The following is a 144179-nucleotide window of genomic DNA, read 5'->3' as shown; positions in this document are numbered from 1 at the left end:
TGAAACAAATCTAAGAATGACGAGACATAAATATTCAATTTCAATGCCATAAATTAGTAACCTCATCCTTGTTACCTTATTAGAAACAACTATCTTTTATCTATCACTTAGCATTTCTCACTTTCTAAAAATCAACTATGCATCGACAAAGGTGATATATCATAACCTATTCTCCACATTGTCATAATCATTCCATCATGATTCCTGGTAGAAGAACCTTAATACTAATAATCCACAATCACGATTCTAATCAAAACAAACTCCAAAGTGGTTTCACATATTATTTTCCAACATTAACCTTTCAAGTTCTTTTCTATAAAGTCATCAAAATTTTTCAATAACTTGAATCATATCTCATAATCTAATAATTAAAGATCATCTCAAACATCTAAATCTATCACCAAATTTTCAATCTTTGGCTGGCATCATAACATCAATATTTAATTATTTTAAAATCTCAAACTTAGCCGATATAAATCAATTTGTAAACCCTCAATATATTTTGCTAACATCCATAATTATTACATTCATAACTCAATAGTCAAAATAACTATAATCCATTATCAAGACTATCCATCAATCACTAACAACAAATGCCGACTTATTCTCAATTTACTAAAACTGGGGAATCGGTAGCTTCCAAAATTAATCCAATTGTAGTCTGTTTATTTTACTTATAAATTTTCGACTAATTCCTCATACTCATTGTCAGGTTTGATCTTACTCATTCGAAAAGAGTGTACAATATTTTATATAGTACCATGATCTATTTTATGGGTTTGTCTCATTGATTAAGACATGTATGGGTACTAACCTTATATGGTACCATGATCTTCTTCTTTCTTTCTTTCTTTCTTTTCTTCTTCTTCTTCTTCTTTTTTATTTTATTTTATTTTATTTTATTTTTTATTTTTAATGTTCCGATACTAAACTATTGTCTTAATGGTTGAGTACTTTTTTTTTTAAAAAAAAAAATTCATGGAATCAATGCAAATGAATAAATGCGAAACTTGTATATCATAAGTAGTATGCCTAATGTTATCGATTTAAAGAAAGGTACCTGCCACTCCATCCATACTTTCATTCTCCATATCAGTACTCTTTGAGATTAGTGTTCTCTCCCTTGCCTAGGCCAGCTATGTTTGCTGAAATTTGCTCCTTGGCGGCTTTAGCCCCTTTAGCAGGATTCATGGGACACTGCCTTTGAAAGTGACCGGGCTTACCGCACTTAAAGCAGATCAGTTTTGCCATCCTACATTTTCTTGTATGCAGTTTTCCACACGTGTCACAGAGAGGTATCTGTTTCCTTGTGGCTTCCTACACTCGTGACAGTGAGGTTTTTGGTTTAATTTGCTAAGGTTGGGGAGAAGTTCCATTTCTCACTTGGTTGAGAACTATCACCTACAACAATTCTTTTAGATGGATATGATACCTAAGGGGATTGATCGTCTCTTTAGTTCATTAGCGGCAAGAGACTCATTAACTCTTTTCTCAGCAAGCGTTGCCATGTCTACTAAATTGAAAAAGTCACTGATCTCGTGGCACACATCCTTTCCCTTGTTTGGAGGATCAAGACTATTCTCAGCATGCTCCGTCTTTGATTCTTCACATTGGGTCCTTAATTTGGTGTATTTGACTTTCTACTTGCCCATGCATCTGGGTGTTTCGTGTGGTGGCTGTAGGTTAATGACTTGGGCTTCGGCTACTAAGGGTTCTTGCATCTCCTCGAACATCCGAAAAATATTGATTAGCAATGTCGCACATTGAATGATCTACCTACTTAAATTGTACGACAAGTTGGGAAATTTGTGCCACTACTTCGGCGAATTGCCTAGTAGTTTCAGCCATGATCTGAGTTAGAGCTGGATTCACTCTATCGTTAAGTGGTGGAGGTAGAGGTGGAATCCTTCCGTTACTATTTTCATAGTGAGGTATATCTTGGTTCTGACGTCGAAGCGGCATATTTCTGTGTTATGCTATTCCATTAACAAATATCTAAATTTGTTAAATGTTATAAAAGAATATGTATTCACTCTTGGCAAAAAATCCAATATCCAATCACTTATCCAATAGCTTAAGAAAAGTAAAACAATCATTTACAAGATTACAATATTAGGCTTGGAGGTCAGTAAGCCAATATGGGGGTTTGTGTGATGCGGGACATGTGAAATGTCCCGCGGCACGCCCCCTAGTCAACTTTTTTGATGTGTCAGTTCGACACGTAATTTTTTTTTTTGACTTGTCAGTTTAAAATGTCAAAAATTTGTTGACGTGTCAAAATGACACGTCAAAAAATATTGACGTGTCAAAATATTGCCACATCACTAATCAATTTTATTTCAATATATATTTTTTAAATTAAAATGACTTTAAATTTAGCAACGTGGCAATCTTTGACACATTGCTATTTATTGACGCGGCACTTTTTGAAAAAGTTGATTACAGTAGACACGTCAATTTTTTTTTTTTTTTTTTTTTTTTTTTTTTTTTTTTTTACAGGAAAATAACTATATTCCTAGTGTAACACTCCGATCCCATATTCGGAAGAGATAAACTAGCTCACATAGAGTGAGTGGTTTATAAGAGATAGATGAATGCTAAGTCTCACATTACCTAGTTATTAGGTAAAACTAGGTTTTATAAGTGATTCTGGGGAAAGCTCTAAATTGACTAGTCCTTTTGGGGTGATAGCATAAATGTAGCTAACACTTTTCCATGAGTTGTTACACCTAGTGTGTTAAAGTGTTGATTAAAAAATTAAATTTACCTCTTCCTATTTGATTAAGCTTTTGAGATAAGTTGCGATTTACCATAATGAAGTAAGATATGCGACTTTTAATATGCCACTATGTATGTGACTTACTAAACAACACATATGGGGGACGCACTTTGTTGTGAGTTTAAAAGAGTACTTGCAAGCGCACGAATCGTTTGCAATATAGTGTGTGCAAGTGCGAGGTCGAATCCACATGAAAATGGTCAAAAGTTATTGTTTTGCTTAATCAACCTCATTCTAACCTAGTTCCAAGAGTTTGAGGGTTAAACATGCACCAAAAATGCTAAGTTAAAGAGGAAGAAATGAAATATGTAAAAAGGGACTAAGGCTAAGGAATTCACCAAACCAAATTCAACAACTCACACTCTTGGTTTCCACTTGAACACCTAAAGAACATTAAGCTTAGGGTGTCATTCAAGTTTCTTAGCCATAAACCTTAGAACCATAAAATGAATCCAACTCAAAGATAAATCACAAAGAGTACCCATTTGAAATCAAATCATCCATTGTATCCATTCAAAGAATAAATCACAATGGATATCATCTTTCAAACCGATAAAACAATGTATCCATCGGTTGAAACACATTAAATGTCCTATTTCTACCACCAACTACATTCATTGCAAAAGATAAAGCATTAAATGAATGGAACTTGAACAACATAATGATATAGCATTAAATGTGCAAGTAGTACTACAAGAGTGTGAGTGTCATCAACGGAGAGATTTCATCCTCAACCTTAGTTGAGAGTTCTAGCCTCCCATGACTAAGAACACCACAAAAACTTGAAGAACAAACATGAAAATAGAAGAAAAGCTTTACAAAGACAAATGTCTAAAGAAAAGAGCTACTGAAATAAACTACAAAATGCACGAAATTAAACCTAGCTACTGCTCTGAGGATTTTTCTCCAACAAGGAGGCATGACTATGGCTTTATAGAAGGAAGTTAGGGTTAGAAATCCATGTAAAATGACACCTATACCCTCTCTAGGGTTCCTCTCTTGCTAGAGACTACCAAGGTCACGAAACCAGCGTGTTCTCCTACGAGAATCAGAGGAGAAATGCTTTTTATCATGGAAAAGCCACTGATTGGGTGTTCTGGTCCGCGTCTGTAAAAGTCAGTTCTGGGAAATTTCGATCGATCGACTTCGGGCAAAATTTCGATCGATCGACTTTTAAGTTCGATCGATCGACTTTTCAGGACTTTCGAATTTCCAAGCATTTCCTCATGAAATTTGCCATTCCTCTCTTATTGACCTACAAAACACAAAAACACAAAAACACAAAAACTAACCAAAACATCAGAAAACAACAAGACCAAAGGTCTAACTAATGCAAATCAAGGGGTCCAAATACACAATATTTGGCACTCATCACGCTTCTTAATATTGAATGGGCTGCTATCATTTTTCTTAAGCCAAATTCTTCATATAATAAACATGATGATGTACGTTATAGACATATGGAATTTAAATACTGACTTTTAATGATAACAATATGTTCATATCAATTGGTTTACAAAATTCAGAGTAATCTTTGAATAAGTCTTTTGGTTCAGATCTTGTAAAAAAAAAAAAAAGCACCATTAAAGGTAATATTGGAGATTAGGTTATATTAATGCTTCGTTTGTTTCGGCGTAAAATATTTTCTGGAAAACATTTTCGGCATTTTTTCGATGTTTGGTGGGGGCAAAAAAAAATAGTAAACGGAAATTATTTTCAGTTTGACCATAAAAGCCTCTTTAATTTTTGGGAAATCGTTTTTCAAAACTGTAAATTGTTTTCTGGATTTAAACTCTTCATTCTTATACACATTTGTGGGAATTCGCCACCGTTAGGTATTAGAGTTTGGTGGTAGCTTGACTTCATCGCTAAAGATCCTCGAATTTTTGTATCCGATTGCCGGAACCTGGTCTGCCGAATTCCGATGAACCAGATTTCGACCAAACTGGCCGAAATCTAGAAATTTCTGTTGGAGTCTGGCCAAACTAGGCTAGATTCCAGCAAACTGGCCGAAATCCGGCCAAAATGGCCGGATTTTGACCGTACTGGTCAAAATATTTTTTACAACAGAAAACATTTTTTTTAGAAACAGACGGAGCATAAGGATAAAGTTTTACTTTTAAACTGGGTTGGAGAAAATTTACATTCTCTATTAAAAATACATGTGACAGTCACATATATTTTGGACACATATCAATTTAATAAATAGATTGAAAAATATTCTTCAAACTAATGGACCTCACATGCAGTATGCCTTTTTCGATTGAAGCATAGGTAAAACCCCTTCAGTAAAAAAAAAAAAAAAAAAACTATCCATAAACAAATAATAACATCTTAGAAAGTGTGAGGTGGGATATTAATATAGAGGTTGAAATAAGGTGGAAAGGGATAAGAGCAAAAGAAGAATTATATGCGTTGATTGAAGATGAAGATTCATCCTAATCAATCAATCAACGAATTCTTTCTTCTGTTCTTTTTCATCCACTCTTGTGTTTTTTTTTTTTTATTATTGAAAAAGGGGAGTGGAAGAATGTGTACGTAATACTGTTTTTTTAGACATGTTTTGCAGCTTTTGACTTATATATATGAAAATGATTTTTGCAAATGATTTTTGCACACTTCTTAGCATATGTGATAAAATTAAACCTGTTCACACAAAAGGTTTAGAATTTACCAAAACAGAAAAACAGCAGCTTGATGTGCTTTTTCTGTCATCCCAAATAGTACATGTAGAAAGTTCTCAAGACAACAAGAGACAATATGAGGATAAAATAAATAATAGTTCCTCAAACAGAATGCAAGGCATGAATAAGATGAGATATGATAAACAATGCAATGCAAACATACTTGACATGAACTAGGATTTATGAACCAAAATCCTAGGCATAGTGAGACTTCACCTTTACTAGGTGAGTCCACTCCCCCTCAAAGGATGAATGGTCTCATCATTCTTGACTCATACCTGCTTGACCTGTGGAGGTGGTTTGTAGGTCTTGTCCATGTTGGCCATTCTCATTAGCATACTTTGCATCAGGCTCAGCAACCCCTCATAGCCATGGTTGTTGCTGGGCTTCAGTTGCTTTCTCTTGTAACGCCTTGATTTCTTCTTCTTTAGTTTGCCACTCTGATTGGCAGGAACAAACTTCTACTGATGCCGTGGAGCTTGATGTGTTGTCGAAGGTAGAGTGCTTGATGTAGCTTTTGTTGGCAGCTTCCTCTGAACCTTCGTCTTGTGAGCCTGGAGCTGTGGACACTTAGGTCGAATGTGACCGGTGATGCCGCAGTGATGACAGGTGGGCAGGTTTCTTTTGTTGGAATGCTTTTTGACAGTCTATGCAGATTTAAGGTTAGCATTCTCATAAATAATATTGCCCTTACCTTTTATATCTCCTATGCAGAGTGACATAATTAGATGATGAATAATTTTCAACTTTACCTTTCCTCGGAGCATCTTTGCTTAATTCAAGGCTTGTGAGATTTCAACAAATAACAATTTGGTCTAATATGACCAATCTTCCCACAATTATGACAAGTAGGAACAAACTTACCTTGTACTCGCTCTGATACCAATTGAAAAATATAAATGACTTCTAAATTACGATGTGTGTGTGCAAGGTGTAACAAAATATCAAAATACGAAATTTAAAAGAGACAGATATTTTGTTAACGAAATGGACACTCAATTAAGAGAAAAAACCACTCCAGGGCAGTCAAACCCAGGATATCCACTAATGTGAACGCCTCCCAACCAAGTCACCTACTTGAAGGGGTCTTCAATGGAATCCTTTACCTTAGGACTCCTCCCTAAGATAGACTTCATAAGAACACAGCAACAACACTTCGACAACATCTTGAGAGCAACCGGATCAGCACAACAACTCCTAAAATATACTCTCTAGCATCCGGACGATTGCACTTCTGCTGCACGCAATTTCCATAATAAGGTTTGAGTTTCCAGACAGTGTAGACAGACGTCCGGATGGTTGCACATCTTCTGTACGTCTTGCCTTATCAAGGAAAGCGTCCGGATGGAATAACCACGTTGTCCGGACGGTTGCAGCTGTCTTCCCATATCTATGTTTGGAAAGGAAATCCTTTAACTTGTCGAACACTGAAAAGCGTCCGAATGTGTTATTGAGACGTCCGAACGGATGCATCCTAGAATAGTTCAAAACTTCTGGATATAGATGGGAGTCCAGATGGAAAGATCTCGTCATCCGTACAGATGTTGCTTGACTGATGAGCGTCCGGACGGAATACCATGTCGTCTGGACAGATGCAAGGGATTCAAACTTCTCTGTCTTGAAATCCTCACATAATCTTCTTGAAGCACATAATTGAAATGTAGACTCTGAATATAAACAGCATCCCTGATTAATAAGCAACATTACATATAAGTGATTTTGTCCAACATAATGTAGCCAACCACTAACACAGATGCAGATCAAAATAGCTAGATAAAACCTGAGGACATAGAAAGGGCCTTCATCAGTTATTTCCAGCAACTCTTCACTTCAGCAAGGCCTGTGGGGGTGGATGCTTGCACCACCAGAGAGGAACAAACACAAGTATTGTGCATTCCATGAAGTGAAAGGGGATATTACCGAAGGCTGCATGTCCTTGAGACTCATGATTGAAAAGTTCATAGGGAATGAGAAACTTTTACTTTTCCTTGTAGAGCACCGAGGCCAATCGGAACAAAGCCGAGACCGACAGCCTCAGGATAATCCTACCCGGGAGGATAGGCGAAGGGCTTTATCCCCTCGGAATGATAGGCATCGGGAACATGATAGACGAAGGGAGGAACCCCACAAGGAGAGAAGCAGAAGTAGGAGTAGGAGCGAGAGACAACACAACCCCCGAGATCAGCAAGTCATAGTTGAGATTTAGACGATATCGAGAGGGTTTTCAAGAGGTGGAAAGTCTAGCTCGGATAGGAAGGCCTATGCCAGACAAAGGAAGAATTGGGAGGTCTTGGCAGTCCATAAGCCTCAAAAGTCTTGAAAGGAGGAGACCCCAATGGTGGGGTTCTCTGAAGAGGATTATATGGAAGTGTCCCCCCCCCGGGCACACTGATAACTAGTCGTTACTCTGACCGTGGCAAATCACGAAATTCACTGGATACTGGTGGACAATGGTAGTTCGGCTGATATCTTGTACTGGTCAGCCTTTACATACATGGATATAAGTGGGGACAAAATCATCCCGACCAGATTTCCTTTTATGGGGTTTTCTCGAGAGCAAGTTCAACCAGTCGGCTCCATAGAGCTCCCAGTCACAGTAGGAGAACATTTGAGACAAAAGACTATATGGTCAAGTTCCTACTAGTGGATCGTCCCTCGGCATACAATGCTATCCTTGAAAGGATGGCTCTTAATGAGCTAAAAGCTATCACCTACAAACCACTCATGAAGATCAAGTTCCCAACTCATAGGGTAGTCGGGGAAGTCAAGGGAGATCAATGGGAAGTGTGACAATACTACAATAACACACTGAAGGATGTTTTCAGGAAAACAGCTCCCGGGGTCAAAATAGAAAGGGGCGAGAAGTAGCAACTACATTCAGGGGAGCCGGTTGAGGAAATGGAGGAATTTGAGATCGGAGGTTTAGAAAGGAAAATACGCATAGGATCTCAGCTGCCTCCATTAATCAAAGAATCTTTGGTTGCCTTCCTCTGAAGTAATGAAGCCTGGAGCCATGAAGATATGCTTGGTATTAACCCCTCGGTATTGGTTCACAGGTTGAGCGTTGATCCGAGTCATTGGTCAGTCAAACAAAAGAGCCTTTGAAGAAGCTTCACTCCCGAGATGAGTCAAGCAATATCGGAAGAAGTAGATAAGCTCCTACACGCTGGGTTCATCTGAGAAGTAGACTATCCTAACTGGTTGGCAAATGTAGTATTGGTGAAGAAAGTAAACGACAAATGGAGGATGTGTGTCTACTTCACTGATCTGAACAAAGCATGTCCCAAGGACAGCTTTTCCCTTCCTCGGATGGATGTGTTGGTCAGCTCCACCTCAGGACATGAGCTCCTTAACTTCATGTGTGACGACCCTTTTTTTATTTTTTTATTTTTTAAATACAAAACATTTGCATATACATTAATCTCTTAAAATATAAACGTGTTAGTATTTTGGCCTCATTCTGTGTTTGGACAAAATCACTTATATGTAAGGATGCTGCAAACAGGGATTCCACTGTTCAGAGTGAAGTCAGAAGAATTTCAAAGTTCCATGTCAGCCGTCCGGACGATGTGTCATCCCGTCCGGACGTCTATCTGTCTACTGTTCCATCTGTTCGGAAGACGTGTCTTTCCGTCCGGACGTCAGACAGACAAGCATCATCTGTCCGGACGACGTGTTTCTTCCGTCCGGACACCTACATCGTATCGAGAAGCTTCTGTGCCAGCTTGCTCTGTCTGGATGTTTCAGCAGCACGTCCGGACGCCTATCAGTTCTCGTACGATTCACTGATTCTTTCCAAGTTCAAGAAAGGGAAGATCAATCAACCATCCAGACGAGGTGGTATCCCGTCCGGATGCATATCTCCGTAAGGCAAGAATCGCAGTTCAAAATGAACCGTCCGGACATATGACAGCTGTGGTCCGGACGCTAGTGCATCGTATATGGTAACTGACGATTCGACTTCAACCGTTCGGACGTCTCCCCCTTATGGTCCGGACGCACGCGTATCATATATGGAAATTGCGTGTTGAAGTTTAGCCGTCCGGATGCTCCTGCCACTTGGTCCGGACGCGCGAAGCCTGTTATGAAAATTACTTGCAGCGGACGTGCCCGGACGATCGAGCCATCCTGTCCGGACGATGTTCTTATACAGGAAAGATTTCTCCGCGAAAATTTTAGAAAATCCTGTCGCACAGTTGTCCGTCCGGACGGTCATGGTCCACCGTCCGGACGGTTCACAGGCTTATTTTGCCTGACGCCCATTCTGACCCCCAGCCTATAAATAGGGGCCTCTGGGCACTTAGAGCTGCAAGAATTCGGTGTGAATTCCATTAGAGCTTAGAGATGTGATATTTCCTCTGAAGCCGTTTTTCAAGTGTGCTGTGCTGTAAACCGAAGTCTATCTTAGAGGTTGGCTCTAAGATAAGGAGTTTCATTGAAGACCCCTTCAGGTAAGTGAACCTGGTTGGGAAGCGTTCGTGTTGTGTTACACGTCAGAGATCAAGGTACGACCATTGCATCGGTACATGTGAGTGTTACTATCTTGTATCTAGCTTTGTCTTGTGAATAGTAGAATTCCTGGGTTTGGCTGCCCCGGAGTGGTTTTTCTCTTAACTGAGTTTCCACTTCGTCAACAAAAATATCTGTGTCATTTACTTTCTGCTGTGCTTTAATTTTTGTTGACACTTATGCACACACTTTATATTTGAAGTCAAATTTCAATTTTCAAAACGGATCTTCACAGTGGCACGACGATATGTCGCAAAGCCAACATATGGTACATACCCCATAATATGTATCTGGTAAATCAGAGTATAACATCTATCTACTATGCAGCAGAAAACATAAGCTTAATAGCGGAAATCACATCTTAAACATCTATCATAAATTAATCATAACCAAGAGCCAATATTACATCTATCTATTTAAGTCTTCCCTCAAATTAAATACATAACATAAATAACTTTATACAATAACAAGTGACATAGGTGTCACAAGCCATAAACAAAACCCATTAAATAGAGGACGCCCATGATCCCACAATTACGATTGTCGCTGCGAGCTTCGGTCATAATATCCCAAGTACATTTCTACTACGTCATCAACTACGACCGGAGTACCTGCAACCAAAGAAACATCATCTATACGGTTGTGGGGGTTTGCCACATTCGTATAGGTGGAATTATGAACCCACAGTCTTAGCATAAATAAATACACTAATACTTCAGAGGTATACTATTCACTGAGTTTTCGCAAAGAACCAACTTTTCCTTTTTAGTCATGCGTACACTATAACAGCCACCAATTTTATAAACTTTTGTTTGAAAACCCCCATAGCTAATATAGCAAACACCGACTAATAGAAAATATTTAAAGCATACTACGCAGCTGAGCTTATACATAAAAGTTCCATTGTTGGAAACAACTACATACATCTTCACCTACTATATTACTTTTGATTCAATGAGACATAGAAAACAATGGCATTTAAATCATGCAATCATCCGATAGAAATATACATAAGTTCTTTTCTATTGAAACTCTTATGCATACTAATAAGTCTAGTAGAACTACTCATTGCATAAAAACATCACTCATAAAACAATGCTATACATGCTCATGCTCATTGTTTTATGCCTTGGGAATTTAACCCAAGTATAGTGCTTCAAGAGAATCTAACCCAAGTAAGCACCTCATTGGAATCTAACCCATGGTCGAGGACCTCAAGGAAATCTAATCCAAGTAAGTACTAGTACCTCAAGAGAATTTAACCCAAGTAGGCACCTCATGGGAATCTAACCCATGGTCGAGGACCTCAAGGGAATCTAACCTAAGTACCTCGTGAGTACCTCAAGGTAATCTAACCCAAGTAGGCACCACTCTAAAATTGTATTCATGTTTCATTGCAATCACAGTTTTCAAAACTCCCAACCATAACATACAACGACTCCATTCATTTAAACTCTACATATCATATTCATACTTCAAAACATCATCATAATTTCAAAATACTCAAAAGTACTCAAATCATCCAAAACAGTTCATAATCAACATACAGTTGGTTCAAGTTTGTAAAACAATATATATTTTGCAATTCATCATATATGAAAATAATACTTCTTAGTGAGTAGAATACTCACCTTGGCTGCATTAGGCTCATGACTCGAACTCTACTTTGGAGAACCAATTGAAGTCTCAAATCCAGACACTATCCTACAAACATTGGTATCGTTAGACTATGCTATTGAACTCTATACTCTATGACATATAGACTACCCGCGCGCTCACACATCACATTACTCGCTTCTAAGTCTAGTTAAGTATCTTAAACTATTATTAGGTTAATGTTTAGGTTTAGGTTCTAATGATATCTTTGTTTATTAATACAATGATCTATTTACTATATTCATTAGTTTATCTATTATTGTTATTAACTATAAGTCTTATAGTTGTTTACTTACTATTATTAAGTCACATTATCATAAGGTTCCAATACTATTTGACTTTAGAGTCTACATAAGTATTCCCATAATACCGCTATTTTATTTTTCTTGTCTTAAGGTTATTTAATTGGACAATTTACCCATCTACGACATTCACATTTTAACCATTATATTTAATACTTAATCTCTATCATTTACTAACCATCCAAATAGTTTAGGTTTAGGACTTACCCCTATTTAACATTTTATAATCTTTATGTATTCCATCCATTTCCCATACGTTTTCATTTTCATCCCTCATTTTTCACCAAGTACCAAGACTATGATCTATTTATCCCACTTATAACTACTATCACTACCCGGGAATCTTATTAGGACTATAACATGAGACTAATCAAAACAATCCAACTCTATAAAGGGCAGCATCTAAAATCTCATTACATATCCAAAACACCTAAATAAACTATAGCAAGGAATTCAATTATTTATCGTTGTTAATCCTTTTATAGTTTGTCATTCATTTACAAAGTTAGCAATATATATTTAAGCCATATACATGTATATGTATATGCATATACGCATACAATACTTAAACCTAATCCATTTGATTACTTTACTATTTGGTTTAAGCATTTACTTTCTATTACAACATATTTGCTATTGATAGGTTCAAAATTTCATTTTAACTATCTTTTACAAACAACCTCAACTTAATTCCATTCACTAGAAATCAAACATCAAAGAAGACCAACACTTCTTACAAAAGTCACTCCATTTGGCACCTTCTTTAAAATTACCATAAACCATAATTCAATCAACTCTTACAAGGTCTCCTAACAACATAATTAGAAATCATCATTCTACAACACTTTAACCAATTATTAGTTATTAATATTACCAACTAATAGAGCCAATAATCACCCATAATCATACCTTCAACATTCATGGTTATTTATCAAACACAAGCGAAATCCCTCCTTTACATAACAAGATCAATCTCTTTTAATTGGAATTACCTTCTACCAATCTTCCACAACAACTATCATCAACCATTAACAATTACATTCTCCAATATCACAATAAAGTCTCAACCAATGGGTATCGATAAATCCAACACAGAGTTAATTTCTTAAACAAACTTAAAATCAATTACAACCTTCATCAATAAACCACAGTTTACCAATCCAAAAACCAGATTTGAATCCCCTCAAGATACCCATCAAAACTAGCCCATACCTTCTCCAAAACTCAAACCATAAATTACGATGCCAAGTCTTAAAACACCACATCAAATATGGCAAGATTTTCCTTCACATCACACCACTAAAATTCCAATAATCATAAGCCACAATCATCTAAGCCAACATCAATTTTATATCCTAAAGAAAATCAACACTTAACATGAATCAACCATAAACACATCCAAAAGCAAAGCTCCTAATTTCAAATTCAATCAAAAATACACCCAACTACTAACAAAATGACCACCTTTTCAATACAAACTTCAAGAACACTAACAACCCAATTCCGATTCCACTAAAATACCCCCAAATCAGTAGCTATAAAGGCCCAAAAGAAAACCTACCACTTCCAACTCAAGAGACCCGAATCAAGCTTCCAAAACAGCCAAAATACAACACAAATCCAAAAATTCCAGCACCCAATCAAACTCCAATAACACTTCCAACTCAGAAATTATGAATCTACAATAACCCAAAGAGAAGACCCATTCGGCTACCACACCCATTAGAACCCTAGATTTCTTCCATCTTAACAAAACTCAAATTAAACTCCATTTTCATTAGCATTACACCTAAAATTATAAATACAACTAATACCCATTCAAACTCTAGATTATCATCCAAATCAAACCCCCAAAAGAACACCTATGGTTTGCAAAAAATCAGAGAATAAAACCGAAATCCAAAACAAAAGGAAGGGGAAATCTCACCATGACATTTTTTTTTTTGCATTTTTCCTCTCAAATTTTCTGCAGAAAATCCTCTCACTCAGCAGCTCCCTCATGGCTCAAGCTCTCTCACGAGTCAACAGATGCGTGACAAGAGAGACTAAGGAAGAAGAGAAGGAAGAAATGATGGTTTGGGTGCTGCAAGTTCTGGCCTGACCGAAGGAAGAAGAAGAGGGCGGAGAGGGAGAAGTGGTTCGACTGAGTGGGAAGAAGAAGGAAAAGAAAGAGGAAGAAAGGAAGCATGTGTGAGTGAGGGGGAGGAAAGAGGATAACGTGCGTGGGGAGAGAGAGAAAAGAGAAAGAAAAGTGATAAGGTGACATGTGGCGCTTTGTGAGTGGTTGGGAGGGGATGATGAAATCCTTTCCATCCAATCGAGTAATGCCACGTGGCAGGGATAAAATTCTCTCTTATTAAGGCCACCAACTTATTTAAATTACAGTAGGACCCTATTTTATAATATTCTTATCATTTGAGAATTAATATTTGACCCCACATTTATTTTAACTACATTTTACCAATGCAATTAATTATTGATTCAATTAGGACCCACTATAATAATTATCACTCTATTTCTATTACCTCATCTTAAACTTATTTTATTTTGATAACATAATTATTATTACCAAAAATATAATTAGTAATCCCATCCATTAATAAATAAGATTTATTAATTGCTTATTTAATTTCTTAGTCTTTACATCATGGATACTTTTTCAGGCTATAATCAAATCCACATGTATAAAGTTGATCAGGAGAAAACTTCATTAATCACTGAACGGGGACTGTATTGCTACAAGATGATGCCTTTCGGTCTGAAAAATGCCGAAGCCACTTATCAAAGGCTAGTCAATAAAATGTTCCGAGACCAAATTAGAAGGAATGTGGATGACATGTTGGTTAAAAGTGTACAAGTAGCGAATCATATAGCAGATCTCGAAGAAACCTTCAACACAGTGAGGAGCTATAAGATGAAGCTGAACCCGACCAAATGCACTTTTGGAGTGTCCTCGGGTAAGTTCTTAGGATTCATGGTTTCAGAAAGAGGAATAGAGGCCAATCCCGAGAAGGTCAGCATTGTCGTAGATATGTAGGCTCCTTAGATGACAAAGCAATTACAACAATTGACCGGGAGAATAGTGGCCTTAAATCTCTTTATCTCCCAGTCAATCGACAAGTGTTTGCCTTTCCTTCAAGATCCTTCGAAAAACATTCATTTTGAGCGACTAGTGTGAAGATGCCTTCAATCGGTTGAAAGAGTATCTAACCAATCCGCCCCTACTAAGTCAAGTAAATGAGGGAGAAATCCTCTACCTTTACTTGGCCGTATTGCCATCGGTTATAAGTTTAGCCCCGATCTGGTAGAAGTCGGGACGCAGAAGCCGGTATACTTTACCAGCAGGGCATTGCTCAAAGCTGAAGAAATATACCCTCGGATAGAAAAGTTGGCATTTGCCTTGATCATTTCGGCTCGGAGGTTGAGACCATACTTTCAAGCACATGCCATCCAAGTACTTACCAAACATCCCCTGAAAAAGCATTACAAAAACCTAACCTCTCGAGAAGGTTAGTCAACTGGGCAATCAAACTCAAGGAATTCGACATCAAATTTCACCCGAGAACAACAATCAAAGAACAAGTTCTGTCAGACTTTATTGTCAAATTCTGCAACATCCCGAAGAATGAGGAGCTGCCTAAGGGCAAGACCTGGATAGCTTATGCGGATGGGTCATCCACCCGAACTAGCAACGTAGTCTGTGTTGTTCTAATCAGCCTGGAAGAAGTTCTAGTGGCAATAAAGCTAACCTTCCTGACCACCAATAATGAAGCAGAATATGAAGTGGTCATGGCAACACTTGGTATAGCAAAAGAACTGGAAGTCATAAATCTTGAAGTCCGCAGCGATTTACAAGTAGTGGTGGGCCACATACAAGGTGGATTTGAGGCCATAGGAGATAAAATGATAAAATATTTTGCCAAGGTGCAAAGGTTCCAAAGTGAGTTTGAACGGATGGTGATCAATCAAATGTCGAGGACTAACAATACCCGAGCCGATTCATTGGCCCGGTTGGGATTAGGAATACACCAAAAAATTGAAGCCTCTACAATCAAGGTAAGAATCTTGCCCCAACCATCTTTCATTAGACCCGAGGAGGCAAGTTGAAGACAAGTATGACGGCCTCAATTGGGCAAAAGACATAATAACATACTTGAAAGGGATACACCATAGTCAGGGACAACCTGTACCACAGGCGATATACTCTACCACTCCTGAAATGTCTCTTGAGACCCGAAGTTGACTGTGTTTGGAAAAGAAATACACGAAGGAGTCTGTGGTAGCCACTAGGGGGGTAGAATGTTGGCACACAAAGCAGTAAGATCCGGGTATTATTGGCCTACTATGAACCGAGACTCATCCAAAATGGTGAAGCACTGTGAAAATGTCAAAGGTTTGCAAGAATTGATAGAAGCCCCCCGAAAGAATTAAGTTCCATCTCTTCACCTTGGCCCTTCGCCAAATGGGGGCTCGATATTTTAGGGCTCATGCCCCTGGGAAAGGGAAATTGCAAATTCCTTGTAGTTGCTGTGGATTATTTCACCAAATGGGCAGAAGTGGAACCCCTGACAATAATTACTACCGGGATCATCAAGAACTTCTTATGGAAGTCAATGTTATGTTAGTATGGAATACCACATGCTCTTGTTATAGACAATGGCAAGCAATTTGATTGCGAATCATTACAGAGATGGTGCACCGAGCTAAAGATCAGACACTACTTCTCGAAGCCGATACATCCCATGGCCAATGAACAAGTGGAAGCAACTAACAAAACTGTTAGTATTTTTATTCACTACATTCTGGATAAAACAAAAACACTTTATTTAATGGTTTCATTTTAATAGGATAGTCGGTTTTCAAATCAGAATATTCATGTATCCATACAATGATCAAATCAAAGACTATAATTGATCACAAGCTTCTACAAAATGCCCATGAAGAGTCCTTACAAAATCCAAGACAAAACAGCCGGTTCCTGTGCAACCGTCCGGACGCCCCGCAGTGTCTTACAGATAAACATTGAAGACGTCCGGACATCAGAGCAACACCGTCCGAATGATAGGTCAATTAGTATTCAACAAGGAGTTTGATTTCAGAAGTCGACACTGTTTGGAAAGTCTCTGCAAGTCGTCCAGACGACGTGGCAACACGTCCGGACGATGTCTAGTAGTTTAGAATATTCCAGAGTTCCGTTCGAACGCGAAAAGGATTTTAGCGAAGGCCATCCGGACGCTCGGTCAAGCCGTCCGGACTTGAACCCGATAAAGATAGAATTACGCTGTTTCTAAAAGGATATCGCAGAAAACCGTCTGAACGTAGCTAACTTCCGTTTGGACGCTCGCTAGCCAGAGTCTGAATCTCAACAGTTTTTGAGGTCTCTTGAAGCCTATAAATAGGGGGCTCTAGGCTAGTGTTTTGTACTGAATTCGACAGTGAATTTCATAGTGCTTTGAGAGGGTGTTTAGGGAGAATCGAAGATCTGCTAGCTCTCAAGCCGTTGCCGGTGTGTGCTCAAGTGTTCATGTGAAGTCTATCTTAGGGGTCAGCCCTAGGGAAAAGGAATCCATTAAAAACCCCTTCAGGTGAAAGATCTGGTTGGGAAGCATTCGTGTTGGGTTACATGTCAGAGTTAAAGGTATGACTACTGCATAGGGTTATGTGAGTACGAGTGTCTTGTGACTAGCTTTGTTTTTGGATAGTGAATTTCTCGGGTTTGGCTGCCTCGGAGTGGTTTTTTGTTTTCATAGAGTTTTCACTTCATAACAAATATCTTGTCTCATTTAAATTCCGCATTTAAGATATTTGTTTGCATACAAACACACACACTTTGTAACGCCCCACCTTTTACAAAAAGGCGTAAGTGAAAATTTCTATTTTCACGTGACATTACGACATCATCAAAGTTATAAATTGGCAGCGGAATATATATATTTTTTTTCAATGATAACACATCAGAGCTTTTAACAAAAATATTTCAAAATATATAGAAAGAGTGTAATTGAATAATTACACATTAAAAATAGTATTTGTGCCACATGGCACGGATAATTTACAACCAAAACACTCATAATAATATTATTACATACTAACAGAAATATAAATATTGTTTTCCGAATATAATAATAATAATAATGGACTAGACATAGTAGTCCACAAAAATGGGAGGCATCCTAGCCTCAGACACTGCTATCAAGATCACCTAAAGGTTTGGACAATCATGATACTCATCTTCTTCATAACCTATATTAATATACAATACAGAGAAAAACAATAATACAAAAATACCTAGTGAGTCCACTGTTTTCAATAATAATATGATTGCTGATTTATTAGAAATAAAGAACACAATGCAATGACATAATAAAATGATAGTTTTATATGCACAGTCTTATTTATTTAAATAATTATTTTTTTCAAGTATTCACCTTATAGAGACGTAACTCTAACAAATAGATTCAAGGAGACGTCACTCCAATATATAAAATCTAAGAGATGTAACTCTTGTCTAACGTGTTATAGGAGACGTTACTCCCGTTTAGCGGATGATAGGAAACGTCACTCTCGTTTAGTGAGTTCTAAGGAAATGTCACTCCTCTAATAATTTATTATCTTTTTGGCACAGACAGATGTCACTCCCTGGTCCATAGGCAGACGTCACTCCCTACTCTGTTTTTTATTAATATTTTTGACACAGACATACGTCACTCCCTGATACTTTGGCAGACGTCACTCCCTGGTCCATTGGTAGACGTTACTCCCAACTCTTTTATAAATAAATTTATTAATTAAAATAACAAAATATGCAAATTTCACATGCGCAAACAATTAAATAAAATAGAAATCATAACATTATGGAAATTCAGCATCACCCTTAGTAAGTAATAAATACTTACAGTTATATTTTGCTTTAGACAATATTCACACAAGTGCTCACTGTAATACAATTTTGTGCATGTAATAGTGCGTTAGTACGAAATTGCTAAGAAACCTATTTTACCACGTCTATTAGTTTCGACTTATAAATCACTTATCTCAATTTCTAATGTCGCTTAGATATTATAACGGCATAAAATAGGTTAATTATATTACTACATATTTTATGCGGGCATTATTACAACATTTATTAATTAATATCCACAATACCCTTTAAGTAAAAGGGCATTATAAAAGTTTATCTATTTTTGTACCAAATCGACATAGTGATTCCATTAATATAATTAATGGGTTTTATATTTTAAAAGTACACAAGCGGTACAGTATAAATAATTCTTATTTTAATCTTATAAAATTTGGGTGGAATAAAGACATTAGTATTAATGATGCCTAAAAATACTTTAAAATATTTGAGCGGCGCAACAACTCTTTTATAAAATAATGATTTTTTACTCGGACATTATAACGGCATAATTTATTAGTTAAATACTCTGCTTTGAAAACCCTGTTTAAAACACAACTTAAAACGTTAGATCCTTAAAATAAAAACCGTAAAATTACCAAATATTAAACAAAATTAATAACTTAAAAATTATATAAATCAAAACCTTAATTAGAAACTTACCAAGTATATATATATATATAACACTCACGCATACATTCAACACACAAACTTCCACTTTTATCTTTTCTTTTCTTTTCTTTTTGTTTTCCCCTTTTGTCCTTTCTTATTTTTTTGTTCTATTTTTTGTACAATACACACACGAAGATTGAGGGAGAGACTTGAGAAAACTTACTGTGGCTTCTACTTTTCTTTTTATTTATCCACTCATTCCTTATCTTTTTCTTTCTTTCTTTATCTCTTTTCTTCTTCTTCTTCTTCTTCTTCTTCTTCTTGTACACCTACTTCTTCCTCATTTCGTTTCTTTTGCCTTTTCTTTTCTTTCTTTACACAGACCAAACACACACACACACACAGAGCTACAAAAGCAGAGAAAGGGAGAGAGACGAAGGAGCTTACCCTTGGTGAGAGTTTTTTGTTCCCTTACTCTATTCTTTACTGATTTTCTTACAGAACTAGGAGAGGGAAAGTTTTCCCTTTTGCTAGACTTGCTGTCCATGGAGGAAGAAAACAGGGAGAGATTTGAGAGAGTAAGAAGGCTTGCTTGCTGGAACGAAAGAGATGTAGAGCAAGAAGAGAATTGTAGAGAATTTCCTCAAGCTTCAGAGAGAGCTTTTGGTTTGTGAGGAATGCCCATAGCCTACGCTTCCTTTTATAGAAGACCCGAAGGGTGAGGATGATCCCAGCACAATTTCAATCTATGGATAGGAGCCTTGCAGGTGTTCAATGGCAGATTCAAAGAATCAAAATCGACCAATATCACTTATCTCTAACTAACTACCCCTTGGTTCTCAACTTAACACTAACTAAAAAATTTCCTTCGTTAGTATCCCTGTTGATTGAGCTGGATTGGGTGTTGAATGAGCTGGGTTGGGCTGAGCAAAAATCACATGAAAATGGGTTGGTCTTGGCGTGGACTGGACTTGCAATCAAAAGGAAATAAATCTGGAAAAATGAAAACCCACGTGAACCACTACCAACTTTTATTAAATAAAAACTAGTCCCTTTTAAAAACATGAGAGCTGGGCTAATGTTAATGATTCCATATAGGCTGGACTAGAGGCTGCGTTCCTAAACATGTGGGCTGCTGGGTCTTAAGAAATAAAAATGGGCCCACAAATTATTATTTTTCAATTTTCGTGGGTATTTTCACGCACTAAATGGAGTCCAAAAATTATGAAATTCGGAAGTTAGCTAGAGGACTTTGAGACGAGCGTTCTGACTTTTGAATTGACCAAAACAGAGTTTGTTTGACCCTATTATTAGGTCTTAAATTCATATTTTAAGATATTTTATTCAATACCTTAAAATACGGGGTATTACACACTTGGTTTAAATTAGAAGTCAATAAATTATTTTCAAAAACTTTGTTGAAGACTCTGAAGAAAAAGCATCTCAGCAAAAAAGGGCAGTGGGTGGAATACATCCTATAAGTCTTATGGTCTTACAAGACTACGTCCTAGACTGCTATAGGTAAGACCCCGTATTCTCTAACATTTGGAATGAAGGTCGTCATCCCGGCAGAAATCGGATCTCCCAGTTTCCGAATCCAACATTACAATCCCGGTCTCAACAACTCAGGAATCAACCTACATTTTGACCTCCTTCATGAAAAAAGTGAAGAAGCAAGGATACGAATGGCTGCATATCAAGAGAAGACCGCCCAGTACTTCCATAAGAAAGTAAAGCCTAGATCTTTTGACTTAGGCTATTGGGTTCTCAGGAAGGTCACTTTGGCTACCAAAGAGCTAATCGAGGGAAAGTTAGGTCTGATATGGGAAGGACCATATCGAGTTGATAAATGCCACCGCAAAGTCACTTATCACCTCGAATCCATGGCTAAAAAGATGCTCCTGAGACCAGAAATGCTAAAAATTTGCGAAAGTATTATATGTAGCCAAATTATGTACTCATTTTCGCTTTCCAAGTTAATAAAGATTCAAATTCAAGGTGCAATTGTTTATAGTTTTCTACTGAGAGTAACAACAAAGGGACTATGTTTCCTGAGGCAAGTTTCCGAAAAGGCAAAATCTTCCCTACTTATCTTCGACCCAAGCTAAGTAACGAAGTAGAGGGGCTATGTTTCCCGGGATAGGTTCCCGAAAAGGCGAAATCCTCCCTACTTAGCTTTGATCCAAGCTAAGAAACGAAGCAGATGAGCTATGTTTCCTGGGACAGGTTCCTGAAAAGGCAAAATCTTCTATATTTAGCTTTAATCCAAGCTAACACTACAAAAAAAACTGGTTTTTAATGACTTACATTTAGTGGCATTTTTTGGTGTCTCACACGTCACTAAATGTTAGTTACCTTTAATTAGTGGCATTTTTGCCACACCACTAATCAGTTAGTCACTAATTCCGATTTAGTGGCGTGGCAAATTTGGCCACACCACTAAATTAGTGGCGTGTGTTAGGAACAGCCATGCCATTAATTGTGGTGTGGCAAAAAAAAAAATCATTAGTAGTACTATCTGCAACAAAACGAAGGCATGCAAGAAGGCAAACCAAAACATCGTTGGCCTCAAAGCCATGTCCAACATAAATATAAAACCAACAAAATCCTAAAACTTTAAGATCTGCTACAATTAAGAAGAGTAACTGGTAACGCCCAATCCCACACACTCTTACAACACCATCGGTATAACCACTAAACAGTGTGCTTCCATCGGTACTCTAGTTCAAGCTTGTGCAGTAGATAACCTACAATTTAATGCAGAAAATAATATTAAATTCAACAGTTGAAAAAACAAAAGATTAATTTTTCTTCCTATCCTGCTTCTTTTTTCTTCCTTCTTCACCAAAACATTTCTTGCATGAAACAAAAATCAAACCCATTCTATTGAAACACATAAAATTACCCATTTGACTAAAGCGCCCAAGAAAAGGAGAACCCAAACTTCTCTGCCCATTCATTTTCGGTCTACACCCATAACCTAATCGGTTCAAAGAACCGAATTTTTCTAAAAGATTCAAAGACAAAAGAGAGGAGGGAATCACCTTGTTGAAAGACCACCAGACATATAATATATATATAATAATAAAAAAACGATGATAAAAGAAGAAACGAAGACAAGAAAGAAGAAAGGAGTACCTGTGTTTTTCTGAAGCAGAGGGCATGGATCTCTGTGGTCTCCCTCTAGTCTCAGTTTGGTCAGACATAAGGAAAAGGAAGACAAGAAAGAAGATAGAAAAAGTATGGGAGAAGAAAGAAGATCTTCTAGAAGGAGAAAATTGGGGGGGGAGTGGGGGGGGGAGGGATGAACAAGAGTAGGAAGAAAAGAATGGGGGAAAATGGGGGGAAACGAAAAAATTAGTGGCGTGCCAAATGTACCATGCCACTAATTTAATGGCATGTCAGGTCGCTGATCTTAGTGTAAAACTTTCTGAATGTCTATTTTTTAAACATTTTAATTTCTTCAAATCTAGAAATAAACATTTGGAGCTTGGCAGATTTAACAAGTTTTGTGCCCTCATATGTTGTTTCTAAGATTTGCCTTGCTTCTAGAGCGGATTTACAGTTTGAAATTCTTGCAAATTCAGAAAGGTGAAAGAGCTTGAAATAGAGCATTGAGGGCTTTGTCGTTAGCAAGTTGTGCGTTTTTTTTGAGGAATTAGTTCGAGACTTATATCCTCTAGTTTAGTCCAACTAGATTCTACAATCTGCCAAACATCAATGGATTTTAAAAAGAAACGCATACGAGCTTTTCAATAGTCATAGTTTGTGCCATCAAAGGCATGAACAAAATTAAGATTTTGAGACATGGCCTTTATAAAAAAAAGAAAAAAAGAAATAAAAACAGAGTGTATCAAGCTCTGATACCAATTGAAAAATAAATTGACTTCTAATTTAACCGTATATGTGTGCAACGTGCAATAAAATATCAAAAGTGTAGAATTTAAATGAGACTGATATTTTGTTAACGAAGTGAAAACTCAATTAAGAGAAAAACCACTCTGAAGCAGCCAAACCAAGAATTTAAATGAGACAGATATTTTGTTAACGAAGTGTAACACTCACATACCCGATGCAGCAATCGAATCTTCCACTCTGACACGTAACCTAATGTGAATGCCTCCCAACCAAGTCTCCTACTTGAAGGGGTCTTCTATGGATTCCTTTACCTTAAGGCTTCTCCCTAAGATAGATTTCACAATATCTCTCTAAACACCCTCTTTAAGCTATAAAGAATTCATTACCGAATTTTGTAAATATGCCTAGATGCCTTTATTTATGGGCTCAGAAAACCTAAATCGCTACTAATTTGGATTTCTCTAGGCGGCGTCCATACAGAAGCATTGAGCGTCCATACGGTCTTTTCTGTAACCGGCTTTTCATAACGCTTTTCATGCGTTTCCATATTAAGGATCGCGTCCGGATGGTGTTGCCCTAGAGTTCGGATGGTTGCACTTTGTCTGCACGTAATTGCCATAATAGGATCGCATCCGGAAGGTGTTGCCCTGTTGTCCGAACGGATGCAGAATGTATGCACGCAATTTCCTTATCAAGGATCTTGGCGTCCGGACAGTGTTGCCCTGACATCCGGACGGGTGCAAGCTGTCTTCCCATACGTGTCTGAAAAGGAAAACCTAATTCTTCTCAAACTCTAAAGAGCGTCTGGACGTGTTGCCATGACGTACGGGTAGATACAACCTTGAACTGTTCGAAGCTTTTCAACACTGATGGGCATCCGGATGCATGACTGGACCTTCCGGACAAAAACATGGGATCTGACTTCTCTGAGTTGGAATCTGTACAGAATCTTCCTTGAACACTTGAAATAGCTTTTCTGAAATACTTTGAAGACTCTGAAATATAAGGCATCCTTGATTATGACAGCAACATTACATTATAATGATTTTGTCAAACAGAATGCAACCAACAAAACTAACAATTAGTACTAACAAATGAATTCAAACCCTTTTGATCATGTTGAACTATTCGTAACAAAACGAAGGCATGCAAGAAGGCAAACCAAAACATCGTTGGCCTCCAAGCCATGTCCAACATAAATATAAAACCAAGAAAATCCTAAAACTTTAAGATTTGCTACAATTAATAAGAGTAATTGGTAACGCCCAATCCCCCACTCTTACGACACCATCGGTATAACCACTAAACAGTGTGCTTCCATCGGCACTCCAGTTCAAGGTTGTGCAGTAGATAACCTGCAATTTAATGCAGAAAATAATATTAAATTCTATAGTTGAAAAAAAAAAATTAATTTTTCTTCCTATCCTGCTTCCCTTTTCTTCCTTCTTCACCAAAACATTTCTTCCATGAAACAAAAATCAAACCCATTTTATTGAAACATAGAAAATTACCCATTTGACTAAAGCACCCAAGAAAAGGAGAACCCAAACTTCTCTACTCATTTATTTTTGGTCAACACCCATAGCCCAATCAGTTCAAAGAACCGAAATTTTCTAAAAGATTCAAAGACAAAAGAGAGAAGGGAATCGCCTTACTGAAAGACCACCAGACATATAATATATATAATAATAAAAAACGAAGACAAAAAAGAAGAAAGGAAGACAAGAGAGAAGAAAGGAAGAAAAGAGTACCTGTGTTTTTCTGAAGCAGAGGGCATGGATCTTTGTGGTCTCCCTCTGGTCTCAGTTTGGTCAAACATAAGTGAAAATTAAAGATGACTTCAAATTTACCAAGTGTGTGCAATAGTGTGAAACAAAATACCAAATGCGAAAATTAAAGAAACAAATATTTTGTTGACGAAGTGGAAACTCAATTAAGAGAAAAACCACTCTGGGGCAGCCAAACTCAGGATATCCACTATTTAAAAGACAAAGCAAGTTACAAAGTAGTAGCACTCACATACTCTTATGCAGTGGTCGTACCTTGAACTCTGACATGTAACCCAACACGAACGCTTCCCAACCAAGTCACCTACTTGAAGAGGTCTTCAATGGAATCTTTTACCTTAGGGTCAACCCTTAAGATATACTTCAGTTTCACCACAGCAACAACACTTAGCAATGGCTTGAGAGTGTGCGGATCAGTGCAATAACTCCTAAAATAAAACTCTCTAAGCACTACAGAATTCAATACCAAATTCTTACAAAAACCTAAATCGCGTCTGATGCGATTTTTCTAGGCGGCGTCCTGACGGACAACTATGCGATCGGCTTTCAAATTCGCTAGAAATTCTTTCCTGAATAGAGCCGCATCCAGACGGTGTTGCCTTAGTGTCCAGAAAGTTGCACTTCAGCTGCACGCAATTTCCATATTAAGGCTTGAGCGTTCGGACCAGGAACTTAAGCGTTGTACCAAGAGGATATGCGAGCACGTGAAAATCCCACGGAAACCGGGAATCGAGTAGTCAAACAGGGTGAACAAAGGGTACGCACAAAGCTTGAGGCAATCAATGGACAAGCACGCGCATGAAATACGAAGAGTAGAGTACGAAGCGAATGACTAATTGATTGACAAGTCTGTGCACGAAGCCCGAGACAGTTAAAACCAAATTATTCCCCCAACCGAAGAGTGTCTCAAATAGAAGGAATTGGGGGATAACTGTTGGAAAACATCCTTAACAACTAATAGATGGGCTTATCTATTAATTAAACCCATCTATTTGCCGAAAAGGCCTAGCCCTGTAATCCAGCTGGCAAAGTCCAAAGCCCAAGCCCATTCGGGAATAAGGTTGGCAAAACCCAAGCCCATCCAGGAGCAACCCACGGAAAGCCATAGAAAGATTGAGGTTCCGAATGTTGAGGCCCACGTTTCGGATACGGTGGAACCCATGTTCCGCAACGTGGAGGCACACAATCCAGGGGAGCAAAAACCCACGTTCAGTGGTGCATGAAGACCCATGTTCTAGACACATGGGAACCCACGATCAGAGAGTTGGTCTCCGCCATATCCAGGGAAAACCAACTCAACTCATCACTATAAATACGTACAAACATTCAGGTATGAGCTAGCTGAAATTATCGTTATTAATACACTGAGATATATTCTCTCCAAAAGACTGACTTAAGCATCGGAGTAGGACTAACTGGCACCCCCAGTAAGCTCATTTATCGATCTTCATTGTTTTGCAAAGAGAAGGAAGAACTTTCTAGAAGCTTTTGCCATCATACCAGAAACAGTCTTAACAATCATGTTTATTATATATGGAGAATCTGGCTTAAGAAAAATAATAGCAGCCCCTTAAATATTAATAAAAGCCTCCCACATGTGTATTGTTTAGTTAGTCACATACGTAAGCATATTAAAAGTCATATCTTATTTCACTATGATAAATCACAACTCAGTACTTTTAGCTCTGATATCATGTTATATCCCAAAAGCTTAAGCCGATAAGAAGAAGTAAATTTAATTATTTAATCAATACTTTAATACACTAGGGATATAGTTATTTTCCGGTACAAAAGAGGGGGGGGGGGGGGGGGCAAAGATGGTCTCTAAAAAATTTGAGTTTTTTTTTTTTTTTTAATAAACTTATAATTTGTCTTTACATTATTTAGTAGGGGAGGTAATTTAATTTCATTCAGTTTTTGTAGAATATAAAATAAATGATAAAATTCATCTATTCCTATAATCTTAAACTTTTCAAATAAAAACTTTTTAACTGTTACAACATAGCATGGAGCCCTCCGTCTGAGCAGGGCCTCCCCACTTGGGTAAAGAACCTCTACTTGGACAAGGACTCTCTCCCAGAGATCCATCGCATCCTCTCTCCATAACAAAAGAAAAGGGTTTGAACAATTTTCCTACTTATAGAGGATCCCAATCCTCATATTTGGTGGAGTAGGACCTAGGGAGGTCCAAAGGGCCACCTAGACTAACACCACCTAACTATATATATACCGTTTTTGTTTGCTTGGTGGGTGTAATGGAGGTTGGTAAGAAAAGCTAGGTCGTTCCAAACAGCAACGATTAAAGAATGCATCAAAGTCATATATAATCATGATTGTGTGCCTACAAATTACAATCTAAGAGCTCTAATTTGATTAAAATAAGAATGAGTAGGCGTAGGCCGGACTTGATAATGAAGCAATGTTTTCAATTTCCGTGCCACATTTTGGCTTTGTCAACATACGTGGTGACACATCAAAATATACTGAAAAGCTCACGAACTCAATGATCTGTCAATTGGACTGAATACCTCTCTTTGTGAGGGTTCTCATATTTATAGAAGAGAAAAACCGTAATTACAATGCTGAATATCAACAATTACAGAAAGAAATAAACCTAATAAGGCAACTATATCAGCCTAACAAGGCAACTATAATCAACCTAATAAAGCAACCTAATCAACCTAATAAGGCAACTATAATTACAAAATAATTACAGAATAAACGGCAAAATATTATTGACTAACATCCTCCTCTCAAATTGATGTTGGTCGACCAAGAAGCATCAATTTGCCCACAAGAAACTGATGGCACTGTCTTGTCATAGCCTTGGTGAAGACGTCAGCAATTTGAAGATCAGTAGAAACATGAGGAAGCGAAATAACACGATTGTCCACGGCTTCCCGAATAGAATGACAGTCCACTTCAATATGCTTAGTTCGCTCATGGTAAACAGGATTAGTAGCAATCTGAATGGCACTAGTATTATCAGCATGAAGAGGAGTAGGATCAAATTGAGAAAAACCAAGCTCAGTGAGAAGCCCACGAAGCCAGAGAATCTCAGAACAAGCAGCAGACATGGCCCGATCTTCGAATTCAGTAGAAGATTTAGAAACACGAGCTTGTTTCTTACTTTTCCAAGAGATCAAAGAATTACCAAGAAACATGCACCAACCTGTGATAGACCTCCAAGTATCAGGACATCCGGCCCAATCTGCATCACTATAAGCAACAAAGCTAAGTGGAGAGCCAGTCGGAAAGAACAACCCAGGACCAGGTGACCCTCTAAGATATCGAATAATACGATGAACAACAACTAAATGAAGATGGCGTGGAGTTTGCATAAACTAGCTAACCTGTTGGACAGCGAAGGAAATATCAGGCCGAGTAATAGTCAAATAGTTCAAGCTCCCTACTAACTGTCGGTACATAGTGGGATCAGCAAGAAGATCACCCTCCTCTCGTCGATGTTTCACATTGACCTCTATAGGAGAATCCACTGGTGGTGAATCCTGAAGACTTGCTAGCTCAATCAAATCTTGGGTATATTTCCATTGATTCAAGAATATACCTGAAGAATCTGTGTGCACTTCCAAACCCAAAAAATACGTAAGAGGACCAAGATCTTTCATATGAAAAGAAGCTTGAAGATTCTGCTTGAGGTTGCCAATCAAAATGGAGTCAGTGCCAGTAATGACAATATCATCCACATATACAAGTAAGAGAACAAGACCAGCATGAGTCTTGCATTGAAACAAAGAAGAATCATATTGGCTTTGAACAAAAGATAGACGAAGCAAAGTAGACCTGAATTTTTCAAACCACTCCCGAGGAGCCTGTTTTAAGCCATAGAGTGACCACTTTAACTTACACACAGAGGAAGATGGAGAAGAAAATAAACCCGGAGGAGGAGTCATGTAAATATCCTCTTTGAGATCTCCATGAAGAAAAGCATTTTTGATGAAGAGGCCAGCCTTGGGAGGCGGCAATAGAAATAATCGTACGCACTGTAGTCATCTTTGCTACCGGAGCAAATGTCTCCTCATAGTCCACCCCATATTCTTGCATGTTTCCAAGAGCAACTAAACGTGCCTTATACATGTCCAGAGTCCCATCAAAGCGAAGCTTAACCGAGAAAACCCATTTACAACCAATGGCTTTAACAGTAGCGGGACAAGGAACCACATCCCATGTATGATTGTCCTGGAGAGCCTGAAGTTCTTCATCCATTGCTTTTTGCCAACACTCATATTTAACAGCCTATGAAAAGCATGTAGGAATGGAAATAGACGACAAAGTAGTATTAAAAGAAGTGTCATAATCAACATACCGCGCAGGAGGATGGGATACTTGGGTAGATCGTCGAGGACCAGACTCAAGAGGCATGGAAGAACTGATCAGTTCATCTCGGATGTCAGTTCAATCTAAAGAGAAGTTGTTGGAGCAGTCTCAGATGAAGGGTCAGTCTCGAGAAAGGGAAAAGTTGGGGGCAACAATGCATCAAAATGAGGAGAGAAACTAATCTCAGGCAAAGACTCACCATGTGTAGGAAAGAAATATTGATTCTCAAAGAAAACAACATTACGAGATATAAGAAATTTGTTAGCACAAGAATCATAGCAAACGTAACCTTTGTGAGAAATACTATAACCCATAAAGGCACATTGAGCAGCCTGTGCAGAGAGTTTGTGATGTTAATGAGGAGGTAAATGAACAAAGCAAACACATCCAAAAGTATGCAGATTAAGATAGCTAGGATGCTGATGGTACAAACGATAGTAAGGAGAATCAAAATTCAAGACCTGAGAGAGCAGTCAATTAATTAAGTAAACTGCAGTAGATAATGCCTCAACCCAAAATTTAGAAGGAACAGGCGATTCAAGCAATAAAGTGCGCACAACATCTAAGACATGTCGGATCTTTCGTTCCGCCACCCCATTTTGCTGAGGAGTATAAGGACAAGAACGCTGAGACACAATTATTTTGTGATGTAAGAAATCATGAAACTCGTGGGACATGTATTCTCCACCAAAATCAGACCTCAACATCTTAATACCTGTGGAAAATTGATTTTCAATATATGCAACAAAGTTCTGAAAAACAGATAGAACCTTAGATTTGGCCCGAAGAAAATAGACCCAAGTATATCAACTGAAATCATCGATGAATGTCACAAAATATTTATATCTAGCATGAGAAACAATAGGAGAAATACCCCACACATCACTATGCACAATCTCAAAGCATTTAGCAGCACGACTACCATGAGAAGGAAACGAAAGAATCTTACTCTTACCAAGTTTACAAACAGAACAATCAAATGATAAGTGTTTAAAAACATGTTCTTCATTGCCTAACAAACCAGAATTTAACATACGAGTCAAAATAATAGAGTTTGGATGGCCCAAACGTTTGTGCCATACTTCACTCGGATTATCAACTGTGATACAAGCCAAAGATAAATTACGAGGAATAGAAAAATGCAGAGAAAAGAGTCTGCCAACTTTAGGCCCCTTCGCGAGTATCGTCCCCGACACCTGATCCTACACAAGATAACCATCACGAGAAAAATGGACATCATAATTTTCCTCAACTAAGTGACCAACTGAAAGAAGATTATTAGACAATCCAGGAGATACATAAACATCTTTGATTGACAGATTGATATCACCTATTTCATTAATAGCTAAATGACTCCCATTAGCTACTTGGATTTGAGATGAACCATGATATGGACGCACATTGCACAACGCATCTAAGGATTTGGTCATATGATTGGATGCAGCAGAATCAATAAGCCATGAGTTATGCAAAGTATTACCTTGAAGTCCTAAGGCTGAAAAAGCTGACATAATCATCTGATGGACCATCTCAGGAGTAAGACTAGAGGATCCGACTGTTGAAGAAGTTGAGGGAATCCCTGGAGCAGAAGAAGTGGTCATTGTAGCCTAATTAGCAATAGCATGGCGAGGTGGAGGCCGAATGGGACAGTCTCTGATAAAGTGACCCCGTTTCTTGCAGTAGTTGCAAACTTTCTTTGCACAGTTGGCTGCCATATGACCAAACTCCTTGCAGTAATGACACTAGATCAGGCGCATATCCTTACCTTTCCCGCTTTTGTAGGCTACATAAGCAACTAGATTCGGGTTGGCATCTTGTTGGAACACAGCCTGTGTGAGAAGACGCTGCTCCTCACGAAGTAATTCTCCAAAGCAAACATCCAAAGATGGGGAAGGATCTCAATTCATTAAACTTGACCAAGTAGCCTCAAATTCAGGATGCAATTTCATTAGAAATTGATCTCTCTTGCTCTGCTCATGGACAGCTTGAACAGCAGGGATAGAGGCAGGATGTACCTTTGCATAAACCATATCAGAAAATTCACCCCATAAATTTTGAAAACCAGAAAAATACTCCTAAATAGAGAGATTGCCTTGTGTGGAACTAGCAATCTCGTATTCCAGCTGAAAACGTTGTATGGTATTATCCTGATGATAAACCTTCAGCAAGTACTCTCACTTAGCCTGTGCAGTCTTATATGCTCGTAAATTGAGCACAATAAGTGGATCAACAGGCCCTAAAATCCAGAACATGACACGTGCATCCTTGACCTTCCAATTGGCCAATTCTTTAGGCTCCGTAGGTTCCGGATTACTTCCATCAATCTGGCCCCACAATTCTTTCCCCATAACAAATAAACGAAACTGAAATTCCCAAGTAGAATAATTTTTTCCAATAAAACACACCCCAAAAGAATCACCAGAAGCCATGATAAAATCAATTTAAAATTAAATCAGGAAAGGTAAAACCTGATCTGCCCGAAGTTCCAAAAAAAATAGCACACAAAAAAAAATTGAAAAGAGAAGCCTCTGGACCACGCAGCAGAACAGCAACACCTCACGCACCACAAGACAGCACCGCACCAACAATCTGCCACAAAAACTGATTTTCCTCACCAAAAACAATCCACAAGACCGAACAGAATTCCACACGTGGACAACAACAAAAGCACAGGACCGAACAAAGGCACACAAAATTCCACTGCACCGCACCACGCTCACCGAACAGAATTCCACGCTCACCGCACCAACCAACCACGACTTCACTGCACCAAGACTTCACAGCACCGACCCGAATATCACACCAAAGAATTCCACACTTCACCGTGGAATTACCCACACCAAAAGGATCCCTCTGCAACGAAGAGACCGCACCACACCAACGAGACTAGATGACCTAGCAGCCACACCACACCAAAGAAAACACGACCCAGCCGAACAATAAAATAGAACCCTAATTCAGCTCTGATACCATGTCAATTGGATTAAATACCTCTCTTTGTGAGGGTTCTCATATTTATAGAAGAGAAAAACCGTAATTACAATGCTGAATATCAGCAATTACGGAAAGAAATAAACCTAATAAGGCAGCTATATCAGCCTAACAAGGCAACTATAATCAAACTAATAAAGCAACCTAATCAACCTAATAAGGCAACTATAACTACAAAATAATTACAGAATAAACGGCAAAATATTATTGACTAACATGATTGATGGTGGCCACTTGGCATGCAAATGGGTGATGGGTCCTCCTAATTAAGGTCGTTCTAGGTTAAAAAAAAAAAAAACATCAAATTTCAAAATGGACCAAAAATAGTTGTGGTAGTTAAAATAATAATAATTAATTAATTAACTATAGTACAAAATATAATATATAACTATAGTTAACCATGTGTGAATGTGTGATGTGTCTTATATTTTGTTTATGTATATGCTTATGTACTAACTAAGAAATATGTTAATTAAGAACTTACCATATGTCATAGTATTTTGTATTTATATACCATAGTTATAATTGTAGTTGATATACGCGTACACTAACACATTGATTATTAGCATATAAATATATAGTTAATTTAAAGAGGTCATAACTAGTTATAATTAGTTAACACTTAACTATAGTTAATATTTACTATTTACTATTTAGTATGTTAATACTTAATATGATACAATTCTACAATCTTATATTTAGATATGATTGGGTATATATATGTGTGGGTGGGTGGGTGCGCGCGCGCGCGCACGAGAACTAAAAATTTGAGCCGAACGAATTGAGTCAAACTTATTGGAACTGAGATTAAATTGAGTGTAACAGGGCTAAGTTGGGTTCACGAATAGCTTAGCTCATTTAACACACATACTTTTGAGGGTGGAGATGGTTCAGCCACCCCTAAATTGCTTTTGAGTTGTGGCCAAACCTTCTTTTCTGGCTAGCTTTCTTTCTTTTCTTCCTTTCTTTAGATTTCTTAATTTAAGTTTTTTTTTTTTGGATTTTAAGAAAAAAATGGTATTTTAGGAAGAAAGACAAAAACGTGAATATCAAATAAAAAAGGTATTTTATTCAAATTAAAGGTTACAAATAAAGGACATTAGATTTATGTTGTCTAATCATAAAAATGACGTAAATGACATATATTTGTGTCGTTTAATAAAAATAATGAAAAAGGAAACGACACTAAATGCCTTTTTTTTTTTTTCTTTTTTCTCTTTTTTCTTTTTGTAGTGCTTAGGCTGCAATTTATGCTGTATTTTCATTCGTTTTCATTAAGAAATAATCAAACGTTGAGTTTTATTTTATTTTTTCTTTTCTTCATTTTGTTATTGGTTTTAGGAAGAGTTGTTAATCATGAGTTGTTTGGTTTCGTAGTCCATCCCATCCATGTTGCATTAGTGTTACACTATATATAGAGATGTCTACTTTTGATAAGATTGAGGAGCATTCTATTCGGGAGCAGACCCACGTATTGGGGTGGGGATGAGTGGTTATTCTGTTGTCATTTGGGTTCACAACATTTATTTTGGCATCTCAAGTTAAATGGTTTAATCATTTATAATTGCACCATTGTTTGACTCGACGCTTACCATTGTTGTTATTTAGGGTTTCAGAGAATTGTTAGGAGAAAAGGTTGACACTTAAAGATACTATTTTTATTGGACTCTATAGATTGTGTTTAGTATACTTTGCAAGTTTTTTTTTTTTTTTTTGTTTTTTTTTTCTAAGCTGATTTGCCATTTGTTTATACTATTGTTTGTTTGTGATTCCATGAGATTAAATATAAGACTTCTATGTTTTTATTTTATATAAACATGTACAAACAAACATATATAGAGATTTTATGTATATATATGCTTTTGTATTTATGTAAGTTTGTCTCTAAAAAAAAAAAAATTCCGTTCCCCCATGCCAAAAGTCATGATTCCGCCCCTAATTCTATTATTTTGTCTTACTTTTCCCATCACCATTCACCAGTGTAAACATTTTTTTCTTGTTTTTAGAAGAATTTCCGCTAGATTTTAATGACAATAAGTTAATACACAGTTGTCTCTCTCTAAACATGCAAAATTAGTAAAATGTTAATAACAGAACTTCTCCAAACCCTACAGTTTAAACCACCTAAGCAACTGTGAAGACCATTATATGCACATAAGAGAGATGAAGGGTGTTTGATGCAGATGAGTTTATAAGTAGACCAATCAAAGTAAAACATTCATATCTTGTGATTCCGACATCAAACTAGAAGCTATCTTGGTAGCACTAGAAAGCTTATTCAAAGGTTAAAAAGTCATATTTCATGAAGATTTTCCAATTCTAACATTTACAGGGTCAAAACGGGTCGTCAAGAGAAATTCAAAAAAGTATTTGATAGCCTCAGTTGAAGAGTCGGTCGATTCTCGTTCGACCGAGGTGTTGCATCATACAAAAACTAGAGGCATTGAAAGAGGTGTTGCATCATGCAAAAACTAGAGCTTTCAATTGGGTCGATGTCTCGATTGAACTGCTGAGAAGGTTATCGCAAGTCTCATTGAAACGAGACTTAATCTCCTTCGATCTCGATGGCAGCTGATCGTTTTTATTTAGTTTTTTAGTAGGGTTATATATGACTCTTTTCTATATTTAAGCCTAATAAGGATGGCTTCACCCAAAAAAAAAAAAAGGGTTGTTTCACTTCATTTTGACAAACAAGGTGAACAATGGAATAAACATTGACGTCATTTATTTATCGTCGTTTATGATCAAATGATGTCAAACCCGGGGTTGAGAAAAATATTTTAGACATTTTGTACAATGAAAGAATATTAATTTTCGTTGTTTAGCACTAAACGACGATATTCGACATAATTTTTTTAAAAAAAAATCTCTTGGTATTTTTCTTCTTGGAGTTTCTCAACAACCAGACAATAAATCAAAATCCACAATCCAACGAAATCAAATTTATCAAACCCTAAGGGCATGAGGGACTTGAGCATTTGGATGAAAGAGATAGAGAGGTAGATGTAGGCAGAGTTGGAGAGGCAGAGGGAAAAAGAGTAGACATCGTCGATGGGGACGATAGAGGAGTGGTAGACTTCATGGGACATGGAGATGGGCTCGACGAGGTGGAGGATGCACACGAGGATGATAATCATGAGTAAACACTGATGAAATCAAGTGTTTATCAATCCTAAACATTGACATTAATATTATTTATTCTATGTCGTTTAAAAATAAAGGACGTTAGATTTATGTTGTTTAATCATAAACAATTAATGCAAACGACATATATTTGTGTCGTTTAATAAAAATGACGAAAAAAGAAACGACCCTAAATGCCTTTTCTTTCTTTTTTTTCCTTTTTTTTTTTTTTTTTTTTGGCAGTGCTTAATTAGGCCGTGATTTTGTTGTATTTTCATTAAGAAATAGTCAAATGTTGAGTTTTCTTTTATTTTGTCTTTTCTTGGTTTTGTTATTGGTTATGGGAAGAGTTTTTAATCGTGAGTTGTTTGGTTTTGCAGTCCACCCCACCCATGTTGCATCAGTGTTACGCTATAGATATATAGAGATGTCTACTTTGATAAGATATATTGAGGAGCATTCTATTATTTTGTCTTATTTTTCCCATCACCATTCACCAAGTGTAAACATTAATTTTTTCTTGTTTTTAGAATAATTCCCGCTAGCTAGATTTCAATGACAATCAGTCAATATATACACAGCTGTCTGTTTCTAGGGATGCAAAATTAGTAAAATGTTAATAACAGAACTTCTCCAAACCCTACAGTTTAAACCACCTAAGCAACTGCATGCGAAGACCATTATACACATATAAGGTTGGTTGCTGGCCGGGATCGCTCATATGGAATCCTATTCAATTCAAACCAAAGAATGAAGCCCATAACCGATCAACCAGAGCAGGAACCTGAGATTAATGGCTCCCCGGAAAATGCACTGCATCCGTATAAAAGACTCCAAAACCAAAGGACGTCGTCTACCGATGGTAGCAATGAGGTGCAGTATGTGGAAATGGTGTACAAGGAGAAGGCTATTCCGCCGTGGACGCACCAGTTGACTGTAAGAGCTCTTGTTGTGAGCCATGCGTTGGGGACTTTGTTCACTGTGCTATTGTTGAAGTTACGTTTGACTACAGGATTAATCTTTACTCCTGCGTATATGCATCCTGGGCTAGTAGGGTTCTCCTGCATCAAAACATGGATCACCATCGTTGAAAGGTGTGGGATTTTAGGCCAACCTTTTACCAGGCAAGAGAACACTATGATTCAAGTTTGTGTACTTGCAATCGCACGTGTTGCTCTTAATGGTAAGTTGATCAGTGCTCTTTCGCAAAACATGACATTAATGTTGTAGAAAATTAACCAATTTATTTTTTTGGATTGAAGAGTACATTACTATATATATATATATATATATATATATACACATACATTTCTTGTTGCATCCATCTTATGGTTGTGTTTGATAATAAATTATAATGGATTTGAACACACAGGAGGCATTGCAAACTACATTTTCGCTATGGGCAATTCTGTTGCAAAGGAAATGCCTACTACAGAAGGTAATGATAAACTGAACATTAAGGAACCCCACATTGCCTGGATAATCCCATATTTACTCCTAACATCCTTCGTCGGCCTCGGTGCCATGGTGCCACTTAGAAAGGTATGTTGTACAAACTAATACTCTCTCCTGCAAACAGAAAGGAAGTGTTTCATAATACGTTTATAAGTATATATATATATAATATATATATATATATAGTACATTTTTCCCAAGGTTAACTACATGCAATCTATGTTTAGGAGTTTCAGTTTCAGTCCGATATCACAACAACAAAAAATCGGTGTTTATTGTCGTTTCTTTTGCTTATCGTTTTTGAAAAACAACGCTAAATTCTCATGTAATTAATTAACGTTGTTTGTATAGTTGACGTCGTAAAATTAACGTCGTTTCTAGCAAGGGACGCTAATCTTGAAATATTGCTCGTCATTTGTACAGTTACATCGTAAATCTAGCTTCGTTTGTATACAAGGGACGCTAATTTAGAAATATTTCTCGTCGTTTGTACATTGACGTCGTAAAATTAGTGTCAATATATTGTATACAACAGATGCTAATTTAGAAATATTTCTTGTTCTTTGTATAATGACGTCATAAAATTCTCGTCATTTGTATGCAAGGGACAATAATTTATAAATATTGTCATCGTTTAGTTCGTATACGACGCCTTTTTCATCTTTTCTTTTTTCTTTTTTTTAAAAAAATAAAAAAATCTCGAGCCCAATGCCCTGACACGTACGTTTCTCTTCTTTAATGCGTTTTTCTACTGTTGTTCAACACCTCTCTCTCTCTCTCTTAAATAAAATCAAGAGTTGGAGTAACGATATATCTATAACATCGTACAATCACTTGGGCATTTTGATGGTATAACTATATATGCATGTCATCACATTGACGACTATCGAAGTATTACTTCTATTTTTATATGAACATTACTATGGTATAGATCGATATAAATATTAATAAAACATTTTAATGTTACTCGGGCATTGTAATGGGGTTATTGTAAAAAAATTTAATTTTATTTGAGCATTACAACAATGCTATTATGATTTTTCTATAATAACATTGTATAAATAAAATATTCAAAAATATTAATTTAAACTTTGCAGACTAAATTGAAAATTATAACAATTCGATTCGGAAAGACAGACATTCACATAATTAAAAAGAACGACCAAAGGAACCATATATTGAGCTAATTTGTGAAAATTGCTTTTCTACACCCCAAAGTACTATTTACGTACCGAGCACAACCTCAGCAGTTCCTTTTTTTCCCCTCTTTTTTTCTTTCTCTCTCTCGCTCTCTCTCCCTCCAACGCACCAGACTCTCCCTTCTCTTCTCTTCTCTTCTCTTCTCTCTCTCTTTCGCTCACGCTGTGTGAGCAACAAGAGGGGACTTTCTCCTCCTTCTACAGGCTAGGGAAGATGCCAAATGTCCCACATCTAGAAATCAAGGGCTTAGTATTATTGGTGAAGTCAAGACTGGCCAATTTTTTTATTATTATTATTATTGTTTTTTTTTTTTTTTTTTTTTTTTTCCTTTCGCCAGCCCAGCCCTCTAACTTCTGGGCTCATTTTTTACTCCTTCCTCGTCTCTGATCGACACAAATCTTTTTGAGCACATAGAAAACTTCGAGAAGATCGTTTTCATGGGTTGCACGAAAGGCTTTGAGCTCGTTTTACCTCCACTTTTAGTGCCCCCAAAATTTTCTCTCATTTATTTTTTATTTATTTAATTAGGCCCCGAAACAAACTCTGATTGACTCCAATTTATTTTACCATGTGTTCCTGACACGTGAAAGAGATCTTATGAGAATATTTTCTTCAATCGAATTGACTTCTGATTTCTAAGTCACATTCTTTTGACGTGGAATAATATTTTCTATTGCGATTTTAATCACTTCCATATTCCTTAATGAGACCCGATTTTTTTTTTTCCTTTTTTTGAGTGCCATTTGCTTGACGAAAAATTCTAGAGGATGGTTTTGAGTGCAACTGAGTGGTAGTTAACAGCGCGTGGGGAGAAGAATGAACTTATAAGTGTAAAAGTGTAAGTTTGAAGAGTTTAAATGTATTATTCTCTTGAACTATAATTTTCTTGTTTTGTCTAATCTCTCTCTGTTTTTCTCGATAAACTTATTTACTTTCTAAATCTAACCATAATGTGTCTTTGGTTGATACATATATAATAAAACTTCATCTTCAATGGGGGAACCGCAACTCTCAGCATTTCTAAGATTTCAATTTTAAAATTGAATTGTATGTGCTCTCTGTCTTCAGTTTATGCTCATAAAGCTTAAATTGGTGTATCCTACTGGGCAAGCAATTGGTCACCTTACTAACTGCATCAACGCTCCTTTTACAACCAAGTTTGCCAGGTCTCTCTCTCTCTCTCTCTCTCTCTCTCTCTCTCTCTCTCTCTCTCTCTCTCTCTCTCTCTCTCTCTCTCTCTGCGTTCTGAAATTCTAATTGTTTGTTTGCTATGTGAACTATATAGGAAACAATTTACAACGCTTGTCAAGTTCTTCTCCTTCAGCTTCTTTTGGAGTGGTTTTCTGTGGCTCTTTACCGGTGATATTGGCTGTGGCTTTCAAAAAATGCCTCTACTGGGTTGGACTGCACTTAAGAATGGGTACTTCATTAAAAGTTGTTGGCATGCATGCCATTGGTGATATCTTCATTAATTGGTTGTTCTATAGCATCATTCATGATTAAACCAATTTGTGTGTGACCCCTCCCTAAACAAAGCCGTAAATGAAAATCTTCAATTTCGCACGTGACATTACGATGTTAGAAATATAAATCTCATAGTGGAAAAATAGTAATGAATTTTTGTTTATATTTCCAAAACAGTAAACACCAAAGATTATACCAGATCTCTTTACAACTTAAACTTTACTGTTTATACAAATCTATCCGACTATCTTAACTCAAGTCAGAACTTCACATGCAAGCTTGAGACCTCTAAGCATCTCATTAAAAAGACATCTAAGCACACTCGCAAGATTACATCAATCATCGAACCTGCAAGTATTACAACAATATCTATGTAATTGTAGGGTTATCACATTTACACGTAAACAAGTGAGTCAACTGATTCAATAGTATAAAAGTCACTAGTTTATTATAGTATTATTTATAACAATTATATAATCATAAATACAAGTAGATGTTATCATCGGAACCTGCAAGTATGACAACAATATCTATGTAATTGTTAGTGCCCATGCAGTTTTATTAATGGCTATTATTTCAACTATTTATTTATTAAGACATGCACAATGTACGTGTATTCCATTCACACGCATATATTCAAAGCGGATAATGAATAATTCAGCTCAAGTATTATATTATTACAACCAACACCATTTCCCAATAAGTAATCTATACTTACATTCTTGTATAATGCAGATGCGGACTCACTATAGGCAAATACTGCAATTTAATTTAATTCTTTCGTTAGTCGTCTAAGATTACTTTTTGAACCTAGTTATTAATTATTTAGTTATTTTATTTTATGCCTTTTAATTAATCCCTTTCTCTTTACTAAAAATTCTTATTTATTCATTTAGTTAATATATATTGTTGCAAGTCCTCTCACATATATATTTCCTCTCTAGAAAACACCCACAAAACACCCTATTCGGCCATCTCATACAAACAACCCCCAGTACAACTTCAAATCATCGATCAAATACTTTTCCAACAACAAAGAACCAAATTAAGCCAAACTTCAAGACTAACCAAAACAACGAACAAATCTCCTACAATTTCACTACACCATCCGGCTAATAAATCCAAAATTAACAACAAATACAATTTCCAAAATGTAGACATAGCTTATCCCTAGTCATATATGATAACAAATTCATTCAACGATATAATCCCCTCAGAAAACTCATTATATTGATTCTTGTATAGCTAGAATCAAACCCCTCAATCAACCAATACACCCAAAGAAAACCCCAAAAATCCATCTCCGATCCAAAATTTATTTCTATAAATATTCATATAATCTCATAAATTCCTCAAGAACCATAATTATTAATGTGCCTAAATTTCATACGGTTGAGTATATGCATGCAATTTTTTAAAATGTTTGTTCATGGCTAATGTATGTTATTGGTTTAATTGCAAAATCAGCTTCACTTTTGACTTAATTGGTTCAAATGTTGGGTTGGGCATGCTGTTGACATACAACACATGCATATCGATATTGATTGCAACAATTTTTTGTTCTGGCTTCCTGTTACCCTATCTTCGAAGCAAATCCGGAGTTTGGTATTCATCTGATATTATCAACACGGAGGACTACCGTGGGATGTATGGTTACCAAGTACGTAATGTCATCATCCTCTCTCTCCATATCCACAAAAACCTCTGTACCCTCATTTTTACTGCATGCAACTCATTTAATTCATTCTTCCTTCTTATATTTATATGAGAAATGATTGTTGTATAACTTTTGTACAATTCTACTAATTATTATTTTTTTAATGATTTGTATCTGTTTTCCTACGTGTGGGCTCTAAATATCCAATGGTTGATCTTAAAAAAAGTTGTTAGAGTTGTACAAAAGTTGTTGAAGAAATAGTACACTATATATATATATGGGGAGTGATCCTTGCACTCTTTGTGCACAACAATGGCACAACACCAAGGCACATTGGAGTGGGACCCAATGTGTGGGCTCCACCCCAATGTGCCTTGGTGTTGTGTCATTGTTGTGCATTGTGAGTGTTTTGATCATTTCCCTATATATATATATATATATATATATATATATATATATATATATATATATATATATATAGAGAGAGAGAGAGAGAGAGAGATGATACGTTTACAACTGTTATACAACTCCAACAATTTAAAAAAAAAAAAAAAAATCAACCATTGGATATATAGAACCTATATGTAGGAAAATAGATCCAATGGTTAGTTTGAAAAAGTTATTGAAGTTATATAAGAGTTGTGTCAAGAGTTGTACAACAATCATCTCTCATATAAATATTAGAGCACTAGTAGCAGTTTACTTTAAACTTTTTCTTCCCTATTTAAATGCACTTCACGATACCTTGTCTTAACATTTCCCTATACCATTTAAATATTCTTTAAATTAAATGCTTGTAGAAAGAGAAGAAATTAAGAGAAATTATTTAAATATGATTTCAAATAAATGCTAGATGAATGAGAAAGTTTTTTATATTAAAATAATGTTAAGGAAACCATTTTTGCTTCCCTACCTCTAGGATATAACCTTTGGTTCTCTTGGTATTTCCTTAATTTAAGAAACAGAGAATAAGATTTAGAAAAGCTGTTACAAGTACTCTTACCAATGAGTAATGTTAGAGACACTTTTTTCATTTCTGAAATGCATCCGGACATCATATCCAAGTTGCCTATCCAGATGCATTCCAAAAGTTAAAAAAGTGTTAATGTGTGGCATTACTCATCAATATTAGCAATAACATGCATGCTTACATATCAATCTCCAAATATATAATATTAATTAACATATATTTTTAACCATGTACATATGTTTGTGTGTATATATACGTACAGGACTTTGGTGGTTTGGCAATGATGCTTGGTGACGGCTTCTACAACGTCTTGAGAGTTGTTGGGGTTGCATTGTTCCACAAACTCCGCAACAAATACACTGCCGATGATCATCTTCAATCCCCTCCTCCTGATGATCATGATCAAACCTCACCTTGCCGTAGTGATGAGCAGATAAGGACCCAACACTTCCTCAATGACCCAATACCAACTAAGCTAGCAACCGTTGCCGGCGCCGCCCTTGTGGCCATTTCCGCAATGTTACTCCCTCTAATCTTCCGCCCACTAAAATGGTACCACGTCGTGGCCGCGTACATGATAAGTTTTGTCCTAGCTTTCATCCAAGCACATGTGGTCGGGCTTTGTGACCTTATTCTCAACCCTGCATATTTAGATATACGAGCCGCGTTCGTCTTCGGAGCATGGGCTGGGATCGCTCAGGGCGGCGTTCTTGTCGGCCTGGTTGCTTGCGCGATCATGACCAACTTTATCTCCGCCGCCGCCGACCTAATGACAGACCTCAGAACTAGCTACTTAACCATGGCTTCCCCGAAGTCTGTTTTCGTTTACAAAGTCATTGGGACTGCGTCGGGCTGCATCATCTCTTCCATGACATTCTGGTACTTTGAAAACCATGATCGTAAATTTGGGACCGACAAGGCATATTATACTGCATATACTGGTCAAAGTTTTAGACAAACTGCTATATATGGTGTTCAAGGATTTTCGGGCTTCCCTAAGCACTACCTTCAGTTCTGGTGCGCCTTGTTCATTCTGGGCATCGTCATCAACGTGATCAAAGATGTTTTGCCAAAGAAAGTGGCAGGATATGTCCCTAATCCAACGGCACTAGCTGTAGCATTCTATGTAGGTGGTCGCTACAGCGTTAGTTTATGCGTTGGGAATTTGATCGTTTTTCTGTGGAGGTCGAGGAGAAAGGATCAGGCTGATGCATTTGCACCCATTGTTGCTTCTGCTTTGATTTGTGGAGACGGGCTGTGGAATTTGGTGAGTAACGTGTTCGCTTTCGTTGGTTTGATTGACCCACCATGGTGCGTGCAGTTTAGTAGATCAAGCGAAACGTAACTAATGATAATTAACACCCCCAATTTTATTTTATTTTATTTTATTTTTAAACATATCGAGACATTACTACTACTAGCTATACCTATGTAATTGTAGGTTTAATGAGTCAACGATTTCAGCCGAATATATCTTTTTTTATTCTTTTTTTTTCTTTTTCTTTTAAGACTTAGAAATCGATAACATAATTCATTAAAGTTGACTAAAATACCTCAATATATTAATTAGATATGTAGATTTCTTTACATGTGATAAGTACACTCGATATATCAAAACAAGTGCCACAAATTAATGACACGTAAAGATACATAAAAAGTCTACCAAATACAAATGTCATTCTAAATAGGTAAATACCATACTGTATTTACCCAACTTACATACAACAATGAATGATTATAAATGAATACTACCAGCTATATACACAAATATTAACTTAAATCATTAAACAGCCTCATCCATATATATCAGGATCGGCATAAAGGCCCTGGTCATCCTGATTTTCCTCCTCATGTCCTACACAATCATTTATGTAAACATGGATATTACCACAATAACATACTGTAAATGAGTGAGTCAACTGTTTCAATAATATAATCATTATTGATTTCTTTATAAGCACATAAAGCAATGATATAATGCAATGATAGTTTTATATGCAGTATTTTATTTGTTTTCTTTCTTTCACTCCACTCATTTAGAACCACTACTTGGTTAACGAATATCTTTAGAGCCATTACTTCTTCACCATTTTTTATTAGCTTTTCCCTATTAGCAGCCACAACACATCTAGTACATTGGCAGCCACAACACACAAATAAAAAGCTTATTTGTTTACTGCTAGAAGTCTATGGTCCTAGCCAACTCAAAGCCTACGGTCCTAATCTTGTTATTATTAAATCTTTCACGAGAACCTAAGGTCCTACTGGTAGCCATTTCCCCTTGCTACTCATCAGCTATGTTATTAACAAATTCATTAGTCACAACAATATAATATGCAATGTTCCATTCACGCACATACATTTAAACAAATATGCAACCATTATCTTATGAAAATCAGTATCAATTATATCTCTTTTCCTACGCATAAGGCATGTCACTTTTTCAATCAAAGAGAATCTCAACATAAACAACCTATTATTATGATTCCAATTAAAAGAAACTCAGCATGTTTAACATGCTTTTAATCCGGCCATTAATACAACAAAATTAATATAACCTCACCTACTCACCGCAAGGGAAACCTGTAACCACAATAGGCTATAATTTCACATATTAACTTCTAACGACAAACACCCATATCTTTTCACATAAAATCACCAAAATCTTCCAACAATACCCAATTATTTCCTCTCAACCCAATAATAATAATAATAATAACATTTCAAAAATATCAACTTTTCATCAAACTTTCCATTTTTGGCCAACACCATAAAATTAACATTTGATTATTTTAAAATCCTAACTCAGCTGGTTACAAAATTAATCAATGAAACCTTTTTAATCCTCAATTAAAAACTAATCTAAAATAGGACAATAAAAATTCCTTCAACCCATTCGGCCAATCCCCATAGATCACAGAAATTCTACGCAAAATAAGACAACCAAACTCATCATTAAGACTAAGCATCAAACTTAAAATGAACAATAACATATTTAGTTAGATCCAAACTTACCAACTAACTCTAGACTTAATTAATCACAATCAACCAAGGAAACAACCAAAATCAGGGAAATAAATTCCAGCTTCAAAACCACACAACCAAGAATCACCAATACCCAATTCATGTTTCAATAACCCAATATCCATTCAGCTGGCCTTCAAACACCACAAAACCATTCCAAGATCATCCACAGCTAACCCACACACACAACTGGCTAAACCCACAAAAGGGCCAACAAGAAACCCATTTGGTTACCTCAATTGAAGCAGGGAATCATCAACCAAAAACAAGGAATCGGGCTTCAAAACCACATGGATTCAACCCAGAAATCATCAATCCAAAATATCAAAAATAAATCAATAATATCCCAAATAAATCACAAGAAACTACCTTTGAGAATTTCAGCTTGAAGCTAAGGAAACTACAGGAAATCCCCTCTGGTTTCTCTGGAAATCGCCCCCTCCAACAATCCACCGGAAAAACCAGTCTCTGACCTCCCTCTCTCTCGGTCTCTCAGCCTCTCCGTTTGTGCGTGTGTGTGTGTGTGTTTGTGTGGTCGAGAAAGGAAAGAAAAAAGATCGGGAAAGAAAAGAAAGAAATGAGAAATGAAAGAGAAACCGTGTGGAAAGAAGAAGAGTAATGCTGCATATCACCTCATGTCCTCTTGTGTCTCCCAAAATATCTATTTTTGTCCACTTAAAATTGATGTGGCTTTTAAAATTACTATTAAATATATGATAGACCATTATTAAATTTTGATTCGATTGTGATTTTAAAAGTCACATCAATTTTGGGGGATATAGGGTGCATGATATATAGCATTACTCAAAATTGAGTTTAAGCCCACTCATAAAGGGAGGTGTTAAAGTATGATTAAATGACTAAATTTACTTCTTCTTATCAATTTTAACAGGTAGTACTAAGTAACACTACATATCACCCTTGTGTCCCCCTTTTATCCTTCCAAAATTGATGTAACTCTTAAAATCACCATTGAATTTATGATAAATCACTATTAGATTTTGATTCAATGGTTATTTTAAGAGCCGCATTAATTTTGGGGGGACAAAAAGACACGAGGGTGATATGTAGCATTACTTGGTAGCCTCGACGAGTAATGCTACATATCACCATTTTGTCCCTTTTTTGTCATCCCAAAAAGTTACATAGCTCTTAAAATTACCATTGAATTTATAATAGACCACTATTAAATTTTGATCCAATGATAATTTTAAGAGTCACATCAATTTTGAGAGACACAAAAATAATATGGAGCATTACTCTTGCCTCGATCCACTAGAGCTTCACCGAATCCGACGGCCGCATGAGCACGCAATCCATTTTAAAAAGAAGACGCTAATTGTTACGTGAGTTTTGACAGGACGAAATTTTTTGGATGTTTGTCGTCTTTTATAGAAAACGACTCTTATTTCACTTCATTTTTAAAAAATGACGAGAACCTAGTCCATAGTGTCGATCTTTTCCTTTAAACGTTGCTAAACAAAACAACATAAACAGGGCGCTGGTTTTTTAGTAATGATAATGAGGTTGCTTTATGGTTATTTTTAGGGTTAAATACATATTTGATATCAGTGATTTAAAAGATTTATATTTTGGTATCTTAGTTTCAATTCGCATTACAGATGGTACTTGAATTTTTTGAAAAGACGAATTTCGTACCTCCGTCTATTTTTCTGTCTAATATTTAACAATCTACCACGTGTCAACCCCTAAAATCTTTCCGGTGCACAAAAATTCGAATTATGCCGAACGAGAGTGTGAGTCCCAATAGGAAGAAACCTTGAACATACAACTTTTATCATTAATTTTTTTTTGGGTCAAACGGAACATGATCGATACACCTCCGGTGTTTCTAATATTTTAAGAGCGAGAGATATAAGTTTGAAACTTTTCCGGTACACAAAAATTCGAATTACTAACATCCGATGCAGAACAAGAGTGTGAGTCCTAATAGGAAGAAACCTTAAACATACAACTTTTATCATCAATTTTTTGGGGTCCTAAGGATTGACACATGGCACAATTTAAAAAAAAAAATTAAAAATTAAAAAAAATTAAAAAATTAAAATCTTTAAAAATTAATTAAAAAAATAAAACTTAAAATAAAAATAAAAAAAAATGAGGTGGCTGAGGCCGGCCACCCTGACCTATGGCCAAAGAGAAAAAAAAATAATAAAAATAAAAATTTGAGGCTTTTAGCCCTTAGGGGTGGCCGAACTATCTCCAAGGGCCACGAGGGTGGTTTATCCACCCCCAATGGCCAAAAAAATAAAATAAAATAAAATATAAGGGTTTTGGCCCTTGGGGGTGGTTCCCTTCAACCACCCCCAAGGGCCAAAACCCTCACAATTTTTTTTTTCTTTTCTTTTTTCTCTTTGGCCCCCAGGCTGGCCTCAGCCACCCATTTTTTTTTTTTTTTTTTAAGTTTTATTAATTTTTTTTAATTAATTTTTAAAATTTTTTTTCTATTTTTTAATTTTTTTTTTTATATTGTGCCATGTGTCAACCCTTAGCCCTCAGGGGTTGACACGTGGCAGACCTTTAAATATTAGACAGAAAATTAGACGGTGGTACCAAGTTTCTCTTTTTTCAAAACTCAGGTATCATCTATGATGTAAATTGAAATTGAGGTACCAAAATATATAGTTTTTGAACTACAAGTACCAAATATGCATTTAACCCTTATTTTTAAGAAGCATGCTCATAATAGAATTAGGACAATGATTTTTGTACTTATTGAAACCTTTGACTCATTAAACCGTCAATCCTACAATTACATTTAGGGAAAATTACATTTTTTAGTTTCCCAAACTGCCAACCATTTCGCAAGTAGCCCCACAAACTACCAATATTTAGACTCTCGTCTCCCAAACTACTAAAACATTTTAAAAATACTCATTTTGTCGAAATATGCCTATAATACCCATGCCACTTGTAATTTTTTTAATTATTTTCTAATTGAAAAATGACACGTAGCAGGAGTATTATATGCATATTTCGACAAAATTGGACTTTTTGAAACTTTTTGATAGTTTGGGGCCAGAATTCAAGCATTGGTGGTTCGCGGGACTACTTGCAAAACGACTGACAATTTTGGGGCTAAATTATGATTTTTCCTTGCATTTATTATTTTGCCATAAAAGTTCTGGCATGTTTTATTGGTAAATTTATAGAGATTCCACTGTGTTATATAAGGTGGCTAGTAGGAGTGTACAAATAGAACGGTTATTAACCGGAAATAACCAATAACTGCTAATAACGCTAATCGAAAAAAAATCAAAAATAATCGCAACCAGATAACCGGATAACTGGTTGCGGTTACCGGCCGGTTATAACATTTTAAAAGACCGATTAATAACTAGGTAACTGAATTAATACAAACATTCAAAAACAAAAAGACAAGAAACAATCATATCTGATTCGAAAAGATCTAATTGTTCAAAAAATGATAGGATCTTATGATTCATATGACTATATAAGATCATATACTGTTGATTTCGATCTTGATCTTCCTTGTAATTCAACCAAAATCAAACCAGAAAAAACGACAACAGTGATGATCTCAAAGATCATAACAATCTATAAAATCTATTTAGCGAAGTACAGCAAAAAAAAAAAAGAAAAAAACCTGAAATCACTGCTAATTTACCTATGAGTTCTAGAGAGTGTGAGAGATTGCAGTGATTGAACAGAGAAAGAGAGAGTGTATTTACTATTTAGTATTTTGGTTGAATATTAAATATTAAATATTGAATGGTCAAATGTTGGATTAAAAAAAAAATGAAAAGATTCAATAATATACTAACCTCGGTTATCCAATTAATAATCGGATTTTAATAACCGGATAACCAACGGTTGGTAAAAACTGCAATCGATTGTGTTGCGATTATTGAAATGGGTATAACCGGGTATTTTTGTTGCAGTTGCAGTTACGACCAAATAATGTCTCGGATATGTTTTAAAAAATAAATTTAAAAAGTAATAATAATTGGGGCCGGGTTTTAATTAAACATCAGTTTGGCTATGAGGAAACTTCACGCACAATGGTGGCTTAATCAAACCAACGAAAGCGAACACGGAACTCACCAAATTCCACAGCCCGTCTCCACAAATCAAAGCCGAAGCAACAATGGGTGCAAATGCATCAGCCTGATCCTTTCTCCTCCACCTCCACAGAAAAACGATCAAATTCCCAACGCTAAAAGTAACACTAGAGTGACCACTTACATAGAATGCTACACCTAGTGCCGTTGGATTAGGGACATATCCTGCCACTTTCTTTGGCAAAACATCTTTGATCACGTTGATGACGATGCCCATAATGAACAAGGCGCACCAGAACTGAAGGTAGTGCTTAGGGAAGCCCGAAAATCCTTGAACACCATATATAGCAGTTTGTCTAAAAATTTTACCAGCATATGCAGTATAATATGCCTTGTCGGTCCCAACTTTACGATCATGTTTTTCAAAGTACCAGAATGTCATGGAAGAGATGAAGCAGCCCGACGCAGTTCCAATGACTTTGTAAACGAAAACAGACTTCGGGGAAGCCATGGTTAAGTAGCTAGTTCTGAGGTCTGCCATTAGGTCGGCGGCGGCGGTGATAAAGTTGGTCATGATCGCGCAAGCAACCAGGCCAACAAGAACGCCGCCCTGAGCGATCCCAGCCCATGCTCCGAAGACGAACGCGGCTCGTATATCTAAAGATGCAGGGTTGAGAATAACGTCACAAAGCCCGACCACATGCGCTTGGATGAAAGCTAGGACAAAACTTATCATGTACGCGGCCACGACGTAGTACCATTTTAATGGGCGGAAGATTAGAGGGAGTAATATTGCGGAAATGGCCACAAGGGCGGCGGCGGCAACGGTTGAAAGCTTGGTTGGTATTAGGTCATTGAGGAAGTGTTGGGTCCTTATCTGCTCATCGCTACGGCAAGGTGAGGTTTGATCATGATCATCAGGAGGAGGGGATTGAAGATGATCATCAGCAGTGTATTTGTTGCGGAGTTTGTGGAACAATGCAACCCCAACAATTCTCAAGACGTTGTAGACGCTGTCACCAAGCATCATTGCCAAACCACCAAAATCCTGTACGTATATATATACACACACATATATACATGGTTAAAAATATATATATATTAATTAATATTATATATTTGGAGCTAGATTGATTTGTAAGCATGCATGTTATTGCTAATATTGATGAGTAATGCTACATATCGACACTTTCTTAACTTTTGGAATGCATCTGGATAGGTAACTTGAATGTCCGGATGCATTTCGGAAATTAAAAAAGTCTCTAACATTACTTATTGCTAAGAGTACTTGTAGCAGTTTTTACAACTTTTTTCAATGGATGGTGATTGGTGCACAACAGCACAACTGTTGTGCACCACTTTAGAGACATGGGATGGGTCCCACATGAGACCCATATGGTGAAATTCACCACATAGGACCCACCTCATGTCTCTAAGATCTTGCACAACAGTTGTGCAAGAGTCATTTTTTTTTTTCAAACTAATTATTAGATATATTTTCCTACATATGGGTCCTACATATCCAATGGTTGATTTTTAAAAAAATAAAAATAAAAAATTATTGAAGTTGTACAGAAGTTGTAAACGTATCATCTCTCTCTCTCTCTCTCTCTCTCTCTATATATATATATATATATATATATATAAATAGAGTAATATTTCTTACACAACTTTTGTACAACTCTAACAACTTTTTTTAAGATTAACCATTTTTAAGATTAATCATTGGATATTTAGAGCTCACATGTAGAAAAATAGATACATGCATATCATTGGAAAAAAAAAAAAAAATTATTAGAATTGTACAAAAGTTGTACAACAATCATTTCTCATACAAATATAAGAAGGAAGAATGAATTAAATGGGTTGCATGCAGTAGAAATGAGGGCACAGAGGTTTTTGTGGATATGGAGAGAGGATGATGACATTACGTACTTGGTAACCATACACCCCACGGTAGTCAGCCGGGTCGATTATATCAGATGAATACCAAACTCCGGATTTGCTTCGAAGATAGGGTAACAGGAAGCCAGAACAAAAAATTGTTGCAACCAATATCGATATGCATGTGTTGTATGTCAACAGCATGCCCACCCCAACATTTGTACCAAGTAAATCAAAATAGAAGCTGGTTTTGCAATTAAACCAATAAAATACATTAGCCATGAACAAACATTTTAATTAATTGCATGCATATACTCAATCGTATGAAATTTAGGCACAATAATTATGGTTCTTGAGGAATTTATGAGATTATGCAAATATTTATAGAAATAAATTTTGGAGAAGGATTTTTGGGGTTTTCTTTGGGTGTAATATTGGTCGATTAAGGGGTTTGATTCTAGCTAGCTAGTTGGAATTCTTAGCATTTTGGGTTTGTTGAATCAATAAGTTTTCTGAGGGGATCATATCGTTGAATGAGCTTCTTATCATATATATAACTAGGGATAAGCTATGTCTACATTTTGGAAATTGTATTTGTTTTTAATTTTGGATTTATTAGCCGGATGATGTAGTGAAATTGTAGGAGGATTGTTGGTTGTTTTGGTTAATTAGTTTTGAAGTTGGGCTTTGGTTCTTTGTTGTTGGAAAAGTATTTGATCGATGATTGAAGTTGTATTAGGGGTTCGTTGTTTGTATGAGATGGCCGAATATATATATATATATATAGGGTTTTTTTGTGGGTGTTTTAGAACAGTTGTCTAGAGAGGAAATATGTGAGAGGACTTGCAAAAATTAACTAAATGAATAAATAAGAATTTTTAGTAAAGAGAAAGGGATTAATTAAAAGGCATAAAATAAAATAACTAAATAATAACTAGGTTCAAAAAGTAATCTTAGACTAACGAAAGAATTAAATTGAATTGTAGTATTTTCCTATAGCAAGTCCACATCTGCATTATACAAGAATGTAAGTCTAGATATATTACTTTCCGGGAAATGGTGTTGGTTGTAATAATATAATATTTAAGCCAGAGTTATATATATATATATATTCATTATCCGCTTTGAATATATGCGTGTGAAAGGAATACACGTATATTGTGCATGTCTTAATACGACTTCGTTTAGGGGGGTCACACATAAACTGGTTTAATCATGAATGATGTCATAGAGCAACCAATTAATGAAGATATCACTGATGGCATGCCAACAACTTTTAATGAAGTACCCATTCTCAAGTGCGGCCCAACCCAGTAGAGGCATTTTTTGAAAGCCACAGCCAAGATCACGGCTAAAGAGCCACAGAAAACCACTCCAAAAGAAGCTGAAGGAGAAGAACTTGACAAGCGTTGTAAATTGTTTCCTATATAGTTCACATAGCAAACAAACAATTAGAATTTCAGGACGCAGAGACGCAGAGAGAGAGAGAGAGAGAGAGAGAGAGAGAGAGAGAGAGAGAGAGAGAGAGAGACCTGGCGAGCTTGGTTGTATAAGGAGCGTTGATGCAGTTTATAAGGTGACCAATTGCTTGCCCAGTAGGATACACCAATTTAAGCTTTATGAGCAAAAACTGAAGACAAAGAGAGCACATACAAAATTGAAATCTTAGAAATGCCGAGAGTTGCGGATTCCGCCATATATTGAAGATGAAGTTTTATTATATATGTATCAACCAAAGACACATTATGATTAGATTTAGAATATAAATAAGTTTATGAGGAAAAAAAGAGAGAATATACAAGACAAGAAGATTATAGTTTAATAGAATAATACATTTAAACTCCTCAAACTTACACCTAAGGGTTTAAATCTGAACCGGTTATATCTTGCCAGAAATTCAGCTCCGAGCAATAACCGGTTCCGGGTAACCAGGGTACCCGGAGCCGGAGCCGGGTATTATTTTTAAACACTCCAATTATAACTGGGTAACCGGTTCCGGGACTATTAATTTATTAAAAAAACAATATTACTGACTAAATGCATGCAGTACGGCTAGAAAATATTAAAGAAAGGTGTTATTGTGCTGTAGCCAAAGCAAATATTCTAAACCCTTTCTTGAATTTCCGCTTTTGCCCTTTTACCCTAATACTTCTTCGAAAATGATTGAAAAACATCACAAGCACAACAACTACACTCACACAAGACACATTGTGTGTGGACCCCACTACAATGTGTCTTGTGTGAATGTAGTTGTTGTGCACAAGAAGTGTAAGTATTACTTCTCATTCTTTTTTCACACTTCGTTCTACAAGCTGCGCACCGCCTCATTCTTCTACTTTTTTTTTTTTTTTTTTTTGAACAGCCTTCTTCTTCTACTTGAATCTTCACGCCGCCTGCCTTCTTCTTCTTCTTCTTCTTCTTCTTCTTCTTCTTCTTCTTCTTGAATCTGTCACGCTCTCCACTGTCACGGTCCAATATCTTAGGGCGACAGGTCCAATATATCTAGAAAGAGAACTAGATGAGTAGATGTCTTGTGAAGAACGTTCTAAAGAGAGAACATGAGTTATACCAGGGAGCTCCGCGACGCGTTCGACTTGTATTTTTCAGATCTAGTTTTTTTTTTTTTTTTTGGATTCTATAGATCTGATTGTATTTTTTTTCTTTTTGTTCTATGATAGATTAATGTTTTCCTATTGTGTTCTATAATCTCTGCGTTTAGGTTGATTGATTCTGGGTTTTTTTTTTTTTTTCAGATTTAGGGGTTTTTTTTTGTTTTTTTAAGTACTCGGTCCGGATAAACGGTTTTATTTGATTTAATCCTGGGTTACTAAAATTCAGTCACTGGAGACCCTGAAGCCGGTTTCCAGTTACTGGGCAATAACCGGAAACTCGCTGTGATTTTACACCCCTACTTACACCACTTTGACACTTATAAGTTCAATATTAATCTTTAAAAAGTGACATTTGACCCGTTAACTACCACTCGGTTGCACTCAAAACCCTTTTGAATTTTTCGTCAAATTGGTTGAAAAATGTGTCACGTGCGCCACATGTGAATTTTTTTTTTTTTTTTTTTTTTTTACTTAAAACTTCCCAAAATGCACCCCAGAAAAAAAAAATGTAAAAAAATTGCGAATTCCACTTAAAACACTTCTCAATATCAAGGGAAACTTCACTTTCTGTTCTCGATGTATCACGGGTTTTGCAATGCTAGCCTCAAATTATTAAAAGTTGCAATGTGGGTATTCTTTTTTCAGCCTCTTTCAATTTCACCCCAATCGTCAGGATTTTGCGCTCCCTTACAACTAAGAGATGAAATGTCTTTTATATATACTTCTATAAAATTTATAGAAATACATATTTTCCCTTAATTAAAAAAAAATAAATAAAGAAGATAGAAAGAAAGAGTAAAGCAATGGTAAAAAAAAAAAAAAAAACAAACAAACAAACAAACTATGTATTTTGGTCATTTTGGCATCTTCTGTACAAAAAATCCTAACAGAAGGACTCAAAAATGGAATAAGAATGTACATCTTATGGCAGAAGAAGTCTTGTAATAGCAAGACTCTCTTAATTAATTTAGAATAATAATGTATAATTTCAATAGAAGTTTAAGACTATAATAACTTAGAGATAATTACTTATCTTTATTGATAACATTAGAATTATGATTATATTAGGATATAAATGTTATAGATAATATGTTATCATTAGAAGTGGTTTATTCTAGTTAGTCTTTTATTTATACTATGCATTGTAAGCGTCTATTTAAAGACAACATAAGTTCTTTAATATTAAGTCTTTTACTTATACCTTTGCATTAAGGATTTTTAGTTTTATTGTGAGAGAATCAGATAAAGAAGATGAAAGAGTGATGAGCACATACCAAAGAAGAAGAAATGAGGTTTTTTCGATTATCAAGGTAAATCTTGAATTTCTCTGGATAATTTTGATAAACCCAATTGGCTTAGAATTGGATTCTTTATATTTAATAGCTTAATTTTAGTTTTATACTTTGTGGGTTGTTTTGAATAAAGAACTGTAAAAAAAAAAAAAAAAAAAAAAAAAAAAAAAAAAATTTATATTTGAGAATTTAATCTGGTCCCAAAGTAAGAAATTCTTAATTTTTGCATGACACTATATTTGAGACTTATGAAGGGAAGTGGCGCTCAAAAACAAATGGGGTCTCATTAAGGAATAAGGAAGTGATTAAAATTGAATACAGAATATTATCATTTTTAGTATTATTCGACATCAAAAGAATGTGACTTAGAAATTAGGAGTCAACTCGATTGAATTTTTCAAAGAAAATGTTCTCATAGGATCTTTCATGTGTCAAGAACACATGGTAAAAAAAAATAAATAAAATAAAATAAAATTGGAGTCAATAGGAGTTCATTTCGGGGCCCAATTAAATAAAAAAAATGAGAGCAAAAATTTATGGGGAGCTAAAAGTGGGGATAGAACGAGCTCAAAACATACACTTCGTGCAACCCATCAAAACGATCATCTAGAAGTCTTCTGTGTGCTCGAAAAATTTAGTGTTGATTATAAATCAGGAAGGGGAAAAAAATGAGCCCAAAAGAGTGTTGAGCTGGCAAAAGGAAAATAACAAAAATAATTAATAATTAAAAAAATAAATAATAATAAAATATATATTGTCCAGTCCTGGCGTCAAAGCCCTTGATTGCAAGATGTGGAACATTTGTCCCACATCCAGGGGAGCATCTTCCCTATAAAAGGGGGAGAAAGTCCCCATTGTTCATCATACAGCATAAGCGGAAGAGAGAGAGAAAGAGAAGAGAAAGAAGAAAAGAAAGGAAAAAAGAGTGGTAAAAATGTTGGTTTTATTTATTGGATATATTCTGTCGACAAAAACATTATCATATTAGAGACTCCATATTTCCAAAAGACTTCAGAAATAATATTCCAAGCAAATTAATCAAGAAAGGAAATGGCTGAACAAGGCAAGATATGCAATGTGTTTCTCAAATAAGAAAAAAATCTGGTGAAGGAAATATTCTGAAGGCTTTCAAGAATCAGAAAGGTCGGCTTCCTCTCAAAGCATTCAGACGAACAAGATCAGCGTCCGGACGGAAGCCACAGAGGTTCAGTTCGATACATGTACGAACAGCCCATCAAACGCAAGCCACAGAGAGTTAATGTTCACTACCTATCCAAACAACCTAGTGGACCCAAGCCACAGAAAGTCCCTATCTGCAAGGATGTCCAGATACAAAAATGAAGACTAGGGACGAAGAAGCTTTTCCATGCAAATGTCTATACACTAAGTTAGCCTGCCGGATGCGCTTCAGCAAAATATGAAATTGTTGATACCTATCCGGACGAGCGATGACTTGTCCAGACACTGCCGCTTAGAAATCTATTCCTGACTTGTTTTAGGATTTTCAGAGCCTATTTAAAGAGGCTTCTATGGAGTGTTATTGTAAGAATTCCTTTATAGAATTCAAGTGTGCTAAGAGAAGATTATTTAGGCTTAAATTGTAATATATATTTCTCTTAGAGTTTTTGTGTTGTAATCGTTCAACCGTTGAAGTCTAACTAAAGAGGAGCTCTAGTTAAAAAAAGTCAATTGAAGAACTCTCCAGACAGGTCTGGGAGAGAGGCTGACAAGTAGGCGCTTGTTAGAGTTCAAGGTGTTACTACTGCAAAGGGTTGTAAGTATGAACTTCTTGTAACTAGTTATTTCTTCTGTTAGTTGATTTCATGTGTTTGGTTGCCCCGAAGTGATTTTTCTCTTTGGTGTAAAGAGTTTCCATTTCATAACCAAATATCTGTGTTATTTCTTTTTACTGCTTTTATATTTGGTTATCTGTTTGGTTGCGATTATCAAGGAGTCTAGATTTATTTTCAATTGGCATCAGAGCATGTTCACTCTGTTTAGATTAAATTCCTAAGTGAGATCCTTGACTCCTTTTGTTATGAATACTTCCCAGTCATCTGAAGATGAGTCTAATGATGAGTATGACCTTCAAATTGCATATGATGAGCTCTATAAGGAATTTATGAAATTGTTGAATTTTTATAAAATTTCCCTTAAAAAGCTTAAAGATGTTAAACATGAAAAAGAGTCTTTGGTTACTAAATTGTCTGAATCAAATACCTTAGTTGAATCTTTAAAATCTGAAAATACTGTGTTTGTTGAAAATATTAAATCACTTGAGAATGAATTGAAAGATTCTAAGGAACTTTCAAATAGACTCTCTAGTAATAGTCTGAAAAACATGTTGTGTGTTCAAAAACATGTTTCTAACAAGCCTAGTATGATTGTTGATAACTTAGGTACCTCTAATTCATATGCTTCCAATTCTAAAATAAAGTCTTTATTTGTTAAGCCTGTGAAAGTTGAAGAAATCAAGGTCAATATAGCTTGTTTGGATAAGGGCGAAAATTCTTGCATGAATAACTGTGTGAAGCCTAAATCCAAAGCTAATTTAGGGAAACAAACTCAAGCTAAGTTTGTTCCTACTTGTCACCGTTGTAGGATTGTTGGTCACATTAGACTAAATTCTTGTCAATTGAAATCCCAAAGACCTTGGAATAAGGAGAAAGATGTTGTAGAGCCTTCCATGTCTAAATATGTCCCTCCACATATGAGACAGCATTCTCAAAGGTTTGTCCCTACTTGCCATCATTGTGGCAAAATTGGTCATACCGGCCTAACTGTTTAAGTTGAAATCCCGTGAGTATAAGAATGGTAGTTCCTATTCACGAAAAAGCTATGAAGGGTTGTTCAACATGATGAGGGGTGTCTTGATTATGTTGGATAAGTTAGACAAGGGTTACAACACTGCACCTAGGGTTAGGAAGGTTGATATCATTCACCCTTTGAGGGGAAGTGGTAGTAGACTCACATAAAGTTAGGTGTTCACCTGGCATGCCTATGATCATTGTTCTTATTTCTATCATAAAGCATGTCAGATTCCATGCATTGTTCTTATTTCTATCCAAGGCTCATGTATGAGTTCTACAGAAATTTGAAGATTGACAACATGCACCAGATGTTCCCTCATTTGGAAACAAAAGTGTGTGGCACTTCACTGCACATCAATGCCGAGTTAATCAGCGAAGTCACCGGCATCTCAATCTCTCATGCCCTTGGTACACCTTTTCCTGAGTCAATGACTGCCTTTAAGGGAGGAACTTATAAGCTGCTTTGATCCCAGAAGAGAAACTGTTTTGGAAGAAAGCATGAACAATATTCCCATTGTCTGGCTTCAATCTCCTTAGTGACTACTGGCTCAGATAGTCATGCAGGACATCTGGCCTATTTCCCGCCACAGTGACATTTCACTTAATAGGGCATGTTTGATCTATGCCATAATAAACAGGGTTCCTTTCTGCACGTGCAAACACATCATCATGACCATGATAGAGATGCAGGGGGATAATCAGATTGCCCTGCCCTTTGGAAGACTTGTCATGAAGATCCTCAAAAAGAAGCTGACCAACATTCCTGCAAATGAGCCAGTGGATATGCCTGATGGACCTTTTGGGAAGCAAACTATGATGAAGTCCAATGCTCAACTTAACTGGTTCCAAGCACAGGATGATCTAGATCGTCCAGCTCCTTCTACTCCTTTAGTTGCTTCTTCTTCTCATGCTGATCCTCCAGATAATGCAGTTTTGAGTATACTGGCTCAAATCACCGATCGGCTGCATTCTATAGATACCTGGATGACTGATCAATTTCAATCCATGGATAATTGGCTTATCTCCTTTGATTATCAATTTCAGTCTCTGGATCAACGCTTTCAAATCATGGAGGCGGGCGTGGCGTATATCAAGATTAATGAACATAACACTCTCCGTCAAATACTTCCAGAAGATCAGCGAGATCAAGTGCCATGACACTTGTTTATTTTGTAATAGTTGTTAAACTATTTTTTTATGACTGCTAAACTATTTAGTTAAATTATGGACTCATTTTCTTTGGGATAACTGTGACTCTTATTTTTGGATTTAATTACTCGGTTTACCCTTTGTCCTTTTGTAACAAAAAGGGGGAGTAGTTTTAATTTTTGGGTCGTAATCATTTTTGTCCCAAAATGGCCAAAGGGAGAGTTTGTTGGTTTTTATTTCTTGGCTATATTCTGCCAACAAAAACGTTATTATATCAGGCACTCCATATTTCTAGAAGACTTCTGAAATAATATTGTAAGAATATTAATCAAGAAATGAAATGGCTGAACAAGGCAAGATGTGCAATTTGTTTCTCAAAGAAGAAAAGAATCTGGTAAAGGAAATATTCTGAAGACTTTAAAGAATCAGATAATTCGGTTTCCCTACAGAGCTTCCAAAGGGACAAGATCAGTGTTCGGACGGAAGCCACAGAGAGTGTCTGTTCAATACATATCTGGATGGCCTATTGGACGCAAGCCACAGAGAGTTCATGTTCACTACATGTCCAAACAGCCTAGCGGACACGAGCCAAAGAGAGTCCCTGTCTGCAAGAATGTCCGGACGCAAAAATGAAGACTGCAGACAGAGAAGCTTTTCCATGCATATGTTCGGACGCTAGGTCAGCTTGTCCAAACGCCGCTGCCAAGAAATCCGATCCTGACTTGTTTTAGGATTTTCAAAGTCTATTTAAAAAGGCTTCTAGGCAGTGTTATTATAAGAATTCCTGTAGAGAATTCTAGTGTGTTAAGAGAAGATTATTTAGGATTAAATTGTTATATGTATTTCTTTTAGAGTTTTTGTGTTTTGTACCGTTCAATCGTTGAAGTCTAACTATAGGAGAGCTCTAATTAAGGAAGACAACTGAATAACTCTCCAGATAGATTTGGGAAAGAGGCTGACAAGTAGGCGCTTGTTAGAGTTCAAGGTATAACTACTGCAAAGGGTTGTGAGTACGAACTTCTTGTAACTAGGTATTTCTTCGGTTAGTTGATTTCCTCGGTTTGGCTGTCTTAGAGTGGTTTTTCTCTTTTGTGCGAAGAGTTTCCATTTGGTAACCAAATATCTGTGTTATTTCTCTTTACTGCTTTTATATTTGGTTATCTGTTTGGTTACGGTTATCTATGAGTCTAGATTTATTTTCAAAAAAAAAAAAAAAAAGGAGTTGCTGAAGTGGTGCTCGATAAATAGTACTTTGGGGGGTTCAAAAATGCAATTTTCACAAATTAGCTCAATGAGTCCTTTTTATCATTCTTTTTAATTATGTGTATGTCTATTTTTCCAAATCGAATTGTTATAATTTCCAAATTAGTCTGCAAAGTTAAAATTAATATTTTCAAATATTTTATTTATATAAAGTTATTATAGAAAAATCATAATAGCGTCATTGTAATACTCAAATGAAACTGAAAATTTTACAATAACATCCTTATAATACCCGAGTAACATTAGAATATTTTATTAATATTTATACCTACGCCATAATAATGTCCCTATAAAAATACAAATAAATACTTTGATAATCGTCATAATACCCGAATAGCAACGTGATGACATAGTTATATATACCATCATAATGCCCTTGTGATTGTATCTCTACCGAAATAAATAATGAGTGTGTTCGGGTGTAACTCTTAATTTTTATTTTAATTTTTAAAGAGAATGATGTGTTTTTTTTTTTTTTTTTATTACATGTCCACACAAAAGGATGAAAAAGGCGTCGTATAAGAACTAAACGATGAGAAATATTTATAAATTAGTGTCCCTTGATACAAATGACGCGAATTTTATGACGCCATTATACAAAGGAAGAGAAATATTTCTAAATTAGCATCTTTTATATACAAATGACACTATTTGTACGATGTCACTCGATCCACAGACGACGAGAAATATTTCTAAATTTGCGTCCCTTGCATACAAACAAAGCTAATTTTACGACGTAACTGTACAAATAACGAGGAATATTTTAAAATTAGCATCCCTTTGCTAAAAACGACGTTAATTTTACGATGTCACTATACAAACAACGTGACATGCATGAGAATTTAAAAACAACGAGAAAAAGAAATGACAATATATAAATGTGTTGTGATATATTGGACTGAAACTGAAACTCCTAATTGAACATAGATTGTAGTTAATCTTGGGAAAAATGTACTACAGTACTTATAAATGTATATATTATATATGAAACACTTCCTTTCTGTTTGCAGGAGAGACTATTAATTTGTACAACATACCTTTCCAAGTGGCACCATGGCAACGAGGCCGACGAAGGATGTTAGGAGTAAATATGGGATTATCCAGGCAATGTGGGGCTCCTTAATGTTCTGGTTATCATTACCTTCTGTAGTATGCAGTTCCTTTGCAACAGTATTGCCCAGAGCGAAAAGGTAGTTTGCAATGCCTCCTGTGTGTTCAAATTCATTATAATTTATTATCAAACACAACCATGAGATGGATGCAACAAGAAATGTATGTACATAGTAATTAATGTTATGTTTTGCGATAGAACATTGAACTTACCATTAACAGCAACACGTATGATTGCAAGTACACAAACTTGAATCATAGTGTTCTCTTGCCTGGTAAAAGGTTGGCCTAAAATCCCACACCTTTCAACAATGGTGACCCATGTTTTGATGCAGGAGAACCCTACTAGCCCAGGATGCGTATATGCAGGAGTAAAGATTAATCCTGAAGTCAAAAGTAACTTCAACAATAGCACAGTGAACAAAGTCCCCAACACAAGGCTCACAACAAGAGCTCTTACAGTCAACTGGCTCTTCCACGAAGGAATAGCCTTATCCTTGTACAACATTTCCACATACTGCACCTCATTGCTACCATTGGTAGACGACGTCCTTTGGTTTTGCAGTCTTTTATACGGATTCCGTGCATTTTCCGGGGAGCCATTAATCTCAGGTTCCAGCTCTGGTTGATCGGTTATGGGCATCATTCTATTTGAGTTGGTATCTTTGGTTTGAATTGAATAGGATTCCATACGAGCGATCCCAGCGACCTTATATGTGTATAATGGTCTGCGCAGTTGCTTTGGTGGTTTAAACTCTAGGGTTTGGAGAAGTTCTGTTATTAATATTTTACTAATTTTGCATGCTTAGAAGGAGACAGCTGTGTATTGATTGATTGTCATTGAAATCTAGCAAAATGTTTACACTTAGTGAATGGTGATGGGAAAACTAAGACAAAATAATAGAATGCTCCTCAATCTTATCAAAGCAGACATCTCTATATATAGTGTAACACTGATGCAACATGGGTGGGGTGGACGTACTGCAAAACCAAACAACTCATGATTAAAAACTCTTCCTATAACCAATAACAAAACCAAGAAAAGACAAAATAAAAAAAAATAATAATAAATAAAAAAAACTCAACATTTGATAATTATTTCTTAATGAAAAAACAACATAAATTGCGGCCTCATCACAACAAACAACCAAATATATATATATATATATCGTCATTTAGTATCGTTTCTTTTTTCGTCATTTTTATTAAACTACGCAAATATATGTTGTTTACGTTGTTTATGATTAAATGACATAAATCTAACCTCCTTTATTTTTAAACAACATAAAATAAATAAATAAATAATTACGGCATTTTCTAAAAAAAGACAAATTTTTCTTAGAAAATTGCGTTACTTTTATAATTCACATCATTTATACAGTAAACAACGTTATATATATATGTGACGCCGTTTACTGTTTAAATATACGTCACTTTATGTTTAGAGGCAAGGAACTTGCCAAAAAAGGCGTGCCCACCTCTCGTCATTTAAGAAAAAAAGAAAAAAAAATTCAACTAATGTTGTTTCACAAACGATGCTAATTTAAAAAAGAGAGGTGATTCTTACACAACAATCATACACAACTCTACTCGCATGGGGTGAGACCCACATGATAGGTTTCACCCCATATGAGTAGTGTTGTGTATAGTCGTTGTGCAATAAGCATTTTCCTTTAAAAAATGCTATCATCCATTTGATTTCTCTTCCCCACGTGTGAGCTAGCTTTCATAGAATAATTTAAGAAAGTTGTCCTCCATTTCTGTCTCTCACACACACAAAGTTGATTTTTCAAGCAAAGTTGATTTCACAAAACTACCAAAGTACGCCGTTGATCTCTCTCTCTCTCTCTCACAGCAAGAGTGAAAATGGGCAAGGGCGGCGCGCTGAGGGAGAGCGTCGTGAAGAAGATCCTATTGTCCTACACCTACGTCAGCATTTTGCTCTCCAACTCCACCTCCATCACCGTCCTCCTCGTGCGCGTCCTTTACCTCATCGATCCAGTCTCCATGTCCCGTGAAGTCTACCTCTCCTCTGTCATCCCAATCGGCACTCTCTATTATTTTTCTCCCTCTACCTCTCCAACTCTGCTTACATCACTATCCTCCTCGTGTGCATCCTCCACCTTGTCAAACCCATCTCCATGTCCCATGAAGTCTACCTGTCCTCTGTCGTCCCCATCGACGATGTCTACTCTTTTTCCCTTTGACTCTCCAACTCCGTCTATTTCTATCTCTCTATCTCCTTCATCCAGATGCTCAAGTCCCTAATGCCCTTAGGGTTTTATAAATTTGATTTCGTCGAATTAATTGTGGCTTTGGATTTCTTGTTTGGTTGTTGAGAAACTCCAAGAAGAAAAATACCAAGGGATTTTTTGAAAAAAAATTATGTCAAATATCGTCGTTCAGTGCTAAACGACAAAAATTAATGTCGTTTCAATGTACAAAATGTCGAAAAATACTTTTCTTGACCCCAGGTTTGACATCATTTGATAAACGACATTAAGTAAATGACGGCAATGCATGTTTATTCCACTTTTTACGTTGTTTTTCAAAACGACGTGTACGTGAAACAACCTTTTTTTTCATCCTTATTAGGCTTAAGTATAGAAAAGAGTCATATATAGCCCTACTAAAAAACAAAATAAAAACGATCAACAGTGATAGATCGAGATCGAAGGAGATTAAGTCTCATTTGAATGAGACTTGCGATAACCTTCTCGGTCAATCAAGACATCGACCAAAAGCTCTAATTTTTGCATGATGCAACACCTCGTTTGATGCCTCTAGTTTTTGTATGATGCAGCACCTCGGTCGAACGGGAATCGACTGACTCTTCAATCGAGGCTATCAAATACTTTTTTGGATTTTTCTTGACGACTTATTTTGATCCTATAAATGTTAGAATTGGAAAATCTTCATAAAATATGACTTTTTAACCTTTGAGTAAGCTTTCCAGCACTACCAAGATAGCTTCTAATTTGATGTCGGAATCACAAAATATGGATGTTTTACTCTGACCGGTCTACTTATAAACTCATCTACATCAAACACCCCTCATCTTTCTTCTCATATATTAATCCATGAATAATTGGTAGCTAAAGCTGATTAAAGGTTATATTTGATAATGAATTGAAATGAAGGTATACTTTACAATTTTTAGAAATGTGTTAAAAAAAATAAAAAAAGAAGGCCAATTTGTCACTGTCAAACTTTAAAATGAATGAAAAAGTAGTCACGTGCATTCACTTTTATGTCTTTCTTCCTAAAATACAATTTTTTTTTTCTTAAAAACTAAAATAATAAATCAATAAAATAAAATAAAAACAAATAAAAATCAGAATTTTTTTTTTAAAAAAAAAAAAAAAACCCTTTGTAGCTAGGGTGGTTTGCCCACCCACAAAAGTAGGGGTGTCAAATGAGTCGAGGCGCTCGTGAACTCAGCTTAGCCTAATTAATTTAGTCTCAGTTCGAATAAGTTCAACTTGACTCATTCAGCTCGAATCTTTAGGTCGCTCATATACATATATATACATGTACCCCACAAGAGAACGCAGACAAGGGAATCAAGAAGTACCAATAACAAAAGGGGTTAAGGAACACGCTTAGGACGTTTGTTCAACTGGAGTGAACCCACTCTGATACTAATTGAAAGAACCTAAAGAACAATTCTAACCCCAAATTAACAACACAAGAATACTTATCACAAGATAAAATTATTGAAACATAAAGCACATAAACATCACGAGTACAAAATTCATTCCACATCCACAACACAATATTTTGTTGACAAAGTGAAAAACACTTTGAACACAACAAAGGGAAAAAGGAAATCACTATAATAAAGAAGATTCATAATAAAGACGCTGAAAATAAATATAGACTCCTAAGCAATCTCAACCAAACAGATAACTAAATATACAAAGCAACAAAGATAAATAACACAAATATTTGGTTACGAAGTGAAAATTCTTTTCACCAAAGAGAAAAACCACTCAGGGGCAGCCAAACTTAGGAAATCAATTATCAGAATAAATAGTTAATTACAAGAAGTTCGTACTCACAACCTTTTTATAGTATTCACTCTCTTAAATTCTAACAAGCACCTACTTGTCTGCTTCTCTTCCAGACCCATCTAGAGAGTTTCTTCAATTGATCTTCCTTAACTGGAGCTCCTCTCCAGTTAGACTTCAATGGTTGAACGGTTGAACAACGAATACATGAAACACTCTAAGAGAAATACATATAATTGTTTAAGTCTAAAAACCTTCTCTTAGCACAATGGAATTCTCTACTGAAATTCTTAAACAAATACTGCCTAGGAGTCCCTTTAAATAGGCTCTGAAAACCTTAAAATAAGTCAGGAACAAGTTTCTAAGCGGCGGTGTCCAGACAAGCTAACACGTGTCAGGACACATCAGAAAATAAACTTTCTGTGAAGCGTGTCCGGACAGGGAACCCTAGTGTCCGGGCACATGCATGAAAACTCTTATGTGTCCACAAGAGCGTCCGGACATCTTGTAGAACAATGACTTGATGGAAGTTGTGTCTGCTGGGCTGTCCGAACATCTTTGAGAACAAAATCTTACTGCCAATCGCGTCCGCTAGGCTGTCCGCACATATTTGAGAATAGAATCTTACAGCCAATCGCGTCCACTTGGCTGTCCAGACATCTTAGAGAACAAAACCTTACTGCCACTCGTGTCAGGACATGGCTTCTGGCTGTCCGAACACTACAGAATTAAACTATCTTCTGAAAGCCTTATGAATGATCTGAATCCCAAATTCTTCAACAAACAAGTAACATTTTGTCACATGAATATAGCCAACATCAAAAACCAACAGACATAGATATTGACAATCCATTTGTAAATCTAAAACTCTGTGTGACAAGCTATATGTTTGCCTCCGAGCTAGCTAATCTGCTTCAAGTGCATTTTCTCATTGATCCATCGGTAGACTCTTTGTAGTTGAATGATGTGTATGAAGTGGTTTGAACAAAACAAACTCAAAACATCAAGATAGAGGAAGCTCAAGGCTTTGTACAAATCGATCATCTCTTAGAATCAATTAGATAAAATGAAGCAAGCTACCTCTAGAAGCTTTATTTAGGTTTTTCTCAATCGACTTGATTAAACTTCTAAAAGGATATCAAAAACTACAAATACCCAGCCCAAGAGAACAGACTTTTAGTTTTCACATTAGAACAGTTCACGGTGTCATGTCAAGACGTGAATCTATGGTTTCATTACTAACTCTCTGACAGTTTCTGGTAGGTCACGTCAAGACAAGCTTCTAAAGGGGACAAAACAGAAACTTCTCTATGGCTCCACGTCACGTCTACATCTTGACGGGGTTTGAATTAGACAAAACAATAGCTTTTTTGTGACCCCACTTCACGTTCACAATATCCATACGCATCAAACCACCCCCCATGTGAGGGTTCACGCAAAATTTATGTCCAATAATTAGTCACATTCTCGATCAAGCTAAGGCCAAGCAAAGACCACAAGAAATTTTTGTCTTCCTAACTTTGATACATACATGCATCCAGGGGCGGACTCACGCCCATTCGTCCCCCCAAAAATTTTAAAATTCAACTTTAAATATATAAGTTTATAAATTTGTCCCCCAAAATAATTTTTTTGTCCCCCCTAAAAAAATTTCTTTACTTTTTATCCTTTCAAAATAATTTTTTTGTCCCCTCTAAAAATTTTTCTTTACATTTTGACCTCCCAAAATAATTGTTTTGTCCCCCCTAATTAAAAAATTTTCTTTACTTTTTGACTTCCCAAAATAATTGTTTTGTCCCCCCCTAAAAAAATTTCTTTATATTTTGACCCCTCAAAAATATTTTTGTCCCCCCTAAAAAATTTTCTTTATATTTTGCCCCCCTTTTATTTTAAAAGACCAAAAAATCTCTTATTTCTATTGTTCCCTTCTCAGCTCTATCTATTCTTTTCTCCCTAGACTCTAGCTTGTTGGAAGATATTATTCATGGGTTTTTTTCCAAAACTCTCATCCAAGAGATGCGACCTTTCAAAAACAAATACCAATCTTCCTCAAATTTCTAAAGAACGAGCATTTTGGTTTTTCCTTTGATTACCAAGGGGCTTCGCAGTATTAGAAGATACACCTCTTGACGCCGGACAGAATAGCGATTATTCTGTAGGCTAACCAACAGGTAGTTTGCAAGGAAGAAAACAGGAAAATTACCCCAAAGAAAACAGAGACAAACTCTGAATTTGATAAAATTATCAATAATCAACAACTATCGGAAAACGCCCACAAGCCGGGCTAATATAACTGAAAAATTACCAAAAATAGCAAAATCCCGAAAAGCCTAATAAATCTCCTAAGACTTGAAATAATACAAATAAACATATTATGGAAATACTTGGTGCCAAAGAATTACCATATTAGAGAAAATATAATAACTATAATATTACTTGACGACAACGTAAATATAAATATGGAAATTCTTTAAAAGATAAATCAAGAGATTTGTCGAAAGTCTCTTCTTTCCTTCTTGGTCTTTCTCTTGATGGATGTTGACAACTCGGTAGAAAATATCTTCAAAATCACAATTGCCAAAGGTCTCTTCTTTCCTTCTTGAGTAGTTGACCCTTTCCTTTCTTGCCTAAGCTAAATGAATCTCATCGCCACATCATAGACCAATTAATTCTATAGTTGTATCTGATTTCCTCCTGCATCACCTCTGCAGCAAGTTATCTACAGTCATGGCAGCAAGACATTAGTTTCAGCAAGTCCACTCCATTGCAGTAAGCCTTTGTCGATAAGAAAAGAAGGGATTTTGTGTTTTTTTTTTGGGGGGGGGGGGGGGGGGGAGAGAATTTGAGTGGAAGAGAAGGGGATTTGTGGTTGGGTATAAAGAGAGGGCAGAGAATATGAAAGAGAGGATAAAAGGTCTGAATGAGAGTAAAGGATTTTTTTTTTTTTTGGTTCTCTGTTTCAAGAGAGGTAGAGAGAAAGGGAGGGATTGTGGGAATGACTGGAACTCAGAAGACTAGAGGCCGGAAGACACAGAAAACAGACCAAGAGATAGTAGACATGGTGTTTGAAGGAATGCCTCAAAGAGAGGCTCGACTGTTGGAAAAAAAATGGGAACATCTAAGAGGATCTGAAGTGGTGTTGGCCTTAAAAATATGAAAAATTCGAAGGATGCCTTTAGAAAATTCGGTTTCTTATGGAGGTCTTATGGGGAATGCCTTTGGAAAATATGGAAGAAGAAAAAATTCTGCAGTTAAGTGTCATAATTAACATTCCTGTATGGTTGAATTGTTGCTTGTTTGAAGATATTTCAAAATGTGTTTTTGTTGACAGGACTGATAATAATAACTCCAAGCTAATCTTGACTCTCATTATTGTTAGGATTTTGGGGATCTTTCTTAAGAAAAATGGTCTACGACCCAAAGGTATCCTACTTCTTAGACCTTATAAATTGTATTCGGTTTATTTTACTATGCTCAAACACACGCAGAGAAAAACTACATGAGTAAGTTATTTATTTATATAAGTTCGTCCCCTTATCAAAAATCATGATTCCACCCTTGCATGCATCCAAATTTTGGACAAAAGGGAAATGAGAATTCTTTTCAAACACCAACCCACCAACCCCAAAAAAGAAACAATCTTTGGGCCATTCTCAAATTTGACGTTTTTTTAACCTAGAACTGCCTTAGGAGGACCCATGCATCACCCCATTTGCATGCCAAGTGCCCACCATCATTGAGTTTGTAAGCTTTTCAGTATATTTTGATGTGTCACCACGCATGTTGACAACACCAAATGTGGCACGGAAATTGAAACCATTGCTTCATTATCAAGACCTCGTAATTAGATTGTAATCATATTATATATGACTTTGATGCATTCTTTAATCGCTCCTTTTTGGAACGACCTTTTCGTACCAACCTCCATTACACCCACCAAGCAAACAAAACGGTACGTATACCAAAATTAGTTAGGGAGTGTTAGTCTAGCTAGGTGTCCCTTTGGACCTCCCCATGTCCTACTCCACCAAATATACATAGGATCAAGATCCTCAATAATTAGGAAAATTAATCATTCAAACTCCTTTCTTTTGTTATGGACAGAAGATGTGATGGACTTCTGGGAGAGAGCCCTTATCCAAGAGTAGAGAATCTTTACCCAAACGGGGAGGCCCTTGTTGGACCGGGGCTTCATGTTTTGTTACAACAGTTAAAAAGTGTTTATTCGATTCGAAAGCTTAAGATTATAGAAAGAGAATAATTTTATTATTTATTTTATATTCTACCAAAAATGAAAGAATTTGAATTACGTACCTCCCCTACTTTCGAGAGACCATCTTTGCCCCCTTTTTTTACAGGAAAATAACTATATCTATAGTGTATTAAAGTGTTAATTAAATGATTAAATTTATCACTTCTTATCGGCTAGCTTTGAAATAATTAAGTAGTAATTTAGCATGATATCAGAGCCAAAAGTACTGAACTGTGACTTATCATAGTGAAATAAGATACGACTTTCAATATGCTTAAGTATGTGACTGACTAAACAATACATATGTGGGAGGCTTTTCTTCATATTTAAGGGGCTGCTATTAATTATTTTTCTTAAGCCAGATTCTCCATATATATATAATAAACATGCATGCATGATGTTACAGACATATGGAATTAAAATACTTGGACTTTTAATAATAACAATATGTTCATATCAATTGGTTTACAAAAGTCAGAGTAATCTTTGAATAAGTCTTTTGGTTCGGATCTTGTTAACAAAAAAAAAAAAAAAAAAAAAAGGATCACCATTCATTAAGGGTAATATTGGGGATTAATTAGGTTATATTAGGGATAAGGTTTTTCCTTTAAAGTGGGTTAAAGAAAATTTACATGATCTATTAAAAATACATGCGACAATCAAGCATATTTTGAATACATATCAATGTAATCAGGGGCGGAGCCGCCCCAAGGTTCTCCCCAAAAAATAAAAAATTTAAAAATTTAAAAAAAAATTAAAATTTTGCTCCAAATTTTATTATTTTTTCTAATTTTAGCCCTTCAAATTTTTTTTTTTCAATTTGGCCCCCCAACTTGGGGGGGCTGGCTCTGCCCTGAATGTAATAAATAAATTGAAAAAAAAAATCAAACCAATGGACCTCACACGTACGTAGTATGCTTTTTTCGACTCAAGCATAAGTAAAACCCATTTATTAGAAAAATAAATAAATAAATGTCCATTAATATAGATCTCAGAAAGTGTGAGGTGGGATATTAACATAGATCGAGGTTGAAATAAGGTGGAAGGGGATGAGAGCAAAAGAAGAATTATATGCTTTGAGTGAAGATGAAGATTCATCCTAATCAGTCAATTAATTAACGAATTCTTTCTTCTAATTCTTTTTCATATACCCTTCACCCCTGTGTTTTTTTTATTGAAAAAGGGAAGGAGTGGAGAAATGTGTAATACTGTTGTTAATTACTAGACATATTTTGCAGCTTTTGCCTTTTATTCCAAAAGGGTTAAAATATTCCCGTGATCTAGATCCACCAATCAAACCTGATCACCTTTTTATGAAAGTTTATCTCATTAATCATGCGACTAATTAACCTTTTTTTTATTATTATTATTTCTAGGCGATCAATTAACTATGTACTATGGAGTAAATTATTCATGATCAAATAATCAAGTTCCATTTTACTAATAGATCTTTGCTCACATTTTGAAACTTCAAAAAAAAAAAAAAAAAATTACTTCTAAAACTATTCGTCTTTCGAGTAATACAACTATTCGTACCCATTTATCAGTATATCTATCTCACAACAGCTGACGTAAAGTATTTTAAGCAACTTCACATGTCAACCACTTAAAAAAAAAAAAAAAAAGTTAAATACGCCTGACCCTCTTATGGTTTAACGTCTTTATTTTTTATTTCCTATGGTTCATTTTGTATCGTAAATGATACCTCGCTTATGGCTAAAGACGAAGTTAGTACTTTCGTCCAATTTCCGTCCAAAAATTGATAGAACTCCACGTCATACTTCTGAAAAAAAATAAAATTAAGATTGGCATACGTGTTCTTTTTATCATACTCTTATACTATTGGGCTGATGAGTCAGTACTTATCAATCATTTGATCAATATTTATTAAAATAATATATAAAAAAATAAGAATTAATAGGTACTGTCACATAGACCGATGAGTATGAGAGTGAAATGAGAAACAAGTGTTTATAATTACTCTATCTTAATCCCAACAAATCTAATTTCAATTGAAAGCCAAACCAAATTAGGGATCTCAAACCTCCATGTTATTGCAATTAATGGACCAACTTTGAGTGGTCTGGATTTACACCACACGATTCCTTCTTATACTAAACATTACATAATAACAAATGCTTCTTATGATCTTATCTAAAACAACACCTCACAAGATGCTTTCTTCACATTGCATGTCGACAAAGTTTTATCACTTCAAGATCGACATCAAACTACCAAACTACCCCTTTTTGACAACATGACCAAACAGCCCTTCAAGCTAACTAAACAACGGATTAAGGATCCCCAATTATTTGTCCGAATTTTTTTAAAAAAATTAAACAAGTGATAGTGAGATATCACTTATATAATTTATCTGACCAAATAAAAATTGAATAAAAATCTTCTACAATTATTTACCCGAATTTGAGACAATTCAAGCAGGTGATGGTGAGAAATTACTTATGGGACTCATGACCAAATAAGTAGTTAGGCAGTCCAAATTTTATTTAATCAAGTAGGTTTCATAAGTGGTCTCTCACAATCACCTACTTGAATTCTCTCATATTCAGGTAAATAATTGTAAAGGATCCTAGTCCATAAAAATTAAGTTGTCCAACCACTTATTCGGTCAGGTAAATTTTATAAGTGATTTCTCACAGTAACTTGACCAAAATCTCTCAAATTTGGACAAATAAAACATTCATCAAACTTGGAACATAGGCACACCAAAGGGAAATGATACTTGGGGGATGTTTTACCGTCCCTCAACAGACTGATTTAATAAAAAAATAATTTTTTTAATAAAAACAGCTATTTTTGATTAAAAAAATCTATTTAAATAGAAAGTGCCGGGCAGGAGCCGATTGATTTGCCACCGCCTATCGGTGCTCGCCACCGCCTATGACTGCTCCACGCCAAAATGTCCAATTCTACGTAGTACCCAAGAAGCCGGCAATCAGGACTGTTTTGGGAATCCGAAATTAAATAAAAATACCGGTCAACCGTCTCTCTTATAACACCATTCGCCTCTGTTAGTTAAGACCACCAAACATACCAAATTACCAATGAGAAAACAATTAGAAGCTACCTGCGGCTGCTATGTTCATGGCCATGTTTATTCACGAAGCAGCTAGAAACATGAACCAGATTTGCAGAAAAGTTGTTCACATCAACGTCCGGTGGAGCATACTCCAAAGGGTCTCGGTTATCCGACAATTTTTCCGATTCATTTGGGACAGGATTCTTGTTTGTTCCATAGGAAAGGCACCGGGCCGGTACCGGAGGTTGTCCCGCCGGAGTTCGTTTCTACCGCAGGAGGCATTAATTGAGGCGGCAGGCATGGGATTGGATGAGTCCTCCTCGACTTGTAGTGGGTATGACTCGGATTCCGATTTGGTCCCCTTGAAGATCAGTTTGTTGGGTGATTGCCAGATCGGAAAAACAAGCTTTGTGGTAGATATGATGATCGAAATCCAAGTTTTTTTTTTGTTTTTTTTCCATTTTTTGGTTAATTATAAATAGATTGTGATTTTTATAACAAGCTTTTTTCGTTCTTTGAAGATAAAATATGTAGGAGATGAGCAGGAAAAGAGAAGCTTGCAGATGGCAGGATTAAACTTGATGGACAAGACTTTATCGGTTCAAGGTGCCCGGATTTCGTTAAACATATGGGATGTGGGAGGTACGTTTTAATTTATTAATATTAATCCATTTTGATTTTCTAATTATATATTTGGACTTAATTAATTTTTTTTTTTTTTTTCGTAATTTAATTTCTTCCATAGGCGACAAAGGATCACTGGACCATGTTGCAGTTGCTTGTAAAGATGCAGTAGCAATTTTGTTTATGTTTGATCTTACAAGTCGGAGTACACTAAATAGGTGTGGTTTAATTAATTAACTTTAATTCCTATTCTTTTGAGAGAAAAATAAATCTGAATAATTATATATAGTTTATGTTTATTGAAACTTTTGTGTTTTTCTGTGCTTTTTCAGTGTTATTGAATGGTATAATCAAGCAAGAAAGTGGAATCAGGTACTAATTAATAATTAAGTGCCATTGATTCTGAATAAATTAAGTTGTTGATATATATATATATATATATATATCATTATCAGTAATTAAAATTTGATGCAATTAAATGCCTTTTGCACATGGAAGAAAAGAGTACAGTGACTGCATTGATGTAATATTTATGCCAATAATTGACATTTTAAGATTAAATTAAAGTGACTGTTTAAGGAATAATAGACACATAATGATTATCATTCATCTTATGTCTTGTCAAATTCATATTTCCCCCACAAAGAAGTAGTGTTCATGATTTGATTTTATTATATTCATCTAATTTCTATATATTTTTCATTTTGTTTATATGTAGACGGCAATTCCCATAATAATAGGAACAAAATTTGATGATTTTGTTAGACTTCCCCCAGATTTGCAATGGACGATCGTTACTCAGGTAATTAATCGACTACTCACCCTTCATGTTTCTAATTATCATATCAAAATTGTTTCTCTTACTTAAATTGAAATTGAGGATGGCTAAAATTCATCTTTACGTATAGGTTTAAACTCTATTTTAATAGGTGATCAAGTTTAATACGTAAAATATTTAATTTAAATAGAGTGAATTGTAAAGTCAGAGTTCGAACTCATGACATCTGGTTCTGATTCAATTAATCAATACTTTAATAGATAAAAAATTGAAGAAAAAAAGAAAAAGAAAAAGAGAGAGGTGGTCTTTTTTAGAATATTAAATAAATAATTAAGGGTCCGTTTAACTTTGCGATTTCAAAACATGTGATTAATTTAAAAAATAGCTAGCAATTTTTAAAAATACTATTAAGCCTTTAGTAAAATTACAGTTTAACATTTAAAATCGAATTTTAGCCTTTATTTAAACCATGCATTTTTAAAAGACATGCCCATTGCTTGCGATTTGAAAAACGTATATTATTTCACATTTTTAAACCGTTATTTTTTAAAAGCGTACTCCCAAACGAAACATATTCCACGATATATTTTGATTAAAAACGCACTTTTAACCTACAAAATTACAAAGCCAAACGAAGCACTCTAAGTTCACTTATTCCTATCGACTCAAGTTTTGAAATAGGTTGTAATTTAATACAGTATTCGAACAAAAAATTTGAGATCAAAGCTTATTTCAATTAAATATTTCATATATTAAGCTTTAAAGGACTTATAGATTTGATCTTCTCCTTCAAGTCAAGACTCAAAGAGGAAGAACAACACCTTTAGTATTATGTTCACCTCATATTCTATTTCGTTGCTGGCATCTGCAGCAAGTCAAAGAATGTCAGGGAAAATTAAAGAGGACAAGTCTTCCTTTGTCGATCTTTGAAAATGAAACCCTCTATTTTTCTCTCTCCGCGTTAGAGATAGAACAGGGGAGGGGCCACCTGTTGGATAAAAGTCGAAGAATATAATTTAAGGAGAATTTTAGACAAAGTAATGTTCGAGGGATAATTATAAGAGATAATTTATGAAATTTATCTGATCAAATAAAAATTAGACTGTTTAACTATTTATTCAATAAGATGAATTTATGTAATTTTTTATAATTATTTATTTGAAATTTTTAATTAAATTTAAATAAATAATTTGAGAAGATGTTGAGGAGTTTGATTTGTGCACGAAAACAGGCAAGGGCATATGCAAGGGCAATGAAAGCGACTCTGTTCTTCTCGAGCGCCACCCACAACATAAATGTGAACAAGATTTTCAAATTCATCATGGCCAAGCTCTTTAACTTGCCGTGGACGGTAGAGAGAAATTTGACTGTTGGAGAACCCATCATTGACTTCTAAAGCTCTACTTTTTTTTTCCACTGATTCACATGTACAAAAGCTGAAGAAAATATATATATTACTTTGATCCGGCCACCGGATTGACTCCATTAGTCCATTTTATGGTTTTTTTTTTTTTTTTTTTTTTTTAAATTTTTAGTTTTACAGTAAAAGGAAGGAATATTGTAGTGACATATTTGTTCCCTCTGACTCCATTATATATATATATATAAGCAAAGAAATACAAAGATGAGAGAATGCTTTTACATCTTCTTTTTCATGGTGCAGGGGACCCAATGCCACGTAAGAACATAGAGAAAATTTTCGGCCTTTTATTTTATTAAGAAAATAAATAATTTTTATTGAAAATAAAAAATATAAAATGAAATAATTTTGAAATAGTCATTTTTATAGGTAATAGGAATGGTTATTCTAATTGTTAGAGCATTATCATATATTCTAACACTAATATTATTTTATTTAACTTTTTTTTGTTTTTAATTAAAATATATTTTTTTTTAATAAAATAATCATTCCGCATATCAATCATATCATAAAATCTTACCATATCATAATAAACGGCAAAAGGCTTAACATTGTATATTAATTTGGAGACATGATTCCTGCCCAACAGTTATAAGAGTCTAGAAACATTAGGGACCCATGTGGTGAGTCCATTGTGAGACCTACCCCATACCTCTAAACTCGTACACAACAGTTACATTATGTAAAAGACATTTCTGATTAATTTGTAGTACGTACGTGCTAGATTTGCAAATCACAAAAACATGCTTTTGGTAGTAAGAATTAAAGTTTATCCATTAATGAACTTCCTTTTTCAGTGGGACCTATTAAACATGGCAATTCAATCATGACTTTCTCTTTCCCTCAGCACTCATAAGTCATGTCATATTGAATTAATTAACTTGTATTCATTTCATTCATTAAAGCATCTCCAACAGTATTGCTACTTTAGTCAAGTTTTTATAATTTTTTTCCTTTTTATTATTTTCAACAGATTAACCTCTTTAACTTTTTATTTTTCTTAAGGGGAGTGATACACTCACACTACACAACAATGGTACACCACCAAGGTACAATGGAGTAGGGTCCATGTGTGGACCCCACTCCATTGTGCATTGGTGTTGTGTCATTGTTGTATAGTGTAAGTATTTTAATCATTTCTCTTTTCTTAACGGTAAACAGTGAATCAACTAAAACTTTGTTTATTAATATTTTCTCTCTCCATCCACACCGCTATCACCCCTTCCGTCTAGTCTCCAACGGCACATATAGCAGACTCCATCGTCTCCGTCTCCATCTCCGTTTTTAGGAACTCCACAATCCCCGGCTTCCCCACCTTCAGATCGCCCACCACACGTTACAGAAAACACCGATACCATTCTCAATCCCTTGTTTGACTGCCGAGAAACACCAAGAAGAAGCAAATAAAATGTTGAATTTAGGACAAATTACCTCAATACACTGCACCACCGACAATCGACCACACTAATCACCATCGACCAGTTTTGGGTCTTGGGTGTGGGTGTGGGTGGGCAAGGCTAGTTTCAATGGTTTGGTTGTAGGTTTGATGAGGTTGGCCGGTTGGGGATGAGGACGGAAGAGAGAGAAAGAAAATAAAACAATAAAAAAAAAAATTATTAAAAAAAATTATTTAAAGAAAATGAAGAGTGAAATAGAGATTATTGTTGAAGTGTTTTTAAGAAAATTGGTAATTAAAGTAGAGATTGGTACTTTTTGAGTAGCTACTTTAACTCCAATTGCTGGAGATGCTCTTAGGCTCTAATTGAAAATTCAAGTTCTAGCACATCAACTCTAAAACCACTTTTTATATTATATCAATTACTTTTTAACAAATTTTTTTATTTTTTCATACAAAAATATTTAAAATTTCTCCTTACTTTATCACACATCAATCACTTATTATTTACTATTTAAGAAAAACTTTATTTATAACCCTTAATTTTTCATTACTTTTGCAAGTAAATACTTAAACTTTAAAAAGTATCAATTTATAGTATCCAACTTGCAATTTTTTTCAATTTCAACTATCCGTTAGAATTTCTGTTAAATTCTGTCAAAATTTCTAAAATACCCATGCGTTTTTTTTAAAAAATAATAATAATTTTTTTTCAAATATTCAGGCATAAGTACTTTTGTAAATTCCATTAAATTATGACTAACACATAAATCCTCGCAATCTTTTTCCTTGTTTTTCAACAAAAAAAAAGTATTTTGAAAATTTTGACAGGATTTAATAAAAAATTCTAATTGATTATTGAAATTGAAAAAAATTAAAAGATGAATACTCTAAGTTAATACTTTGTTAAGTTTGAATACTTAATTATAAAAGTGATAAAAGATCAAGGATTTTAAGTCAAATTTTCCTTATTATTTTTTTATTAAAAAAAAAAACACAATATATTTACTAAACACACCCATGATTATTATGAAACCTGCTTATATAACACTTGAATTAAAGGCATGCAACAATCTATAAATTAATTTTTATATATTAAACAAACAAAAAAAACTCTATATAATGTAACATATACGGATCGGACATACTCTAATGCTCACACAAAAGACGGGATAAAAAGTTCCCCATGTTTATAGAAAGTTCACCATTGGACTCCATTTTCTATTTTCAAACTAAAGTTTCAAGAATTTTTTACCTTGAGTTTGAGAGGGATGTTAGAATATATTCTAAATATAATATTATTAATTTATCTTTTTTAGTATAGGTTGATTTGTGTTTCCTAATATAAGTCGATTTAAGTTTACTTGTATAGGTTGACTTATTCAACTATAAATAGGGACTTATGTATTATAAACAATAAAAGTTATTGAACATAATATAGCCCTTGGGCTTTATCATGTAAACTTAGGTCATAAGCCGAATCACATAAATTCTCTGTTTATTTTATTTTTCTTGCTTCCGCTATTATTCTCACCTACGCTAGATCAAAAATTATGGAGCAGTCCAAACGAACCACTTCACACACGCCATGCACCATGTTGGGATTGGTGAGCCAACCTAATAACCGCTCAATTGGGCTTATCATATTTTTTTCTTCTTGGTCCACAGTCGGACCCTAGTCGGTTCTTGGCCCACAGTGCCTATCGATAATCGCCCAATTTGGCTCATCTTCTTCTTTTTTTTTCTCTCTCTTTTTGGCCTGCAATTGACCCCTAGTCGGTTCTTGGCCCACAGTGTCTATCGATAACAGCTCAAGTGGGCTCATCTTTTTTTTTTGTTAATGGCCCACAGTCAACCTCTTTTCAGTTTATGGCCCGTTGTCAACCCCTTTTCAAAAGAAAAGAAGAAGGAAAAAAAAAAAAAATAGTCAGCATCCCTCGGTCTTCACCATGGAACTCCGTTTTCTATTTTCAAACTCAAGCTTCCAGAATTTTCAACATTGAGTTTGAGGATGAGTTAGAATATATTATAAATATATTATGAATATAATATTATTAATTTATATTTCCATGTCTAGGTCGATTTGTGTCTCATAATATAAGTTGATTTAGGTTTGCCTGTATAGGTTGACTTATTCAACTATAAATAGGGACCTATGTATTGTAAATAATGTAGTCATTTAGGCTTTACCCTTTAGACGTAAGTCATAGACCAAACCATGTAAATTTTGTATCTTTTCTCTCTTACTTCCGCTATTATTATGCTTTTATTCTCTTTTAGATTTATACGCAAATATTTCAACAATGAAAATGGTTATTTCAATTGTTAGAGCCTTATCATATACTCTAACATAGATTGTTTTATTCAACCTTATTTCATTTTTAATAAAAGCATTTCTATTGTTTTTAATAAAATAGTCTTTTTTTTTTACATGTCCACATAAGAGAGTGGAGGAGGATTCAAATTAGTGACCTCCGTTTCATGAGGCGTAATCTCCAACCGATTGAACTACCCTTTATAGACTTTTTATTAGACTACAAAATTAAAGACTCCGCATCTTAAATTAATTTGTAGTACGTATGTGCCAGATTTGCAAATCACAGCAACATACTTTTGGCAGTAAGATTTTTCAAAAAAAAAAAACTTCTGGCAGTAAGAATTAAAGTTTATCCATTAATCAACTTCCTTTTTCAGTGAGACCTAATTAAACATGGAAGATCAATCATGACTTTCTCTTTCCCTAACCACTCATGTCATGTTGAATTAATTAACCTTGTACTCATTTCATTCATTAGGCTCTAATTAGAAATTCAAGATCGAGTACATTAACTCTAAAATATTACACGTTTTTTTATATCACATTAATTATTTTTTAATAATTTATTTTTATTAAAAAAATTTCTATTTTATATTACATCAATTATTTCTCATTATTATTATTTTTATTACAACTCAAAATATTTACCAAACACACCCATGATTATCATGCATCCTGCTTATATAACACTTAAAAGGCCTGCAGCAATCTATAAATTAATTTATATAAAAGTAATAAATAAAACCCCATTTAATGTTCACACAAAAGACAGGATAAATAGTTCCCCATGTTTATAGAAAGTTGACGAGTTATAAAAGCAACCGGTTTGTGTAGAATATAATTTTACGAGAAATTAACAGAATTTATTGTATTCTTATTTCAAATTTCTCATTCAAAAGTTTTAGGAGAAATTAACAGAATTTATTGTATTCTTAATTCAAATTTCTCATATTATGCAATTAATAATAGGAAGGAACTGCTCCATTATTAATATCTAGTAGCCAATAGGAGCAGCTAGCAGAGGATCCTAGCTCTGATTTAATAGATTGATATCTGCAGATTTGGGGAGGCTTTCTGGACCTTCTGCAACCCTTGAGCTCTCTGAAGGTATACTTCATCAACATTTCCACCATTAGCTTCACCTTCGTTTGAAATAGTAATGTAGAGGTGTTCCAAGACACAGCCATAGCAGAGCAGAAAGTGCAGGAAGCGAAGTTCATACCTTGTTCCCTTGAACCCTTTTACCTCCACCACTGTAAGAGTGTTGAAGCACTTGAAGGGGAAGCATTGCCCCCAGAACTTATCAGGGTTCAACTCATAAGGAGGTGTGTAATCCTAAAACAAACCAAATAAAAGAAAAAGTATATCTCAGGTTTATTTTAGTTCAAGGCATGCAAAGGTATGTATTTTCAGAAATCCTTATTAATACTCACATCAAGAACTCTTCCGGGGCCTATTTGAATTGTAAGAGTCTCCAAACAAGGGCTACTGTGCATGAAGAAGCTTATTCCACAAAATTCATTTTCATGCATAGCAGTCTTCAATGTCAAATGCTTTAAGTTCAAGGGAAAACTCATCTTCAATGGCTCTTCTCCACATGGAATAACCTAAAAATAGTGAAGGCAAGGAGAAGATCACACTCAGTTCATAAAGAAAAAAAGTTGCGTGTTTTAAGTAATTTTTTTTTTTTTTCTTTTTCTTTTAGGTGGCTGACATGAGAAAACACTTAAAATATTTCATATCAGTCGGTGTGAAATGGGTGGAAAGAATAACAATATTACTCTTTCTCAAATATATAATATTGAATATTGTCATTTTGAAGTAGAAAAATGTGAAGTCATGAACTCAGTATATAATGCTAGTAATTCCTCTTGAAAAACAATAAAAATTGTCTCGATCTCCATGAGGTACAATATATGAGGCAAAGGTCAAATTTCTTCTAGGTGACACAATTAAGATATATATACAGAAGATGGCCGGAGGGGTAGATATTTCTAAAATACCCTAAAAATCCATATTTGTTGTAAGGTGAACCCTAAAAATTAATTAAGCTCATTTGGTAATTGATAATGCCTTTTAAGACTACTTTTTGTTTTTTTTTTAAGCAAAAATTTAAAAGTATTAACAAACAACTTAACATATAAAACATTCAAATACTTTTATTTTTATGTCACATCAAAACTAAAAAGTACAAAGCATAATCTAAAAAAGCATTATCGAACTAGCTTATTGTTTCCCCCATCCCCAAAAAAAAAAAAATTTCCCATTGTTTTCCTCCCAAAAAAAAAAAAAAATCTTTTTATAATTTTACCCCACATCAAAATTCATGGTTCCGTGTGTGTATATGCGTATGCATTTGAAGTAAATGGGTAAATCTAATTGTAAAGTTCAGGGCATGTTTAGGTAACACTTGTTTTTTTATTATATTTTATTATATTTCAAAAGCATGTTTGGGTTGATTTTATGAATTAAAATTCAACTCAAATTTTATCCAACTTTTTATAATTTTGTTTTAGGTTCTCTAAACTATCCAAACATAATATATATATATATATATATATATATATAAATAAAAAAATAAAAAATAAATTTTATTGGGATTCACAATTTTATATATATATAAAGTAGAATTTAATACAAAAAAAAAAAAAAAAAAAAAAAAAACGCACACCCAAACAAATCCTTAGATATCGGAAACAAGTTCATAGTCAATGTGAACCAAAGAGGTACCACATAAATTGTCATAACTTTTCGCATGAAATCAAAATTTGGAAGAAATTGACTGGAATTTATAGTGCCTAGAGATTTTGTAAATAAGAAATGCTAGAATTCATTCTAGTGTCCTCCTGTAATCTTTATATGCTGACATAATAACCTGTTTTTAATATAAAAAAATTAAAAAAAAAAACGACAACTTGATTTTCTCTTATGTTTTTATTAAAAAATACAATATGTCATGTCAGCACAAAAAAACTTCAAAAAAATATATGAAGGAATTTTAAGATTTCTCGTTTTATATATATATATATACAAGCTAAGTAAACTCCAACAGCTAAACCATGAATTATATATGCTTTAAAGAAAAAGAAAATCTGATATATAAAAAAGAAAATGAAATATATAGATATATGAGAATAAAAAGTTCAAGATCTATTAATTAAAGGAATCATACCTGAAGCATGTAACTGCAAACTGTCAAAATCCTGATGGGGTAAAGTTGTTCAAGGAGTCCACAAAGAACATCACCTAAAGCTTCATTAAATTCAAACTCAAGCCCAAAATCAAGATCTGCCTCTTCCATGCAATCCCGGTTTATCTCTACCTCAAAAAAGCCCACTGCCCCAGAATATTTCAAGAACCTTAAATTGGGTGCTTCTATGGCATACCAACCTTCAAGAAATTTGCACTTGTCGATGACCAAACTTCTTAGCCGCAAATTTGGCCCCTTAATATCAAGCTGCTCTATGTTCCAACACTTGTTCAAACTCAAACTCTCAAGCAGCCGACAATTCACTAAGATTGCTTCGATAACTGACATCCTTAACTCAAGCCAACCCAAGGATAGATCCTTAAGTGCTCCGAAATTCATGAACTCAGGCAAACGAAAACTGCAAGAAAACAACTTGAGAGATTCAAGAACTGCATGTCCATACACGTTCAATGGCAAATCAAACAACGCTGCATGGTCATGATCTAGATCGTCTTCCCTCCAAGTTGGGTCAGAAAAATCAAGGCCTAACACTTTCACATTGCGCTTAATGGCAAATGCAATGCAAAGCTCCATTTCCCCGCGAAAATCTCCAGGCTTCAAGCATGTGAGTTGAAAGCTTTCTATATTCGGTTCTCGATAGTTCTCCATCCACTGTCGTACAAAATGGATGAAAACCCGTCTCTGAGTTTCTTGGCTTTCATCTGATTCGCCAACACTTACAAAGAATCTCTCGTCGAACTCTATCCTCTTTGTTGCGCGCCATACATGGCGCCAACGCTTGGATAGAACGCAAGTTCTTGCCGCTTCCTTGAAGGACAAGAAAGAGATGATGATGAAGAGAATGTGGTCAGTCAACTTCATGAACATGTCAAAGTTCCTGTCCATCGCTATTATCGCTCTGAGTTTCTTGGGTAAAAGGCAGATGGTGGGTTTTTTATATCGGTTATATTGGTGATGCCTGAAGCGTTGCAAGAAGGAAATGGTTGCGGTTTCGACGAAACGTTGCGTCTCTTTGAAAAATTTAGATCTTTTGGCGGGCATGAGATTTATGAAAACAGACGAAAAGTTGAGGTCACTTCAGTTTTAATGACTTGATGCACATATATCTGTTGATGTGATCTAACCATCAATGGTCAAATTAAACCATCAAGTCACGTACGTGATTTCTTACGGAGGAAGCACGTATCTCTGCACAGCATTAATTGAATTAAGGCGAACTTTTTTAATTATATATATATATAAAAGAGGGATGTTATGATGTAATTTTTTAATTTTTTTTAAATTGATGTATCTTTTTAAATTATTATTAGATTCGTTATGAATTATTATTATATTTTAATATTTTAAAAATTATATAATTTTTTTAAAAATAAAATATATAATTCTTAGCCTTACTTTTTATATAGGCTTTATTTGATAAGGAAAGAAGAGATAAATATGATATAGAGTAAAAAAAAATTTGTATAGAAAAGTAAAAAAATTTGTATCGTAGTGAATTTTTATATTTAAATAGTAATAAAAAATTATTGATGTAATATAAAGTTAAAATGTTTTGAAATTAATTATTTTTTGAAAAAGTAAAGAGGGAAAAGAAGAATTTTATGTCCTTTGCCAAACAAGCCCATATACATAGAGAGAGGGTGGGGGGGGTGGGGGGGAGTGTATAATTTATTGTTTTGTGAAACAAGTGACTGAAGAAAGTGAATGGAGAAGTTAAAGAATCTGTGATAGAATAATCCATAAGAGGAAGTGACTGAAGAAAGTGAATGGAGAAGTTAAAGAATCTGCGATAGAATAATCCATAAGAGGAAGAAAAAAGTTGAAAAAAAAAAAAAAAAAAAAAAAAGGGAGTTGCTTTACAGTAAAATATTTTGCCGTGAGCTGCCAATTTTTCTTCTTTACTCGTATTCTCTTAAATGTGTAGTAAGAATTGTGTTAAAAGAAAAATGATATTTGTTTTACGTGGAAGTAAGATTTAAGGATATTAAGTTTTAGATTTGAGTGATTTTTCTTCGTCATATTTTTGTACTGGATTGTTGGTTTAATTTGTAAATTTTTTTGCGATTGCCTTTGCCTATGGACGAACTTTACATTGAAAGGATCACGTCAATTCTAGTGTTTTTTGTCTGATTATTTTGTGCTATCAATTAATTATATACGATAAGTATGGTGAGTACCAAGTATGACGTCCGAAAGTTTAATAGTAAGAACAATTTATTTCTTTGACAAAGAAGAATGAAAGATCTTTTTTTATTCCATAAGAAGTCTACAAGTTCAAAAGTTACAATAATCTCATAGCTCAAGCCATGAAAGTTACAATTTTACACGTACAATTCTCATTATGAGAACAATCATCTTGAAGCCCCTACCATCTCCCAAAATCACAACACAAAAGGCCCATACCATCTAGTGGTGCATCAAGATCCCATCAACCATAGCAAACTCACAAATACAATAATCACTCATGAAAACACAAACACAAATGTTTGAATTCTCATTCGTGCTCTGAGATAGAATACTTTAGCCTCCAGGCATGATTTCTTTTCCATGAGGACGTGTTTCTTTATCATACGAGTTAAAAAATAGAAAAAAAGAAGAAAAAAAAAGCGCCATAAAGGAAAACGGTGAGAATAAAACGAACACCTATTTGGGTATTTAATAAAAAATATTCACTTACATTTTTTGGGTCATACATAGCACACCCAAAGAACCACCTCACATGATTGGTTGTCGTCCAGGAAGTTCGAAATGGGGCTAGAAGTCCGCAATTGCATTGCTTCCAAATCTACTCTCACCAATGATATTGTAGACGACGACATGAACAGTGATTGCCCATATCGCATTTAAACCCTAATTGAAGAGAGCAAGATGGGAACACATACACTATAAAACTAAATGAAAATTACACAAACCTTTTTCAACTTCCTGTTGCAGACTTCATCTACACTATCTCCTCCTCCCAACAATTTTTTTTTCTTTTCTTTTTTTTAATTTTTAATTTTCATCATTAGTTTTTTCCTATTGTTCATCTAAATTTGTCTGAAATTGAAGAGAGCAAGATTCTCTCCACCTTCATTCAAATATCAAACGCAACATCACAGATCAATGCATTCTGATCTTATGCGTAGGATCGGATTAAATGATGGTTGTCGATGCGTATTCTGATTTGTCACTTCACAAAACGGTACATATCAAGCTGGATGGACGAACGCTAGTAAATTGGGAGGAAAGGTAACGAAATGATCTATTACACCTTTTCGATAAACTCATGGAGCTAAAATTGGAAGAAGAAAAAATTAAATAAAATTGAAGTGTTATCTATTTTCACATGTTGATTGAGGAATTTCTTTAAAAAAACCATAAATTTTAAAGGGGTCAAAGCACATAAATAGAGCATTTTGCTGTTGTAAACTGCATAGGTAACTCGTTTTTAAAGTTTGAGAAAAATATTAAAAAAAATTTCCTGAACTAACAACCGATTTTAAAATAGTTCCCTAAATTTCTAAGTGCACTATTGTGACTTGTCAAACTACCAAAGCGTGAAAAAAAATGTTACTTTTGTCGAAATATTCCTATAATACCCTTATTCTCTTCAAATCTAAAATAACAAATTAAATAAACTTGGAAAAACAATTAATATAAAACTAAAAAGTTAAATAACTTAAAAACTTAATAAATTATTTTTAAAAATAAATAAATAAAAAGAAGAAAAAGGGGTGGCTGCGTGCCACCCCCAGCCACCTCTGGGTGGCTCACAGGCCACTCGAGGTGGGGAAGACACCCCCAATGGTGAATCTGGGGTGGCTTGAAGGCATACCACAAGAAGCTAGGGATGGTGCGTGCTACCGCCGGCCCATGAGGGCAACTGCGAGTCACCCCGGCTTCTTCTAGGTGGCTGGGGGTGGCGCGCGACCACCCTAATGGGCTGAGGGTGGCAGCGGGCCACCCCTAGCCACCTCTTAGGGTGGCAATGGGCTACCCCCAACCACCTATAGCCAAAGGGTGGCTGTTGAGCCACCAATTTTCTTATTATTTTTTCTTTTTTCTTTTTAATTAAAAATTTTAAGAGATAATTACTCTTTCCCCCCATGAACTACCAACTTTTGCAGAAATCTCCCATAAACTATCAACTTGATCAAAATATAGCATTCAATTACCAAAGTTACATGTTTTTCCCCATTCCATCAGTCAGAGTGATTAAATCCGATGGTCAACGGGTCATGTGCAGGTCACGTGCCGTTTTAATGAATTTTCTTTCTATTTTGCCCTCAGCTCCCTCATTAAATGATTTTGAAAAAAAAAAAATACAAAAAAGGAACAAAGCAAGTGAAACATTCATGGTTACAGAGCTCAACTCATACTTTCTTCGTCGCTCTCTCTCTCTCTTGGTTCAAATGGATTTGAGAGATCCAAACAGCTCGATCCTCCAATGAACCTACGGTGGCCGAGTCAAAGGTGGATCCCGACGAACCCATGAGACCTAAGACCCGATCAGTGGGTTGTCACCAGTGGGTGGACGATGGCGGAACCAGGGGAGGCCAATCCTCCATGGGTCAATGCCGTCAGAACTAGGGGAGACTTCTAGTGGAACTTCCGGCGCGTCAAGCCGATTTCTGGTGGATTGAGGTGCGTTTTCTAGCGATTGGGCGAAAGATGGTCTGTGTGATACTATTCCAGTGAATTCTGAGGAATTTTCAATGGATAATTCCTTGAAAATTCTTATCATTTCCATTTGGTTTATTACTAATAAATTGAGTGATTTGGTTGAGCTATGATTTTGATTTTCATAGGTGGATTTCTTGTTGGCCATGTTGGACGATTGCTTGTGTTTCCTTTGTGTTAGTCGTGTCCTCTGTTTGTGGAGATTTTGGAGGTTGTAATGTATGTTGGGATAATCTCCTTGTGTCAGGGTTGGCCGAACAGCTTGCTGGATGTAGTTTTACCCCTGTTTTGTTGGTCTCAACTGTGGATGAGTTTTGCCCATGTTCTGAGTATTTTGGTATACGGTTGTGATGTTCTGATTTTGAGTATATGATGAGTGCCAAATATTGTGTATTTGGACCCCTTGATTTACGTAAGTTAGACCTTTAGCCTTGTTATTTTCTGATGCTTTGGTTAGTTTTTGTGTTTTTATGTTTTGTAGGTTAATAAGTGAGGAATGGCAAAATTCATGTGGAATTGCTTGGAAAATTCGGAAGTTCTGAAGAATTCGATCGATCGAACTTAAAAGTCGATCGATCGAATTTTGCCCGAAGTCGATCGATCGAATAAAAGTCAATCGATCGAAATTTTTCAGAACTTACTTTTGCAGAAGCGCGCCAGAACACCCAATCAGGAGCTTCTCCATGACAAAAAGCAGTTCTCCCTCTGATTTTCGCAGCAGAACACGCTGGTTGCATGACCTTGGTTGTCTCTAGCAAGAGAGGAACCCTAGAGGGGGTTAGAGAAGTCATTTTACATGGGTTTCTAGCCCTAATTTCCTTCTATAAAAGCCATAGCCATACCTCCTTGTAGAGAGAGTTCAGAGAACAGTAGCTAGGTTTAATTTCGTGCATTTTGTAGTGTATTCCAGTAGCTTTTGTTCTTAGGCACTTTCTTTTTGTAAGCTTTCATTTTATTTCCATGGTTGTTCTTCATTTTCTTATGGTGTTCTTAGTCATGGAAGGCTAGTAACTTCAACTAAGGTTGATGATGAAACATTTTCATTGATGACACTCACACTCTTGTTATAATACTTGCACATTTGATGATATATCATATTTGTTGTTCAAGTTCCATTCATTTAAATGCTTTATCTTTTGCAATGAATGTGATTGTTGGTAGATATAAGACATTTAATGTGTTTCAACCGATGGATACATTGTTTTATCGATTTGAATGATGATATCCATTGTGATTTGTTCATTGAATGGATACATTGGATGATTTGATTTCAAATGGGTACTCTTTGTGATTTATCTTTGAGTTGGATTCATTCAATGGTTCTAGAATATGTGGTTGAGAAACTTGAATGACATCCTAAGCTTAATGTTCTTTGGGTATTCAAGTAGAAACCAAGAAGTGTGAGTTGTTGGATTTGGTTTGGTAGATTCCTTAGCTTTAGTTCCTTTTAATTTGCACATTTCATTTCATCTCTTTTGTTTAGTCTTTTACTCTTGAATCAATCCTCAAACCTTTGGAACTAGGTTAAAATGAAGTTGATTAAACAAGACACCAACATTTGACCATTTCCCTGTGGATTCGACCTCGCACTTGCATAACGCTATATTGCAAACGATTCGTGCACTTGCGAGTACTCTTTAAAACACACATCAGTATACGTTTGGATAGTGTTGGTAGATTGTTAATCGGATTTTCATGGGCTAAATATGCAATTTTTGAACCATGCATACAGCTTGATCTGCTCTGTTTTATAAGAACCGTGTGAAATTTGCATAATTTGAGCTGAATTCAAAAGCTTTTAAACTCTATTTGCAGTTTGGACATGTTTTATTATTGAAAATAGTATGTCATTTGTGTAATTGTAGCTGAATATGATTATTTGTATATATAATTTTCTTGGTACATATCACCAACACGGCAATCACTAACAGCAATTCTAGTAAAATATGAAGTCAAAGATGTTATCATAAATTGTAGAAAGAATTGTTGGCATTTACTTATTAAAAAAATAAATAAATAAATAAACTGTAACTTTGGTACATGGGGATAATTACATTTTCCCCTCATGAACTATCACCATCTTTCAACATGCCCACATGAACTGACAACGAAGATAAGGGTAAAATAGAAAGAAAATTCATTAAAACGGCCTGTGACCCGCACATGACTTGTTGACCGTCGGATTTAATCCCTCTGACTGATGGAATGGGGGAAAATGTATAACTTTGGTAATTGAATGCTCTATTTTGGTCAAGCTGGTAGTTCATGAGGGATTTCTGCAAATGTTGGTAGTTCATAGGGAAAAAAGATATGACGCAGGGTAAGGATTCTCAAGAACAGAACAATAAGAAAACTTCAATCACAAGAAAAGAAACTGTGGTAACGGATCACCCTTGGGGGTGAGATGTCTCAACTTAAAGCAGCCAAATTGTTATTCAAAAACTGAGAAACTCTGAAATACAACTTAAATACTCCAAAGTAAGCCTAAACCTAGAGTGCAAACTGACGGGCTAAAGCCCATTATTAGAATAAAACCTCATACTAAAGTTCACGTAAATAATAAAAGACCAATCATAAAAGACTGTTTTATTCCCTAACAGAAATTCAAATAGAAAATAGCAGCACTGTTGCCGCCGCCAATTCCCTCCCATCGGAAAAGAACTTAACTCCGACAAGTTGGTGGCAATGTAAGCTTCATAGAGGTCAGGATGGAGACGTTGCACTTCTTCAGTCCACAACCAAGAACAATCTGAGAGACGGCGATTCTTCCACTGAACCAAAAACTTCTGGTAACCCCCTCGGCAAGTAGACACAATTTGATCCTCAAGGATAGCTTCAATCTCATCACGAGGTTTGGTGCCTTTAGGTATATTCAAAGGTGGGACAGGAACTTCAGCATCAGCAAAATGTGGAGTATACGCAATAAGGTCCTCAACATTAAAAATGGGACTAATCTGGAGATCAAAAGGAAGCTCAATATGATAGGCGTTAGTCCCTAATCGGCGAAGGATCTTAAAGGGACCAGCAGAACGATGATGAAGCTTATGAACAGCTCCACAAGGAAACCTTTTTCGGGCGAATACGGACCATGACAAGATCATCAACTTGAAATTCAACATGTCGTCTATGTGGATCAGCTGCAGCTTTGTAGGATTGAGCACTCAGTGTAAGTTTATGACGGACCTCAGCATGGAGCTGCTGGATATGTTGAGCAAAATCCTTTGCAGCCTCGCTGTGACGTGTGGTAAGTGGAGTGTAGATAAATCCATGGGAAGACGTGGCCTAGTACCTGTCACAACTTCAAAAGGAGAAAGGTTAGTGCTCCGGTTAACCGAGCTATTGTAAGCAAACTCCGCGTGAGGTAGCAGCAAATCCCAAGCCGCTTGATGGTCAGTCACCAAACAACGTAAGAGGTTACCCAAACTCTGGTTGACAACTTCGGTTTGGCCATCCATTTGAGCGTGGAAAGCACTGAAAAATTGCAGCTTAGTACCCATCTTGGCCCACAAAGTCTTCCAAAAATAACTAACAAACTTGGTATCTTGGTTAGAGACAATAGTTTTAGGCAGTCCATGAAGGTGGACAACCCTAGAAAAGAAAAGGGCTGCAACTTTGGAAGCGTCGTACGTCCGTGCGCAGGGGAGAAAATGTGCCATCTTAGAGAAGCGGTCTACCACAACAAAGATAGAGTCATGAACACGCACTGTGCGGGGTAGCCTAAGAACGAAGTCCATACTAATATCATTTCATGGTTGATCTGGAATAGGCAGCGGACTGTACAAGCCAGCATTGGTCTTGATACCCTTGGATAATTGATAGTGAAAACATCACGCTTGAGATGAGGCCAATAGAAGCGGTCTTCGACAAGGGAAATAGTTTTATCACGGCCAAAATGTCCGGCGAGTCCCCCAGCATGAAGTTCTCGGATGACAAACTCTCGGATAGATGTGTGAGGGAGACAAAGTTGAGTGCCTTCAAAGAGATACCCATTAAGAAGGGAATATTGCCCATCAGTCCGACTAGGTGAACTCAACAAAGTTTTGTAGCAAGTGCCAAAATCCGAATTAGTGGGATAAGCTTCTTTGACGGCCTCAAAACAAGTGATATATGTGGACAATTGAGAAAGGAGGAGAGACTTACAGCTAAGAGCATCAGCCACGGTATTATCTATTCCCGCTTTATGTCGAAGAACAAAAGTTAACTGCTGCAGGTAGTTCACCCAACGTGCATGGCGTGCATTGAGTTTCTTTTGATCATTTGAGTGCCGTAGGGAATCATGGTCAATGAACAATAAGAATTCCTGATGGATGAGATAATGACGCCAATGTTTGATAGTTTGCACAAGGGCATAGAGCTCTAAATCATATGTGGAATACCGTTTGTGTGCATCATTCAATTTCTCACTAAAAAATGCAATAGGATGCCCACCTTGATTGAGAACGCCGCCAATGCCGAAATGTGATGCATCACAAGGTATCTTGAAGGGGGCCTCAAAATTAGGAAGTCGTAGCATGGGGGCCTCTGTAAGTAGCTTCTTAATGGCTTTGAAAGCTTGCTGGGCAGCATTGGTCTAGATAAAGGAACCCTTCTTGGTGCATTCAGTAATGGGGCCATCGCGGAGCTAAATCCGTGCACGAACTTTCGATAGAACGAAGCAAGTCCATGGAAACTGTGCACCTCATGAACATTATTGCGGGTAGGCCAATCCATAATAGCACGAACCTTCCCAGGATCAGCAATGACTCCTTGAGAGGATACAATGAATCCGATGAAGATGACATTGTCTTGTGCAAAAGAACATTTCAACAAATAAACTTTCAAAACGGAGGGTTTGAAGCACCTGGTGAAGGTGGTCATCATGATCGGCTAAACTCCTGTTGAAAATGAGGATGTCGTCAAAGTAAACGACAACAAATTTATCAATGAATGGCTTAAGTACTTGATTCATAACCCACATGAAAGTACTTGAGGCGTTGGTGAGACCGAATGGCATAACAAGCACTCAAAGAGTCCATCGTGCGTCTTGAACTCGGTTTTCCACTCGTCCCTGGGGCGGATATGTATTTGATGATACCCGTTGCGAAGATGAATCTTGGAAAAGATGGTGGCACCGTGCAGCACATCAAGCATGTCATTAAGGCGTGGGATGGAAAAATGGTACTTCATCATGATTTTGTTGATTGCCCAACTATCGACACGCATCCGCCAACTCTGGTCTTTTTTTGGAGTTAACAACGCCGGCACGGCGCACGAGCTCATACTCTCTCGTAGGAAGCCACGATCAAGTAATTCCTGCACTTGACGTTGGAGTTCTTGGTGTTCCGTAGGACTCATCCGATAGGATGGAAGATTAGGCAGAGACGCTCCAGGAAATAGATCAATAACATGCTGGATATTCCTCGTCGGAGATAATGTATGTGGTAGCTCGTCGGGCATGGCATCCTGAAATTCCTGCAAAAGAGCCTCAATTTCAGTGGGGTACGAGTGTCGTTTAGGGGATGGAGCACCTGGTCGTGCTACTATGGCAATAAATAGTCCCTGTTCCATACAAGCTGTCGTGAATTTGCGGAGGGTCAACATGTAGCCTTCGACAGTGTTCTTTTCCCCTGCTAGTTGCTCAAACTCCTGCACCTTCATAGGTTTCAATACCAGCTTCTTCCCATGTTAAAAGGAGTATGTATTCCCATATCCATCGTATTGCACCTTGCGATCAAAAAGCCACGGGCAACCAAGAAGAATGTGGCATGTGCGCATGGGAATAATATCACACCACATGGCCTCTTCGTAGGTATTCCCAAGCGAGAAATTCACCAAGCACCGCTGCTTCACAGGGATAGAAGTGTTGTCCACCCAACTGACAAGGTGAGGCTTCAGATGTTTCTCAATGGGTAGCTTCAATTTTTGTATAGCTTCAAGAGAGATGACATTCATACCACTTCCATTGTCGATGATCATATTCAAAGCTTTGCCATTGTGCCCAACTCAAGTATGAAAAATATTCGTCTTATTACCAATAATCACCTTCATCTTCTTCCATTCGTTTGCCCGTAAGGATTCTTCTTATAACAAATAATGGCAAATCAGGAAACTCTAAGGTTTCTTCAGCAACTTCTGTTTCAGTGGCAGCACTGGGTCCAGAGGACTGTGGTTTAGCTTCTTCTTCTGGAGGATGCTCCTCGCAATATAGATTCGAGCGTGGCTCACGGGAGGGACACATAAAAGCATAGTGACCACGACCACCATAATTGTAACATTCCCCACTCCTCTTGTCATTCCTACCTTCGCCCATAGGTTGACCACGCTGTTCCCCTCGATCAATAGGGACGCGCTCGGCTGATATAGAAGCCTTAGAGGAAGCTCTCTCTCCTTGAGGTGGCCTGCTGGGTGCAGAGAAGTTCCCACGATCAGAGCCATAATTCCAACTAGACGATGAGCGTCGTGCACTCGTGAGCTTGGCTTGCTGTTCTAGCCGTAATGCCAATTGATACACTTCATCAAGGCTTGTGACTCAAACAGTAATCAATTCTCTGCTAATGTCTTCCCGCAGGCCAGCTTTGTAACGGGTAAGAGATTGGCGCTCTGTTTCGGTGAGACGGCTACGGACACTTAACTCATGAAAGTGATGGGTGTATTCATCTATCGTCGTATTCCCTTGTTTGTGCACCAGCAACTTAGCAAAGACCGAGTCTTCATAGTCCAACGGTAGATACTTTTCCTGTAGCTTGAGCTTCATCTTCTCCCAATCGGTTATGGGCAGTAACCGAAGGTGATGCAAATACTCCTCCACGCTATGCCACCATACACGAGCGTGCCCTTTGAGTTTCATCTTCACGAAATGTACCTTGCGGTCTGGGGAGAGACCGAACCAGTCAAAGTAATCTTCCATAGCGGTGAGCCAATCTTGGAATGCATAGGGTTCTAACTTGCCATGGAAATCTGACACATCAACTCGGACTCGCTTGGTGATATCGTCGCTACAATAATCATGGGTTGGATGATGCCCATGGAAAGGTGCACGTGCAACTCATGGTGGAGGTTGATAATCCCACACATGCATATGGGGGTTATGTCGGGCTAAATGGTGTGGTATGGGATTAAGAGGCTGCTCTGTCTCAGCTTGGTAGGTCTCGGAACCATCAATAGACTTCTTGGCTTCACCTTCACCTTTCACAGCCTTCCCACAATCAGTCGATACTTCCGGCTTGTCAAACATCTGCTCCCACATGAAGTCCATGCGCTGAGACATAGCGCCAAACTTCTCAATCAAATCAAACATGGCTTCGTCACGCTGCTGTTACGTGTATTGTTGCTCTCCATACGTCTTACCGCTCCAGGTCTGCATCTTGGACAGGAAAGCAAAAACAGAAACATGGGATACTTTGTGCTCTGATACCAATTTGATGCAGGGTAAGGATTTTCAAGAACAGAACAGTAAGAAAACTTCAATCACAAGAAAAGAAACTGTGGTAATGGATCACCCTTGAGGGTGAGACGTCTCAACTCAAAGCAGCTAAAATTGTTATTCAAAAACTGAGAAACTCTGAAATACAACTTATGCTAAAATACTCCAAAGTAAGCCTAAACCTATAGTGCAAACTGACGGGCTAATGCCCATTATTAGTATAAAACCTCATACTGAAGTTCACGTAAATAATAAAAGACGAATCATAAAAGACTGTTTTATTCCCTAACATAAAATAAAACAGAAAAGAGCAGTATTGCTGCCGCCGTCAAGGTAATTACCCCAAAATTTAATTTTTTTAATTTCTTTAACTTTTTAGTTTTTATGTATATTATATTAACAGTAACACGTGTCATGATTTTATTGATGACCTTGTCAAGAAAATTTGATTAGACACAACTAGCTAAAGTCTCCTTTGGAACTTTTTAAACAAAAATATGCACCATATCAAGTTATCGAACCAGAATCCTCTCCAGTTGAGAGGAACTGGAAAGGAACCAATCCTTTATATACAAAAGTATTTTTATAATTTTACATCATGTAAAAATATAAAAATACTCCTATGTATAAAGGACCTCCTCTCTAGTTGAAAATCAACCGGAAAGGATCCTGATGTCAAGTTATCAAGATCTGGATCCTCTCCGGTTCACTTAAACTGGAGAGGAGTCGGTTAAGAGCAGGGATGTTTCAAAGAAAAATTGAAGGTTCTAAATTTGCCACGGAGCACGCAAGCTCATATCAGTTTAACAAAATATCAAAATGGGCAAAAATACCCCTCTCTCTGTGTCCACTCTCCAGTCTCCACCACTCGTTAAACCCCTCTCTATGTCCACGGGTTACCGAAGTTCGAATCTGTCCACTTCTTGAGGATGTCATAGAGACCCATTTGGGTGGTGGAGTACAGAGCTTGGCTGAGGACAGTGGCGGAGATGCCCGAGAACAACGCTGCCACGCCTTCTTGCTGGACTAAGCGGACACCGACGACGAGTAGGCTCGGAGCGGAGAGTGAGGTGGCGTGGAAGGCGAGAGTCGAGCATAGATTTTGGACTGCCGGTTTCAGGATTGGGGCCTGGGTTTCACCCTGGAGCTACATTCGGACCTTGAGTAGGTCAAGTGGGTGGGTAGCACACCCTGCGAGAATTGAAGGTATGCCTCCTTCAAGGGGTTAAAATATCCAAGGTCGAGGTGTTTGTAGAGTATGGAGGCATGAAAACAGAGGAGGCTACAAGCTATTGCTCAAAATATCATACGGGAGTTTCGATCCAGATTTTGGCTAATGGGCAATTCAAAGTTTTAACAGTTAATTTGGTGCTTTTGTGATAGATGGAATCTATCTAGGAAAATCTTAATGTAGTTGGTTCTATTTTTTTATTTTATTTTATGTATTTGTATTTGTGTTGATTGGGTGGTAAAGTTGAGGGTTAGTATGCTATTATGCTAATGGTTGTCTTGTAGGGTTGTTTTGCCCTGTTTGTTTGTTTTTTTTTTTTTTTCTCTGCTGTTGCAAATGGTGTTCTACTGGTTTAGAGAGTTGTAAATTTTGTGTGTTATTATAAGAATTTCTTCATTCATCTAAAAAGAAAAATGGGTTTCTAGCATGAGTTTTGCCACATACGACTTGGTGGTGGCTAAGAATGGAAACACGAGTTGTCTTTCAATCTTTTGGTCGTTCTCCTTCACAGCCCACGCAAAGCTACAGTTCATTAAACGGTGTCAATCACACGTTTGCTTCATATGTTTTTTTCTCAGGAAACATACAAAATGAACTCAATATAATCTGAAAGAATGAAATCTTGGTTTAGCTTTTGAGAGGTTTTAATCCTAGAATAGTGAAGAAGCTGGGTAATTAGATGAAAAGCTTTCAAAAAAAAAAATACAGGACCAGTTGGAGCTTGGGTTCATCTCACTGGAGACCAGGAGATGCGAATGGAGGCCGAAGGCTATAGAGGAGTAAGGATGAACGCTGGTCACTTGGCCTTTGAGACATGTCGTCAGAGAGAGTATGTTTTTGTGAGAGAAAAGAAACAAGAGAGGGTATTTTCGCCATTTTGATATTTCATTAAACTCAACTCAAATGAGCTTTGCTACATGGCAAATTTAGAACCTTATAGATTTTTCTTTAAAACATCTTCACCCTTAACCGGCTCGTATCCCGTTTAAGTGAACCGGAGAGGATCCGGATCCGGATCCAAGTTGTCAACCCTTGTGAGCGCGATTCATTCCAAGCCGTTTGTTTATTCGGAACACCCTGCAATAGACGGCCAGGATATATCAGGCCAAGTCCAAACAGACTCTCATCCCAACATGGCAAGGTCCCATTGGACACCGAAATGAACTAGGCCAAACCCACTAGAACTCGCTCTCGCACCACTCCGATGCCCCAAAACCCCTCACTCACCATCGAAACCCAAACCCTATCAGCACCGACTTCAGTCCCACTCGCTCCGAATCTCCTCGCTCATCGACTCGGTAATCATTCTGTTCTGTTTCTCATTTTGCTGTCTGATTTGATTGGCATTTTGAGGATTTTCCGTCGAAGCAAACGGAGCCTTAGGGTTTCATTCATAAATGTACGCACATATGTGACTTTTGTACTCTTAGTTTTATGTTTCTGGAGAGATTTAGGTTTGGAGTGTTTTTGCAGCAAAACGACGGAGCACAAGCGATTGTTCTGTTTGATGTGTCTTTGTTAGGGATTCAGTGACGGAAAGAATGAAACTGAGTGTTTGTGAAATTTCATAATGACATTTTATTTTACAGTTATGTTATACCAAATAGTATGTTCCAACACTTTGAAAATGTGTTTTCTTCTTGTGTTAGAGCCTTAGAGGTTTCAGATTTGCATTATGCTTATGCATTTACATGCATCTTTACAATGCGTATTTTCTAATTTGTAACTTTTGACTGTTTTCAGTAAGGAAAGGTCTGCCAGTGTATTGAGAATCAATGATGGGGCGTAATATATCCAATCATTCAGAATCTCCGGTTAGGGGTCGGGGGTCTCCTCATAGAAGGAGTCCAACTAGGAGGAGCCCATCTCGAAGAGAGAGATCACCCACCCGTCAAAGGAGCTCACACAAGGTTAGATCTCCAGAAAGAGAGAAACATTCTGTTCAAGCTAAATCTCCAAGGCATGCGAGGTCGAGTTCTCCTGCTGCTCGCTCACCTTCTCCCAGGACAAAACGTTTGAGGAGAGCGCAAGCTGAAGCTGAAAAAGAGAGAGAAACTGAGAAAGCTCGCTTGCCTTCTCCTCGGACAAAGCAGTTGAGGAGAGCACAAGCTGAAAGAGAGGTTGAGAGAGAAACTGAGAGAGAGCATGAAAAGAATCACAGCAGGGGGAGTGACAGGGGGAAACATAGGGAAAGGGGTTCCGAGAGGGAAACTGTGGGTGAGAGAAAAGAGAGAAGGCTGCCTAGGCATGATAATGAGGTTGACAGAGAAACTGAGAGAGAGCATGAAAAAAATCATGGCAAAGGTAGTGATAAGGGGGCACATAGGGAAAGGGTTTTTGAGAGGGAAATTGGGAGCGAGAGAAAAGAGAGAAGGTCTGGTAGAGATGATACTAAGGTTGAGAGAGAAACGGAGAGAGAGCATGAAAATAATAATGGCCGGGGGAGTGATAGGGGGACACATAGGGAAAGGGGTTCTGATTGGGAAGCTGGGACTGAGAGAAAAGAGAGAAGGTCGGGTAGAGATGATGATGATAGGAAATCTTCTAGATCAAGGCATGATCGGTCTACTTCTCCATCAGATCGTCAGCACAGGGGCAAACATAGATCTCTATCTCCTCAACCAGCAGCTGATACCAGAGCTCGTGACGAGGTGTCTGGTGATATCCACTCCTTCAAATGACTTTCTTTGTCATAAATGTGATTCAAATGAGAATGAATTGAAACTGGAAATATCAAATGAGAGTTTCCATATATAGGATTAGCCCCAATATTCATCAAACTGAGGATAATGACTTACACTTTATGGATAAGAAGCAGTAGACATATGTGAAGAAAACTGATGATGCTTTTAGTGGAAAAGTGAGTGAATATGGTTAGAGTGCCTGAATGCTGGAGAAGAAAGCTGAGAATGATATGTTTAATGTGAAAAACGGTATTTTACAACGAAAAAAGAAAAGAATAGAAAAAAGTGAATAGTATAATAACCTGAAGAGTGGATGTTGGAGCTCATTGCCCGTCCTAATTAGAGGCCTTTGGGGTCATTATCTCTAGTCCTATTTCTATCATTCCATTGATGTTAACATCTTATTCTAGCTACTCAATTTGTGATTTTGCTTATCTAAATCAATGTTGGACATGCATTTCTGCAATAGCAACAAATATTTAAGAATTTTAAGTCTTAACAAAATAGCATACTTTCATCTCTATTTTTTCCAATTTTTTTTATGGTAATGGCTAAGGAGACTTGATCATAGGTTTGGCACCATTTTTTAGGAAAATATAGGAGAAATTATTTGAACTAATTTAACTTTGCGAAAACTATTTAATATGCTGGCACGAATGGTTGCTTTCATTTAAGTCTTAAAAAAAATTAGAGGAAAGAGAATCTTGTTCAAGGTGGTGAAAAGAAGGAACTCTTTTCTCCAATTCACTGCTAAATATCACTTGATAGAGCTGCATTGTGAACTTTGAACCATTTTACCCGGAAGAAGTTGGAAATTGGGCAGGATTTTTCAAGGCTTTGTTTAGTTGAGTTAAGAAGCGCTTTTGTTGTCCATTTGTATGGCAGATATTGGCATAGGATTCACTAGTACTGGACTCTTGCACCAACTGCAACAAAATATAAGAAAATAGTGTTCTTCTGAGGTTATATGATGATTTTCCCCCCCTAATAAGATAACTTATGAAGAGAGAAGAATTGAAGTAGAGGTCATGCAGAGGGTGAGAAATCCATCAGTTCTTGAAGGATTTAATTTCAGCTTGACCTTTCAGTTGTGAATTTAATTTATTTATTTTTGCATGCATTTCCCACTATGTTGATAACTCAAAACAAAATTTAATTATCAAATTACTTAGGAAATTGACATTCTTGTTTTCTGGACATATGTTCACTGATGCATATCAGTTGTTATTGTTTCTCCTTGCATTGATGCTTATTAAAAGTGCCTGACTGTGACTTAAATTGTCAAATATTTTCAGGTGACAAATGTAAGAGGAGCTGAAGGGCGGTAAGCTGCTGATGACTCCAAACGTTTCACTTAAGATTAAATGAGGAATTTATTAACATATCTCTCGTTATATAGAATTTACTTTTCTCAGGTGAGAACATAAAAATAAAAAACAGAGTCAGTCATGATATATAAACTAGCTATGCAACTTGGTATTTTAGCCACATTGTAATATTTAAGGTGGATGTTGAGTGGTAAAAGTTCAGTGGAAGCAGTATGTTATTACCAAGGACCCCTCTGTTTGGGTGCGGCATCTTCGGGAGTGCTTCTGATTCTAAATCGTAGAAGCTATTATGCAGCCATTTGGTGGTAGACTTTTTGTTGCGTTTTTGTAAAGTGGCTTGGGCTATTTTAGATGGCTTTTAAGAAGCAGCCGAATGATAGCTTTCAAAGCTAGCTTCTCGTATTCTGAAAAGCTGCAGCCCTACGAATCTGGCCCCAATTTGTTGAGTAAGCTTTCATCAGTTTATGATGTGATGGAAGTGGTGAAATTTGCAGCGGAGTACTGGCTTCTTCTCCTTCTCCTTAGATTTTTTAATTGACACTTTTTAGATGCACGAGAAACAAAGAAGAATTATGCACAATGTTCCTTTCTATGTGAAATTTTCAGTTTTGTGTGATGCAAAACTGTTATATCCTTGGATCTGCATTTCAGATACTTCTTTTCCCCAGCCAACAGGGGACAAGCCTCATGTACATGCAAAGTAAGTTGATAAACAGTAAAATTAAAATAAAAACCATTACCAGCAGCATGAACAGAAAGACTTAAATTTCACAAGAATTTGGCTTGAAAGGAAAATAAATTGTGAAGCATCTCTTAATAAACAACTTAACTGGTGTAACAGAAAAAAGAAAAAAAAAAGGAAATAGAAAATAAAATAAAAGGTGTAACCTTCAGCTCTGAAGTCCAAGGATCTGAGTTTGCTCCTGTTACAAGAAAAATGCATTTTGAATTTGGTCCTGCTGTGGTAATTCAATTGAATGTATGTTAGTTAATATACTTGACTTTGTTAACTTTTCTGTTTCTCTTTCATTATTTCCTCTCAAGATTGAGAATGCAGTGCTATTATTGAGATCAGTCTTGATGTAGATTTTTATTGGAGGTTGCTGCTGCTTGGGCAGGAATAACGAGGATGATTCAATAGCTAAGATGAAGGCTGCTGAGGAGGCTCTGGAAGCAAAGGAAACGGTAATGTTTAGCTGGTATTTGGGTTTTTTGATTATTCAAAGATCATAGTTGTTTTTGTATTATTATTGGTTATCTGCACTGACATATAGAAGTTGTGTGGCAAAAAAAGGCCTTGTTTATTCCCTTAAAGCTGAGCTTTATTATCTTGGTGCAAGTTTCGTTGTTTTAAATGGGTAAAGAATGTGCATCCTATTTAATCACTGTTACCTTCATTGCAGCAAAAACCATCTTTTGAGCTCTCTGGAAAGCTTGCTGCAGAAACCAATAGAGTCAGAGGTGATATTTCTATTTCCTTGATTTCGATATTCCTTTGTTTGCTTGTTAGTGTAGGACTGTCTGATTCATTGTTCAAGTGGATGTAAATTTGGTTTTTACCTTGAATTTTTGAATTTTTGATTCCTTTGCTAAGTGGGTGTTACTTTGTCAGGTATAACACTGCTGTTCACTGAACCCCCAGATGCTCGAAAACCTGAGATAAGATGGCGGCTTTATGTTTTCAAGGGTGGTGAAGTGCTAAATGGCAAGTCTTTAATAATGTCTTATAGAGCTTATATATGAAAGTCATCTCTCATCTTTCTTGCTTCCCTTTCTTAGACCATACATGTCTCATCTTTGTTTGTTGCAAATAAAAATGCATGTCATGTTGTTGGCCGGCCGGTTTCTCAGTTTATTCACTTAAACTGTGTTTGGATGCTTGAGGGGTAGGTGAAGGGAAAGGCAATGGGTAATAGAGATGGAGAGGAAGGGGAAGGGAACGGATGGTGTTCTTCCTTGGATATGTTTGGATGAAGGGAAGAAAGGAATGGAGAAAAGAGAGCTGTATTTTTCATGTTTGGTTTAGCATATGGGAGAGAGTGAAAAAAGTAGCCATACAAATAATATGATGCTTTTATCCCTATAAAATAAGAAATAACTCGTTATGAGGGTGTCAAAGTAATTTCCATTAGAAGTCATGTTTCCTCTCCCTTTCCACCCAAATCAGCTGAAGACCATAAAGTTGAAAAATAGTTGGGCCCCATGGAAAGGTGTTTCCTGCACTCTTTCCTCGCGACCAAACATGTGGGGTTAAAGTCATTGAAGTCTGAAGATTCTCTCAATATATTGTAAGAAGTCTGAAGATAGTTTGCCTATTTCTAATTCTCTGGGTTTTTGGAGTTTTGTACTTCTTTTTCTATACATTAGGAGTTCTCTTGTATGCTTCCTATGTCAGGGTTGCACCCCTTTGTTCTTTTAATGAATTTGATTTACTTATCAAAAATATATTGTAAGAAGCCTTTTTCTGTGGATCACAGTTAGAAATCACTTTTTTCTTTCTTTCTATTTTTGTTTTCTTACCTTAGTGAACTTCTATTTTCAACTATCCTTTTGTCATTTTTTACATATGGAAAGCACTCGTGTATTTTATACCACTAACTTCAGCTTAAAAATGGGTTTAAACTTTCATTGAGTATGTATTAATTATTCCTGGCTTGATGGCAATTTCTTTTCCTCAAGAAGTTAGTTTAATTGACTGGTACTTTTAGTTATAGGGCCTTTTTGTATTGTCTATTCAATGACAACTTTGTGCTTGGTGGTGTTCCACACCATGCAAGCTCGTGTTTCCATCTGGATTTTTTCTTGTTGTGCATGTACTAAGTCCCATACGAACTAATGCTAGCTGCCCTTTTCATTCCTCTTGCATTAATAATTTGTGTTTGTGAGAAATTAGTAGTGATGATCAATAGTGTTCCTTGGACTGTATATGTGTTCTAAAAGTACATATTATCAACAGAGCCCCTTTATATACATCGTCAAAGTTGTTATCTTTTTGGGAGGGAAAGAAGGGTGGCAGACATTCCTACGGACCACCCATCCTGCAGCAAGCAACATGCTGTCATTCAATTCCGGTATATCTTTGTTTAGCAGTTTCATTTTGTCATTGATGCTCTTGAACATAGTTTAATGTTTTTCCCTACCATGTCAGACAAGTAGAGAAGGAGGAAGGCGATGGTAAACTAACAAAGAAAGTAAGGTAAGACTATGAATTTGTGATTACTTTTACTAAGTGGGGAGAGAATATTGATATCTTCAATTTGATATCTAAGATCTTTTGTTTGCACCTTGGTAGGCCTTACGTAATGGACCTTGGAAGCACAAATAAAACTTATATTAATGTAAGTTGCTCATATTGATATCTTGTTTTCATTTGTTGTTTATTAATTTGTTCATTTGTATAAATAGTGTTATCAAATTAAAATTTGCATTTTTTTTAGCAATTTTGTATAACGTGTTCTTTGGTGTTTGCAGGATAATGCCATTGAGCCTGAGCGTTATTATGAACTTTTTGAAAAAGACACTATTAGGTTTGGTAATAGTAGGTAGGCCACTAATTAGTATGCGACTATGCTTTCAAATGTTAGATCAGATTAGTGCTTTATACAATTTTATGACCAAAATTGCAATTGATGTGAAATTTTGTTTTACTATGTTAGTAGTAGTTTCAAATCTTTCCAATTGAGATATTTTGTTAGAGACATGCAATATGTTTTTTCCCCCTTTCTAAGATGCGCCAAAGAAAGCATTATTGAATTGTTTCATATACCTATGACACCTGACATGTCAAATTTATGATCTATAAATATTTCTTTTGCTCTGGTTGAAGGAAAGCAATGTTGATATTCTTTCCAATTTAGTACTGGGAACCTAATTATTGTCTTCTGAGTGTCTAAGGTGGAAGAGGTAACACAATGCTTCATGTTCGTTTTTGAAATATTTTGGTAACACCTAGACTAAATATGGGTTATTGAGGCTCTTATACTCAACTCCCCAAAGGCTTTTAAACAATATCAAGTTATCTATTCAAGTTTTAACCCAAAGGAGGATAGCAAATGCCTCCAAATTTTGGCAGTGGGGTTGCAGTTTCTATGTTTTACTTTAGAATATCAAGCTAACAAAACTTGTTTAGGTTTGCATTTGGGTTTTTGTGACAGTAGGTGGGTGGGTGTATTTATTTAAAATTCCAAACTATAATAATAAAAGGGGAAGAGGGGAAGAGATGGTGAAATTGAGACGCCCGTGATCAACAGCTAATTAATTGAGTTGAAACCAAAAGCATGTAATGCTCAAGTGGTGAAATAATGTCCGCCATTTACATGCAATGCACCTTCTCTCTAATGCTCACACATTAAAGTTGTGTTTTCTCGTAAGTAAAGAAAAGGGGGGCTTTAACTTCAATTATCATTTGTCAATTCCTAGATGTATGATAATGTGATGCATGAGTGTATCTGAGTCAGGTTATAGTTAATATATGTGTAGTAAACTTGTTAAAAATGGTTAAACTCATAGTACGCAAAGCTTTGTTTGCTTGGGTCTTGGGATTGATGAGTTTCACTTTTCATTTAGTAGTTATTGACTAGGACTAGATTGAGTGAAGGAACTCCTGATCTCCTTCACCTACAACTTTAGGGGTTTATCATCTTGGAGGATGAGTTTTGTCAAATTGTGTGGAACCAGAGGAATAAGGATATTTGGAAAATACTGAATATATATTGGACTTTGTTGCTTAAGCAAATTCGAATTTATCATCCATATTTATGGGTTTCATGTTTTCCTTGGAATAGTATTTGGAGAGTAAAAGCTCATTCAAGAGTAGCGTTACTTGTGTGGGTGGTGGCAGTAGGGAAAATATTGACGTTGGATAACTTGAGGAAGCAAAACATCACTGTGGTGGATTGGTGTTGTATGCGCAAGAAAAGTGAGGAGTTTATCGTTCACCTTCTTTATTTTGAAGTAGCAAGAGATTTATGGAACTCACTATTTAATTTGTTTGGTGTGGATTGGGTTATGCCTAGAACTTAGAAGGGTGAGAAAGTTGTTGATGAGTTGTGGAGGTCAAGTGGGGCTGCGTAACATTTTGGAAGTTTGGAGGTTGGCTTATTTATGTTTAATGTGGTGTATTTGGAGAGAGATGAATGAACGAAACTTTGGAGATAGAGAGATTTTGGTGGTAGAGCTGAAAAAGATTATATTCAACTCCCTTTACACTGGGATAGTAGCATATAATAGTTTGCTTTTAAACAAAAATTAAAAAAAAAAAAAATTTCTTATAGCCATAGGATATCATGCAGATTTGTGTTAATTATAAACTTCCATTTGTTGCATAGATTATAAGAGATAAGGATTGCAATTCTTATAGTTCTGCAAAAGGAGTTCTTGCCCCAAAGCTGGTTTTTCTTGCAATAAGGTGCATCTTGTTGCAATTATTCCTCCTTTTCTGGAACTAGTTTTTTGCTTCTACTTATCGTGTGTTTTTTGGTACATTGTCAGTCCTATTTTCTGGCTCAAAACTTAAATTTTTGATAGAGAAGTAACTAGAATGATCAGTATCTGAATATGTAAAGACAGGATAAAAGTTTTGAGCTTCTTTGTATATTGGATTCAGATGTGGTGAATAAGTTTCAGCATTTCTGCCTAATATTCCTCCCTGCTGCAAGAGCTTACCGTGTATCATGCTTATTCAAATAAGAAATTCTTCCTCAAGTGTGGTTATGAAAATTGATTATATACTGCTTGTCATGTGAAGCATGCATTGAAGTATTTCAGATTTTCTTTAGACAGTTCTGATGCATCATTTTAATTCGTTTCTATATATTGCTTTTTGTAGCCGAGAGTATGTACTACTGCACGAGAACTCCGCCACGTGATGGGACATGTTGATTCGTCGACGGACGGGAACTATTTACAGCCCATTTTTGCTGTATTTTCTGTGGATGCAATTGAGTTTGATTGTCTTTTTGCCGGTGTTGCCGAAAGGAAACAGTTCGAATGTCTTAACTCATACTTCTTTATATTGCACTATGACCTCATAATTTATTTGGCATTTCTTCTCGCTTGATTCTCGAGTCAATATCTCTATTTTTTTTATTCCTGATTGTTTCATGAGAAGACACGGTAAGAAGACTTTTGTGAAGGGCAGAGGGATTATTAGCTTCTCTCTCCATTTTAAGAGAATGAAAATGATCAATTTTATTGTTTGAATTAAATTTTATAGATCTAATATGATGTGATGTCACGCCATTTAAAATTTGGACAGCTCTAAACTAGGTTGGAGGATTTATTTATTTATTTATTTTTTTCAACCATCTATAAATTTTTTGCCATCTGTTGTGTAGCATGTAAATATATATATTTTTTATTATAATTATTTAAAAAAGAAAAAAAAAAAAGAAAAAAAAATGGGTTTTTCACATGCTTGACAGCTCAAGAGACAAGTTTATAGGTTGGGTAGGAGGAATTCTTTCAATCTCGTTTGGAAGAAATTTTTGTCCGTAAAATTTTAAGTGACTTTAAACGACGGATTTGGTTGGCTTAAGTGACCGTTGATACTTGCATTCTTAAATTATATGATTAAATTACATGAAACTGGTGAATGTAATAAAATAAAATTTTGACATTATTAATGAAAGGCTCAGAGTGTTGTTGGATTCCTCATTAAATATATGTTAAAGTCAATGTAACATCATTTAAATGGTTCATCAAAATCAAAATATATCAATTCAATTCAATTCAAAGGATAACTTCGAAATTATAGAAACATGGAAAGTCAGGGCATTCCTATCAGCTTTTCTAAAGGGTATCTGTTCTTCAAATTTTAGGAAAAATTTTAAAAAAATCACAAAAATTCATTCACAACTTCTTTAAAATTTTCTATTCCCTGAAAAATGAATAATGTTTCCCAATGCATTGGGAAGCACTATTCATTTCCCAACACTTTTTTTATTCACAAAATTCTTTCTCTCTCTTCCTTCAACATCTCTCCCATCTCTCCTCTCATTCTCAACTTTGAATATCAAGCTCCAAAATTCTACTTCTCTCTCTCTCACGTTCTTCCTCCACCACGACGACCCATGCCCTCCAAAACCGCCGGCGAGGAGGGAGGGTTGGGTGGGGCCGGCGAAGGGGGCTGAATTGGCTGAGGGAGACGACGATGGGTCTGCATCTTGCGGTTTTGGAGGGAGCTTGCCGTCCATGGACTATGGCCGTCCGCGATGGCCTCACCCAGCGCTGTCCCTGGACGGAGCTCGCCGACAGCTCCGCCGTCTCCAAGCCTAAGTTCTTTTCTGAGGCCACCCTCTGCACTAGATTCCTGCATGAACTGGACAAAGTTTGTAATATAGGATCAACCATCAAAGCGATTCCAAAGAAAGAATCTATTCAGCAAATAATCAAATGAGTAGTCTTCAAAACGGCCAAACTCCACTCTCCAACTGAACTTTGCAAGATTGCTTTTCAATTGGAATATCAAGGGAAAGAATCGGAAGGAATTTGGGGAAATCAGATGGAAAATAAGAAAATTTTTGGGGAAAAAAAAACACAGTACCCAGAATAAACAAAAATCCAAAAAAAATGCGGGTTTGATATTCATTCTATTGTTATGCTTTTTTATTTTCTTGTGCTTGTTTGTACATGAATTGGTCAATAAATTGGGCACGACAGGGATGGGGGCTTGCTTGACAAAGACAAAGAAAGAGAATATAGAAGAAAAAAAAAGTTACAGTAAAAAAAATAATATTTTAATATTATAGGGAAAAATAATGAGAACTGTTGTGTGATATTTTTTGAGAGGGAAGCAAAAAAATGATTTTGTTTCTTATATTTAGAGAAAATGGTTAGAATGTTGCTGGAAATGCTCTCACACTTGCATTACAGATTAGGACAAGATATTATGCATGTGGGAACCATGCATAAAATTCCCTCCCTCCCTCCCACTCGTCAAGTTTTAAACTTATGCTCCGTTTGTTTCAGCGTAAAATGATTTTCTGAAAAATGATTTCGGCATTTTTCGGTGTTTGGTAGGGGCGAAAATAATGGTCAACGAAAATCATTTTCGGTTTAACCGTAAAAGCTTCTTTAATTTTTGGAAAACGATTTACGATTTTCAAAACCGTAAATCATTTTCCGAAATTAAGCTCTTCGTCCTTACACGCATGTTTAATATCCGATCGTCAAAATTTAGCAATTGTCGGTCGTCGGAATCTAGTCGGCGCCGGAGTCCGACAACATTAGGTGGCCGGAATACTGACGGCGTCGGAATCAGGCCACCGGAATTCTGCCGGTGCCGGGATCCGGTCACCGACGGACCAAATTCCAGCCGGAAAATTGCCGGATTCTGACGATATTTGTCAAACTTTTTTTGCGCGAACCAAACACTGAAAAATATTTTTGAAAAAAATTATAAAACGGCGCATTATTTATAAAAGAAAAATGTTTGTTACACAACAGATTGTACGTAACAAGTACACAACCTGTTGTGTAAGTAACAAAGCTCTAAAAAATCTGGCAAGTGGCAACAGGTGAGACCGTGAGACTCGAGAGATCCATTCAGATTTCTGAATCCTAAAAAAGGTTAAAAAAGAAGCCACAAAATCCAGAGAGTCGACAATCCTTCCCAAAAATGGCCGCGTCCACAACATCCACCGCAACTAGCGCCACCATCCAACGCACCTGCGCTCTTCCCAAACCCTATCTTCCCTCCAAATTGCCCTTCAGCTTCCGCAAATTTACTTCATCCTTCCCCTCCACCGCCAAATCTTCTTCTTTTGCTGTTTCTTGCACGCTTGGAACCCGAGACCCTGCCGTCCAGATGGAGCACCGCCCCAATGAGGAGAACGGATCGGTTTCTGGTACTATTCTCCTTCCGAGACCCGATTCTTTTGGCCGCTTCGGGAAGTTCGGCGGGAAGTACGTCCCCGAAACCCTAATGTATGCGCTCACCGAGCTCGAGTCCGCGTTCTACTCTCTCGCCGGCGACGAGGAGTTTCAGGTTCTTTTGATTTTAGTCTTTTTTTGTTCTTTTGGTTTTCGATTGAATTGAAATTGATTTTGGTTTATTCGTTGTGTTTGGTTCGGTGGAAAGTTTTGGGAGGATTTTCCTGGTTGGGGTGGAAAAGAATGAGTTTTAGAACCAAATGCGAAATGAGTTTTATCGTTTTTCTTTCATTTTCTCGGTTACTATTAACGGAGAGTTCAGGAATGGAGGAATTAAGAAAATGTTTATCTTTGCCGAGGCTCTCATTTCCATGATTTTCATGTTGTGATGTGTTATGGGAGTAATAGCTTGGTATGAGACTATGAGAGTAATGAGGCGCTGATACTGAACTATAACTTCTCAAATAAAAGCAATCTTGTTGACCATGATAGTTTGTTACAAAAAGAACTAAGTTTGTGTATTGAAATCAAAATGACCCATTTTGTTATTTGGAGAAAATATGACAGATATCAGTTTGACGAAGCGGAATGAGGCGATGAAGTTTCGAACTTTACTAAATGTGACTATTTTGAGTACTCAAGTATCTTGGGGGAAAAGTACTTCGAGCGTGTGTATGTCTGTGTGGGTTTGTGTATATGTATCAAGTTATTGACTTACGAGCTGAATTTTTTTGATGTTGCAGAAAGAACTGAATGGGATCTTGAAAGACTATGTTGGAAGGGAGAGTCCTCTGTACTTTGCGGAGCGGCTAACTGAGCATTATAAGCGTCCTAACGGTGAAGGGCCACACATTTATCTTAAGAGGGAAGATCTGAACCACACTGGGGCTCACAAAATCAATAATGCTGTTGGCCAAGCTTTGCTTGCCAAGCGTTTGGGGAAAAATCGGATTATTGCTGAAACTGGAGCTGGTCAGCATGGAGTTGCAACAGCCACTGTTTGTGCTCGGTTTGGCTTGCAATGTATCATCTATATGGGTGCACAAGATATGGAGAGGCAATCACTCAATGTATTCAGAATGCGTCTTCTTGGGGCTGAGGTTTGTTTGTCATAGTTTTCATCCTTCAGCTCTGTGTGATGTTGCCTAATTTATGCATAGACCACTCCAGTGTGCCATGTAAGCCCTTTAGGGAAAATGCTAGATTCATATCTGCAAATAACCCTTAACTAGTTTTTGATATGACCATTCATCTTAAAATGGTCTCTTATTGGTTTTATTGGCTTTTGTTGGGTCTCTCTTTGAAATGCTTTTTATCTGGGCAGCCTTGTCCATAGTGGTTTGTTTAATTGGCTCTTGATTTGTAAAGGCAAGATAATCTGTTCCCATCTCTGAATTAAACTTTTTATTATGTACTAAGTAGGGCTGAACGGTTCAACATACTTCTGTCTTTTCTTATAAGCAGACACTGCGAAGTAAGATTGCTGCCTAGATTGACAAATTCCTGCTGCATGGAAGTTTCAGTCTATGCTGGTTTTAGTTTCTTTCTTTCTTTCTTTCTTTCTTTGGTTTTAGGTATTTAAGCTTTTAGTTCACCCCATATTTCACTTGAAAAAGTAAGGCATGCAATCTGCTGATAATTAGCAATCTCTTAATTTTGTATGTACACGTCTTTTTCATAGCATATGTTTACCAAGCGGATGATGCAGTTTATTATTTGGGATGAAATTACCTTGCTCCATTTTAAAATGCCACCATTAAATCATTTTTAGTGTCTTGGGATGGAAAGACTGCCTGATGTGTTAGTACTTGTAGTATTTACCGTAAAGGGATCAGTGGATTTGTAATGGTGCATTTATCCTTCTTTGTTATTTACAAAATTACTCTTACCAATATTTAAATTATGAACCAGGTTAGAGCAGTCCATTCTGGGACAGCCACGCTGAAAGATGCTACATCAGAAGCTATTAGGGACTGGGTAACTAATGTAGAGACAACCCACTATATTTTGGGCTCTGTTGCTGGGCCACATCCATACCCCATGATGGTTCGAGAGTTCCATGCTGTGATTGGTAAAGAAACCAGAAAACAAGCACTGGAAAAGTGGGGAGGGAAACCTGAGATTCTGGTAGCATGCGTTGGTGGAGGTTCAAATGCCATGGGACTCTTCCATGAGTTCGTTGATGACAAGGATGTTAGGTTGATTGGTGTGGAGGCTGCAGGGTTTGGATTGGACAGTGGTAAGCATGCTGCCACTTTGACAAAAGGGGAAGTTGGGGTTTTGCATGGAGCTATGAGCTATTTGTTACAGGATGAAGATGGGCAAATAGTTGAACCTCATTCCATAAGTGCAGGGTAAGACAATTAATTGATCTTTTTCAATAAACTTTTCGTGTGGCTTCATATTGTATTCTTTCTAATTCTACGTCTTTATGGCTTAGATTGGATTATCCTGGGGTTGGACCAGAGCATAGTTATTTGAAAGATTCAGGACGTGCTGAATATTATAATGTCACAGATGAGGAAGCATTGGAAGGTACGGCATCTACTTTACATTTTCTTCTTTTTTTTTCTTTTTCTTTGGGGGGGGGGGGGGGGGGGGGGGTTGATAAAAAATTCTCGTTTGAATTGTTACTGATAATATGTTTTTATACATGACATTCTACATTGGTGTGGGGATGTGTCATGTCTTTTCTTGCCCCTATTATCATTTGAAGGCCTTAAGTTATACTGTTATCGAAGTAGAATCCACTAATACACCATCATGTATGTCATTCGACCATCAATTTCTTGTGTCCTTGTGTAATTCATTTGCTCTTCAGTCATTACTATTTTTCTTGCAAAAGAAAGTCCTCTAGCTAGCTTATGGTTGATCGTCTTCCTCCTATTTATTTATTTTATTTTTAATGTATTTGAAATTGAGACAAACTTGAAAACCATTAAAGGTTTCTGGATGTCCTTTTCCGGCCCTATTTCATAACAGATTATTGTTTAATGAAGATGGTTATGATGGAAACCTTCTCAGCTGTTGAAAATGTTAATCTTAATTGCATGTTTGCTAAAATTGTTTTATCTTATGCTGTTCATCTTGTTGAATTTGCAATCTTGTCATTTTTGACTTGCCATGATTATCTGACAAAAACAGCCTGCTAAATATTTGTTAGCCTCTAGCTCTACATAAATGGGTTATTATTTTCAGAAGATCTGTTAAAATGGTTGTTGGATTTGTGAAACATAGTTTAGACAGAGGATTACATACATTTCCTAAGGCATGGATTGTTATACAAAATTTCTCCCCTGCTGTTTGAAAGTAATCTTAATTGTCTTGTTGGAATTGTATAAACTTGGGGAGGTGTTAGGCCACACCAGTAGGTAATTTTGTTAAATTCTGCTATATGATTGACCTAAAAAGATGCTTATAATGAGGATCTCAAATGATTTTATAGAGGTGATCTATGACTATGAGCATTCTACCATCGACAAAATCTGCTATCGTCCAGTAGTTTCCCTATTTTCCCAGATTGAAGTTGCTCTTAAGATTCACTTTTTATCTGCTTTAACTCGTTCTTTTTTAAATTGATTTATTTTGTATATGCAGCGTTTAAGAGATTATCGCAACTAGAGGGCATAATCCCTGCCCTGGAGACATCTCATGCATTGGCTTATTTGGAGCAGCTGTGCCCTACTCTTCAAAATGGAACTAAGGTTGTGCTTAATTGCAGTGGCAGAGGGGATAAGGACGTTCAAACAGCTATCAAACATTTGCAGATTTGATGGTGATGTCCATGTATGCCATAACGAATAATTTAAGGAACAACTCTCTCTGTTTTTTTTTTTTTTTCTCCATTTCTTTTTGGCTGGTTGAGCTGTTTGAAAAGCTTTGTTTCTCACCTGTGAGACTTTTACCTAATAGAGATTTGAATGCAATAGGAGACCAACTTGTTGAAGAGAACTTGGCGAGAATTGCTGCCAACTTAATCTTCCTAGCCATATCATTAGTAGATTAGATGTTTTCCTATTTAGTAGTTTGATACAAATAAAGGTTATCATCAGATAACCACCCGTTTCGTAAGAGTTTGCTTTGAATGTTTATCCTTTCAACATGTACTCAATAAATTGAGGGGATTCGAATAAAGAGAAATGCTTCATTTCTTCCCATGGTCCTTCTCTTAGGACACGTATGATCTTACAAATTGGATGGTAGATTTTGAAAAGTGGAAAGATATAGCACATCTCATACCCAAACTATCCGGTGTTTAAATTAGTCATGTAATAGAGACCAAGTTCAACCCAATGACACTTAGTTTAGAACAAATTTGGATGTGAAAACTACACAGCTATGCCGTTGCAGATCGTTCGTGTCTAGTTTTCACGTTAAACGGCTGCGGATTGCTCGACGATATGGTTTTGGCCTGTCTCTAAGAACTCTGATGCTTCTTTTTAAAAGCGAAATGCCTTGTCAAAGTTTATACGTTGGATGATAAAGACATGCTTAGACATCCTTGTCTCCCATGATGATGAAACATGATCTGGATTTCTCTGGAGATGTTCGCACTCAGGATGAAGTACCCGAAAACCGATATGGTTTACTGACCCAATATTCTCTCTGTACATTTAAGTTATGTAAGAGAATTTTAGTTTATACCCACTTCAAATTTGCTCTCTTTGATGTAGATCCCTTCTTTCTTCCTCTAAAGAAGCTCCATCCGAGGAAGTTGTAGAACAAGAAACGATTTGCTCTCTTTAATGTAGATTCACTACTTGTTTCTTCCTCGAAACAAACTCTATCCAAAGAAGAAGAAACGATGCGGTGGACTTATTTGCTAAGAAAAATATACACTTATTTGCCAAATGATTTTTAGTTCTTAGCAAACGAACTGCCACATTGAAAGAGAGCAACGGGAGTGGTGATGGGATGACACGTAGGTTGAGGTAGATAGGCAGCAGTACATTTGGTTACCAAAACACAAACAACAAGGATCAGAATTCCCTCAAATTCTCAGACACACGAGAAGCCTCTCACTTGAAGGGTGAAAAAACTATTCAGTAGAGTAGGGAGCTTTGAAAAGTTAAAAGTTAAAAGAGAGAAGCGGTAATTTCGAGAAATGTTTCCCTTACAACCTCCACCTAACTCCCACACAACCCTTTTCTCACTTTGTGTGAGTCTCATATGTAAGACCCACATGTATGGGACCCACACAATGTGAGAGGGTTGTATGAGAGTTGAGTGAGAGGGATTGTAAATGTATTACTTCTCAGTAATTTCAGATGCTTGTCGGTAGGAGGCCAACTGAAGAAAAATCTAGAGTAGTGTCCAATTTGACCATTCTTGACAACCCCCGTTTGATATTTTCTCTTCTCCGACCAAGGTGTGCCCCACACAACTCTCTTCTCACTTTGTGTGAGTCTCATATGTAAGACCCACATGTATGGGACTCACACAATGTGAGAAGGTTGTATGAGAGTTGAGTGAGAGTGATTATAAAGGTGTTATTTCTCGGTAATTTCAGATGCTTGTCGGTAGGAGGCCAACTGAAAAAAAATCTAGAGTAGTATCTAATTTGACCATTATTGACAACCCCCATTTGATATTTTCTCTTCTCCGACCAAGGTGTGCCCCACAACCACAAGGAAAGCCAAAAAAAAAGTTTGCCACTAAACCCAACTTGCGCCGCCATGTGACAAGAAGATGCTGTTTTATATCCGGATGCTCCCAAGTACTTCATAATTACTCAAACATCACCCCCACCAATAAACGACAAGGCTACAAAATTTGGAGGAGATCTCCAACCGACCCCTTTGATATGATAGCCCGTACAACAGTGATGCTCTCTAGAAAATATTCTTTTATTATCTACACCAAGACAAACTAGTTGGTTCATGTGAATAAAAATCCAGGAGTCATCAACTCTGAAAGAAAGCAACTCCTACCAATCAGTATCTTGATCTCTTCCATCACTTTAATTATGCTCTACATAACAAAATCTCAAATTTAGAACCCCGGCCTTCTTACTGCTTTGCCTGCAAAATTAAGATTTAATCAATAATCTTAAGTAAATGTAGAGGAAGAAATTTTAGGCATAACATTCAGCTATGGTCAACTTCTTCTTATCTTTAGATTAAAAGCAAAGAATAATTAATGAAGGGATATCCTAATTTTAACTCCACTAAAATTAAACAGGCATGACACAGATTCACCTAACACTAAATCAAGCAAAAGATTGATAGCTAAGACCCACTTTCACAAGAACCTCCCACCCCACCCCACCTAACCCCACCTAACCTAACTGCAACACTCAAACCATCTAATCAACCCATTCATGTTTCATCAAAGTCTAATTCTATTTAGTAGACTGTTATACGATTGTCATTTAACTTAATGATGTAGCAGTGAGAATCAACACTTTCTAAAAATAATTAAGAATTGATTTTCACTGTCACGTCATCTTTGTTGTATAATATTTGTATAGCAGCCTACTAAAAAGCATTTCTCTATTTTTCAATGTAGTAATATTCTTCGCATACAAACAAGTCGGTGCCCTTGCCATGAACGTAAAGGATTAAGAGTATTCATTGTACTTTGGCATTAATGGAACTTGGAACCAGAATATCTAGTACTTTCGAATTATTGTTATTAGTTGCTGTCGTTGTTTTTCTTGATGTTATTATATTTGAAAACCACGATATCCTTATGCGGCAGTTATATGTCATCTTCGTTATTTTTTAACTTTTATTGGGTTATCCTTTTTCTATTGTTTTTTTTTATTAATGCTCACTACAAAAATTAGGCTATTTCGGACGGTTTTGAACTGCTTATAATTAGGTGAAAACAATTCCTAACGGTTTATTCTAAACGGTTTAAAACCGTCTGAAATATAACGTCGAGAAAATGAATTCATGATGGTTTTGTCCAACCCGTCTTGAAGTCCTAACAGTTTGGGCAAAACCGTCTAGAATTAATAATTTTTTTTTATATATTAATATTATTAATAATACAAAATCTATACTACAAATACCTCACAATCCAAATACAAAATCCAAAATACACTTCTTCACAACAACATTCTACTTACCTATTACATAATTCAAATCCAAATACATTTCACAATCCAAATACATAATTCAAATCCAAATACATTTCACAATCCAAATACATAATTACAATCCAAATTCATAGTCTAAATCCACTTCACAAACCGAAACAAAACTACACAAACCTACGGCCATCAAGCATTATCCCTTTTAAGCGCCATCTTGTCCTATTTCATTGTCATCATCTTTCACAACTACGGGTTCCCTGCATTTGTACTTACACATGTCACTTCATTAAACTCTATTTAAATAACATTGTGTTAATTTATGCTTCTTTTTCACTTAATGACTAATTAATGAAAAACTAAAACTAAACCAAAACATCACCTTCTTGGTTGTTTCTCATTAATGGTTGTTTTCCCTTCATACATTTGACGGCTACCAACTCTTCTTGTTGCGCTTGATACAAGATGTTTTGCGATTCGTACAAATTCTTCAAACGTTCCATCTCAGTAGCCATTGCTTGTTCCCTGGGAGTAGGCGCACTAAAGATAGATCCTTGCCCGGAGGTATACGAGGTGGATTTACCGGGTGTTGGCCCCAGCCCCACCTCGCAAACACGACTTGAATGTTCCCGTCCTAATACTTGTTCGCACGCATTGTTAGGCGATCAATAAATCGACCCCTATGAACACACTCGTTCTGCTGGCGACTGATTATCGATAATTGATTTTATCTTCGTCTACAAAAAAACATACAAATGATAAATTGAACATAGAATCTGCATAAAGATATACTTACCATAACCAAATTCACGTAAATAATACGTATTTAACACTTACCATAACTTCTCCAGCTAATTCATTCACAGCGTTCCTATCTTTCTTGGTATGCGTGACCATGAACATATCGCATCGGTTCGGGGTTTATCCTGTTTCTTCCTCCTGCAATATCATTCACATTATCGTACAAGTTTATGATCTAACTAGAGTACGTACGAGCCGTGAACATTTTTTTATTAATTGCCTGAGTTATACGTACCATCTCTCGTGCAACCTATGCGATGCTCTTCGATCCCAAAGTTGACAGAAATTTGTTGAATCCACGGCTTGTCTTGGCCTTTTCTGCTTTATCTTATAAACTTCGTAATGTTAATATGGAGATTACTTAAACAAAATTAATAAATAAAAAATTAAAGAGAACGACATCATTCTATAAATTTAGCGTTTGGCATTAGTGAGAAAAAACCTTGTCCTCTTGAGACAACCACCTATCAACTTGGATTTCAAAGTCTTCTGTAAAGAAAATTCCAAATTGACCTGCCCTACTGACTACAGATTGTATGTTATCATCTCCTATCAATTAATTTCATACCCTTCTTGACTTTGTACCTTAACTGCCTTCTTTTCTTTCTCATATCTTAATTGGAAATATAAGGCTACAAAACTATAAGAAATGATTGACATGTCAGTAAAAAGTTTCATACCATTAGGGTGCTTCACATATATTCCTTCACCTCCGTTGGTAGCTTCCTTCAATTACCATTCAATTGTACAAATCGACAATTTCTTACAACCTTCCTTGCAATCCTTCCATATTTCTCGCTACCCGGGCCGATTGGTTGGTGGGCGGGATTGAATTGGACCACTACCCTTTCCCCCCCTCAGGTAGGTGCCATATGTCCATAGGACTACCAACAGTCCTAACACCCCTTCTACTCTGGTCATCTGCAACTCATAAAAAATGAATGTTATACTTGACTGTTATTAAATGAATATAAGATTATCAAAGTAGCTGACTATCATAAAATATAAAATAATTCATACCTATGGTGTAAACTTGCCCATGTCGTAACGAACGCGACTCCTGAGTAGTACCGCTATGGTGTGAAGATGTCTGAGCCTCCCTCTTAGGGCCATCTGTTGTCTCACAGCTATCCTCCATCTTAGGGGCTACTTCTCCCTCAAGCTCCCCTCTATAGTGCATGAGAGTCCTGCCCATTGAACATAGCCAGGCTCATGCATTCCAAGCAGGTCATCCAATTGTCTGACGTATTACTCCGGACTAATGTCACGGAGCGAATTGGGTGTACCTATGGGGCTGCAGCAGGGATATAATAATTGTCGCCCCTTTATGTCTCCTGAGAGTCCAGTTGGCTTCAATTATTCAAGGTTAATTGTTGAATTAAAAATTCTAAGAGAGACATATCATAATTCTATTTAGGTATAAAACCCTTTCTTAGCACACATAATTCTAGAGTGGAATTCTTAAAGAACTTAAGCCTAGAAACCTCTTTAAATAGGCTTTGGAAACACTTATACAAGTCAGGAACAGATTTCTAGGCGGCAGTATCTGGACATGTTATTACTATGTCTGGACGCAAAGCAGAAAGTAAACTTTTTGTAACATCGGTCCGGACACAATAAGAAAACTGTTCAATAGAAGGGGAATCAGGAAATTTATGAAAAGTTTATTATGCAGAATATCTTCCAAATCATAATCTGTCAACTGTCAATAGTATTTTCTTTCCTTCTTGAGCGATATATGGTAGTTGACTTTTTTCCTTTCTTGATTAATATTCTGTAATAATCTCTTCACTTGGCTATTTCATTTTTTAATTAATATTCTGCAATAATCTCATCACTTGGCTATTTCCTTTCTTGATAAATATTCTGTAATAATCTCCTCACTTGGCTCTTTCCTTTCTTGATAAAACCAAATAAGTTTTGACACCTAATTTGCCACCACTAAAAACCTAACAAACTCTCCCTTTGACAATTCGGCGACAAAACCCAATTACAACAACAAGCTCAAGTTTAAAAAAATTAAAACTCAAAACCCAACATAAACTTAAATAAAATTATGAGTCTAACATGTTCTCTGAAACATGAACAAACTATTAAACGCATAGAAATTTGGAGTAGTAAAACTCATATTAACATAAAGATGAATAATTGAATATATATATATATCCGATAAACACATTAGCATAATTATGTTAATCAATCACAACATAAAATATATATATATATATATATATATATATATATATTATTCTCTTTATCAAAGACATCAAAGTAAATTCAAACCATCTCTCCCTTGTTGTCATGAAATGAGCAGAGTACACGCTACGCGCAAAACCACCTACCATTAAAGCATGTTCCAATCTTTACTTTATTCTCAAACGTATTAAGATTCCCTACAATTTCAAAAAATCTCAAATTTTTTTAAAATCAAACCATTTTTTACATTAAAATAACATAAAAATATTACATATTAAAGATATGATGATCAAGAGATTCAGATCCCTCCGGCACGGATCTGATGATGCTTTTATTTTTTTTTTTTTTTTATATTCTGTTCGTATCCTAGTCCTGCAACACAGAATCAATACCCAGAAAGCTTTTTTAATAAAAACATTGAGGTGGTTAAGGCAAAAGCGTGGACAAAAGCGCATTAAATTCCAAAGTTGATTACCGGAGCACCACAATATATAGTCAACAAAACCGAAAGGGAATGAAGCATCAACACGTGTACGCGAACATATGGCTACGGACACCGGCCAAAAAGTCGAGTAGTACACTGTGGACATACGTGGCAAAGCTCCATTCGCTAGCTTCCTTAGAGTAAAGGAGAAGGGTGATTAATCCAATTAATTAAGCAAGAAAAAACGTGGAGAGCGAGAGAAAACAAGAGGTTTGGAGAGAGTCAGACAGAGCCGTCTGAAATCATCTGAAATTGAGAGCCTCCTCACCGACTCCAAGAAGTCCAAGTCTGCTTCTCATTGTGAAGCATCTGAAATCATCATCGAAGGAAATCAAGAACTGGGTTTTGCTTCTGGTGCTCAACAAGGTTGCCATATTCTGGGTTCCGTCGTCTCCTCTCGCAAACCCCGAGAGTGTGTTGGGTATTTGGCGGATTCCCTTCCCAAACGGGAGTTTCATTCTTTGTTTTCAATTGATTTAGGGTTTCATTTCAAAAAAAAAAATTGATTTAGGGTTTGAAATTGTGGGTTTCAATTGGGTATTGTGTTGTGGGTTGGATTTCTTATTTGTGATGTTTTGTTGGATGATTATCGGTATTTCGGGTTTCCGTTGAAGGCTTGAGAATTTGCCCTGTTTTGGCCGATTCTAATGAGAACTTGAGTTCTCTGTTGATGGCCGATGGGGTGGTGTTTGATGGTGTAATTTTGAGATTTTGGTGGTATTGTGTTGATGTTTGTAGTGGCTGGGAATTGAAAATTTGAAGTTTTCGGTTCTGTGGGTAGCCGATTGTGGTGGGATTGTTTGATGTAGGAAAATTTGATGTTCATACAGTTAAATTGGTTGGTGTCAAAACTAATAAAAAAATATATAATTAAAATAGAGAAATATTTAGAGAGGTTGATGTAAGAAGTTTTTCAAAAGCGAGACAAAATCAAAAATGTAGATTGTTTGGGTTAAATTTGGAGAACTTGATACAGATGCTTAGCCGAACCCAGATATGCAAGAGTGAGTGTGAGGACACCAAGAAAAGAGTGACATACAGAGCGCTTCCTCTAATCTTTTTGGTGCTTTTCTGCAAATTGTGTTTGAAAAGCTTCTTTCATTAATCTTCTTCCCCCCCCATATCTCTGATTCCCCCCGCTTCTCTGAATCCCTTTCTGTCATCGTCTGTCTTTCAAGCTTTTTTTTTTGGGGTTTGTTTTCTTGGGTTGGAACTGAAAAATATTTGTGAAAACATAAAGAATCAAACCCAGAAGGGTGTTTTTGAAAGCCAGGTGTTTCAGAATAGAGATCCAGGATTTTCTAGCTTTTCTTCTTATCAACTAAGAGGGTTCGTTTTTCGGTCCCTTGGGGTTCGTTTTATTAAGGTCATTTGATCTTTCTTTTCTCTGGGTATTTCTTACTTTTCTGCAGAACAATTACCTGTTCTTTGATTTTGGTAAGAAACAGGTTGATTTTTAAAGAAACTCTTTTTTTGTTTTTATTTCCCTTATAACTTTTAAGTATTTTGATCTTTGCTTGTATTTTCTTGAGAAAAGATGGCAGTAGCTAGAGATATTTACAATAGCAGGTTAACATCAATTCTCTCAGATCGTATAGTAGGAGAGTTAATGAATGCTCTACAACCCTTTATGAAAAGTGATTCGCTAACCACGTCTTGCTCTTACTCTACAGTCTCTCCCTCTCAGCCCAACTCGTTCCCTGAGTTTGGCTCCCCATCGAGCACCCACATGTTTTCTCAACAGCAGCAACAGCAGCAAATCGCTGCCATGGCTTCAGCTTCACTCCAAAACCAGAGGCTAAGCCAATGGCAGCACCAGAACCAGCCCCTCGACTTCCTGAGCCCCAAAGCCATTCCAATGAAACATGTAGGCACTCCTCCAAAGCCCACAAAACTCTACCGAGGAGTGAGACAGAGAAAGGGCAAATGGGTTGCTGAGATCAGACCCCCCAAGCCCACAAAACGCGGAAAACTCTGGCTCGGCATTTTCGATACCGCCGAAGAAGCGGCTTTGGCTTTCGATAAGGCAGCCTATAAGCTCAGGGGAGATTTTGCCACGCTCAATTTCCCTCATCTCAAGCATCAAGGAGCTCATATCTCAGGCGAATTCGGTGACTGCAAGCCCCTCCGTTCCTCAGTGGACGCGAAGCTCCAATCTATTTGCCAGAGCTTGGCTAATTCGCAGAAACAGGGGAAAACAGAGGAGCCTTGTTTTGTTTCTGATACAAAGCCAGCCATTTCAGCTTCTTTGGATGCGAATGCTCTACATCCCTTTATGAAAAGTGATTCGCTAACCACATCCTGCTCTTACTCTACAGTCTCTTCCTCTCAGCCCAACTCGTTCCCTGAATTTTGCTCCCCATCGAGCACGCACATGTTTTCTCAAAAACAGCAACAGCAGCAAATCGCTGCCATGGCTTCAGCTTCACTCCAAAACCAGAGGCTAAGCCAATGGCAGCACCAGAACCAGCGCGCCCTCGACTACAAGCCCCTCCATTCCTCAGTGGAGGCGAAGCTCCAAGCAATTAGCCAGAGCTTGGCTAATTCACAGAAACAGGGGAAAACAGAGGAGCCTTGTTTTGTTACTTATACAAAGCCAGCTATTTCAGCTTCTTTGGATGCGAATGCTCTACAACCCTTTATGAAAAGTGATACGCTAACCACGTCTTGCTCTTACTCTAAAGTCTCTCCCTCTCAGCCCAACTCGTTCCCTGAATTTTGCTCCCCATCGAGCACCCACATGTTTTCTCAACAACAGCAACAGCAGCAAATCGCTGCCATGGCTTCAGCTTCACTCCAAAACCAGAGGCTAAGCCAATGGCAGCACCAGAACCAGCGCGCCCGCGACTTCCTGAGCCCCAAATCCATTCCATTGAAACATGTAGGCACTCCTCCAAAGCCCACAAAACTCTACCGAGGAGTGAGAAAGAGAGAGTTGGGCAAATGGGTTGCTGAGATCAGACTCCCCAAGCCCTCAAAACGCACAAGACTCTGGCTCGGCAATTTTGATACCGCCGAAGAAGCGGCTTTGGCTTTCGATAAGGCAGCCTATAAGCTCAAGGGAGATTTTGCCACGCTCAATTTCCCTGATCTCAAGCATCAAGGAGCTCATATCTCAGGCCAATTCGGTGACTACAAGCCCCTCCATTCCTCAGTGGAGGCGAAGCTCCAAGGAATTTGCCAGAGCATGGCTAATTCGCAGAAACAGGGAAAAACAGAGGAGCCCTGTTTTGCTACTGATACGAAGCCAACCATTTCAGCTTCTTTGGATGCGAATTCGGTCTTTGATAATTCACCCAAAGTCGAATTGAATAGTGAAATCGGGCTTTCTGGATCGGAGGACTGTAAGTTGGACTGCGATCTATGATTTTGTTTGCGGGTTTCATTGGTGTAAATGGTCACTATTCGCTGGTCAAAGAAAACTCCTTCACTGGTCATTTAGTGCAGATATTTTAAACAGTTTTGTGGACTGCAATCTATGGTTTTTGTTAAATGTTTTGAATTTGTTTTTGATCTATAAAAGTTTTTAATGAGATATAAAATAAGAAAATTGTTAGATAATTCTTTTTTGAGAAATGTTTTATATTTTTAAAGACATAAGCACCGAATATGCAAAGTCAATTTGTTTCGGACTAGGTTGAAGGCCTCTGCACGGGTCATGCCCCTGTTCATCACTGATTTGGTCTCAAATCCTTCTTGTGCGGACTAAGCCTTGGCTTTGTTCAAGGTAGATAGGGCCGAAACCTTTTTAGTTCCTCTGGAATTGAAAACTCATCATTCCCTCATTAGTTACCATCTTACCTCTCATTTTGGCACTACTTTTTCAGATTTGGATTTATTGTTGGGAAGTCTACCCCTTTGCTTTAATATTTGTAACCGTTCTTGTTGAATGAAATTCGTACTTATATATATTAAAAAAAAAAAAATTATTTCGAATAATGCTAGAAACTACACTTTCATTTCATTGGGTTGACGTCGTGTAGTCAAATTGAAGCTTTTTTAGAATTTCTTATAAAGTCAAGTTTCACCTAGTAACTAGATAATTGAGAACTTAGCACTCATGACTATCTCTTATAAATTACTAACATTTTGTAAACTATTTATCTCTTTTCAATATGCGACTGAAGTGTTACAAACATAATCATTAAAAAAGATTATTTTTACTCGTCATCAAGATTGAGTGTTGATTAAGTGCTCATTTCAAATGTCATGTAAAGATGAAATTGCTTCCTAAATTCCAATCCCTTGGGTGCGTGTATTCATGCATTTGATATCAAATTTCGTTTGGGATAGGGACATCCAAAATGCTAACCAATCATGACACACCAATAATACATAGAAAAGGATGCCCAACTTGCTTCCTTAACTTTCCACTGCTGCGATCCATATAATCCATGAAAACTATATATGCTTACGTCCTTGCAACTATCGTCCATGCATATGGAATTATCATGGCCAGTAGTCCTGTACAATTCTTTTTGACTTTTGGTGTCCCTTCCAACCGAGAAGAGAGAGAGAGAGTAATTTCAGGGATATTGGGGATCTCTGCAATTGCTTCCCCTTGCAATTAGCAGTCAGCTGTGAGAGGCCTTCCATGGAATCTATTTGTTTGGGAAAATGAATTCTATAGAGGGTATGTAGGGGTGGCAATTTGTCTTCGTGTCTGAAGACATAACTATAAGACTATATAGATCAATCCTAATTTGACCTATTTAATTAAATGACTTAAATCCTATTAATTTCATGTTAAGTTCGTGGGTCATGTCAATAATTATCGGCCTTAATTGAAGGCCTCTGAGTGCAGGAGAATTGTAAGGTATTCCAATTTATTTATATGTATCTGTACTTGAATAAAGTCATTTTTGGCCTTACTTCTTGCATCTTTATTGTCAAATATCAAGAAGATCATCGGGTATTGGAATATTTAATAATTACCTATCCAAATTGTTAAATAGGGTTCATACAAGATCTGCTTGCCCAAATAAATGTTTGGCTGTCCGGCCAAAATTAATCAAGTAAGTTTCATGGTCTCTCACGTGTGGTATCTAAATTACTAGGAATTTGCCCCCATAATTGCTATAGATCCTGACATCAGTGACCAAAGTTAATGAAGTCAAACAAAGGGGCTTGGGATGAAAGATTAAGCTAGCTAAAGCATCCAATAGCAGCCCAAAAGCAGTGTGAATGGGATTGAAAACTTGCACCCTAAAGTTATTCAAGGATTCCTTTAAGGGTTAAAAGGGTGATGACCCAAGTAATTAGTCCTTCCACTTGCCAGGTTTCAATGATGTGGCTTTGTGGGCTGTTAGAGGTTAATTAAGAATCTCATTTTCCTTAATCCTACAACTCATAGCTTAGCTTTTAAGGTTCCTGGGTCCATGAGAGAGAGAGAGAGAGACTTTTTTCAAGATTGGTAAATATATCGATCTCACCTGAAAACAGTGTGGAGGAGTAAACAACATACACCAATGTCACAAGCATCATGAGGCCACTTGCAAAAGTTGTGTAAATATGATCTGCAAATCTTGAAGCAGCAATGGACAAAATTAAAGAGAAAAAGTACTAGTACCCCAAACTACTATATATACAGAAAGTTTCAGGCTTTTCCTCCAAGTAATCTCAAGCTTAATCATAATTAGCCTAATCAAAAAGTTGGATCTGATTCAAAATTCAACACTGCTACCTCCACAGTCCACGCCTGAAGAAGACTGCGAGCACGCCTTATACATTTTATATCATATCATGATTCATAATTTCATATTGCATACTATTACTAAGAAATCATTTGAAAAAGAAAGAAAAAAAATAAAATCTTGCTATATCTAAGAGAAAATCAAACCAGTACTTGTTTTTTTTAGGACTTTTAGCAGCCATATCTCATTAGGATTTACTCCACGCTGGGACATAATTAGGAACTTAACTTTAAACACACTGGATTGTATTAATTTTTATTTGGGTTAATTTCAATGTACCCTTGTAAAGTTGTCAACGATTTACAATTCACCGACTAATGTTTCAATTTTGTCAATTGCAACCTATAAAGTTTAAGAAATTTTCAATGTACTTCATTCTGTCCATTGTTGCCATCTGAAGTGACTAAAGGCGCACCACGTGCGCGGCACGTGCATCTTTTGGACCAGACTTACCGAAAATACCTTTATTTAAACGTCAGCGTTTCTCATTCAAATTCTTTTATATTGAAAAACGGTGCTGGACCAAAAATTGTCACAAAAAAAGGAACACCAAAAAACGCAACTCCACGTCGTCGTCTTCTTCGTCAAGGACCGCCATGCGCTCCTAAGCATGCTTCACACGTCCGTTCATCTCTCAGTCTCTTGCTGTCACTTTTGCCTTCATTGTCGACCTTCCCTTCCCTCGAAACGTGGCTAGTTCCATGTACTGGAAATTCACACATCGCACAAAGAACTCCACGCTCACCCATTAGAATACCCACACCAGATCGGCTAACTTCACAGAATCACACAATACACCACCAGAACCTGATGGTATCACCTGGAACCTTCAAATATGTTGCACTCGGCTAGACTCAGCACAGAACCTACAAAAGTCTCTGTGGGACCAGATCAAGAAGACACGGCTAAGAAGACCCTCGTGAAGGCCTTCGCCAGAAAGACTGCATCGCACCACAAATCGCCGGAAAGACGCCAAGACTGCACAGAACCGTCGGAAACGCTCCTGTGCACTGACAACCACCAAGATTTTACCACACAGGACACGCACCAGACATGTGGTTTTTGTTTTGTGCGAGTTTTTCTTTGTTGTATGTGAATGTTTGAATTCCAAACCACCGCACCATGGAAGAATATCCATAACCTCCGAGAAACACCGAGAAACTACTAATAGAACCTCTCGAGAACCTGTCAGAAACAATGGACGGAAGAAGACGACGACGTGGAGTTGAGTTGAGTTGAGTTGAGTTTTTTTTTTTTTTTTTTTTTTTTTTTTTTTTTTTTTTAAGTGTTTTACACAAAACGCTATCGTTTAAATAAGGGTATTTTCGGTAAATTTAGATAAAAAATCGCATGTGCCGCGCACGTGGTGTGACTTTTGTCACTTCAGACGGCAACAATGGACGGAAATGGATACATTGAAAATTTCTTAAACTTTATGGGTTGCAATTGATAATTAAAATATTAGTTGGTGAATTATAAATCGCTGACAACTTCATTCAGGTACATTGAAGTTTTTCTTTTTTATTTTGAAGGGGCATCATAATACAATTTTTTAAAAAAGGCCCTAAATATGCTAAAGGTAATTTTTTTTTAAAAAAAAAAATTATTTATTTATTTAATATATAGCTTAAATCATTTTTTTCTCCGTGTATGTGTTTTGTTTTTTTTTTTTAAAATTTTTTAATTTTTTTTTTTTTTTCTGACACTGATAAAAACTAGGATTTCAAATTTGAAGTGTTGAACTAAGCCTAAAAGCTTGACTTAAACAGCTAAAGAAAACCGACTTTAACCAAAAACGACGAAAGTCAAATTATTACATAAAATAAGACTATGAATTGAACTAGGAGTCTTGGTAGATCTGGAAAAATGTTGACACTAAAAACCTTTCTAAAACTATAAAAAAAATATTTATTAAAATGGCAAAAAATAACTTAAAACACTGATTCAGAGGAAAAAACATCGGATTTTGTGGCAAAAAAAAAAAATGATGCTCACCAAGTATAGCTGAGTGTCCATGATGTGCATGCCAAAAAAACCATCCATAGCATGATGGTATGGTGCTTATTCACGGTCGATTAGGAAAGGTCTCCCCAGTTTAGTGTGCATCCTGCCACCAGATGATGTATGTAGGTGTCCTATCAGGTGCATCAACCTAAAAAAAAATAATTTTTCAGAAAAAAAAAAAAAAAGTGTTTTTATGAAAGGAAAAGACCGAGTAAAAATTATTTTCAAAATGGTATTTTCTCCAAAAATGATGGAATTTTATGATAGTTTTAGGGCTCACTTCACACACTAATTTTGATTAGATGGTTACTTATTGAGCCGAAAACTCACATTACCACTTTTAAATATTATTTAAAAAGAGAGTAAAACGACGTCAACCGACAAGATATAGGTGGCAAGGATTACAAGTTCAAGTAAAGCAATTATATATATATATATATATAAAAGTCGAGTTTTTTCTTAGAATGGCATAGAATAGTGACACGTGGCATGAACCCATACTTTTTATTGACTAAATCGGTCTTTTAAATAAAATTGAACCGATCTATTTAATCTCTCACTCTCTCTCTATTAATGATACAAGTAGCCTCTCTCTCTCTTAATTAATGATATAAGTATGACTCTTTGGTATTTTTATATTTTTGGTTGAAATCTAAATATAACCGGTCTATTTAATCTATCTATTTCTCTCTCTCTCTCTCTCAATTAATGATTTAAGTATGACTTTTTGGTATTTTTATATTTTTGGTTGAAATTTAAATATAACCGGTCTATTTAATCTCTCTCTCTCTCTCTCTATTAATGATACAAGTAGCTTCTCTCTCTCAATTAATGATTTAAGTATGACTCTTTGATATTTTTAGTTGAAATCTAAATATGTTTCAATTTTGTTTGTGAAATTTATGATTGAACAATTCTTCATTTGAATGTTTATGAGATTTGTTTTGTTCATTTAATTTATATGAATTAAACTAAAAATAAGGGTCTTATGTATTAATTCATTTAAATGTTTTATGAGATATTTGTTTTTCTTTTATATGATTTTTACGATTTTCATTTATTTTTTGTAAGTGTTATTCTACTTTTGAAAGTCAAAAAATGCAAAATTTTATTTGATTATTGTGCACAAAAGGAATATAAATGCTTTTAAAACACTAAAGAGTTAATTAAGCATTAAATTTGATTTTTTTTTTTTAATGTTCAAAATTATATGGATTTGAAATTTGTGATTGAATAATTCTTCATTTGAATGTTTATGAGATTTTTTTTTTGTTCATTTGCTTTTTCGAATGTTCAGAATTATATAAGATTGGAATATAATAGGTATCACACCAACATTAAAAAGAATTCCTACTAATTTTCTATTTTATATTTTGATAATCAAAATCGTGGTTTTCTTCTTGCTATTTTTCTTTTTCATACTTATTTTCATTCTAAACTACACTTATGTGAACAAATATTTTAACATGTTTTAATTTATATGAATTAAACTAAAAATAAGGGCCTTATATATTAATTCATTTAAATGTTTTATGAGATGATTGTTTTTCTTTTATGTGATTTTTACGATTTTCACTTATTTTTTGTAAGTGTTATTCTGCTTTTGAAAGTCAAAAAATGCAAAATTTTATTTGATTATTGTACACAAAAAGAATATAAATGCTTTTAAAACACTAAAGAGTTAATTAAGCATTAAATTTGAAATGTTTTTTTTTTTTTTTTTTTTAATGTTCAAAATTATATGGATTTTATTTTTATTGAAACATATCATATTATATCATATATATTTAAAAGCCGAGTTCCAACTTATAGTTGGCACAGAATTAGGACACGTGACATAAATCCATACTTTTTAAATATTGAACCGGCCATTTGAGTAAAAAACTGGTAATTTAAGTAAAACTAAACCAGTCTGTGTATTTCAAGTAAATAAATGATGCATTTAATATGACTAATTAACTATCTTATATTGAATAAAAAATGAATAGAAACGTTAAATTTGTTTTGTCATTAAATCCTCACTAATTTCTACCTCTTTCTCTTCCTTTAAGTAAAACTGGAAAAAAAAAAAAAAAAAAAAAAAAAAAAAAAATTAAAATTGAACTGCTCCATGTATTTCAAGTGAAATAAACGGTGTGTTTAATATTCCTAATCAAATCTCTTCCATTGAATAGAAACATTTAATTTTGTTGTCATTAAATTCTCACTAATTTCTACCCCTCTCTCTCTCTCTCTCTCTCTCTCTTCCTTTAAGTAAAATCTTTTACTCCAATACCGCTTTGTCCGCTTCCCCTCCTATTAAATGTCCGTTACAAACTAAACCTCAAAGAGTCAAATGTCAGTTTTTTTTTTTTTCTTTGGGAAATGTCAAAAGTCACTCCAATATCTATGCTTTCTCAAATAAATATATGGAGAAGTAATGGTTTGTGGTTATGCAAAACTGCAATGTTGTTTACATTACCGGAGAGTGGTGCTCAAAGCAAAGAAAGGAAAAAAAAAAAAAAAAAAAAAAAAGTAAAATTGAACTGCTCCATATATTTCAAGTGAAATAAACGGTGCGTTTAATATTCCTAATCAAATCTCTTCCATTGAATAGAAAATGAATAGAAACATTTAATTTTGTTGTCATTAAATTCTCAATAATTTCTACCTCTCTCTCTCTCCCTTCAAGTAAAATCTTTTACTCCAATACTGCTTCCCCTCTCACTAAATGTTTGTTACAAACTAAACCTCAAAGAGTCAAATGTCAGTTTCTTTTTCTTTGAAAAATGTCAAAAGTCACTCCAATATCTCTCGCTTTCTCAAATAAATATATGGAGAAGTAATGGTTTGTGGCTATGCAAAACTGCAATGTTGTTTACATCACCGGAGAGTGGTGCTCAAAGCAAAGAGAGCGAAGTTTTTGTTATTGTTGGAACCTTTTTGTTTGTAATACTGCTATAGCCTTTTTTTTTAGTTTACCTTTTAAGTTTGTCGGGGCTGTGTTCAATAAAATTGTAAATAATATGTTTGTATTTATTTTATGTGCTTCTGTTTTTCTGATTTGATTTTCTATCCTTATTTTTGCATTGATAATTTATATTATTATTATTTTTTTTTGTTAGAAAAGTAGTTTCTTTTACGCTATATATAAGAATGATGGTCGAATTAAAAAATATCTATCTAACCGTAGTTTCTTCCTATACCTACAAATTTTTTTGGAACTGGAAAAAGTATATAAAAAAATAGTTATTTTCTATTATATTAGTGGTTATCATATTACTTTTTTTTTTTTTTTTACTTTATTTTCTATGATTTTGTTCTTTCTTTACATTTTTTTTTGTCCCTATTTCCTAATTTTTTTTTTTTTTTTTTTTAAAATTGCTTTTTTTTTTTTTTTTTTTTTTTTTTTTCCTTTTCTAAATTTTACATTGAATTCAAGGAAACCATGGAGAGAGAGAGTTTACATTAATTGTTGTTTTGAGTACAAGGTATGACGATTTTTTAATTTATATTGTTCATTGATTTTTTTTTTTTCTATGTATAATGCATTAATGCACATTGTTAACGTGCTTAATTGATAGACAATATTGATTTTCAAGGTTTCATATGAACCAGAAAAATATATGGAAAAGAAAACTCTAATTTATTCTACTATTATTTTTCATTTTTCATTTTTTTTTTTGTCTATATTTTCTATGGTTCTCTTATTTCATTTCCTCTCTTCTTCTTCTTCTTCTTTTTTTTTTTTTTTTTTTTTTTTTTTTTTTTAATGTAATTAATATATTATTTTTCATTCAAATTGCTTATTTTATCTTTTGTAAATTTTATATTAAATTCAAGAAAATGATGGTGAGAGAGTTTCCTATGATTGTTTTTTGTATGGGGTATGATGATTTTTTAGCGTATTATGTTTATTGAGTAGTTTTTTATTACTTTGTGTAATACAAAAAAGATAACACTATTATATGAACAGAAATTTCCTACAAACCGGTTTGTAGGAAATTTCTTACAATCCACATATAAGATTGACATAAATCATTTGGCATGTGAGAAACATATGTTATTTAAATAGCATGTACGAAAAAAAAATAGTATCAATAAAAAAACATGTGCTTCTCGCATGTTTAAATGATACGTGTCTTTTTAAAATGTGAGTTGTAAAAAATTTCTTATAAAAAATTTTTGTCAGTTTTCATTTTTTTATCTATATTTTCTATGCTTCTCTTCTTCCAATTTTTTATTATTATTATTATTATGAAACTAAATTATATAGAAGAATCTCGCGCATAGCACGGGTTACGAGCTAGTATTAGTTAAAGTGTAAGTTATAAGTAATTTGAGATAATAAAGAAGGTGTTTATTTATGGGAACACAAATATTATGCTATGTTTTATTATTATTATTATTATTTTATGAGTATTTAGAACTCTGGTGTATTTTTATTTAGTTATGGAAAAAGTTTTAAATTTTTTGCCGTTTAACTTTTGTCAATGTATATTATCCTTAATGGGCCAGTGATCCAATCACTTTGAAAACTCTCTTGCCCATAGGCAGCGGCAAATTTACCTCTGATCTCCCCATGTGGCTCTATCACTAATCCACTATATGAGCCCAACACAGGGATAACTTGATTGGGCCCTTGAATGGATTTGAATTATTATTATTATTTTTTTTTTTGAAGGGATGAATGGATTTGAGTTCTTTGTGAAAAGCTTGCTCAATTAATAAATAAATTAAAGAAATGATATTTGCTCGCTCCATAATACAACTATTGATCACCTATTTTATTTTATTATTATTATTTTTTTTTTTTAAAAAAAAAAACCCCACAAAACCAAACCCCAACCCATTTACATGGTTTTGTGGGGTTTTTTTTTTTTTTTTTCTAATAAAATAAAAAATAAAAAAGTAAAAGTGATCAATAATTATATCATAAGGTGACCAAATATCATTTCTCAATAAATAATTTAACGGCCTTGGATGCCGCTTTAAAAGGTTCAAGACATACAAAAACCACATGAATGGTACAAGTCCACAAATTAATATTACCGTTCACAATTAATATTCCATTTCTTAAGCCAACTTTTATTTTTTTCACCAAATAATAGATCTTGAACCCAAATCACATACACATATTATTTATTTGGCATACTTAAGGTACCTCTGAGTTTATTTCGTAAGAGCCAATCAAATTGACACATTTCATATTTAAGTCAGCGTCACACTAAAGGAATTTGTTAAGTCAGTTGACATAATTTGATTTGATTGTAGTGAGTAAAATGTTTTTTTTTTTTTTTTTTTTTTTTTTTTTTTTTTTTTTTTTTCTGGGTTGCATGCCTCATGGACTTCTGAATCTATTTTGATACCACATTGAGCTGATTGCAAATTAGGTAAACCACAAGAACTCATTTTGTATTTTTCCCTTTTTTAAATGCTTTACTATCGGTCAGTTCATTGTTTCTCATATCTGTTTGCTTCTCCAGTGTTTTATATTCATCCAATAAGGCTGACGTAGTACTCCCAATTAATCCTTATAAAAAAGATTTAATAATTAATTTAAAATGTCATGTCAATATTGTTGAATAATTATAAAATAAAAATATAATAGTTTGCAAAATACCCCATTTTGTATCTGTAATCCTGTGGCTGATGTCTTTTGGTTCTCCCACGCACGGACATTCTCGATTTTATGGGTTGTCTTTGTTTGGGCTCAAAGAAAAAAAAAGAGGCTAATTTGTCCATTAGCTAATTGGACTGGCCCAATTCAAGGGCCAAGGATCCTCGTGTATGCGGGGATCCCCGCAGGTATAGAACACCTAAAATTATTGTAAGCAAGCAAACAATGAAAGAACTTACAAGAGTGTTTCCAACAGCAACACATCCGACAAAGGTCAATCCAGCGACTAGAGCAGTGAAGATCCCGACAAATACCTTCAAACGAACCATAAACAAAGAAAAAATCTAAGAACCCATCTCCATAAACAAAGAAACACAATCAAACGTACAAAAAATAAACATACAGATTCAATATACCAAAACAGTTCTCAAAAACAAAATCCTAATAACAAATGAATGAGGATAAAAGAGGAAGAAGCAAACTGGGATATTGACATCGAGTCCAAAGACAAAGTAGGGTCTCCAAGAAAAAGAGGCAAGTGGGGTCATCGTCAACTGCGAAGACACGCATTCCATTGGGAAACTGATCTCTGGGGTCGTCCATTACAGGCTCAACGGTCATTCTATAAAGATCGGCGCGAGGGGAGGGGGCGATTGTGATTCTGTGAAAAAGAAGAGAAGAAGAAGGGTTACAACGCTAGGAAGAATTTGGAAGAAAAGAAAAAGAAAATATATGAGGGGGGCAGCTCTCTAGGTTAACAAATTAGGGTTTTTTTTTTTTAATTTACACGGGGCGGGGCGGGGCGGGGATCCGGGGGAAAAAAAAAAAAAAAAAAAAAAAAACCCGCGCCCCGCCCCACCCCTCATGGGTTGGTTAAAATCCAACCCTTACCTAAAAAAAAAAACACTAAAACCCGTATTTTTAGGAGTGAGGGGTGCTGGTTGGGGCAGGTCCGCGAGTTTTTGCTCACCCCTAATTGCCGGTGAAAGAGGAAATCGGGTTAGAAGCAATTTGAATGGGGATCCAGATCCCATCCCGTTCCTTGTTTTATGAATCAAAGCATTCCTATACCATAGTCTTTAGGTAATCTAACAATTTTCTCTAATTCAATTTATTAAACTAATTAACATGCATTCAAAATGCATGTGATTTTTAACTCAATTTGAAGAAAAATTGTGTGGAACTAATTATTATTACTATTATTAATTTAATTGCATAAACCTTTAATAGATGTAGAATTTAAAGATTGCTGCATTCAATAGTTACAATGTCAAGAATACTAAGAAGACCTTCCTCCATATGAACTCCTCTGACCATAAGAGAAAGCGCTTCCTTGGCTAGCCTATGAGCTACTCTATTTGTCTCCATGTGTCAAACTAATTATTAACTGCATTTAAACGTATATTTTATTTATGAGAAATACTTTTTTTTTTTTTTTTTTAATTCTCCTATCCTTCTTCTGTCATCGCCCACTTGTGGATCTTACAACAGATTAATTTGACCCATCGTTCAATGTTTGAAGCTCTGAATCTTGACTAGCATGATTAGTTGAACTATATATAAATAATAGAAGGCTTATTTCAAAGAGTAAATTGCAAGGGAACCTTCTTATTATACGCACTTGTTCAAAAGTTATATTATTCTTTACCTACCCAAAGAGTATATACTACTTGGAAGTTTGGACCGTTGAAGAACCGTTGACAGCCACCATTTTGATCGAACTTTCTTTATCAAAATCAAGAATATATATATATATATATCAATTAATTTTTCATAATTCAAGAGTTTTAGCCACGTAACAGAGAGATTAGGCTCAACCCAATGAGACTCAAGTTTAGAACAAATTTGGATGTGAAAACTGCATAGCCATGTTGTTGCAAGTTAAGATCTGGATTTCTTTGGAGATGATGATGATGTCCGCACCTGGGATAAAGTACCCGAAAACCGACCACCGATATGGTTGACTGACCCAAAATTCTCTCTGCAGATAAGTAAGAGAATTTTGAATCATACCCACTTCAGACTTGCTCTCTTTGATGTAGATCCCCTACTTTCTTCCTCTAAAGAAGCTCCATCCAAAGAAGTTGAAGAACAAGAAACTATTTGCTCTCTTTAATGTAGATCCCCTACTTGTTTCTTCCTCTAAACAAGCTCCATCCAAATAAATTTAGATAATCCAATAGAGTGAGTTTTTAAGGTTTTTGTTATCTATTCTAGCCTAAAAGTGAAAATAGATAATCGATGAAAATGCTCTAAGAATAGGCTGCTTAGATAATGGATGGGAATGCAGCAAGAATACTTGGTTGCTATAGCAAGAAAGATTGCCTTCAGATTGAGATTGAAGTAGAGCTCCACTTCGAGTGAAACGAAAATGAACTGCCACATTGAAAAAGAGCAACGGGAGTGGTGATGGGATGACACGTAGGTGGAGGCAGATAGGCAGCAGTACATTTGGTTACCAAAACATAAACAAAAAGAAGAAGAAAAGAAAAGAAAAGAGTAAAGCAATGGCCTTCTCATTCGTCACTGCCACTCACAAGAGAGGCCTTTCACTTGAAGGGTGAAAAAACTAAACAGTAGGATATGGAGCTCCAAAAAGTTGAAAGTGAGAAGTTGAAAGAGAGAAGCGATAATTTGAGATGCTTGTCGGTAGGGAGCCAACTGAAGAAAACTCTAGAGTAGTTCTTGACAGCCCCCGTTTGATATTTCTCATCTCCGACCAAGGTGTGCCCCACAGGGAAAGCAAAAAAGGTTGCCACTAAGCCCAACTTGTTGCGCCGCCATGTGACAAGAAGATGCTGTTCTATAGATCCGGATGCTCCCAAGTACATAATAATTACTCAAACATCACGCCACCAATAAACGACAAGACTACAAAATTTGGAGGAGATCTCCTTTTTTTATTTAATCATGAAAAAGAAAGAAATCAAAACCTAGAAATTAAAATATAATTCAATATTCATGTTTTTCTCAAAACAGACAGGGGTGGGTCTGAGCCATTATTACCCTTTGTTTATTATTAGAAAACTCTCCAAACCAACCCCTTTGATATGATAACCCGTACAACAGTGATGCTCTCTAGAAAATATTATTTTATTATCTACACCAAGACAAACTGGTTGGTTCGTTCATCTGAATAAAAATCCAGGAGTCATCAACTCGGAAAGAAAAGCAACTCCTACCACTCAGTCTGGGGGGGACCAGATCTTGATCTCTTCCATCACTTTATGCTCTCTACATAACAAAATCTAAAATTTAGAACCCCGGCCTTCTTACTGCTTTGCCTGCAAAATTAAGATTTAATCAATAATCTTAAGTAAATGTAGAGGAAGAAATTTTAGGCATAACATTCAGCTATGGTCAACTTCTTCTTAGATTAAAAGCAAAGAATAATTAATGAAGGGGTATCTTAATTTTAACTCTACTAAAATTAAACAGGCATGACACAGATTCACCTAACACTAAATCAAGTAAAAGATTGGTAGCTAAGACCCACTTTCACCAGAACCTCCCACCCCACCCCACCTAACTGCAACACTCAAACCATCTAATCAACCCATCCATGTTTCACCAAAAACTAATGCTATTTAGTATACTATTATACGACTGTCATGCAACTTAATAATGTAGCAGTGAAAATCAGCACTTGTAAGAAAAAATTAAAAAATATAAAAATGAATGACTGATTTTCACTGTCACGTCATCTTAGTTGCATAGCATTTGTATGGCAGTCTACTAAAAAGCATCACTCTTTATCAAATCAGCCTACCATGTAAAGTAAGGCTCAAGAAATGCTCTAGGTCTGAATCATGGTTGCGCCTAACCTTGCATTCAGGAGTAGGTAGCTACCACAACAATTGGGGACATATTTTCGGGGACACTCCCCCTATACCATCTTTCATCTATGCCTGATATTCAATTATTTTTATCTATTTTTTAAAGGGTGCGCATAATAAGTCTTGTTAATGTTGCAATGGCATTAAATCAATGAGTTCTTGATTCAGTGCATCACTGCCCAAGTATACTTAAAGAAAGAGAAAGGATTTTAGTCTTTCTCTTGGCATCATTCACTACAATCAAGTAAAATGAGAATGCAAACATATAAGTGTTTGTCCGGATAACAATTAGTCAGTTTGGACCAAAGTAATGTCTAACAAGGCATTGTTAAGTCTTTTGATATAATAAGCTATTAACAAACTACAAACAATCATGCTAAATTCAGAGAGAACAATCAAATACCTGGGAATATATGAAGGTTCCAGCAACAGCAATGGCAGCTCCAAGTGCGTTGATGGGCTGAACTGGCGTGTGGAAGATGATGATTGAGGAGACAATGACAGATATCCGTTTCATGGTGTTTCCAATGCTAAATGTCAAGGGAGAGATCTCATCCAGGGACATATATGACACCTGGTTGTAGAGATGATAGAACACACTCTGGGCTGCCACCCACCTGCGAGGACAATTAACAGCCACATAATTAATAAACGGCAGGGGAGAAGGAAAACAATATCATACTTTTCAACAAATAATGGAATCCAAACAAGAGATACAATGCACACATTCTGTGAAAAAAAACTTGAACACAATGCTTTACAAGAACTTTTTTTTTAACAAAAAAAAAAATCTAAGACATCATGAGGAAGATCCAACACCTTTAGTCATAAAATTTAAGTATGATAATATTTCTAAAAGCCAACAAAGTCACTAGTACCTGATCATTTGGTTGGATGCCAATTATAGTTGGGACCCAAACTTATTAAAAATTGGGTCCTGGAATCTTGAGCAGAATACTAGATAACCCATATGCTATTCAGTAGAACCATCCCCAATAAACGAGTGAAGAACAGCAACTAACAGTTTCTCAAATTTAACTAGGTTAAGCATTGGTGGATGTACCATTAAAAGAACCCGAAAAATATGCATTTGACTGCCTGATTAACTGTGTTCTTACTTCACCTATCCGAATCCCAATCCCACCCCCCACCATTACCACCTGAAACAAAGCCTGAGGGCCAAAACACTTGAGTTTTCGTTTCTAATCTACTTAATTAGTCTAATAATACTCGAAATCAGGCATTTAAACAAAATGTTTCAATGTCATTGCATGTGCACGGCTATAAGGCCCCTAGACTCTGTTGGAGACAATATATGCATTCAGATGAGAAATTGTAGACACCTTCCAGTACAGTTCACAGATTTGAGCATGAATAACTGCAAGAAAATAGAATATTGAAAAATAAAAGCCAATAGGTTGAATATCAAAATATGGTTTGCAATTTTCTAATTAATCTGGAAGGAGGGAAAAAAAAAAAAAAAGGATTGCAAATAGTATGCAGGTAATCCTATGCAAAACTTGTGTGCCATGTGCATCCTACCAAGAAGATCCAACTTATTTCTAGAAGAGATTTGACTTGTAGAAAAATTGACGGAGCAAAAAATGTCAAACTTGAATTGTTAAAGTGATAGTTCACACAACATTTAAAACCCAAAAAACAAAATATTCACATCCTCAAAAAAAAAATGAAATAATAAAAATGTCATATATTGTCTTCATCCCAACCAGGAATGGATACTGCTTTCAACAATTGATTTACCATTCATCTCTATAATCTACCATAGTAGAACATGCACATACAGATGGAGTAGAGTGCAATTGTGCAACCAAACAGAACAAGGACATTAGAATTGGTAGTAGTAACATAATTACCATATGAAATTAGGTCCAATTTCTGAGATAGCTGTTTGCCAACCAGCTGCCCACATCTGCGGTCCCTCCACGGCAATAGCAAATGGTGTGAGAATTAAAAGGGACAACATAGACAGACAAGCATAATAGTTCATTCCACTAACGGACTTCCCCTTCATGCCCCTCTTTGAGAATATGTTCCGGAAGACAAATGCCAAGTTTGATATCATCGCCCCCATAAAACCTGAAGCAGTGAGTCAAAAAAAAAAATTCATGGCTCTGAAAAAAACCCTTAAAGCAAATCAAAAAGACTTGAACTCCAACCCGTAGAACCTCCTCTAACGACACAATTATCCCACAACACAAAAAATAATCTTAACCACTGATTGGAGATTCCTGGGTTGAAAAATAAACAAACAAGCAAGTTCTGACACTTTAGATTTAAGTCACCAGCAGAACAAAAAAAAAAAAAGCAAAAAATATGAAAATGAAAAACAGAAAATAAAAAATTATCCTTCAAATTGGTTGCTGACAACATTAGGATAGAGAGGGAAAATGATTTTTAGATAACACAAAACTCGCATTGAATTAGCTTTGTTTAAGCAAAAGTCTCTGTTTATCTTTTTCCTGCCTCTTTTGAGAAGGCCACATAACATAAAATATAACAGACACTAATTAAATACCAACAAGAGCAGATAATAAAATGATAAATCAAGCAATTCACTGATCGCAGGCGTCACAAAATAAAGTTTATTTTTTACCAATCATGTTGAAGTTGAGCTCAGTGACAGCAGCAAGAGCGCAACCACCGATAATTGGAAGGAGGGAAAGGTAGACTTGCACCGGGAAGCTCTCACCCAACAGGAACCTTGAAACCAATACACTGAAAGCAGGCTCACCACTCTTGATGATGTGGGTGAATGAAACCGCAACCTTTGACATACTCACAGTAGCTGCAACATGCCCAATAGTATGCGCCACGGCAACCTATTAAAAACATGACCAAAACACTAAGATCGCAACCCATTCCAGAAAGCCAAAGAGTTCAAGCATCACAAAAAAATCTAAGCCACATAATAAACACTAGAAACACAAAATATCCTGACTGTTTTGTTTGGTTGTCAATAAAACGGAGGTAAAGACATGGAATCATAATTTAAAATCTTCATCATTAAAATCGCCAAAACAAAAAAAAAAAAAAGAACCATCAAACTGCAACAAAATCAACCGCTTGACTAACCGGGGTTCATAAATTTATTTTTCTAACATATTTGAAATCAAACAACAGAAACACACTATTCAAAACATCACTTTCTCTCTCTCTCTTTCCTTTAACTTTCTCAGCAACCAAACAAATAGGTACTTTCTTAATTTTTCAGAATCCAAATATATTGACAAATACTATAACAACTACCAGATCGAACCCAAAACAAATCACACAACAAAATAAACCATACGACCTAAAAACTTCATATTTTTTCTTTCTATTTCCTCCATTTTCTCACCAACCAAACAAAATCCAAGTTTTCACTCACCGGAAACAAAGCCTTCCAGAAGTCAAAATCGGTCTTGGGCGTCTCGGCGATCCTCGCAGTCCAAGAGACCAGCATCATGAGAGACCCACATGCAAGCGAGAGCGTAGAGGTCAGCCACGGGTACGGGAACGCATTTAGAACTTTCTTGTTGTATATGTTGAACACAACGTTCAGAGCCCACCACGTCGCGAAATACACGCCGATCTTCACCTTCTTCGCCGCCTCCGACTTCCCCTCCGGCTGCACCGGCTTCGATTGGTCAGCCGCCTCGTAGGCCTCGCACTTGATCGAATCTCTCCGAGCTCTCAAACTCAGATTCTCAACCGATGACACGTGCAAAGGCTTCGAAACCGATAGGGCCAGTCGTTCCGGTTTATGCAGAGCCGGTAAAAGCAGCGAGGATCGCCTAATCGACGCCGCCGGCAGCCTCTTTCGGAGAAACAAATCGGACCCATTAATCGTCGCCGTGAGAGATTGTTTCGCCGAGCAAATCATAGCGTGGAAGATGGAATTTTCAAAGGAAAATCCAACTGGGTTTTCTGGATATCTTGCAAAAACGCAAAAAAAAGGATCGGAGAAAATATATAGTTTCAAAGAGATCAATCAGCCTAGAGTCGAGAAGGGAAAGCCAAAACCTTAACGAACTTTGAATTTTTTTCTCAAAAGCTTTGGTTTTGACCTAAACCCTTCTACGATCAAGACCATAAAAAACTGATATCTGTATTGTGATCTATAAATAGCTATGACAGACTGTTAGACCGATATTTTGGGTAATTGGGTGTGATCGAGAGAGTAGAACTGTAGAACACAGGATTGACAAGGTTTCTTTCTTTCTTTTTCTTTTTTTCTTTTTTTGTTGGTTGGTTGAGGGTTTAATACGTAAATGGGGTTGGTGAATTTTGATGGCCTTTGAAATCTACAATGGGTTTCTTCTCTGAAATCTCAGTCCACGCTATGTTACCAAATATTCATGTGACTTGTCGATCTCTTTGCATTGAAGTGTTAAGATCAACTTTCTCAGGAAAGTTGATTTTGTAAGGTTTTACTATGCTGTGGTTATGTACAAATTTCGACGGCTACACAAACCAATACCCTTTTGCCACGGCTACAAGAGCTATAAAATCACAGAGGCCATTGGTGGGTCTGGTCAAAAGGAATAACCAGCAGATGACAGGTGTTTCCAATAGTTGTGTTTAAAAATTGATTTGATGTTTAAAGTTAATCATCAAAAGACAACCCTTCAAGTTTTAGGGCAAATACCAATTAAGATGATTGAAAAGTTCGGAAAGAAATTTTTTTTACCCCTTTTAGTATTAAGAAAAGAGAAATATTTGGCCACCTGGGGGTGGTCGAATTACCCCCAAGGCCTATGGGATGCTTCGATCACTCTTAAATTAACTGTATGGGGTGGTCAAAATCGCCTTTAGGCCAAATGGGGTGGCTCGGTCACCTCCAATTTTCTATTTGCGGGTAACCAAACAACTCCTATAGCCCTTGGGGTAGTTCGGCCATCCCAGGCTGGCCATGGGGTGGCTCGAGTCACCTTTTTTTTCTTTTTTTCTTTTTTTTTTTAACTTTTAATTGGGCTATAGTGACAAGTGTTAGTTTTTTTAAATGTATTAAGACTTCTGTCAATTTATGAACGGAAGTTAGACAAAGTTACCATTTTTGTTTTTATTCATAAGCGATGTACATTTACAATACAAATTGAAATCTATGTGAGCAAAAACAAAGTTGTTAAACCACGTAGAAATCAAAAGTATTTAACTCAAACTTCTATTGACAAACCTTTTAAACCTAATAGACACTGAAATTTGAAAAGTTTTGTGAAATATAAAGTTGTAGTATTTTAATTCTTCTTTCAAACTCTAAGACGATATATATATTGGCCATGTGGGTGAGATCGAACCACCCCCAAGGCCTATAGAGTGTTTCGGCCACCCCTAGACCAGTCATATGGAGTAGCCAAAACCACTTACAGGCCAAATGGGGTGGCTCAGTCACCCATAATTTTCTATTTGTGGGGGACCAAACAACCCCTACGGCCATTGGAGGTAGTTTGGCCATCCCAAGCCGACCATGGGGTGCCTCGAGTCACCTTTTTTTTTTTCTTTCTTTTTTTTTAAAAAAAAAATAAAAATTTCAATTTTTTTCAACTTTTAATTAAGCTATAGTGACACGTGTTATTTTTTGAAATGTATTAAGACTTTTGTCAATTTATGGACGGAAGTTAGACAGAGTTACCATTTTTGTTTTTATTCATAAGCGGGGTACTATCTACAATACAAATTAAAACTTACGTAAGAAAAAAATAAAGTTGTTAAACCACAAAGAAGTCAAAAGTATTTAACTCAAACTTCTATTGACAAACCTTTTAAACCTAGTAGACATTGGAATTGGAAAAGTTTTGTGAAAGATAAAGTTGTAGTATTTTGATTCATCTTTCCAACGTCACCAAGGTTTCCTTCATCCGATGCCGGATTAAAAATATATGGCCATTTTAATTCAACTAGGTCTATGTTTGACAACATTCAAAAACTTGAATATATTCATGTTTCTTGAATCAACTTTTTCATTGACTTAATCCTGGACTTAAAACTTACAACCAAACATACTATTATACCAATAGAAATTTCTCGATTGACTCTAAACAACACCTAGAGGGCAGTGAATAGGTGTTTTATAGAAATTATACTAAATTAAAAATTATTCCAACCACTTATATCAATCACCAAAATATAATGAAAACAGGAAATCGATCGTCACAATGATTTTAAGGACCTCGCCTCTTCACGCCTCGAAGATCTCAAGCGTCACATCGATCGCTCTCACTCCGAGATCCTTAAGGAGCTCGACTCTTCCCAGTCTCGCCTCCACAAGTGCTTCAAGGTCTCTCTGTCTCTATGTCTCTCTCTCTCTCTCTCTAGATAAAGATTGCGTTTGCGTTTATTGGCAATTTGAGTTTTGTTGAGTGCGACTCGTTTGGTTGCTGAGAAAATAGTCCAAGAAAACAGGAAATTATTATAAATTTCTCTGTTGAGCGGTGCTCTTGAGCGCCCAATGTCAAAGATTTTTTTTGAGATCTAAATTTTTTTTCTCCACATTTCTTTCATTTTCTGAGCTGCCAAACGGATCAGTGTAAAAAGCGATATATCTAAGAATGATATTTAGAAATTTGGCTAGAGGTGTACAAGTGGACTGGTTATTAACCGCTAATCACATAAATTTTTTTTTTTTTTTCTATTATTATTATTGTGCAGTGGAATTGTTGTCAACTGAAGGCAGTATCTAACGAATGATTGTCTTCGGGTGCTTGTTTTGCATTGTTCCAGTCCTTACGGCATTCACATGCATATATGAAACTTGGAATGATCAGTTTTGATTCATTTTAGCAGTCCAAGCGCAAAACTTTTGAAAGAGAATAAAAGGAAGAAAGAGGCGATCGACCAGATTATTGACGTCAGTCTTCAGTGATCGTTATTATTGTCCCACATAGGAAAAATGCAAGAAAATATTTATATTTATAAGTGATTGCACTTAGCCTAAGCATCGTCGAGCTTGGTAACGCAAGCTTGTGACCGAGTGGGACATTAACGTGGCTGGAAGTTATTGGGTGGTTACACATGTGTGGCACGCTCCCTACCCTTGGGTTTAAGGGCTCCCTATCCTCCATGGGTCGTGTAGCCAGCCATTTATTTGGAGATCGATTGGATGTTCCAATCCCAGCGTGCTACACCTGGAAGGCATGTGTTTCTTCCGGTACCAACCACCACTTTTTTATTTCTTTTCTTATTTATTTATTTTTAAAATAGACCCAAAATGATATTTGAACAAACCATTTGCAAAGTTATTTTATGGATTATTTTTATCTACAGCAATTATCATTTGCTTTTGTCATTTTGTTTATTGCTTACATTTAATCATCTAGCTCTCCTAATCAAGAAGGACTAATTAAAAGGATGTACAATATAATGCATAATTTGAGACAAATTAATTGTGATTAATGTGCTTAGTAAAATTAAAGCAGTTCTGGCCTGTCTGGATTAATAGACATTTATGAGATGATTCCTTTAGGTTCCCTTTTTAGTTATATAAAACGTTAATACCATAACTGATTGCTAGCTAATGCCTAGCATGCCAAAAGTCTTACCCCAAACCATGGAATTTTTTTATCTGATTTGAATTTAGTCATTGAATTTTTTCTATTTTAAGAATAAGGTCTTTGAGTTTTGCTCAAGTTTTAAATTAATCACTCTTTATTCACTTTACTTCAAAGTTAACGATTTTCTATTTGTCATATGTGTCTGATCATTTGACACGTCAGGATATATCTATCTCAACATCAAAGTTAATGATTTTTACTCTAACGCTACAAATCTAGAAAATTAAGATGACAAAAAATATAGTTTTTGTTTTTGAAGTTAGGGTCCTTTTTTTTTTTTTTTT

At 36.0% G+C, this 144179-nt stretch overlaps 8 protein-coding genes and 2 long non-coding RNA genes across 13 annotated transcripts; 5 read left to right on the top strand and 5 right to left on the bottom strand.

The window, feature by feature from the left end:
• The first annotated feature begins 36287 nt into the window (after positions 1-36287).
• Positions 36288-43628, top strand: LOC133876314 (probable metal-nicotianamine transporter YSL7). Its single transcript, XM_062314590.1, has 6 exons — positions 36288-36720; positions 36910-37079; positions 39261-39358; positions 39478-39612; positions 41124-41316; positions 42546-43628. The coding sequence occupies exons 1-6, from the start codon at positions 36288-36290 to the stop codon at positions 43626-43628; spliced, it is 2112 nt and encodes a 703-aa protein (XP_062170574.1).
• A 195-nt stretch (positions 43629-43823) lies between these two features.
• On the bottom strand, positions 43824-45917 carry LOC133875769 (uncharacterized). Its single transcript, XR_009901484.1, has 2 exons — positions 45677-45917; positions 43824-44138 (listed from the first exon to the last, which is right to left on the bottom strand). It is a non-coding gene; the product is annotated as an uncharacterized LOC133875769 (long non-coding RNA).
• Positions 45918-49312: 3395 nt separating this feature from the next.
• On the bottom strand, positions 49313-50380 carry LOC133876313 (probable metal-nicotianamine transporter YSL7). Its single transcript, XM_062314589.1, has one exon. It carries the CDS (start codon positions 50378-50380, stop codon positions 49313-49315), a length of 1068 nt encoding a protein of 355 aa, XP_062170573.1.
• A 22228-nt stretch (positions 50381-72608) lies between these two features.
• On the top strand, positions 72609-75662 carry LOC133876536 (septum-promoting GTP-binding protein 1). Its single transcript, XM_062314829.1, has 6 exons — positions 72609-73185; positions 73294-73414; positions 73518-73614; positions 73729-73768; positions 74115-74198; positions 75406-75662. The coding sequence occupies exons 1-6, from the start codon at positions 72832-72834 to the stop codon at positions 75568-75570; spliced, it is 861 nt and encodes a 286-aa protein (XP_062170813.1). The 5' UTR covers positions 72609-72831; the 3' UTR covers positions 75571-75662.
• A 6811-nt stretch (positions 75663-82473) lies between these two features.
• LOC133876312 (putative F-box protein At3g29830) lies at positions 82474-83403 on the bottom strand. The gene has a single exon (XM_062314588.1). The coding sequence runs from the start codon at positions 83401-83403 to the stop codon at positions 82474-82476; it is 930 nt and encodes a 309-aa protein (XP_062170572.1).
• Positions 83404-96928: 13525 nt separating this feature from the next.
• LOC133875244 (FHA domain-containing protein DDL) lies at positions 96929-106074 on the top strand. Of its 2 annotated transcripts, XM_062313295.1 has the most exons (11): positions 96932-97111; positions 97557-98464; positions 99793-99821; positions 100944-101010; positions 101229-101286; positions 101438-101530; positions 102782-102896; positions 102974-103021; positions 103118-103163; positions 103297-103367; positions 105653-105880. In XM_062313295.1, the coding sequence occupies exons 2-11, from the start codon at positions 97589-97591 to the stop codon at positions 105690-105692; spliced, it is 1443 nt and encodes a 480-aa protein (XP_062169279.1). In that variant the 5' UTR covers positions 96932-97111; positions 97557-97588; the 3' UTR covers positions 105693-105880. The 2 variants fall into 2 exon arrangements, with proteins under 2 accessions (XP_062169278.1, XP_062169279.1); XM_062313294.1 differs by lacking the exons at positions 103118-103163; positions 103297-103367 and having other exon boundaries at positions 96929-97111; positions 102974-103016; positions 105653-106074.
• A 2271-nt stretch (positions 106075-108345) lies between these two features.
• Positions 108346-112853, top strand: LOC133875059 (tryptophan synthase beta chain 1). The gene is made up of 5 exons (XM_062313048.1): positions 108346-108811; positions 109440-109796; positions 110608-111050; positions 111137-111231; positions 112294-112853. Exons 1-5 carry the CDS (start codon positions 108443-108445, stop codon positions 112467-112469), a joined length of 1440 nt encoding a protein of 479 aa, XP_062169032.1. The 5' UTR covers positions 108346-108442; the 3' UTR covers positions 112470-112853.
• Positions 112854-114626: 1773 nt separating this feature from the next.
• LOC133875060 (glucose-6-phosphate/phosphate translocator 1, chloroplastic) lies at positions 114627-140708 on the bottom strand. Of its 2 annotated transcripts, none has more exons than XM_062313050.1 (5): positions 139734-140708; positions 138960-139185; positions 138220-138442; positions 136749-136962; positions 114627-114716 (listed from the first exon to the last, which is right to left on the bottom strand). In XM_062313050.1, exons 1-5 carry the CDS (start codon positions 140226-140228, stop codon positions 114705-114707), a joined length of 1170 nt encoding a protein of 389 aa, XP_062169034.1. In that variant the 5' UTR covers positions 140229-140708; the 3' UTR covers positions 114627-114704. The 2 variants fall into 2 exon arrangements, with proteins under 2 accessions (XP_062169034.1, XP_062169033.1); XM_062313049.1 differs by lacking the exon at positions 114627-114716 and adding an exon at positions 135382-135793 and having other exon boundaries at positions 139734-140707.
• LOC133875061 (uncharacterized) lies at positions 115851-117067 on the bottom strand. Its single transcript, XR_009901431.1, has 2 exons — positions 116115-117067; positions 115851-116028 (listed from the first exon to the last, which is right to left on the bottom strand). It is a non-coding gene; the product is annotated as an uncharacterized LOC133875061 (long non-coding RNA).
• LOC133874817 (uncharacterized) lies at positions 119387-122688 on the top strand. Of its 2 annotated transcripts, XM_062312679.1 has the most exons (2): positions 119388-119634; positions 120887-122688. In XM_062312679.1, exon 2 carries the CDS (start codon positions 120943-120945, stop codon positions 122578-122580), a length of 1638 nt encoding a protein of 545 aa, XP_062168663.1. In that variant the 5' UTR covers positions 119388-119634; positions 120887-120942; the 3' UTR covers positions 122581-122688. The 2 variants fall into 2 exon arrangements, with proteins under 2 accessions (XP_062168662.1, XP_062168663.1); XM_062312678.1 differs by having other exon boundaries at positions 119387-122688.
• Positions 140709-144179: the final 3471 nt, after the last annotated feature.

Source organism: Alnus glutinosa, chromosome 8 (genome assembly GCF_958979055.1).
Source record: "Alnus glutinosa chromosome 8, dhAlnGlut1.1, whole genome shotgun sequence".
Lineage (NCBI taxonomy): Eukaryota > Viridiplantae > Streptophyta > Magnoliopsida > Fagales > Betulaceae > Alnus > Alnus glutinosa.
The sequence above is the reverse complement of the archived record's forward strand: the minus strand, read 5'-3'. Positions and strand labels throughout refer to the sequence as shown.

What these genes read in the sequence shown, in the direction of transcription:
- LOC133876314 (XM_062314590.1), top strand. Translation starts at nt 36,288, where the DNA reads ATGAAGCCCATAACCGATCAACCAGAGCAGGAACCTGAGATTAATGGC. An exon ending in CGCACGTGTTGCTCTTAATG is followed by an intron (nt 36,721 to 36,909) that starts GTAAGTTGATCA and finishes TTGAACACACAG; the next exon opens with GAGGCATTGCAAACTACATT. An exon ending in TTTACAACCAAGTTTGCCAG is followed by an intron (nt 39,359 to 39,477) that starts GTCTCTCTCTCT and finishes TGAACTATATAG; the next exon opens with GAAACAATTTACAACGCTTG.
- LOC133876313 (XM_062314589.1), bottom strand. Translation starts at nt 50,380, where the DNA reads ATGATGCTTGGTGACAGCGTCTACAACGTCTTGAGAATTGTTGGGGTT.
- LOC133876536 (XM_062314829.1), top strand. Translation starts at nt 72,832, where the DNA reads ATGTTCATGGCCATGTTTATTCACGAAGCAGCTAGAAACATGAACCAG. An exon ending in AGTCGGAGTACACTAAATAG is followed by an intron (nt 73,615 to 73,728) that starts GTGTGGTTTAAT and finishes GTGCTTTTTCAG; the next exon opens with TGTTATTGAATGGTATAATC. An exon ending in AAGCAAGAAAGTGGAATCAG is followed by an intron (nt 73,769 to 74,114) that starts GTACTAATTAAT and finishes GTTTATATGTAG; the next exon opens with ACGGCAATTCCCATAATAAT.
- LOC133876312 (XM_062314588.1), bottom strand. Translation starts at nt 83,403, where the DNA reads ATGGACAGGAACTTTGACATGTTCATGAAGTTGACTGACCACATTCTC.
- LOC133875244 (XM_062313294.1), top strand. Translation starts at nt 97,589, where the DNA reads ATGATGGGGCGTAATATATCCAATCATTCAGAATCTCCGGTTAGGGGT. An exon ending in CTCTGGAAGCAAAGGAAACG is followed by an intron (nt 101,011 to 101,228) that starts GTAATGTTTAGC and finishes CCTTCATTGCAG; the next exon opens with CAAAAACCATCTTTTGAGCT. An exon ending in GGGTGGTGAAGTGCTAAATG is followed by an intron (nt 101,531 to 102,781) that starts GCAAGTCTTTAA and finishes TATTATCAACAG; the next exon opens with AGCCCCTTTATATACATCGT.
- LOC133875059 (XM_062313048.1), top strand. Translation starts at nt 108,443, where the DNA reads ATGGCCGCGTCCACAACATCCACCGCAACTAGCGCCACCATCCAACGC. An exon ending in TGCGTCTTCTTGGGGCTGAG is followed by an intron (nt 109,797 to 110,607) that starts GTTTGTTTGTCA and finishes ATTATGAACCAG; the next exon opens with GTTAGAGCAGTCCATTCTGG. An exon ending in CCTCATTCCATAAGTGCAGG is followed by an intron (nt 111,051 to 111,136) that starts GTAAGACAATTA and finishes TTTATGGCTTAG; the next exon opens with ATTGGATTATCCTGGGGTTG.
- LOC133874817 (XM_062312678.1), top strand. Translation starts at nt 120,751, where the DNA reads ATGGCAGTAGCTAGAGATATTTACAATAGCAGGTTAACATCAATTCTC.
- LOC133875060 (XM_062313050.1), bottom strand. Translation starts at nt 140,228, where the DNA reads ATGATTTGCTCGGCGAAACAATCTCTCACGGCGACGATTAATGGGTCC. An exon ending in TCTGGAAGGCTTTGTTTCCG is followed by an intron (nt 139,186 to 139,733) that starts GTGAGTGAAAAC and finishes TGTTTTTAATAG; the next exon opens with GTTGCCGTGGCGCATACTAT. An exon ending in GCTCAACTTCAACATGATTG is followed by an intron (nt 138,443 to 138,959) that starts GTAAAAAATAAA and finishes TCACTGCTTCAG; the next exon opens with GTTTTATGGGGGCGATGATA.